This window comes from Hyla sarda, unplaced genomic scaffold (assembly GCF_029499605.1).
Source record: "Hyla sarda isolate aHylSar1 unplaced genomic scaffold, aHylSar1.hap1 scaffold_1183, whole genome shotgun sequence".
In the NCBI taxonomy this organism is placed as follows: domain Eukaryota; kingdom Metazoa; phylum Chordata; class Amphibia; order Anura; family Hylidae; genus Hyla; species Hyla sarda.
The window spans coordinates 1-114,356 of record NW_026607806.1 but is presented as its reverse complement, the minus strand read 5'-3'; the positions used below and the strand labels follow the sequence as shown (position 1 = coordinate 114,356).

General features: G+C 45.6%; 2 protein-coding genes and 2 pseudogenes across 7 annotated transcripts; 3 read left to right on the top strand and 1 right to left on the bottom strand.

Annotated features, from left to right (window-relative positions):
• Positions 1–19,197: 19,197 nt before the first annotated feature.
• On the bottom strand, positions 19,198–61,177 carry LOC130302809 (zinc finger protein 665-like). 6 transcript variants are annotated; one of them, XM_056551739.1, is made up of 12 exons: positions 61,071–61,177; positions 60,188–60,586; positions 57,803–57,982; positions 56,914–57,040; positions 56,725–56,816; positions 56,569–56,647; positions 54,862–54,947; positions 54,695–54,773; positions 54,435–54,574; positions 54,273–54,351; positions 54,039–54,167; positions 19,198–21,486 (listed from the first exon to the last, which is right to left on the bottom strand). In XM_056551739.1, exons 2-12 carry the CDS (start codon positions 60,275–60,277, stop codon positions 19,502–19,504), a joined length of 3,066 nt encoding a protein of 1,021 aa, XP_056407714.1. In that variant the 5' UTR covers positions 60,278–60,586; positions 61,071–61,177; the 3' UTR covers positions 19,198–19,501. The 6 variants fall into 6 exon arrangements, with proteins under 6 accessions (XP_056407714.1, XP_056407713.1, XP_056407716.1 ...); XM_056551738.1 differs by lacking the exon at positions 61,071–61,177 and adding an exon at positions 60,777–60,834; XM_056551741.1 differs by lacking the exon at positions 61,071–61,177 and adding an exon at positions 60,777–60,834 and having other exon boundaries at positions 54,039–54,119.
• Positions 61,178–77,748: 16,571 nt separating this feature from the next.
• LOC130302812 (U2 spliceosomal RNA) lies at positions 77,749–77,858 on the top strand (annotated as a pseudogene).
• Positions 77,859–78,888: 1,030 nt separating this feature from the next.
• Positions 78,889–79,035, top strand: LOC130302813 (U2 spliceosomal RNA; annotated as a pseudogene).
• A 6,789-nt stretch (positions 79,036–85,824) lies between these two features.
• On the top strand, positions 85,825–88,611 carry LOC130302811 (uncharacterized). The gene is made up of 3 exons (XM_056551744.1): positions 85,825–86,474; positions 87,401–87,791; positions 88,471–88,611. Exons 1-3 carry the CDS (start codon positions 85,995–85,997, stop codon positions 88,587–88,589), a joined length of 990 nt encoding a protein of 329 aa, XP_056407719.1. The 5' UTR covers positions 85,825–85,994; the 3' UTR covers positions 88,590–88,611.
• The last annotated feature ends 25,745 nt before the right edge of the window (positions 88,612–114,356 follow it).

Sequence of the window (114,356 nt, the reverse complement as noted above, 5' to 3'; positions counted from 1 at the left end):
CTCCTATTATACCTGAGGATGTGATAATCTCTATAGTGTCTTCTATTATACCTGAGGATGTGATAATCTCTATAGTGTCCTCTATTATACCTGAGGATGTGATAATCTCTATAGTGTCTTCTATTATACCTGAGGATGTGATAATCTCTATAGTGTCCTCTTCTATTATACCTGAGGATGTGATAATCTCTAATAGTGTCTCTTCTATTATACCTGAGGATGTGATAATCTCTATAGTGTCTTCTATTATACCTGAAGATGTGATAATCTCTATAGTGTCTTCTATTATACCTGAGGGTGTGATAATCTCTATAGTGTCTTCTATTATACCTGAGGATGTGATAATCTCTATAGTGTCTCTATTATACCTGAGGATGTGATAATCTCTATAGTGTCCTCTTCTATTATACCTGAGGATGTGATAATCTCTATAGTGTCCTCTTCTATTATACCTGAGGATGTGATAATCTCTATAGTGTCCTCTTCTATTATACCTGAGGATGTGATAATCTCTATAGTGTCTTCTATTATACCTGAGGATGTGATAATCTCTATAGTGTCCTCTTCTATTATACCTGAGGATGTGATAATCTCTATAGTGTCTTCTATTATACCTGAAGATGTGATAATCTCTATAGTGTCTTCTATTATACCTGAGGATGTGATAATCTCTATAGTGTCTCCTATTATACCTGAGGATGTGATAATCTCTATAGTGTCCTCTTCTATTATACCTGAGGATGTGATAATCTCTATAGTGTCTCTTCTATTATACCTGAGGATTTGATAATCTCTATAGTGTCTTCTATTATACCTGAGGATGTGATAATCTCTATAGTGTCCTCTTCTATTATACCTGAGGATGTGATAATCTCTATAGTGTCTTCTATTATACCTGAGGATGTGATAATCTCTATAGTGTCCTCTCCTATTATACCTGAGGATGTGATAATCTCTATAGTGTCTTCTATTATACCTGAGGATGTGATAATCTCTATAGTGTCCTCTTCTATTATACCTGAGGATGTGATAATCTCTATAGTGTCTTCTTCTATTATACCTGAGGATGTGATAATCTCTATAGTGTCTTCTATTATACCTGAGATGTGATAATCTCTATAGTGTCCTTCTATTATACCTGAGGGTGTGATAATCTCTATAGTGTCTTCTATTATACCTGAGGGTGTGATAATCTCTATAGTGTCTTCTATTATACCTGAGGATGTGATAATCTCTATAGTGTCCTCTTCTATTATACTTGAGGATGTGATTATCTCTATAGTGTCCTCTCCTATTATACCTGAGGATGTGATAATCTCTATAGTGTCCTCTATTATACCTGAGGATGTGATAATCTCTATAGTGTCTTCTATTATACCTGAGGATGTGATAATCTCTATAGTGTCTTCTATTATACCTGAGGATGTGATAATCTCTATATTGTCCTCTATTATACCTGAGGATGTGATAATCTCTATAGTGTCTTCTATTATACCTGAGGATGTGATAATCTCTATAGTGTCTTCTATAATACCTGAGGGTGTGATAATCTCTATAGTGTCCTCTTCTATTATACCTGAGGATGTGATAATCTCTATAGTGTCTTCTATTATACCTGAGGGTGTGATAATCTCTATAGTGTCTTCTATTATACCTGAGGATGTGATAATCTCTATAGTGTCCTCTCCTATTATACCTGAGGATGTGATCATCTCTATAGTGTCTTCTATTATACCTGAGGATGTGATAATCTCTATAGTGTCCTCTATTATACCTGAGGATGTGATAATCTCTATAGTGTCTCCTATTATACCTGAGGATGTGATAATCTCTATAGTGTTCTTCTATTATACCGAGGGATGTAGTTAATCTTCTATAGTGTCTTCTATTATACCTGAGGATGTGATAATCTCTATAGTGTCTTCTATTATACCTGAGGATGTGATAATCTCTATAGTGTCCTCTATTATACCTGAGGATGTGATAATCTCTATAGTGGTCTTCTATTATACCTGAGGATGTGATAATCTCTATAGTGTCTTCTATTATACCTGAGGATGTGATAATCTCTATAGTGTCTTCTATTATACCTGAGGATGTGATATCTCTATAGTGTCTTCTATTATACCTGAGGGTGTGATAATCTCTATAGTGTCTTCTATTATACCTGAGGGTGGGATAATCTCTATAGTGTCTTCTATTATACCTGAGGGTGTGATAATCTCTATAGTGTCCTCTTCTATTATACCTGAGGATGTGATAATCTCTATAGTGTCTTCTATTATACCTGAGGATGTGATAATCTCTATAGTGCCTCTTCTATTATACCTGAGGATGTGATAATCTCTATAGTGTCCTCTTCTATTATACCTGAGGATGTGATAATCTCTATAGTGTCTTCTATTATACCTGAGGATGTGATAATCTCTATAGTGTCTTCTATTATACCTGAGGATGTGATAATCTCTATAGTGTCTTCTATTATACCTGAAGGATGTGATAATCTCTATAGTGTCTTCTATTATACCTGAGGATGTGATAATCTCTATAGTGTCTTCTATTATACCTGAGGATGTGATAATCTCTATAGTGTCTTCTATTATACCTGAGGGTTGTGATAATCTTCTATAGTGTCCTCTATTATACCTGAGGATGTGAAAATCCTATAGTGTCCTCTTCTATTATACCTGAGGGTGTGATTAATCTCTATAGTGTCTCTATATATACCTGAGGATGTGATAATCTCTATAGTGTCTCTATTATACCTGAGGATGTGATAATCTCTATAGTGTCTTCTATTATACCTGAGGATGTGATAATCTCTATAGTGTCCTCTTCTATTATACCTGAGGATGTGATAATCTCTATAGTGTCCTCTTCTATTATACCTGAGGATGTGATAATCTCTATAGTGTCCTCTTCTATTATACCTGAGGATGTGATAATCTCTATAGTGTCCTCTTCTATTATACCTGAGGATGTGATAATCTCTATAGTGTCTTCTATTATACCTGAGGATGTGATAACCTCTATAGTGTCCTCTTCTATTATACCTGAGGATGTGATAATCTCTATAGTGTCCTCTTCTATTATACCTGAGGATGTGATAATCTCTATAGTGTCCTCTTCTATTATACCTGAGGATGTGATAATCTCTATAGTGTCTTCTATTATACCTGAGAGTGTGATAATCTCTATAGTTTCCTCTTCTATTATACCTGAGGGTGTGATAATCTCTATAGTGTCCTCTTCTATTATACCTGAGGATGTGATAATCTCTATAGTGTCCTCTTCTATTATACCTGAGGATGTGATAATCTCTATAGTGTTTTCTATTATACCTGAGGATGTGATAATCTCTATAGTGTCTTCTATTATACCTGAGGATGTGATAATCTCTATAGTGTCTTCTATTATACCTGAGGATGTGATAATCTCTATAGTGTCCTCTTCTATTATACCTGAGGATGTGATAATCTCTATAGTGTCTTCTATTATACCTGAGGATGTGATAATCTCTATAGTGTCTTCTGTTATACCTGAGGATGTGATAATCTCTATAGTGTCTTCTATTATACCTGAGGATGTGATAATCTCTATAGTGTCTTCTATTATACCTGAGGATGTGATAATCTCTATAGTGTCCTCTTCTATTATACCTGAGGGTGTGATAATCTCTATAGTGTCTTCTATTATACCTGAGGATGTGATAATCTCTATAGTGTCTTCTATTATACCTGAGGATGTGATAATCTCTATAGTGTCTTCTATTATACCTGAGGGTGTGATAATCTCTATAGTGTCTTCTATTATACCTGAGGGTGTGATAATCTCTATAGTGTCTTCTATTATACCTGAGGATGTGATAATCTCTATAGTGTCTTCTATTATACCTGAGGATGTGATAATCTCTATAGTGTCTTCTATTATACCTGAGGATGTGATAATCTCTATAGTGTCTTCTATTATACCTGAGGATGTGATAATCTCTATAGTGTCTTCTATTATACCTGAGGATGTGATAATCTCTATAGTGTCTTCTATTATACCTGAGGATGTGATAATCTCTATAGTGTCTTCTATTATACCTGAGGATGTGATAATCTCTATAGTGTCTTCTATTATACCTGAGGATGTGATAATCTCTATAGTGTCTTCTATTATACCTGAGGATGTGATAATCTCTATAGTGTCCTCTTCTATTATACCTGAGGGTGTGATAATCTCTATAGTGTCTTCTATTATACCTGAGGATGTGATAATCTCTATAGTGTCTTCTATTATACCTGAGGATGTGATAATCTCTATAGTGTCTTCTATTATACCTGAGGATGTGATAATCTCTATAGTGTCTTCTATTATACCTGAGGATGTGATAATCTCTATAGTGTCTTCTATTATACCTGAGGATGTGATAATCTCTATAGTGTCTTCTATTATACCTGAGGATGTGATAATCTCTATAGTGTCTTCTATTATACCTGAGGATGTGATAATCTCTATAGTGTCTTCTATTATACCTGAGGATGTGATAATCTCTATAGTGTCCTCTTCTATTATACCTGAGGGTGTGATAATCTCTATAGTGTCTTCTATTATACCTGAGGATGTGATAATCTCTATAGTGTCTTCTATTATACCTGAGGATGTGATAATCTCTATAGTGTCTTCTATTATACCTGAGGATGTGATAATCTCTATAGTGTCTTCTATTATACCTGAGGATGTGATAATCTCTATAGTGTCTTCTATTATACCTGAGGATGTGATAATCTCTATAGTGTCTTCTATTATACCTGAGGATGTGATAATCTCTATAGTGTCTTCTTCTATTATACCTGAGGATGTGATAATCTCTATAGTGTCTTCTATTATACCTGAGGATGTGATAATCTCTATAGTGTCCTCTTCTATTATACCTGAGGATGTGATAATCTCTATAGTGTCTTCTATTATACCTGAGGATGTGATAATCTCTATAGTGTCCTCTTCTATTATACCTGAGGATGTGATAATCTCTATAGTGTCCTCTTCTATTATACCTGAGGATGTGATAATCTCTATAGTGTCTTCTATTATACCTGAGGATGTGATAATCTCTATAGTGTCTTCTATTATACCTGAGGATGTGATAATCTCTATAGTGTCCTCTTCTATTATACCTGAGGATGTGATAATCTCTATAGTGTCTTCTATTATACCTGAGGATGTGATAATCTCTATAGTGTCCTCTTCTATTATACCTGAGGGTGTGATAATCTCTATAGTGTCTTCTATTATACCTGAGGGTGTGATAATCTCTATAGTGTCCTCTCCTATTATACCTGAGGGTGTGATAATCTCTATAGTGTCTTCTATTATACCTGAGGATGTGATAATCTCTATAGTGTCTTCTATTATACCTGAGGATGTGATAATCTCTAAAGTTCCCTCTTCCATTATACCCATAATCCTTGATGTTCCTTTGGAGGAGGGTAGATGTGAATTTGTCTCTACAGTTCAGTGTAAGGACACCTCAGGGGGGGTCAGTATTCGGGGGAGGGGGGTTATAAGAGGGCGAGGACGGGACACACATCCCATAAAGACTCTACACAGCGGTTGCTCCAGGATACTGGTAACGCTGCTCCCCGGTGTTCATCATAAACTACAGAGCACAGATCCAGCCTCCGTATGGGGTATTAAGAGCCGCCCGAAATAATTAAATACCCCCCACCCCCTTCGGTGCTGCCTTCAGACGCCTGGAAAGTAAAATTACAGGTGAGAATAATCTGTACCTGGGGGTGACCATAAAGAGAAGAATAATGGAATGAACCGCACGTCTTCATTGTGTGAGCCTGGTCCCAATTATTGTCTGCAAGTAGGACCGGACTGGGCCCAAACATAGGCCCGGGCATTTTAGACTGAAGACCACTTTTTTGTGTTGGGGGTTTGACTGCTAGGACCAATCATCTTGGTTCAAGTGGCTTTTAGAAAGCTACAACTCCCATCATGTCTGGATAGCTTTGGGTATGATGGGTGTTGTAGTTATCTAACAGCTGAAGAGCCACCGGTTGGGAAACATTAACATCAGAACTTCCATGACTACAGCTCTGCTGGGACAGTCGGGCAGAATCCTCATCCACGATATAAAGATAATCATTATATCCCTGCCAGCCATTGTACCCCCTGAATATAACCCTGTCAGACACTGTGCCCCCTGAATATATCCATCAGACACTGTACCCCCTAAATATAACCCTGCCAGACACTGTGCCCCCTGAATATAACCCTGCCAGACACTGTACCCCCTGAATATATCCATCAGACACTGTACCCCCTAAATATAACCCTGCCAGCCATTGTACCCCCTGAATATAACTGTCAGACACTGTACCCCCTGAATATAACCCTGCCAGCCATTGTACCCCCTGAATATAACCCTGTCAGACACTGTACCCCCTGAATATATCCATCAGACACTGTACCCCCTAAATATAACCCTGCCAGCCATTGTACCCCCTGAATATAACCCTGCCAGCCACTGTACCCCCTGAATATAACTGTCAGACACTGTATCCCCTGAATATAACCCTGCCAGCCATTGTACCCCCTGAATATAACCCTGTCAGACACTGTACCCCCTGAATATATCCATCAGACACTGTACCCCCTAAATATAACCCTGCCAGACACTGTACCCCCTAAATATAACCCTGCCAGACACTGTGCCTCCTGAATATAACCCTGCCAGACACTGTACCCCCTGAATATAACCCTGCCAGACACTGTACCCCATGAATATAACCCTGCCAGACACTGTGCCCCCTAAATATAACCCTGCCAGACACTGTACCCCCTGATTATAACCCTGCCAGACACTGTATCCCCTAAATATAACCCTGTCAGACACTGTACCCCCTAAATATAACCCTGCCAGACACTGTGCCTCCTAAATATAACCCTGCCAGACACTGTGCCCCCTAAATATAACCCTGCCAGACACTGTGCCCCCTAAATATAACCCTGCCAGACACTGTGCCCCCTAAATATAACCCTGCCAGACACTGTACCCCCTGAATATAACCCTGTCAGACACTGTGCCCCCTAAATATAACCCTTCCAGACACTGTACCCCCTAAATATAACCCTATCAGACACTGTACCCCCTAAATATAAGCCTGCCAGACACTGTACCCCCTAAATGTAACCCTGCCAGACACTGTACACCCTGAATATAACCCTGTCAGACACTGTACCCCCTAAATATAACCCTGTCAGACACTGTACCTCTGAATATAACCCTGCCAGACACTGTACCCATTGAATATAACCCTGTCAGACTCTGTCCCCCCTAAATATATCCCTGTCAGAAACTGTGCCCCCAAAATATATCCATCAGACACTGTGCCCCCTAAATATATCTCTACCAGACACTGTACCCCCTGAATATATCTCTGCCAGACACTGTGCCCTCTAAATATAACCCTGCCAGACACTGTGCCCCCTGAATATAACCCTGCCAGACACTGTACCCCTGAACATAACCCTGTCAGACACTGTGGCCCCCTAAATATAACCCTGCCAGACACTGTACCCCCTGAATATATCCCTGTCAGACACTGTGCCCCCTAAATATATTTCTGCCAAACACTGTGCCCCCTAAATATATCTCTGCCAGACACTGTGCCTCCTAAATATATCCCTGCCAGACACTGTACCCCCTGAATATATCTCTGCCAGACACTGTGTCCCCTGAGTATAACTCTGCCAGACACTGTACCCCCTAAATATAACCGTCAGACACTGTGCCCCCGGAATATATCCCTTTCAGACACTGTGCCCCCTATATATCTCTGCCATACACTCTACCCCCTGAATATAACCCTGCCAGACACTGTACCCCCTAAATATAACCCTGCCAGACACTGTACAACCTGAATATAACCTGCACAACACTGTACCCCCTGAATATAACTCTGCACAACACTGTACCCCCTGAATATAACTCTGCACAACACTGTACCCCCTGAATATAACCTTGTCAGACACTGTGTCCCCTGAATATATCTGTCAGACACTGTGTCCCCTGAATATACCTGTCAGACACTGTGTCCCCTGAATATATCTGTCAGACACTGTGTCCCCTGAATATATCTGTCAGACACTGTGTCCCCTGAATATACCTGTCAGACACAGTGTCCCCTGAATATATCTGTCAGACACTGTGTCCCCTGAATATACCTGTCAGACACTGTGTCCCCTGAATATATCTGTCAGACACAGTGTCCCCTGAATATATCTGTCAGACACTGTGTCCCCTGAATATACCTGTCAGACACTGTGTCCCCTGAATATACCTGTCAGACACTGTGCCCCCTATATATCTCTGCCATACACTCTACCCCCTGAATATAACCCTGCCAGACACTGTACCCCCTAAATATAACCCTGCCAGACACTGTACCCCCTAAATATAAACCTGCCAGACACTGTACCCCCTAAATATAACCCTGCCAAACACTGTACCCCCTGAATATATCCATCAGACACTGTACCCCCTGAATATATCCATCAGACACTGTACCCCCTGAATATATCCATCAGACACTGTACCCCCTGAATATATCCATCAGACACTGTGCCCCATAAATATATCTCTGCCAGACACTGTACCCCCTGAATATATCTCTGCCAGACACTGTGTCCCCTGAATATAACCTTGCCAGACACTGTACCCCCTAAATATAACCGTTCCAGACACTGTACCCCCTAAATATAACCCTGCCAGACAATGTACCCCCTAAATATAACCCTGCCAGACTCTGTGCACCCTGAATATAACCCTGCACAACACTGTACCCCCTGAATATAACCCTGCACAACACTGTACCCCCTGAATATAACCTTGTCAGACATTGTGTCCCCTGAATATATCTGTCAGACACTGTGTCCCCTGAATATACCTGTCAGACACTGTGTCCCCTGAATATACCTGTCAGACACTGTGTCCCCTGAATATACCTGTCAGACACTGTGTCCCCTGAATATACCTGTCAGACACTGTGTCCCCTGAATATACCTGTCAGACACTGTGTCCCCTGAATATACCTGTCAGACACTGTGTCCCCTGAATATACCTGTCAGACACTGTGTCCCCTGAATATACCTGTCAGACACTGTGTCCCCTGAATATACCTGTCAGACACTGTGTCCCCTGAATATATCTGTCAGACACTGTGTCCCCTGAATATACCTGTCAGACACTGTGTCCCCTGAATATATCTGTCAGACACTGTGTCCCCTGAATATATCTGTCAGACACTGTGTCCCCTGAATATATCTGTCAGACACTGTGTCCCCTGAATATATCTGTCAGACACTGTGTCCCCTGAATATAACCCTCAGACACTGTGTCCCCTGAATATAACCCTCAGACACTGTGTCCCCTGTATATATCTGTCAGACACTGTGTCCCCTGAATATATCTGTCAGACACTGTGTCCCCTGAATATAACCCTCAGACACTGTGTTGCCTGAATATACCTGTCAGACACTGTGTCCCCTGAATATACCTGTCAGACACTGTGTCCCCTGAATATAACCCTCAGACACTGTGTCCCCTGATTATACCTGTCAGACACTGTGTCCCCTGAATATACCTGTCAGACACTGTGTCCCCTGAATATACCTGTCAGACACTGTGTCCCCTGAATATACCTGTCAGACACTGTGTCCCCTGAATACAACCCTCAGACACTGTGTTCCCTGAATATACCTGTCAGACACTGTGTCCCCTGAATATACCTGTCAGACACTGTGTCCCCTGAATATACCTGTCAGACACTGTGTCCCCTGAATATACCTGTCAGACACTGTGTCCCCTGAATATAACCCTCAGACACTGTGTCCCCTGAATATACCTGTCAGACACTGTGTCCCCTGAATATACCTGTCAGACACTGTGTCCCCTGAATATACCTGTCAGACACTGTGTCCCCTGAATATATCTGTCAGACACTGTGTCCCCTGAATATAACCCTCAGACACTGTGTCCCCTGAATATAACCATCAGACACTGTGTCCCCTGAATATACCTGTCAGACACTGTGTTGCCTGAATATACCTGTCAGACACTGTGTCCCCTGAATATATCTGTCAGACACTGTGTCCCCTGAATATATCTGTCAGACACTGTGTCCCCTGAATATACCTGTCAGGCACTGTGTCCCCTGAATATACCTGTCAGACACTGTGTCCCCTGAATATAACCCTCAGACACTGTGTCCCCTGAATATAACCCTCAGACACTGTGTCCCCTGAATATACCTGTCAGACACTGTGTCCCCTGAATATAACCCTCAGACACTGTGTTCCCTGAATATATCTGTCAGACACTGTGTCCCCTGAATATACCTGTCAGACACTGTGTCCCCTGAATATATCTGTCAGACACTGTGTCCCCTGAATATATCTGTCAGACACTGTGTCCCCTGAATATACCTGTCAGACACTGTGTCCCCTGAATTTACCTGTCAGACACTGTGTCCCCTGAATATACCTGTCAGACACTGTGTCCCCTGAATATACCTGTCAGACACTGTGTCCCCTGAATATAACCCTCAGACACTGTGTCCCCTGAATATACCTGTCAGACACTGTCCCCTGAATATACCTGTCAGACACTGTGTCCCCTGAATATATCTGTCAGACACTGTGTCCCCTGAATATACCTGTCAGACACTGTGTCCCCTGAATATAACCCTCAGACACTGTGTCCCCTGAATATACCTGTCAGACACTGTGTCCCCTGAATATACCTGTCAGACACTGTGTCCCCTGAATATACCAGTCAGACACTGTGTCCCCTGAATATACCTGTCAGACACTGTGTCCCCTGAATATACCTGTCAGACACTGTGTCCCCTGAATATACCTGTCAGACACTGTGTCCCCTGAATATACCTGTCAGACACTGTGTCCCCTGAATATAACCCTCAGACACTGTGTTCCCTGAATATACCTGTCAGACACTGTGTCCCCTGAATATACCTGTCAGACACTGTGTCCCCTGAATATACCTGTCAGACACTGTGTCCCCTGAATATACCTGTCAGACACTGTGTCCCCTGAATATAACCCTCAGACACTGTGTCCCCTGAATATACCTGTCAGACACTGTGTCCCCTGAATATACCTGTCAGACACTGTGTCCCCTGAATATACCTGTCAGACACTGTGTCCCCTGAATATACCTGTCAGACACTGTGTCCCCTGAATATAACCCTCAGACACTGTGTTCCCTGAATATACCTGTCAGACACTGTGTCCCCTGAATATACCTGTCAGACACTGTGTCCCCTGAATATACCTGTCAGACACTGTGTCCCCTGAATATACCTGTCAGACACTGTGTCCCCTGAATATAACCCTCAGACACTGTGTCCCCTGAATATACCTGTCAGACACTGTGTCCCCTGAATATACCTGTCAGACACTGTGTCCCCTGAATATACCTGTCAGACACTGTGTCCCCTGAATATACCTGTCAGACACTGTGTCCCCTGAATATAACCCTCAGACACTGTGTCCCCTGAATATACCTGTCAGACACTGTGTCCCCTGAATATACCTGTCAGACACTGTGTCCCCTGAATATACCTGTCAGACACTGTGTCCCCTGAATATAACCCTCAGACACTGTGTCCCCTGAATATACCTGTCAGACACTGTGTCCCCTGAATATACCTGTCAGACAGTGTGTCCCCTGAATATAACCCTGCACAGGACTGTACCCCCTGAATATAACCTTGTCAGACATTGTGTCCCCTGAATATATCTGTCAGACACTGTGTCCCCTGAATATACCTGTCAGACACTGTGTCCCCTGAATATACCTGTCAGACACTGTGTCCCCTGAATATACCTGTCAGACACTGTGTCCCCTGAATATACCTGTCAGACACTGTGTCCCCTGAATATACCTGTCAGACACTGTGTCCCCTGAATATACCTGTCAGACATTGTGTCCCCTGAATATAACCCTCAGACACTGTGTCCCCTGAATATACCTGTCAGACACTGTGTCCCCTGAATATACCTGTCAGACACTGTGTCCCCTGAATATACCTGTCAGACACTGTGTCCCCTGAATATACCTGTCAGACAGTGTGTCCCCTGAATATAACCCTCAGACACTGTGTCCCCTGAATATATCTGTCAGACACTGTGTCCCCTGAATATATCTGTCAGACACTGTGTCCCCTGAATATACCTGTCAGACACTGTGTCCCCTGAATATACCTGTCAGACACTGTGTCCCCTGAATATACCTGTCAGACACTGTGTCCCCTGAATATATCTGTCAGACACTGTGTCCCCTGAATATATCTGTCAGACACGGTGTCCCCTGAATATACCTGTCAGACATTGTGTCCCCTGAATATATATGTCAGACACAGTGTCCCCTGAATATATCTGTCAGACACTGTGTCCCCTGAATATAACCCTCAGACACTGTGTCCCCTGAATATACCTGTCAGACACTGTGTCCCCTGAATATACCTGTCAGACACAGTGTCCCCTGAATATACCTGTCAGACACTGTGTCCCCTGAATATACCTGTCAGACACTGTGTCCCCTGAATATAACCCTCAGACACTGTGTCCCCTGAATATACCTGTCAGACACTGTGTCCCCTGAATATACCTGTCAGACACTGTGTCCCCTGAATATACCTGTCAGACACTGTGTCCCCTGAATATACCTGTCAGACACTGTGTCCCCTGAATATAACCCTCAGACACTGTGTTCCCTGAATATACCTGTCAGACACTGTGTCCCCTGAATATACCTGTCAGACACTGTGTCCCCTGAATATACCTGTCAGACACTGTGTCCCCTGAATATACCTGTCAGACACTGTGTCCCCTGAATATAACCCTCAGACACTGTGTCCCCTGAATATACCTGTCAGACACTGTGTCCCCTGAATATACCTGTCAGACACTGTGTCCCCTGAATATACCTGTCAGACACTGTGTCCCCTGAATATACCTGTCAGACACTGTGTCCCCTGAATATAACCCTCAGACACTGTGTCCCCTGAATATACCTGTCAGACACTGTGTCCCCTGAATATACCTGTCAGACACTGTGTCCCCTGAATATACCTGTCAGACACTGTGTCCCCTGAATATACCTGTCAGACACTGTGTCCCCTGAATATATCTGTCAGACACTGTGTCCCCTGAATATACCTGTCAGACACTGTGTCCCCTGAATATAACCCTCAGACACTGTGTCCCCTGAATATACCTGTCAGACACTGTGTCCCCTGAATATACCTGTCAGACACTGTGTCCCCTGAATATACCTGTCAGACACTGTGTCCCCTGAATATACCTGTCAGACACTGTGTCCCCTGAATATAACCCTCAGACACTGTGTCCCCTGAATATACCTGTCAGACACTGTGTCCCCTGAATATACCTGTCAGACACTGTGTCCCCTGAATATACCTGTCAGACACTGTGTTCCCTGAATATACCTGTCAGACACTGTGTCCCCTGAATATACCTGTCAGACACTGTGTCCCCTGAATATACCTGTCAGACACTGTGTCCCCTGAATATACCTGTCAGACACTGTGTTCCCTGAATATACCTGTCAGACACTGTGTCCCCTGAATATACCTGTCAGACACTGTGTCCCCTGAATATACCTGTCAGACACTGTGTCCCCTGAATATACCTGTCAGACACTGTGTCCCCTGAATATACCTGTCACTGTGTCCCCTGAATATAACCCTCAGACACTGTGTTCCCTGAATATACCTGTCAGACACTGTGTCCCCTGAATATACCTGTCAGACACTGTGTCCCCTGAATATACCTGTCAGACACTGTGTCCCCTGAATATACCTGTCAGACATTGTGTCCCCTGAATATAACCCTCAGACACTGTGTCCCCTGAATATACCTGTCAGACACTGTGTCCCCTGAATATACCTGTCAGACACTGTGTCCCCTGAATATACCTGTCAGACAGTGTGTCCCCTGAATATAACCCTCAGACACTGTGTCCCCTGAATATATCTGTCAGACACTGTGTCCCCTGAATATATCTGTCAGACACTGTGTCCCCTGAATATACCTGTCAGACACTGTGTCCCCTGAATATACCTGTCAGACACTGTGTCCCCTGAATATACCTGTCAGACACTGTGTCCCCTGAATATATCTGTCAGACACTGTGTCCCCTGAATATATCTGTCAGACACGGTGTCCCCTGAATATACCTGTCAGACATTGTGTCCCCTGAATATATATGTCAGACACAGTGTCCCCTGAATATATCTGTCAGACACTGTGTCCCCTGAATATAACCCTCAGACACTGTGTCCCCTGAATATACCTGTCAGACACTGTGTCCCCTGAATATACCTGTCAGACACAGTGTCCCCTGAATATACCTGTCAGACACTGTGTCCCCTGAATATACCTGTCAGACACTGTGTCCCCTGAATATAACCCTCAGACACTGTGTCCCCTGAATATACCTGTCAGACACTGTGTCCCCTGAATATACCTGTCAGACACTGTGTCCCCTGAATATACCTGTCAGACACTGTGTCCCCTGAATATACCTGTCAGACACTGTGTCCCCTGAATATAACCCTCAGACACTGTGTCCCCTGAATATACCTGTCAGACACTGTGTCCCCTGAATATACCTGTCAGACACTGTGTCCCCTGAATATACCTGTCAGACACTGTGTCCCCTGAATATAACCCTCAGACACTGTGTCCCCTGAATATACCTGTCAGACACTGTGTCCCCTGAATATACCTGTCAGACACTGTGTCCCCTGAATATACCTGTCAGACACTGTGTCCCCTGAATATACCTGTCAGACACTGTGTCCCCTGAATATACCTGTCAGACACTGTACCCCCTGAATATAACCCTGCACAACACTGTACCCCCTGAATATAACCTTGTCAGACATTGTGTCCCCTGAATATATCTGTCAGACACTGTGTCCCCTGAATATACCTGTCAGACACTGTGTTCCCTGAATATACCTGTCAGACACTGTGTCCCCTGAATATACCTGTCAGACACTGTGTCCCCTGAATATACCTGTCAGACACTGTGTCCCCTGAATATACCTGTCAGACACTGTGTCCCCTGAATATACCTGTCAGACACTGTGTCCCCTGAATATAACCCTCAGACACTGTGTCCCCTGAATATACCTGTCAGACACTGTGTCCCCTGAATATACCTGTCAGACAGTGTGTCCCCTGAATATAACCCTGCACAGGACTGTACCCCCTGAATATAACCTTGTCAGACATTGTGTCCCCTGAATATATCTGTCAGACACTGTGTCCCCTGAATATACCTGTCAGACACTGTGTCCCCTGAATATACCTGTCAGACACTGTGTCCCCTGAATATACCTGTCAGACACTGTGTCCCCTGAATATACCTGTCAGACACTGTGTCCCCTGAATATACCTGTCAGACACTGTGTCCCCTGAATATACCTGTCAGACATTGTGTCCCCTGAATATAACCCTCAGACACTGTGTCCCCTGAATATACCTGTCAGACACTGTGTCCCCTGAATATACCTGTCAGACACTGTGTCCCCTGAATATACCTGTCAGACACTGTGTCCCCTGAATATACCTGTCAGACAGTGTGTCCCCTGAATATAACCCTCAGACACTGTGTCCCCTGAATATATCTGTCAGACACTGTGTCCCCTGAATATATCTGTCAGACACTGTGTCCCCTGAATATACCTGTCAGACACTGTGTCCCCTGAATATACCTGTCAGACACTGTGTCCCCTGAATATACCTGTCAGACACTGTGTCCCCTGAATATATCTGTCAGACACTGTGTCCCCTGAATATATTTGTCAGACACGGTGTCCCCTGAATATACCTGTCAGACATTGTGTCCCCTGAATATATATGTCAGACACAGTGTCCCCTGAATATATCTGTCAGACACTGTGTCCCCTGAATATAACCCTCAGACACTGTGTCCCCTGAATATATCTGTCAGACACTGTGTCCCCTGAATATATCTGTCAGACACTGTGTCCCCTGAATATACCTGTCAGACACTGTGTCCCCTGAATATACCTGTCAGACACTGTGTCCCCTGAATATACCTGTCAGACACTGTGTCCCCTGAATATATCTGTCAGACACTGTGTCCCCTGAATATACCTGTCAGACACTGTGTCCCCTGAATATACCTGTCAGACACTGTGTCCCCTGAATATACCTGTCAGACACTGTGTCCCCTGAATATAACCCTCAGACACTGTGTTCCCTGAATATACCTGTCAGACACTGTGTCCCCTGAATATACCTGTCAGACACTGTGTCCCCTGAATATACCTGTCAGACACTGTGTCCCCTGAATATACCTGTCAGACACTGTGTCCCCTGAATATACCTGTCAGACACTGTGTCCCCTGAATATACCTGTCAGACACTGTGTCCCCTGAATATAACCCTCAGACACTGTGTCCCCTGAATATACCTGTCAGACACTGTGTCCCCTGAATATACCTGTCAGACACTGTGTCCCCTGAATATACCTGTCAGACACTGTGTCCCCTGAATATACCTGTCAGACACTGTGTCCCCTGAATATAACCCTCAGACACTGTGTCCCCTGAATATACCTGTCAGACACTGTGTCCCCTGAATATACCTGTCAGACACTGTGTCCCCTGAATATACCTGTCAGACACTGTGTCCCCTGAATATACCTGTCAGACACTGTGTCCCCTGAATATATCTGTCAGACACTGTGTCCCCTGAATATACCTGTCAGACACTGTGTCCCCTGAATATAACCCTCAGACACTGTGTCCCCTGAATATACCTGTCAGACACTGTGTCCCCTGAATATACCTGTCAGACACTGTGTCCCCTGAATATACCTGTCAGACACTGTGTCCCCTGAATATACCTGTCAGACACTGTGTCCCCTGAATATAACCCTCAGACACTGTGTCCCCTGAATATACCTGTCAGACACTGTGTCCCCTGAATATACCTGTCAGACACTGTGTCCCCTGAATATACCTGTCAGACACTGTGTCCCCTGAATATACCTGTCAGACACTGTGTTCCCTGAATATACCTGTCAGACACTGTGTCCCCTGAATATACCTGTCAGACACTGTGTCCCCTGAATATACCTGTCAGACACTGTGTCCCCTGAATATACCTGTCAGACACTGTGTTCCCTGAATATACCTGTCAGACACTGTGTCCCCTGAATATACCTGTCAGACACTGTGTCCCCTGAATATACCTGTCAGACACTGTGTCCCCTGAATATACCTGTCAGACACTGTGTCCCCTGAATATACCTGTCAGACACTGTGTCCCCTGAATATAACCCTCAGACACTGTGTTCCCTGAATATACCTGTCAGACACTGTGTCCCCTGAATATACCTGTCAGACACTGTGTCCCCTGAATATACCTGTCAGACACTGTGTCCCCTGAATATACCTGTCAGACATTGTGTCCCCTGAATATAACCCTCAGACACTGTGTCCCCTGAATATACCTGTCAGACACTGTGTCCCCTGAATATACCTGTCAGACACTGTGTCCCCTGAATATACCTGTCAGACAGTGTGTCCCCTGAATATAACCCTCAGACACTGTGTCCCCTGAATATATCTGTCAGACACTGTGTCCCCTGAATATATCTGTCAGACACTGTGTCCCCTGAATATACCTGTCAGACACTGTGTCCCCTGAATATACCTGTCAGACACTGTGTCCCCTGAATATATCTGTCAGACACTGTGTCCCCTGAATATATCTGTCAGACACGGTGTCCCCTGAATATACCTGTCAGACATTGTGTCCCCTGAATATATATGTCAGACACAGTGTCCCCTGAATATATCTGTCAGACACTGTGTCCCCTGAATATAACCCTCAGACACTGTGTCCCCTGAATATACCTGTCAGACACTGTGTCCCCTGAATATACCTGTCAGACACAGTGTCCCCTGAATATACCTGTCAGACACTGTGTCCCCTGAATATACCTGTCAGACACTGTGTCCCCTGAATATAACCCTCAGACACTGTGTCCCCTGAATATACCTGTCAGACACTGTGTCCCCTGAATATACCTGTCAGACACTGTGTCCCCTGAATATACCTGTCAGACACTGTGTCCCCTGAATATACCTGTCAGACACTGTGTCCCCTGAATATAACCCTCAGACACTGTGTCCCCTGAATATACCTGTCAGACACTGTGTCCCCTGAATATACCTGTCAGACACTGTGTCCCCTGAATATACCTGTCAGACACTGTGTCCCCTGAATATAACCCTCAGACACTGTGTCCCCTGAATATACCTGTCAGACACTGTGTCCCCTGAATATACCTGTCAGACACTGTGTCCCCTGAATATACCTGTCAGACACTGTGTCCCCTGAATATACCTGTCAGACACTGTACCCCCTGAATATAACCCTGCACAACACTGTACCCCCTGAATATAACCTTGTCAGACATTGTGTCCCCTGAATATATCTGTCAGACACTGTGTCCCCTGAATATACCTGTCAGACACTGTGTTCCCTGAATATACCTGTCAGACACTGTGTCCCCTGAATATACCTGTCAGACACTGTGTCCCCTGAATATACCTGTCAGACACTGTGTCCCCTGAATATACCTGTCAGACACTGTGTCCCCTGAATATACCTGTCAGACACGGTGTCCCCTGAATATACCTGTCAGACACTGTGTCCCCTGAATATACCTGTCAGACACTGTGTCCCCTGAATATACCTGTCAGACACTGTGTCCCCTGAATATAACCCTCAGACACTGTGTCCCCTGAATATACCTGTCAGACACTGTGTCCCCTGAATATACCTGTCAGACACTGTGTCCCCTGAATATACCTGTCAGACACTGTGTCCCCTGAATATACCTGTCAGACACTGTGTCCCCTGAATATACCTGTCAGACACTGTGTCCCCTGAATATACCTGTCAGACACTGTGTCCCCTGAATATACCTGTCAGACACTGTGTCCCCTGAATATACCTGTCAGACACTGTGTCCCCTGAATATACTGTGCCTGTCTTCCTCTTGTTTTTTCTAGACAAATGATTGTAAATGAAATATAAACGTTTCTCTTTTTATTCTGTATGAATTAAAACAAACCATTGATACATATGTGAGTAAAAAGGTTACACGGGAGGTTCCTTAGATCTTCAGTTTGTCGCCCAGAATTCTCCTGCAGTTCGAGTTTATGAATAAAAGAACAAGAAGCTTCCATACTGTCAGGATTCCGGTCCTGGTGACCTCCGGTAAATATCATTTGGATTTTCAGCAGATACAAGATAATTCCATATTAATAAACCTCTTCCTGTCTGTATAATATCCGACAATAACCTGATGGGCGAAGATTTTTTGTTTGCTCTTACAGCATTTCCTACATTCCTAACATGAATAAGGCTTCTCCCCGGTGTGAATTCTCTGATGTTTTATAACACCTGATTTATCGGTAAAACATTTTCCACATTCTGAACATGAATATGGCTTCTCCCCAGTGTGATTTCTCTGATGTCTAATAAGGTTTGATTTCTCTGTAAAACATTTCCCACATTCTGAACAAGAATATGGTTTTTCCCCAGTGTGACTTCTCTGATGAGCCTTGAGTTTGCTATTAGTTAAAAAACATTTCCCACATTCTGGACATGAAAACGGCTTCTCTCCAGTGTGATTTCTTTGATGTTTAGCAAGGCCAGATTTACCAGTAAAACATTTTCCACAGTCTGAACATGAAAATGGCTTCTCTCCTGTGTGAATTCTCTCATGTATAACAAGGCTTGATTTTTCTAGAAAACATTTCCCACATTGTAAACATGGAAACGGCTTTTCTCCTGTGTGACTTCTCTCATGTCTAGCAAGACTTGATTTTTCTAGAAAACATTTCCCACATTCTGTACATATATATGGTTTCTCTCCTGTATGCCTTCTATGATGATCATCGAGTTTTGCTTCAGTCATAAAACATTTCCCACATTCTGAACATATAAATTGCTTTTCTGCCATGTGACTTTTCTCATGTCTGCTAAAGTTTGATTTATCTGTGAAATATTTCCCACATTGTGAACATGAATACGGCTTCTCTCCTGTATGAATTCTCTTATGATTTACAAGATGTGAATGTGAAGTATAACTTTTCCCACATTCTATACATGTATATGGTTTCTCCCCTGTGTGATTTCTCTCATGGACATTGAGTTTGCCTTTAGTATAGAAATCTTTTCCACATTGTGAACATGAATAAGGCTTCTCTCCTGAGTGAATTCTCTGATGACTTACAAGATGTGATTTTGATGTAAAACATTTCCCACATTCTGAACATGGATATGGTTTCTCCCCTGTGTGACTTCTCTCATGGACCCTGAGTTTGTCTTTAGTATAAAAACCTTTTCCACATTCTGAACATGGAAACGGCTTCTCTCCTGTGTGAATTCTCTGGTGTATAACAAGATTTGATTTTGATAAAAAACACTTCCCACAATCTAAACATGGAAATTGTTTATCTATTGAGTGACTTCTCTCATGTTTGACAAGATTTGATTTAGATGTAAAACATTTCCCGCATTCTGAACATGTAAATGGTTTCTCTCCTGTGTGAAATCTCTGATGAACCTTGAGTCTGTCTTTAGTAATAAAACTTTTCCCACATTCTGAACATGGATACGGTTTCTCTCCTGTGTGAATTCTCACGTGTTTTACAAGATGAGAGTTTGTTGTAAAACTTTTTCCACATTCTGAACATGGATACGGTCTGTCTTCGGTGTGACCTCTCTCGTGATTCACAAGACTTGTTTTTGTTGTAAAACATTTGCCACATTCTGTACATGCAAATGGCTTTTCCCCAGTGTGAGTTCTCTCATGTTTTTCAAGATGTTGTTTTGATATGAAACGTTTCCCACATTCTGAACATGGAAATGGCTTATCTTCTGTGTGACTTCTCTCATGTGTAATATGATTTGATTTATTTGCAAAACATTTCCCACATACTGAACACGAATACGGCTTTTCTCCTGTGTGAATTCTCAAATGTTTTACTAGATTTGATTTTAATGAAATATATTTCCCACATACTGGACATGGATACGGCGTCTTTCGTCCATGATTTTGTTGATGCTTAAGAAAAGTTTTTTTTCCGGCAAAACATTTCCCACACTGAAAGCATGTATACGGCTTTGGTCGTCTCTTAATTCTTCTGTGTGTAAGACCTGAGCTTTTTATAAATTGTTTCCCACATTCATTTCTTTGGGACCATTCTGGATCTTCATTAAGGGTGAGGAGGTCTCCTGAAGAGTGCGGCACGAGATCGTCATCATCATCATCTTCGGCTTTATAATTCAGGGATAATAGGTTTTCATCAAAGTTATTACTGGGATGTTCTGTAAGGATAAAAAAAACAGGGATTTTGTGAATTTTTATACATATTTTATTTTTTAAAGTAAATAATTTACCACATTCCTATTAGGCTGAAAACACCGGCGCAGATTTGGAGCTAAAACCGTAAGTAAATCCAGCAGGAAATAGAAAGAGGCTTTGGTGTCCAGACTGATGTCTATAGAGATCATCATCATCATCATCCAGTCATGTCTATAGAGATCATCATCATCATCATCCAGTCATGTCTATAGAGATCATCATCATCATCATCATCCAGTCATGTCTATAGAGATCATCATCATCATCCAGTCATGTCTATAGAGATCATCATCATCATCCAGACATGTCTATAGAGATCATCATCATCATCATCATCCAGTCATGTCTATAGAGATCATCATCATCATCATCATCCAGTCATGTCTATAGAGATCATCATCATCATCATCCAGTCATGTCTATAGAGATCATCATCATCATCATCCAGTCATGTCTATAGAGATCATCATCATCATCATCATCCAGTCATGTCTATAGAGATCATCATCATCATCATCATCATCCAGTCATGTCTATAGAGATCATCATCATCATCATCCAGTCATGTCTATAGAGATCATCATCATCATCATCATCCAGTCATGTCTATAGAGATCATCATCATCATCATCATCCAGTCATGTCTATAGAGATCATCATCATCATCATCATCCAGTCATGTCTATAGAGATCATCATCATCATCATCATCATCCAGTCATGTCTATAGAGATCATCATCATCATCATCATCATCATCCAGTCATGTCTATAGAGATCATCATCATCATCATCCAGTCATGTCTATAGAGATCATCATCATCATCATCATCCAGTCATGTCTATAGAGATCATCATCATCATCATCATCCAGTCATGTCTATAGAGATCATCATCATCATCCAGTCATGTCTATAGAGATCATCATCATCATCCAGTCATGTCTATAGAGATCATCATCATCATCATCATCCAGTCATGTCTATAGAGATCATCATCATCATCATCATCCAGTCATGTCTATAGAGATCATCATCATCATCCAGTCATGTCTATAGAGATCATCATCATCATCATCCAGTCATGTCTATAGATATCATCATCATCATCCAGTCATGTCTATAGAGATCATCATCATCATCATCCAGTCATGTCTATAGAGATCATCATCATCATCATCCAGTCATGTCTATAGAGATCATCATCATCATCATCATCATCCAGTCATGTCTATAGAGATCATCATCATCATCCAGTCATGTCTATAGAGATCATCATCATCATCCAGTCATGTCTATAGAGATCATCATCATCATCATCCAGTCATGTCTATAGAGATCATCATCATCATCCAGTCATGTCTATAGAGATCATCATCATCATCCAGTCATGTCTATAGATATCATCATCATCATCCAGTCATGTCTATAGAGATCATCATCATCATCATCCAGTCATGTCTATAGAGATCATCATCATCATCATCCAGTCATGTCTATAGAGATCATCATCATCATCATCATCCAGTCATGTCTATAGAAATCATCATCATCATCATCCAGTCATGTCTATAGAGATCATCATCATCATCCAGTCATGTCTATAGAGATCATCATCATCCAGTCATGTCTATAGAGATCATCATCATCATCATCCAGTCATGTCAATAGAGATCATCATCATCATCATCATCATCATCATCCAGTCATGTCAATAGAGATCATCATCATCATCATCATCCAGTCATGTCTATAGAGATCATCATCATCATCATCCAGTCATATCTATAGAGATCATCATCATCATCCAGGCATGTCTATAGAGATCATCATCATCATCCAGGCATGTCTATAGATGATATCATCATCATCATCATCATCATCATCATCATCATCATCATCCAGTCATGTCAATAGAGATCATCATCATCATCATCATCCAGTCATGTCTATAGAGATCATCATCATCATCATCCAGTCATATCTATAGAGATCATCATCATCATCCAGGCATGTCTATAGAGATCATCATCATCATCCAGGCATGTCTATAGATGATATCATCATCATCATCATCATCATCATCATCCAGTCATGTCAATAGAGATCATCATCATCATCATCATCATCATCATCATCCAGTCATGTCTATAGAGATCATCATCATCATCATCATCCAGTCATGTCTATAGAGATCATCATCATCATCATCATCATCCAGTCATGTCTATAGAGATCATCATCATCATCATCATCATCCAGTCATGTCTATAGAGATCATCATCATCATCATCCAGTCATGTCTATAGAGATCATCATCATCATCATCATCCAGTCATGTCTATAGAGATCATCATCATCATCATCATCATCCAGTCATGTCTATAGAGATCATCATCATCATCATCATCCAGTCATGTCTATAGAGATCATCATCATCATCATCATCATCCAGTCATGTCTATAGAGATCATCATCATCATCATCCAGTCATGTCTATAGAGATCATCATCATCATCATCATCATCCAGTCATGTCTATAGAGATCATCATCATCATCATCATCATCATCATCCAGTCATGTCTATAGAGATCATCATCATCATCATCATCATCCAGTCATGTCTATAGAGATCATCATCATCATCATCCAGTCATGTCTATAGAGATCATCATCATCATCATCATCATCCAGTCATGTCTATAGAGATCATCATCATCATCATCATCCAGTCATGTCTATAGAGATCATCATCATCATCATCATCATCCAGTCATGTCTATAGAGATCATCATCATCATCATCATCCAGTCATGTCTATAGAGATCATCATCATCATCATCATCATCCAGTCATGTCTATAGAGATCATCATCATCATCCAGTCATATCTATAGAGATCATCATCATCATCCAGTCATATCTATAGAGATCATCATCATCATCATCATCATCATCCAGTCATGTCTATAGAGATCATCATCATCATCATCATCATCCAGTCACCTTCCTCAGCTCCTGACTATACATAACACAAGGGGTCACTGGGGCCTGAAGGGTTAAAGGGGTACTCCCGTGAAAAAGACATTTTTTTCAAATAAACTGGTGCCAGTAAGTTAAACAGATTTGTAAATTACTTCTATATAAAAATCTTAATCCTTCCAGTACTTATCAGCTGCTGTACGCTCCACAGGAAGTTGTGTAGTCCTTTCCAGTCTGAGCACAGTGCTCTCTGCTGCCACCTCTGTCCATGTCAGGAACTGTCCAGAGTTCAAGCAGATCCCCACAGCAAACCTCTGCAGACAGTTCCTGACATGGACAGAGGTGGTAGCAGAGAGCACTGTGCTCAGACTGGAAAGAACTAGACAACTTCCTGTGGAGCATACAGCAGCTGATAAGTACTGGAAGGATTAAGATTTTTATATAGAAGTAATTTACAAATCTAACAAAAGAAGAGAAGGTTCCAGCTCCACCAATAAATGTAACTGTAATTGATATCATCATAAAACCAATGAGGTCAAAACCAACGTCCACCGACGCGTTTCTAACAATTATGTTCTTAATCATGGTATAAGATCTGCTCAACATGAAGAGTATATATATATATATAGTGAGGTGTCCATACAGACAGCTCCTCCCACAACAGGCGGGGCTTCTATCAGCACCATTTCTGTGTAATTAGTAGGAAGGAAAAACAAATCATTTTATGTTCAGACACAAGCGACATAAAATATATATATATACAGTGACCTCCGACCTACCATATATACAGTGACCTCCGACCTACCATATATATATATATATATATATATACAGTGACCTCCGACCTACCATATATATATATATATATATATACAGTGACCTCCGACCTACCATATATATATATATATATATATATATATATATATACAGTGACCTCCGACCTACCATATATATATATATATATATATATATATATATATACAGTGACCTCCGACCTACCATATATATATATATATATATATATATATATATACAGTGACCTCCGACCTACCATATATATATATATATATATATATATATATATACAGTGACCTCCGACCTACCATATATACAGTGACCTCCGACCTACCATATATATATATATATACAGTGACCTCCGACCTACCATATATATATATATATATATATATATATACAGTGACCTCCGACCTACCATATATACAGTGACCTCCGACCTACCATATATACAGTGACCTCCGACCTACCATATATATATACAGTGACCCCCGACCTATCATATATATATACAGTGACCTCCGACCTACCATATATACAGTGACCTCCGACCTACCATATATATATATATATATACAGTGACCTCAGACCTACCATATATACAGTGACCTCCGACCTACCATATATACAGTGACCTCCGACCTACCATATATATACAGTGACCCCCGACCTATCATATATATATATACAGTGACCTCCGACCTACCATATATACAGTGACCTCCGACCTACCATATATATATATATATATACAGTGACCTCCGACCTACCATATATATATATATATATATATATATATATACAGTTACCTCCGACCTACCATATATACAGTGACCTCCGACCTACCATATATATATATATACAGTGACCTCCGACCTACCATATATATATATATACAGTGACCTCCGACCTACCATATATATATACAGTGACCTCCGACCTACCATATATATATATATACAGTGACCTCCGACCTACCATATATATATATATACAGTGACCTCCGACCTACCATATATACAGTGACCTCCGATCTACCATATATATATATACAGTGACCTCCGACCTACCATATATATATATATACACTGACCTCCGACCTACTATATATATATACAGTGACCTCCAACCTACTATATATATATACAGTGACCTCCGACCTACCATATATATATATATATATATATATATATATATACTGTGACCTCAGACCTACCATATATATATATACAGTGACCTCCGACCTACTATATATATATACAGTGACCTCCGACCTACTATATATATATATACAGTGACCTCCGACCTACTATATATATATACAGTGACCCCCAACCTACCATATATATATATATACAGTGACCCCCGACCTACCATATATATATACAGTGACCTCCGACCTACCATATATACAGTGACCCCCGACCTACCATATATATATATACAGTGACCCCCGACCTACCATATATATATATATATATATACAGTGACCCCCGACCTACCATATATACAGTGACCTCCGACCTACCATATATATATATACAGTGACCTCCGACCTACCATATATATATATACAGTGACCCCCGACCTACCATATATACAGTGACCCCCGACCTACCATATATATATATACAGTGACCCCCGACCTACCATATATACAGTGACCCCCGACCTACCATATATATATATATATATATACAGTGACCCCCGACCTACCATATATACAGTGACCTCCGACCTACCATATATATATATACAGTGACCTCCGACCTACCATATATATATACAGTGACCTCCGACCTACCATATATATATATACAGTGACCTCCGACCTACCATATATATATATATATACAGTGACCTCCGACCTACCATATATATACAGTGACCTCCGACCTACCATATATATATATATACAGTGACCTCCGACCTACCATATATATATATACAGTGACCTCCGACCTACCATATATACAGTGACCTCCGACCTACCATATATATATACAGTGACCTCCGACCTACCATATATATATATATATATATATACAGTGACCTCCGACCTACCATATATATATATACAGTGACCTCCGACCTACCATATATACAGTGACCTCCGACCTACCATATATATATACAGTGACCTCCGACCTACCATATATATATATATACAGTGACCTCCGACCTACTATATATATATACAGTGACCTCCAACCTACTATATATATATATATACAGTGACCTCCGACCTACCATATATATATATACAGTGACCTCCGACCTACTATATATATATACAGTGACCTCCAACCTACTATATATATGTATACAGTGACCCCCGACCTACCATATATACAGTGACCCCCGACCTACCATATATATATACAGTGACCTCCGACCTACCATATATATATACAGTGACCCCCGACCTACCATATATACAGTGACCCCCGACCTACCATATATATATATACAGTGACCCCCGACCTACCATATATACAGTGACCCCCGACCTACCATATATATATATATATATATATATATATACAGTGACCCCCGACCTACCATATATACAGTGACCCCCGACCTACCATATATATATATATATATATATATATATATATATATATATACAGTGACCTCCGACCTACCATATATATATACAGTGACCCCCCGACCTACCATATATATATACAGTGACCTCCCCGACCTACCATATATATATACAGTGACCCCCGACCTACCATATATATATACAGTGACCCCCGACCTACCATATATATATATATATATATATATATACAGTGACCCCCGACCTACCATATATACAGTGACCCCCGACCTACCATATATATATATATATATACAGTGACCTCCGACCTACCTATATATATACAGTGACCGCCCCGACCTACCATATATATATACAGTGACCCCCGACCTACCATATATATATACAGTGACCCCTGACCTACCATATATATATACAGTGACCCCCGACCTACCATATATATATACAGTGACCTCCCCGACCTACCATATATATATACAGTGACCCCCGACCTACCATATATATATATATATATATATATATACAGTGACCCCCGACCTACCATATATACAGTGACCCCCGACCTACCATATATATATATATATATACAGTGACCTCCGACCTACCTATATATATACAGTGTCCGCCCCGACCTACCATATATATATACAGTGACCCCCGACCTACCATATATATATACAGTGACCCCCGACCTACCATATATATATATATATATATATATACAGTGACCCCCGACCTACCATATATACAGTGACCCCCGACCTACCATATATATATATATATATACAGTGACCTCCGACCTACCTATATATATACAGTGACCGCCCCGACCTACCATATATATATACAGTGACCCCCGACCTACCATATATATATACAGTGACCCCTGACCTACCATATATATATACAGTGACCCCCGACCTACCATATATATATATACAGTGACCTCCCCAACCTACCATATATATATATATATATATATATATATACAGTGACCCCCGACCTACCATATATATATATACAGTGACCCCCAACCTACCATATATACAGTGACCCCCGACCTACCATATATATATATATACAGTGACCCCCGACCTACCATATATACAGTGACCCCCGACCTACCATATATATATATATATATATATATATATACAGTGACCCCTGACCTACCATATATACAGTGACCCCTGACCTACCATATATACAGTGACCCCCGACCTACCATATATACAGTGACCCCCGACCTACCATATATATATATATACAGTGACCCCCGACCTACCATATATATATATATATATATATACAGTGACCCCCGACCTACCATATATATATACAGTGACCCCGACCTACCATATATATATACAGTGACCCCGACCTATCATATATATATACAGTGACCCCCAACCTACCATATATATATATACAGTGACCCCCCCGACCTACCATATATATATATATATATATATATATATATACAGTGACCCCCGACCTACCATATATATATATATACAGTGACCCCCGACCTACCATATATATATATATATATATATATATATATACAGTGACCCCCGACCTACCATATATACAGTGACCCCCGACCTACCATATATATATATATATACAGTGACCCCTGACCTACCATATATATATATACAGTGACCCCTGACCTACCATATATACAGTGACCCCCGACCTACCATATATATATATATATATACAGTGACCCCCGACCTACCATATATATATATATATATATACAGTGACCCCCGACCTACCATATATATATACAGTGACCCCGACCTACCATATATATATACAGTGACCCCGACCTATCATATATATATACAGTGACCCCCAACCTACCATATATATATATACAGTGACCCCCCCGACCTACCATATATATATACAGTGACCCCCGACCTACCATATATATATACAGTGACCTCCGACCTACAATATATATATATACAGTTACCTCCGACCTACAATATATATATATACAGTTACCTCCGACCTACAATATATATATACAGTGACCCCCGACCTACCATATATATATACAGTGACCTCCGACCTACAATATATATATATACAGTGACCTCTGACCTACAATATATATATACAGTGACCCCCGACCTACCATATATATATACAGTGACCTCCGACCTACAATATATATATATACAGTTACCTCCGACCTACAATATATATATATACAGTTACCTCCGACCTACAATATATATATACAGTGACCCCCGACCTACCATATATATATACAGTGACCTCCGACCTACAATATATATATATACAGTGACCTCTGACCTACAATATATATATACAGTGACCCCCGACCTACCATATATATATATATACAGTGACCTCCGACCTACCATATATATATGTACAGTGACCTCCGACCTACAATATATATATATATATACAGTGACCTCCGACCTACAATATATATATATACATATATATAAATATTCCAACAATAAATCCAACAACACTCACGGGTTCAAGTGAACAAACGCAACGGTGTTTATTTAAACCATGTTCAGATGCAACGTTTCAGTGATATCCGCCACCTTTTTCCAGCTTGATATATACAAATGTGCAAGACAAACCTTTATATGGTATCACATTAATTAATTACAGACTCCAATCAATATAATCAAACAAAATTCATACAGTAAAAAGACATGATCAATACAAAATATATAATATATAAAGTGCACGTGATGACAGTGTAATCAGAAACAACAATGGTCCCGTACATACAATCGATCATCGTTGTTATAAAAAATATAGAGCGCAGATAATAAAGGCGCAGCTGCAACTGCATCTTATAGTGATTAAAAACAACATTGCCATGGGGACAGACCACTCCCCTCCCGCGTATGTTGTCATATGGCTCCCGGTCATGTGACGCTCCCGAGCTCCGCCCCGTCATCACGAAAACGGCATCAAGAGACCTGGCGGAGACACGGGAGCGCCACAAGTGCCAGGATCAAACTGACATCATGAATCATAATTTAGAATACAAATAATATCTGAAAAGATAAAAGGTGATGTACAAAATAAATAAACACCGGTATTGGATCAGGAAGGCTAGACTGGATCTGCCGGTGTCCAAACATTTTGTTGAGGCGAGTTGCGGTTTACATGAATTGACCAAGTACCAGAGAGTAAGAAGGACGGAGACAGAATCAATGGTTTGAAGAAACGGGAGTTATATTGGATCGATGAGTTGGACACGTTACGTCCATGTGGCCTGAATGTAGATTTTATTGTTACATCGGATATTTACAATGCGAAGGTCAATGTCGGCTGTGGAGAATGTGTTTAAGTGGTTAACGATGTAACATATATTATTGATACTTTCCTTCTGTTTTGTTTTAGATATTGAAGTATTTGCTTGTCGGGGGAGGGGACAGACCAAAGACACCGACACGGAATATACTATTATAATTCTTTACATTACTCTTCCATGTGTGTAATAAAAACGTTCCTTCTGACTATTTGAGGATTTTAGTTATGAGTGATGTACAAAGGAGCAATGTTATGTATTTATATATGTCTTTAGGAAGGTTAAAGATCCCTATGTGAATATGGAGAATCATTATGACGTGGGGATTGGAGACATATATCCACATTACACACTTAGTATAATATATATAATATAATAATATTATTATTATACTCACTGTATTTTATATACTAACATTGACATATACTAACTATTCACATATAATACACTTTTTGCATTCTTCTTACGGTCACATTGTAGAACATTGAGTATACTACCCCCCCCCCCCCCCCCTTACCTTAGGTAGGTGTTCTCCGTGGATGTACCTCTGGATGCACCTGTATACCTATATACATTTGTGTGCCCATTGACGTATCCACCGATATAAACTATTTTCCCCCCTATTCACATGATGCGTTATTTGATGCGTTTGTTGGTGTACTTTATTATTCTTAGGCTTCCTTGTCATCCACAGACCGGGTGGGAACGGTTTTATTTTCCTCTTGGCCTTTGATGATAATAATGTTTTTTGCCCCTGTATTTATTTTGTACATCACCTTTTATCTTTTCAGATATTATTTGTATTCTAAATTATGATTCATGATGTCAGTTTGATCCTGGCACTTGTGGCGCTCCCGTGTCTCCACCAGGTCTCTTGATGCCGTTTTCGTGATGACGGGGCGGAGCTCGGGAGCGTCACATGACCGGGAGCCATATGACAACATACGCGGGAGGGGAGTGGTCTGTCCCCATGGCAATGTTGTTTTTAATCACTATAAGATGCAGTTGCAGCTGCGCCTTTATTATCTGCGCTCTATATTTTTTATAACAACGATGATCGATTGTATGTACGGGACCATTGTTTGTTTCTGATTACACTGTCATCACGTGCACTTTATATATTATACATTTTGTATTGATCATGTCTTTTTACTGTATGAATTTTGTTTGATTATATTGATTGGAGTCTGTAATTAATTAATGTGATACCATATAAAGGTTTGTCTTGCACATTTGTATATATCAAGCTTGAAAAAGGTGGCGGATATCACTGAAACGTTGCATCGGAACATGGTTTAAATAAAACACCGTTGCGTTTGTTCACTTGAACCCGTGAGTGTTGTTGGATTTATTGCTGGAATATTTATATATACACAGTGACCCCCCCCAACCTACCATATATATATATATATATATATATATATGTATATACAGTGACCCCCCCCCGACCTACGATGGCCCCGAAATACCATATATATCTACAGTGACCCCCCCGACCTACGATGGCCCCGACATACCATATATATATACAGTGACCCCCCGACCTACGATGGCCCCAACATACCATATATATATACAGTGACCCCCCGACCTACGATGGCCCCGACATACCATATATATATATTTACAGTGACCCCCCTGACCTACGATGGCCCCGACATACCATATATATACAGTGACCCCCCCCCCCCCGACCTACGATGGCCCCGACATACCATATATATATATATACAGTGACCCCCTGACCTACGAATGGCCCCGACATACCATATATATACAGTGACCCCCCCCGACCTACGATGGCCCCGACATACCATATATATACAGTGACACCCCCCCCCCGACCTACGATGGCCCCGACATACCATATATATATATATATATACAGTGACCCCCCCGACCTACGATGGCCCCGACATACCATATATATATATAGTGACCCCCCGACCTACGATGGCCCCGACATACCATATATATACAGTGACCCCCCCGACCTACGATGGCCCCGACATACCATATATATACAGTGACCCCCCCGACCTACGATGGCCCCGACATACCATATATATACAGTGACCCCCCCGACCTACGATGGCCCCGACATACCATATATATACAGTGACCCCCCCGACCTACGATGGCCCCGACATACCATATATATACAGTGACCCCCGACCTACGATGGCCCCGACATACCATATATATACAGTGACCCCTGACCTACGATGGCCCCGACATACCATATATATATACAGTGACCCCCCGACCTACGATGGCCCCGACATACCATATATATATATACAGTGACCCCCCGACCTACGATGGCCCCGACATACCATATATATACAGTGACCCCCCGACCTATGATGGCCCCGACATACCATATATATACAGTGACCCCCGACCTACGATGGCCCCGACATACCATATATATAGAGTGACCCCCCCCGACCTACGATGGCCCCGACATACCATATATATATACAGTGACCCCCCCCGACCTAAGATGGCCCCGACATACCATATATATACAGTGACCCCCCGACCTACGATGGCCCCGACATACCATATATATACAGTGACCCCCCCGACCTACGATGGCCCCGACATACCATATATATACAGTGACCCCCGACCTACGATGGCCCCGACATACCATATATATACAGCGACCCCCGACCTACGATGGCCCCGACATACCATATATATACAGTGACCCCCCCCCGACCTACGATGGCCCCGAAATACCATATATATATACAGTGACCCCCCCCCCGACCTACGATGGTCCCGACATACCATATATATACAGTGACCCCCCCGACCCTATGATGGCCCCGACATACCATATATATATACAGTGACCTCCCGACCTATGATGGCCCCGACATACCATATATATACAGTGACCCCCCGACCTACGATGGCCCCGACATACCATATATATATATACAGTGACCCCCCCGACCTACAATGGTCCCGATATCCAATTATATATGCAGTGACCCCCCCCCCCGACCTACGATGGCCCCAACATACCATATATATATACAGTGACCCCCCCCCGACCTACGATGGCCCCGACATACCATATATATATATATATATATATATATATACAGTGACCCCCCGACCTACGATGGCCCCGACATACCATATATATACAGTGACCCCCCCCCCGACCTACGATGGCCCCGACATACCATATATATACAGTGGCCCCCCCCCGACCTACGATGGCCCCAACATACCATATGTATACAGTGACCCCCTGACCTCCGATGGCCCCGACATACCATATATATACAGTGACTCCCCCGACCTACGATGGCCCCGACATACCATATATATACAGTGACCCCCCGACCTACGATGGCCCCGACATACCATATATATACAGTGACCCCCCCCGACCTACGATGGCCCCGACATACCATATATATACAGTGACCCCCCGACCTACGATGGCCCCGACATACCATATATATAGTGACCCCCTGACCTACGATGGCCCCGACATACCATATATATACAGTGACCCCCCCGACCTACGATGGCCCCGACATACCATATATATACAGTGACCCCCCCCGACCTCCGATGGCCCCGACATACCATATATATACAGTGACTCCCCCGACCTACGATGGCCCCGACATACCATATATATATACAGTGACCTCCCGACCTACGATGGCCCCGACATACCATATATATATATACAGTGACCCCCCCGACCTACGATGGCCCCGACATACCATATATATACAGTGACCCCCCGACCTCCGATGGCCCCGACATACCATATATATACAGTGACTCCCCCGACCTACGATGGCCCCGACATACCATATATATATACAGTGACCTCCCGACCTACGATGGCCTCGACATACCATATATATATACAGTGACCCCCGATCTACGATGGCCCGACATACCATATATATACAGTGACCCCCCGACCTACGATGGCCCCGACATACCATATATATATACAGTGACCCCCCGACCTACGATGGCCCCGACATACCATATATATACAGTGACCCCCGATCTACGATGGCCCCGACATACCATATATATATACAGTGACCCCCCGACCTACGATGGCCCCGACATACCATATATATACAGTGACTCCCCCGACCTACGATGGCCCCGACATACCATATATATACAGTGACCTCCCGACCTACGATGGCCCCGACATACCATATATATACAGTGACCCCCGACCTACGATGGCCCCGACATACCATATATATACAGTGACTCCCCCGACCTACGATGGCCCCAACATACCATATATATACAGTGACCCCCCGACCTACGATGGCCCCGACATACCATATATATACAGTGACCCCCCCCCGACCAACGATGGCCCCGACATACCATATATATACAGTGACCCCCCGACCTCCGATGGCCCCGACATACCATATATATATACAGTGACCCCCCGACCTCCGATGGTCCCGACATACCATATATATACAGTGACCCCCCGACCTCCGATGGCCCCGACATACAATATATATATACAGTGACCCCCCGACCTCCAATGGCCCCGACATACCATATATATATACAGTGACCCCCCGACCTATGATGGCCCCGACATACCATATATATACAGTGACCCTCCGACCTACGATGGCCCCGACATACCATATATACACAGTGACCCTCCGACCTACGATGGCCCCGACATACCATATATATACAGTGACCCCCCGACCTACGATGGCCCCGACATACCATATATATACAGTGACCCCCCCGACCTACGATGGCCCCGACATACCATATATATACAGTGACCCCCCCGACCTACGATGGCCCCGACATACCATATATATACAGTGACCCCCGACCTACGATGGCCCCGACATACCATATATATATACAGTGACCCCCGACCTACGATGGCCCCGACATACCATATATATATACAGTGACCCCCGACCTACGATGGCCCCGACATACCATATATATATATACAGTGACCCCAACTTACGATGGCCCCGACATACCATATGTATATATACAGTGACCCCCCGACCTACGATGGCCCCGACATACCATATATATACAGTGACCCCCCGACCTACGATGGCCCCGACATACCATATATATACAGTGACCCCCCGACCTACGATGGCCCCGACATACCATATATATACAGTGACCCCCGATCTACGATGGCCCCGACATACCATATATATAGAGTGACCCCCCCCCCGACCTACGATGGCCCCGACATACCATATATATACAGTGACCCCCCGACCTACGATGGCCCCGACATACCATATATATATATATATATATATATACATTGACCCCCCGACCTACGATGGCTCCGACATACCATATATATATACAGTGACCCCCCCCCCGACCTACGATGGCCCCGACATACCATATATATACAGTGACCCCCCCGACCTACGATGGCCCCGACATACCATATATATACAGTGACCCCCCGACCTACGATGGCCCCGACATACCATATATATACAGTGACCCCCCCGACCTACGATGGCCCCGACATACCATATATATACAGTGACCCCCTGACCTACGATGGCCCCGACATACCATATATATATACAGTGACTCCCCCGACCTACGATGGCCCCGACATACCATATATATATATACAGTGACTCCCCCGACCTACGATGGCCCCGACATACCATATATATATATACAGTGACCCCCCAGACCTACGATGGCCCCGACATACCATATATATACAGTGACCCCCCCGACCTACGATGGCCCCGACATACTATATATATATAGTGACCCCCCCGACCTACGATGGCCCCGACATACCATATATATATACAGTGACTCCCCCGACCTACGATGGCCCCGACATACCATATATATACAGTGACCCCCCGACCTACGATGGCCCCGACATACTATATATATACAGTGACCCCCCCGACCTACGATGGCCCCGACATACCATATATATATACAGTGACCCCCCGACCTACGATGGCCCCGACATACCATATATATACAGTGACCCCCCGACCTACGATGGCCCCGACATACCATATATATACAGTGACCCCCCCGACCTACGATGGCCCCGACATACCATATATATACAGTGACCCCCCGACCTACGATGGCCCCGACATACCATATATATACAGTGACCCCCCGACCTACGATGGCCCCGACATACCATATATATATACAGTGACCCCCCCGACCTACGATGGTCCCGACATACCATATATATATACAGTGACCTCCCGACCTACGATGGCCCCGACATACCATATATATACAGTGACCCCCCCGACCTACGATGGCCCCGACATACCATATATATACAGTGACCCCCTGACCTACGATGGCCCCGACATACCATATATATACAGTGACCCCCCGACCTACAATGGCCCCGACATACCATATATATATACAGTGACCCCCGACCTACGATGGCCCTGACATACCATATATATACAGTGACCCCCGACCTCCGATGGCCCTGACATACCATATATATACAGTGACCCCCGACCTACGATGGCCCCGACATACCATATATATACAGTGACCCCCGACCTACGATGGCCCCGACATACCATATATATACAGTGACCCCCGACCTACGATGGCCCCGACATACCATATATATATATATACAGTGACCCCCCGACCTACGATGGCCCCGACATACCATATATATACAGTGACCCCCCCGACCTACGATGGCCCCGACATACCATATATATACAGTGACCCCCCGACCTACGATGGCCCCGACATACCATATATATACAGTGACCCCCGATCTACGATGGCCCCGACATACCATATATATACAGTGATCCCCCGACCTACGATGGCCCCGACATACCATATATATACAGTGACCCCCCGACCTACGATGTCCCCGACATACCATATATATATATATATACATTGACCCCCCGACCTACGATGGCTCCGACATACCATATATATATATACAGTGACCCCCCAGACCTACGATGGCCCCGACATACCATATATATACAGTGACCCCCCCGACCTACGATGGCCCCGACATACTATATATATAGTGACCCCCCCGACCTACGATGGCCCCGACATACCATATATATACAGTGACCCCCCGACCTACGATGGCCCCGACATACTATATATATACAGTGACCCCCCCGACCTACGATGGCCCCGACATACCATATATATATACAGTGACCCCCCGACCTACGATGGCCCCGACATACCATATATATACAGTGACCCCCCGACCTACGATGGCCCCGACATACCATATATATACAGTGACCCCCCCGACCCACGATGGCCCCGACATACCATATATATACAGTGACCCCCCGACCTACGATGGCCCCGACATACCATATATATACAGTGACCCCCTGACCTACGATGGCCCCGACATACCATATATATACAGTGACCCCCCGACCTACAATGGCCCCGACATACCATATATATATACAGTGACTCCCCCGACCTACGATGGCCCCGACATACCATATATATACAGTGACCCCCCGACCTATGATGGCCCCGACATACCATATATATACAGTGACCCCCCGACCTACGATGGCCCCGACATACCATATATATACAATTACCCCCGACCTACGATGGCCCCGACATACCATATATATACAGTGACCCCCCGACCTACGATGGCCCCGACATACCATATATATACAATTACCCCCGACCTACGATGGCCCCGACATACCATATATATACAGTGACCCCCCGACCTATGATGGCCCCGACATACCATATATACAGTGACCCCCCGACCTACGATGGCCCCGACATACCATATATATATATATATATATATATATAGTGACCCCCCGACCTACGATGGCCCCGACATACCATATATATACAGTGACCCCCCGACCTACGATGGCCCCGACATACCATATATATACAGTGACCCCCCCGACCTACGATGGCCCCGACATACCATATATATACAGTGACCCCCTGACCTACGATGGCCCCGACATACCATATATATACAGTGACCCCCCGACATACGATGGCCCCGACATACCATATATATACAGTGACCCCCCCCCCGACCTACGATGGCCCCGACATACCATATATATATACAGTGACCCCCCGACCTACGATGGCCCTGACATACCATATATATACAGTGACCCCCCGACCTACGATGGCCCCGACATACCATATATATACAGTGACCCCCCGACCTACGATGGCCCCGACATACCATATATATACAGTGACCCCCCCCGACCTACGATGGCCCTGACATACCATATATATATATACAGTGACCCCCCGACCTACGATGGCCCCGACATACCATATATATATATACAGTGACCCCCCGACCTACGATGGCCCCGACATACCATATATATACAGTGACCCCCCGACCTACGATGGCCCCGACATACCATATATATACAGTGACCCCCCCCCGACCTACGATGGCCCTGACATACCATATATATATATACAGTGACCCCCCGACCTACGATGGCCCCGACATACCATATATATATACAGTGACCCCCCGACCTACGATGGCCCCGACATACCATATATATACAGTGACCCCCCGACCTACGATGGCCCCGACATACCATATATACAGTGACCCCCCGACCTACGATGGCCCCGACATACCATATATATACAGTGACCCCCCCCCGACCTACGATGGCCCTGACATACCATATATATATATACAGTGACCTCCCGACCTACGATGGCCCCGACATACCATATATATACAGTGACCCCCGACCTACGATGGCCCCGACATACTATATATATAGTGACCCCCCCGACCTACGAAGGCCCCGACATACCATATATATATATACAGTGACCCCCGACCTACGATGGCCCCGACATACTATATATATAGTGACCCCCCCGACCTACGATGGCCCCGACATACCATATATATACAGTGACCCCCCCGACCTACGATGGCCCCGACAAACCGTATATATACAGTGACCCCCCGACCTATGATGGCCCCGACATACCATATATACAGTGACCCCCCGACCTACGATGGCCCCGACATACCGTATATATACAGTGACCCCCCGACCTATGATGGCCCCGACATACCATATATACAGTGACCCCCCGACCTATGATGGCCCCGACATACCATATATACAGTGACCTCCCGACCTACGATGGCCCCGACATACCATATATATAGTGACCCCCCCGACCTACGATGGCCCCGACATACCGTATATATACAGTGACCCCCCCGACCTACGATGGCCTCGACATACCGTATATATACAGTGACCCCCCGACCTACGATGGCCCCGACATACCATATATATACAGTGACCCCCCCGACCTACGATGGCCCCGACATACCATATATATACAGTGACTCCCCGACCTACGATGGCCCCGACATACCATATATATATACAGTGACCCCCCGACCTACGATGGCCCCGACATACCATATATATACAGTGACCCCCCCGACCTACGATGGCTCCGACATATCATATATATATATATATATATAGATATAGTGACCCCCCGACCTACGATGGCCCCGACATACCATATATATACAGTGACCCCCCGACCTACGATGGCCCCGACATACCATATATATACAGTGACCCCCCGACCTACGATGGCCCTGACATACCATATATATACAGTGACCCCCGACCTACGATGGCCCCGACATACCATATATACCTCGTGTGGTCCGCTGACGATCACTTACCTGTCCTCGGGGCTCCAGCGCGTCCTCTTCGGGATCCCCTGCATCGTTGGCGTTTTCCATCGTCGTCATCACGTCGCTGCGCACGCCGTCCCGTCATCCAATAGGAGCGGCGTGCGTAGCGATGGCGGCGGCGGAGAGTGAGGATGCCGGGGAAGCAGAGACCTTGCTGGAGCGTCGGGGACACCCCGGGGACGCGGCGATAGCGATGGAAGGCGACATCCCGGGCAGCGGTGAGCGGCGGGGACACGTGAGTATAACCTCCAATATCAGTGGTCTACAACTTGCGGACCTCCAGATGTTGCAGCCGTTGGCTGTCCGGGCATGCTGGGTGTTGTAGTTTTGCAACATCTGGAGGTCCGCAGGTTGTAGACCACTGTCCTATACTTTACATCGCACGGATCCCTCAACATACGATGGTTTCAACAAACGATGGTCCATTTGGAGCGGATTCCCATCGTATGTTGAGGGATCACTGTACACTACTTATTATTCCATGTTTCTATCTTCCCAAGAAAATTCAATGCTAAGGCGGCGCTCACACTATAAAATTCATCCGTTTTAAAGATCCGTTTGATGTTCCGTTATGAAAACCCTGAAAATCGCCCATTAGAAAGTCCCATTATAGTCTACGGGATTGTTACATTATCCGCTTTAATCCGTTATAGTCCATACGTTATTTTGTGACGGGAGATCGTAACATACTGCACGCACTATTTCTTCCGTTCATTCTCCCGTCACAAAATAACGTACGGACTATAACGGATTAAAACGGATAATGTAACAATCCCGTAGACTATAATGGGATTTTCTAACGAACGTTTAATGGCCGATTTTCAGGGTTTTCATAACGGAACATCAAACGGATCTTTAAAACGGATGAATTTTATAGCGTTAGCGCCGCCTAATTCAGACACCTGCGATTCCACACAAGACGACAAGACTGTTCAAAAACAAACTAGGAACTCTCCGCTCCTCCCGAGTAAAAGACGTAAAAGACGCGTATATGAACCTTTCCATCGGACGGTGCGTCTTTTGTGTCGCGGTCAATGTCTGCTTTGTCTAAACATATATCTGAAGTTCACCATGGTGATTTGGCTTCAATAGAATTATGTGGAATCGAACGTGTACACCCCCCCCCCCCCATCGCGGTGGAGATTGGGCGCGCAATTTGTTGGAAAGAGAAGCTTATTGGATTTTGGTTCTTGACACCAGATTTCCATCCGGCATGAACTGTAAGAACGATCTAGAATACATCTATCACTTATATGACTATTGGGTTTACAATATATTTTTATTTCTCTTATTTTGTAATGAAATTGTCGTCACCTACGTTATCTCTTATGTGTGAACACGTGCGGGGGTTGTTCTGTTCGGTCAATTATCATGTAGGAAACCTTACTCGGGAGAAGCAGAGAGTCGCTGGTTTGTTTTTGTGTCATCTTGTGTGACATCGCCGGGGTATGAATTAGAAACGTGGAATAATAAGTAGCGTATATACGAAAATATTCTGTCCGAACCGGTAAAGATTGTTTGGGAAGCTGCCGATTCTGTCTGAACCTGTAAAGATTGTTTGGGAAGCTGCCGATTCTGTCTGAACCTGTAAAGATTGTTTGGGAAGCTGCCGATTCTGTCTGAACCTGTAAAGATTGTTTGGGAAGCTGCCGATTCTGTCCGAACCTGTAAAGATCGTTTGGGAAGCTGCCGATTCTGTCTGAACCTGTAAAGATTGTTTGGGAAGCTGCCGATTCTGTCTGAACCTGTAAAGATTGTTTGGGAAGCTGCCGATTCTGTCTGAACCTGTAAAGATTGTTTGGGAAGCTGCCGATTCTGTCCGAACCTGTAAAGATTGTTTGGGAAGCTGCCGATTCTGTCCGAACCTGTAAAGATTGTTTGGGAAGCTGCCGATTTTGTCTGAACCTGTAAAGATTGTTTGGGAAGCTGCCGATTCTGTCCGAACCTGTAAAGATTGTTTGGGAAGCTGCCGATTCTGTCCGAACCTGTAAAGATTGTTTGGGAAGCTGCCGATTCTGTCCGAACCTGTAAAGATTGTTTGGGAAGCTGCCGATTCTGTCTGAACCTGTAAAGATTGTTTGGGAAGCTGCCGATTCTGTCTGAACCTGTAAAGATTGTTTGGGAAGCCGCCGATTCTTTCCGAACCTGTAAAGATTGTTTGGGAAGCTGCCGATTCTGTCTGAACCTGTAAAGATTGTTTGGGAAGCTGCCGATTCTGTCTGAACCTGTAAAGATTGTTTGGGAAGCTGCCGATTCTGTCCGAACCTGTAAAGATTGTTTGGGAAGCTGCCGATTCTGTCCGAACCTGTAAAGATTGTTTGGGAAGCTGCCGATTCTGTCCGAACCTGTAAAGATTGTTTGGGAAGCTGCCGATTCTGTCCGAACCTGTAAAGATTGTTTGGGAAGCTGCCGATTCTGTCTGAACCTGTAAAGATTGTTTGGGAAGCTGCCGATTCTGTCCGAACCTGTAAAGATTGTTTGGGAAGCTGCCGATTCTGTCTGAACCTGTAAAGATTGTTTGGGAAGCTGCCGATTCTGTCTGAACCTGTAAAGATTGTTTGGGAAGCTGCCGATTCTGTCTGAACCTGTAAAGATTGTTTGGGAAGCTGCCGATTCTGTCTGAATCTGTAAAGATTGTTTGGGAAGCTGCCGATTCTGTCCGAACCTGTAAAGATTGTTTCGGAAGCTGCCGATTCTGTCCGAACCTGTAAAGATTGTTTGGGAAGCTGCCGATTCTGTCCGAACCTGTAAAGATTGTTTGGGAAGCTGCCGATTCTGTCTGAACCTGTAAAGATTGTTTGGGAAGCTGCCGATTCTGTCTGAACCTGTAAAGATTGTTTGGGAAGTCGCCGATTCTGTCCGAACCTGTAAAGATTGTTTGGGAAGCTGACGATTCTGTCTGAACCTGTAAAGATTGTTTGGGAAGCTGCCGATTCTGTCCGAACCTGTAAAGATTGTTTGGGAAGCTGCCGATTCTGTCTGAACCTGTAAAGATTGTTTGGGAAGCTGCCGATTCTGTCTGAACCTGTAAAGATTGTTTGGGAAGCTGCCGATTCTGTCCGAACCTGTAAAGATTGTTTGGGAAGCTGCCGATTCTGTCTGAACCTGTAAAGATTGTTTGGGAAGCTGCCGATTCTGTCCGAACCTGTAAAGATTGTTTGGGAAGCTGCCGATTCTGTCTGAACCTGTAAAGATTGTTTGGGAAGCTGCCGATTCTGTCTGAACCTGTGAAGATTGTTTGGGAAGCTGCCGATGTGGAAAGAAAAATGTTATCTAGTTGTATAATGTCGCTAGTGTCTGAGCATAGGGCTGCGCGGGATGACCAAATATGTGTATCGCAGTATTTTTGTAACCTATGGCGGTTCCATGGTATATAACGGTATCTCCCCCCCCCCAAATTAATTATAAGCCCAGCGCTGCGCTGTCCCCATCGGGGTAAATACTCACATCACCCGCAAGCGCTGCTCTCCTCCTCCTCCGCCGGCGCTGACACTCTATAGTATAGAGTCTATACTGTATCCCTATTCCCGGGCTGTAAAAGGTAAACAAAATAAACTAACGCACGTTCCGACGTCGGCCTTACGCTGGGGACGGGAACGTCGGACAGCCGTCAGCCATGTTCCGCCTCGGCCGGTGATAGGTTGAGCGCACGGTCATGTAAAATGCCGGCTTCATACATGACAGTGCGCTCAACCTATCACCGGCCGAGGCAGAACATCGCTGCGCGCAGTGATAGGCTGACGGCTCTCCGACGTTCCATTCACTAGGAAGCAAGTCCGGACCGACGGGGAAGGTGAGTTAAAGTTTATTTTATTTACCTTTTGCAGCCCGGGCATAGGCATATAGTATAGAGCAGTGGTCTTCAACTTGCGGACCTCCAGATGTTGCAAAACTACAACTCCCAGCATGCCCAGACAGCCGTCCGGGCATGCTGGGAGTTGTAGTTTTGCAACATCTGGAGGTTGAAGACCACTGGTATAGAGTGTCCGCACCGGCAACAACAAACAGGAGGTATAGAGTGTCCGCACCGGCAACAACAAACAGGAGGTATAGAGTGTCAGCGCCGGCGGCCACAACAAACAAAAGGTATAGAGTGTCAGCGCCGGCGGCCACAACAAACAGGAGGTATAGAGTGTCAGCGCCGGCGGCCACAACAAACAGGAGGTAGAGAGTGTCAGCGCCGGCGGCCACAACAAACAGTAGGTATAGAGTGTCAGCACCGGCGGCCACAACAAACAGGAGGTATAGAGTGTCAGCGCCAGTGGCAACAACAAACAGGAGGTATAGAGTGTCAGCGCCAGCGGCAACAACAAACAGGAGGTAGAGAGTGTCAGTGCCGGCGGCCACAACAAACAGGAGGTATAGAGTGTCAGCGCCGGCGGCCACAACAAACAGGAGGTATAGAGTGTCAGCGCCAGCGGCAACAACAAACAGGAGGTATAGAGTGTCAGCGCCAGCGGCCACAACAAACAGGAGGTATAGAGAGTCAGCGCCAGCGGCCACAACAAACAGGAGGTATAGAGTGTCAGCGCCAGCGACCACAACAAACAGGAGGTATAGAGTGTCAGCGCCGGCGACCACAACAAACAGGAGGTATAGAGTGTCAGCACCGGCAGCGGCAACAACAAACAGGAGGTATAGAGTGTCAGCGCCGGCGGCCACAACAAACAGGAGGTATAGAGTGTCAGCGCCAGCGACCACAACAAACAGGAGGTATAGAGTGTCAGCGCCGGCGACCACAACAAACAGGAGGTATAGAGTGTCAGCGCCGGCGACCACAAGAAACAGGAGGTATAGAGTGTCAGCACCGGCAACAACAAATAGGAGGTATAGAGTGTCAGCGCCGGCGGCCACAACCAACAGGAGGTATAGAGTGTCAGCGCCGGCGGCCACAACAAACAGGAGGTATAGAGTGTCAGCGCCGGGGGCCACAACAAACAGGAGGCATAGAGTGTCAGCCCCGGCGGCCACAACAAACAGGAGGTATAGAGTGTCAGCACCGGCAGCGGCAACAAACAGGAGGTATAGAGTGTCAGCACCGGCGACCACAACAAACAGGAGGTATAGAGTGTCAGCGCCGGCGGCCACAACAAACAGGAGGTATAGAGTGTCAGCCCCGGCGGCCACAACAAACAGGAGGTAGAGAGTGTCAGCGCCGGCGGCCACTACAAACAGGAGGTATAGAGTGTCAGCGCCGGCGGCCACAACAAACAGGAGGTATAGAGTGTCAGCACCAGCAGCGGCAACAACAAACAGGAGGTATAGAGTGTCAGCGCCGGCGGCCACAACAAACAGGAGGTATAGAGTGTCAGCGCCGGCGACCACAACAAACAGGAGGTATAGAGTGTCAGCGCCGGCGGCCACAACAAACAGGAGGTATAGAGTGTCAGCGCCGGCGGCCACAACAAACAGGAGGTATAGAGTGTCAGCGCCGGCGGCCACAACAAACAGGAGGTATAGAGTGTCAGCGCCAGCGGCCACAACAAACAGGAGGTAGAGAGTGTCAGCGCCGGCGGCCACAACAAACAGGAGGTATAGAGTGTCAGCGCCGGCGGCCACAACAAACAGGAGGTATAGAGTGTCAGCGCCAGCGGCAACAACAAACAGGAGGTATAGAGTGTCAGCACCGGCAGCGGCAACAACAAACAGGAGGTATAGAGTGTCAGCGCCGGCGGCCACAACAAACAGGAGGTATAGAGTGTCAGCGCCAGCGACCACAACAAACAGGAGGTATAGAGTGTCAGCGCCGGCGACCACAACAAACAGGAGGTATAGAGTGTCAGCGCCGGCGACCACAACAAACAGGAGGTATAGAGTGTCAGCGCCGGCGACCACAAGAAACAGGAGGTATAGAGTGTCAGCACCGGCAACAACAAATAGGAGGTATAGAGTGTCAGCGCCGGCGGCCACAACAAACAGGAGGTATAGAGTGTCAGCGCCGGCGGCCACAACAAACAGGAGGCATAGAGTGTCAGCCCCGGCGGCCACAACAAACAGGAGGTATAGAGTGTCAGCACCGGCAGCGGCAACAAACAGGAGGTATAGAGTGTCAGCACCGGCGGCCACTACAAACAGGAGGTATAGAGTGTCAGCGCCGGCGGCCACAACAAACAGGAGGTATAGAGTGTCAGCGCCGGCGGCCACAACAAACAGGAGGTATAGAGTGTCAGCGCCGGCGGCCACAACAAACAGGAGGTATAGAGTGTCAGCGCCGGCGACCACAACAAACAGGAGGTATAGAGTGTCAGCGCCGGCGGCCACAACAAACAGGAGGTATAGAGTGTCAGCGCCGGCGGCCACAACAAACAGGAGATAGAGAGTGTCAGCGCCGGCGGCCACAACAAACAGGAGGTAGAGAGTGTCAGCGCCGGCGGCCACAACAAACAGTAGGTATAGAGTGTCAGCGCCGGCGGCCACAACAAACAGGAGGTATAGAGTGTCAGCGCCAGTGGCAACAACAAACAGGAGGTATAGAGTGTCAGCGCCAGCGGCAACAACAAACAGGAGGTAGAGAGTGTCAGTGCCGGCGGCCACAACAAACAGGAGGTATAGAGTGTCAGCGCCGGCGGCCACAAGAAACACGAGGTATAGAGTGTCAGTGCCAGCGGCAACAACAAACAGGAGGTATAGAGTGTCAGCGCCAGCGACCACAACAAACAGGAGGTATAGACTGTCAGCGCCGGCGGCCACAACAAACAGGAGGTATAGAGTGTCAGCGCCGGCGGCCACAACAAACAGGAGGTATAGAGTGTCAGCGCCGGCGGCCACAACAAACAGGAGGTATAGAGTGTCAGCGCCGGCGGCCACAACAAACAGGAGGTATAGAGTGTCAGCGCCGGCGGCCACAACAAACAGGAGGTAGAGAGTGTCAGCGCCGGCGGCCACAACAAACAGGAGGTATAGAGTGTCAGCGCCGGCGGCCACAACAAACAGGAGGTATAGAGTGTCAGCGCCAGCGGCAACAACAAACAGGAGGTATAGAGTGTCAGCACCGGCAGCGGCAACAACAAACAGGAGGTATAGAGTGTCAGCGCCGGCGGCCACAACAAACAGGAGGTATAGAGTGTCAGCGCCAGCGACCACAACAAACAGGAGGTATAGAGTGTCAGCGCCGGCGACCACAACAAACAGGAGGTATAGAGTGTCAGCGCCGGCGACCACAACAAACAGGAGGTATAGAGTGTCAGCGCCGGCGACCACAAGAAACAGGAGGTATAGAGTGTCAGCACCGGCAACAACAAATAGGAGGTATAGAGTGTCAGCGCCGGCGGCCACAACAAACAGGAGGTATAGAGTGTCAGCGCCGGCGGCCACAACAAACAGGAGGTATAGAGTGTCAGCGCCGGCGGCCACTACAAACAGGAGGTATAGAGTGTCAGCGCCGGCGGCCACTACAAACAGGAGGTATAGAGTGTCAGCGCCGGCGGCCACAACAAACAGGAGGCATAGAGTGTCAGCCCCGGCGGCCACAACAAACAGGAGGTATAGAGTGTCAGCACCGGCAGCGGCAACAAACAGGAGGTATAGAGTGTCAGCACCGGCGACCACAACAAACAGGAGGTATAGAGTGTCAGCGCCGGCGGCCACAACAAACAGGAGGTAGAGAGTGTCAGCGCCGGCGGCCACTACAAACAGGAGGTATAGAGTGTCAGCGCCGGCGGCCACAACAAACAGGAGGTATAGAGTGTCAGCGCCGGCGGCCACAACAAACAGGAGGTATAGAGTGTCAGCGCCGGCGACCACAACAAACAGGAGGTATAGAGTGTCAGCGCCGGCGGCCACAACAAACAGGAGGTATAGAGTGTCAGTGCCGGCGACCACAACAAACAGGAGGTATAGAGTGTCAGCGCCAGCGGCCACAACAAACAGGAGGTATAGAGTGTCAGCGCCGGCGGCCACAACAAACAGGAGGTATAGAGTGTCAGCACCGGCGACCACAACAAACAGGAGGTATAGAGTGTCAGCGCCGGCGGCCACAACAAACAGGAGGTATAGAGTGTCAGTGCCGGCGGCCACAACAAACAGGAGGTATAGAGTGTCAGCACCGGCAGCCACAACAAACAGGAGGTATAGAGTGTCAGCGCCGGCGACCACAACAAACAGGAGGTATAGAGTGTCAGCGCCGGCGGCCACAACAAACAGGAGGTATAGAGTGTCAGCGCCGGCGGCCACAACAAACAGGAGGTATAGAGTGTCAGCGCCGGCGGCCACAACAAACAGGAGGTATAGAGTGTCAGCACCGGCGGCCACAACAAACAGGAGGTATAGAGTGTCAGCGCCGGCGGCCACAACAAACAGGAGGTATAGAGTGTCAGCGCCGGCGGCCACAACAAACGGGACGACGAGGAGGGCAGCGCTTGCGAGTGATATGTAGTATTTACCCCGATGGGGACAGCGCTGGGCTGATAACTAATTGGGGGGCAGAACAGCGCTCGCGGGTCACATATGATTAGTTCCCCGATGTGGGGACAGCGCAGCGCTGGGCTGATAATTCATTCCCGAGGGGGAGGGGCCAAACCGGTATTGCAGTTAGGGTTAAAATTCATATTGTGCAGGAAAAAAATGTTGGTATTCGGTATGAACCGGTATACGGCCCTGACCTATCTGAACATACGCAAAATTATTTGTCTTTCCTTCCAACTAATTAACCCCTTAAGGATTGAGCCCTTTTTCACCTTAAAGTGGTACTCCGCCCCTAGACATCTTATCCCCTATCGAAAGGATAGGGGATAAGATGTCAGATCGCGGGGTCCCGCCGCTGGGGACCCCCGGGATCTCGGCTGCAGCACCCACATGTTGCGGCTTCCAGCAGCGCTCCGCCCCTGTGTGACGTCACGCCCCGCCCCCTCAATGCAAGTCTATGGGAGGGGGCGTGACGGCTGTCACGCCCCACCCTTAGTCATGCATTGAGGGGCGAGGCGTGACGTCACACGAGGGCGGAGTCGTGATGTCACGATCTCACGTCACCGTGGTCGGGAGCCGAAGCCTCCAGCGTTTCCGGAAGCCGCAACAGGTGGGTGCTGCAGCAGAGATCCTAGGGGTCCCCAGCGGCGGGACCCCAGTGATCTGACATCTTATCCCCTTTCCTTTGGATAGGGGATAAGATGTCTAGGGGCGGAGTAACCCTTTAAGGACTGAGCCCTTTTTTTTATTCTGACCACTGTCACTTTATACATTAATACCTCTGGGATACTTTTACAGATTATTCTGATTCTGAGATTGTTTTTTCGTGACATATTCTACTTTATGATAGTGGTAAATTTTTGTCGTTACTTGCATTCTTTCTTGGTGAAAAATCCCGAAATTTCATGAAAATTTTGCATTTTTCTACCTTTGAAGCTCTCTGCTTTTGAGGAAAATGGATATTCCAAATAAATGATATATTGATTCACATATACAATATGTCTACTTTATGTTTGCATCATACAGGAGATTTATATTATTATTATTATTATTATATACAATATATTATATTTGCATCATAAAGTTGAGATGTTTTTACTTTTGGAGACATCAGAGGGCTTCAAAGTTCAGCAGCAATTTTCCAATTTTTCACAAAATTTTCAAAATCGGAATTTTTCAGGGACCAGTTCAGGTTTGAAGTGGATTTGAAGAGTCTTCTTATTAGAAATACCCCACAAATGACCCCATTATAAAAACTGCACCCCCCAAAGTATTCAAAATGACATTCAGTAAGTGTGTTAACCCTTTAGGTGTTTCACAGGAATCGCAGCAAAGTGAAGGAGAAAATACAAAATGTTCATTTTTTACACTCGCATGTTCTTGTAGACCCAATTTTTGAAATTTTACAAGGGAAAAAAAGGAGAAAAAGCCCCCCAAATGTGTAACCCAATTTCTCTCGAGTAAGGAAATACCTCTTATGTGTATATCAAGTGTTCGGCGGGCGCAGTAGAGGGCTCAGAAGGGAAGGAGCGACAGTGGGATTTTGGAGAGTGAGTTTTTCTGAAATGGTTTTTGGGGGGCATGTCACATTTTGGAAACTACACCCCTCAAGGCACGTAACAAGAGGTACAGTGAGCCTTAACACCCCACAGGTGTTTGACGACTTTTCGTTAAAGTTGGATGTGTAAATGAATTTTTTTTCACAAAAATGCTGGTTTTCTGCCAAATTTTACATTTTTACAAGGGGTTATGGGAGAAAATGCCCCCCAAAATTTGTAACCCCATCTCTTCTGAGTATGCAAATACCCCATGTGTGGACGTCAAGTGCTCTGCGGGTGAACTACAATGCTCAGAAGAGAAGGAGTCACATTTGGCTTTTGGAAAGCAAATTTTGCTGAAATGGTTTTTGGGGGGCATGTCGCATTTAGGAAGCCCCTATGGTGCCAGAACAGCAGAAAACCCCACATGGAATACTATTTTGGAAACTACATCCCTCAAGGAACGTAACAAGGGGTACAGTGAGCCTTAACACCCCACAGGTGCTTGACAAATTTTCGGTAAAGTTGGACATGAAAATTAAATGTTTTCACTAAAATGCTGGTGTTACCCCAAATGTTTTATGTTCACGAGGGGTAATAGGAGAAAAAGCCCCCCAAAATTTGTAACCCCATTTCTTCTGCGTATGCAAATACCCCATATGTGGATGTAAAGTGCTCTGCAGGCGAATTACAATGCTCAGAAGAGGAGGAGCGCCATTGAGCTTTTGGTGAGAGAATTTGGTTGGAATAGAAGTCGGGGGGCCATGTGCATTTACAAAGCCCCCTGGGGTGCCAGAACAGTGGACCCCCCCACATGTGACCCCATTTTGGAAACTACACCCCTCACAGAATTTAGTAAGTGGTGCAGTGAGTATTTACACCCCACTGGTGTTTGACAGATCTTTGGAACAGTGGGCTGTGCAAATGGAAAAAAAAACACCTGTGGGGAGTAAGTGCTCACTGTACCCCTTATTACATTACGTGAGGGGTGTAGTTTCCAAAATGGGGTCACATGTGGGGGGGGGTCCATTGTTCTGGCACTATGGGGGCTCTGTAAACACACGTGGCCTTCAATTTCGGACACATTCTCTCTCCAGAAGCCCAATGGCGCTCCTTCTATTCTGAGCATTGTAGTTCGCCCGCAGAGCACTTTACATCCACGTATAGGGTATGTTCTTACTCAGAAGAAATGGGGTTACAAATTTTGGGGGGCTTTTTCCCTATTCTCCCTTGTGAAAATTAAAAATGTAGGGTGACACCAGCATTTTAGTGAAAAATTTTTTTTTTTAATTTTCACATATAACTTTAACGAACATTTGTCAAACACCTGTGGGGTGTTAAGGCTCACTATACCCCTTGTTACATTCCGTGAGGGGTGTAGTTTCCAAAATGGGGTCACATCTGGGTATTTATTGTTTTGCGTTTATGTCAGAACTGCTGTAAAATCAGCCACCCCTGTGCAAATCACCAATTAAGACCTCAAATGTACATAGTGCGCTCTCACTCCTGAGCCTTGTTGTGCGCCCGCAGAGCACTTTATGCCCACATATGGGATATTTCCGTACTTCCGTATTTTGGGGGTCTTTTTATTCCTTTTACCGCTTGTGAAAATTACAAGTATGGGGCAACACCAGCATGTTAGTGTAAAAAATTTTTTTTTTACACTAACAAGCTGGTGTAGACTCCAACTTTACCTTTTCATAAGGGGTAAAAGGAGAAAAAGCCCCCAAAAATGTGTAACACAATTTCTCCCGAGTACAGAAATACCCCATATGTGGCCCTAAAATGTTTCCTTGAAATACGACAGGGCTCCAAAGTGAGAGAGCGCCATGCGCATTTGAGGACTAAATTAGGGATTGCATAGGGGTGGACATAGGGGTATTCTATGCCAGTGATTCCCAAACAGGGTGCCTCCAGCTGTTGCAAAACTCCCAACATGCCTGGACAGTCAGTGGCTGTCCGGAAATACTGTGAGTTGTTATTTTTCAACAGCCATACAATACGTTTTTTTTTTCCATTTGGGGGGGGGGGGGGGACTGTGTAGGGGTATATGTAGTGTTTTACAGTGAGTTTCTCGCTGGGAGTTTGAGCTGCGGAAGAAAATTTGACGCATCTCAAACTTGCAGGAGAAAACTCGCTGTAAACCCGCCAGTGTGAATGTACCCTGTACCCTTTACATTCACATGGGGGTGGGGGCAAACCTCCAGCTGTTGCAAAAATACAACTCCCAGAATGCACTGAGAGACCATACATGCTGAAAGTTGTATTTGTGCAACAGCTGGAGGCACACTGCTACAACTCCCAGCATACCCTTTGGTACTCTGTGCATGCTGGGAGTTGTAGTTATGCAACAGATGGATGCACACTTTTTCATAGAAAAAACGTGCCTCCAGCTGTTGCATAACTACAACCCCCAGGATGCACAGACTACCAAAGGACATGCTGGGAGTTGTAGTTGGAACTCCAGCTGTTGCAAAACTACAACTCCCAGCATGCCCTTTGGCTTTGCATTCTGCGAGTTGTTGCTAAGCAACAGCAGGAGGTGAACAGGTCTCACCTCCTGCTGTATCCTGCCGCCTGCTCTGCCGGGACCGCCCCGCTGCTGCCACTGATTCTGCTGCTCCTGTCGCCGCCACCGCTCCTGAGGGGGCCCCCGCTGGACCAGAGCAAGGTAGGAGAGCCCGCCAACCCCGATCGCCACCATCTTCACTGTCCCGATTGCCGCCCAGCAGGGTCATGATTGGTTGGTCATTCCGAGCGATCAATCACGTGATAGCGATGTGGCACCCATGCCACCTCACTCCTGCTGGGTAAAGCCACCTGGATTTATTATATACCTGGGGTAACACCTCCTGGCATTATTACATACCTGGGATAACATCTCCTTGAAATATAACATACCTGGGGTAACACCTCCTGGCATTATTACATACCTGGGGTAACACCTCCTGGCATTATTACATACCTGGGGTAACACCTTCTGGCATTATTACATACGTGGGGGGTAACACCTCCTGGCATTATTACATACCTGGGGTAACACCTCCTGGCATTATTACATACCTGGGGTAACACCTCCTGGCATTATTACATACCTGGGGTAACACCTCCTGGAATTATTACATTACACAGAGGGCGGGGACACCTCTCGGGTGGATTTCTATCAATGACTCCATCTGTAGGGAACACACAGGGAATGAATACATCACCTCCTCTATATCCATCTGTAGAGAACACACAGGGATAGAACAGATTGTGATCAGATGATGGGTGTGATATCTGGTGACAGATTTCTCTATTATAACCACAGAAAGTCTCCTCCTTCTTACCCTGCTGATCGGCCATGACACTCGTCTCTTCCACTTCTTCATCTATAACCTCAACCTTAATATCCATCAGATCTTCACCCTAAATACACAAGAATAAATGTAAGTGATGTTGGGTTCAATTACTTTATGGTCATATTCTGAGGACACTTTAGGGTCATCTACCTGATGCTTCTCTGGGACATTTCCCTCTGGACAGTACTGGGAATACAGAGGGCGGGGACACCTCTCGGGTGGATTTCTATCCATGACTCCATCTGTAGGGAACACACAGGGAATGAATACATCACCTCCTCTATATCCATCTGTAGGGAACACACAGGGAATGATTAGTTTATTTCCATGTGATGATCAGATGATGGATCTAGGAGACCCTCAAAACAGGTGTCCTTATTATCAACCAATGAAAGTCTCCCCCTCCTTACGCTGCTGATTGGCCCTGAAATCCGTTTCCTCTTCTTCATCATCTATAACCTCAACTTTAATATCCATCAGATCTTCACCCTAAACAGACAAGAAAAATACAAAGGCAAATTAACTCGGCTTCAAATACCTTATGGTCTTATTTTAGGGAGACTTTAGCCTCATCTACCTGATGCTTCTCTGGGACATTTCCCTCCGGACAGTCCTGGGAATACAGAGGGCGGGGACACCTCTCGGGTGGATTTCTGATGGCATCTGTAGAGAACACACAGTGATGAAATCCATTGTATGTGATGAGATGATGGGTGTAGTATGTAGGTGACCCTCAGCACAGGACCCCTGGGGGTCCTATGGCAGCACATGAAGGGGCCCCTCTCTTTGGCCCCATATAGAAGGGTGTAACCAAGGAGTAAATGTAAAATAAACCACAGAATTATCCAAATAGACAACCCCTGGTGACCGGGTATAAATAGCCAAAGAAACCACAGAAGACGTATTTCCTTCTCTTCTCGGACATGAAGGTTGTGGGGTCAGATCTCTATACTCTGGAGGTCTCAACAGGCAGGAAGGGGTTAAGCCTTACGCCCCCCCCCCCCCCATATGTCTTCTTGGTAAGTTCTCCACCTCCAGTTCTCCTGGTTTGGTTGGTCGGGATCCATTATATATATTTTATGCTGGGACAGTGGTCACTGGTGAGATGGAATAAGGAGGTCATCAGAACGGGCTCCTCTATGGGGGTCTTCTATCTGGTGGGCTGTCAGGACACATTCTACCACATGGAGGCTCCTCATGGGCAGAGAGATGCTATTGGATACTCTATGGGGGTCTTCTATCTGGTGAGCTGTCAGGACACATTCTACCACATGGAGGCTCCTCATGGGCAGAGAGATTCTATTGGATACTCTATGGGGGTCTTCTATGTGGTGGGCTGTCAGGACACATTCTATCACATGGAGGCTCCTCATGGGTAGAGAGATGCTATTGGATACTCTATGGGGGTCTTCTATCTGGTGGGCTGTCAGGACACATTCTACCACATGGAGGCTCCTCATGGGCAGAGAGATGCTATTGGATACTCTATGGGGGTCTTCTATCTGGTGGGCTGTCAGGACACATTCTACCACATGGAAGCTCCTCATGGGCAGAGATGCTATTGGATACTCTATAGGGGTCTTCTATCTGGTGGGCTGTCAGGACACATTCTACCACATGGAAGCTCCTCATGGGCAGAGATGCTATTGGATACTCTATAGGGGTCTTCTATCTGGTGGGCTGTCAGGACACATTCTACCACATGGAGGCTCCTCATGGGCAGAGAGATGCTATTGGATACTCTATGGGGGTCTTCTATCTGGTGGGCTGTCAGGACACATTCTACCACATGGAGGCTCCTCATGGGCAGAGAGATGCTATTGGATACTCTGGAGCAGATGTGTTAGACTTCCACGTGGTCATCATCCACCTTTATCAGACACTACAGAGGAGACATCTTGGGCTTTAGCATTAGAGTTCTCCAAGGAGCTTTCATTGCTTTGAATGTCCCATTCATGAGCTGCCGGAGGACGACCGGGAAGGAGAATTTACTGAAATTGTCATTTCCTGGAGTCCGTAGGCAGCACAATATTATCCCACCCAATAAACTTCTATTGCTGCATACATTCCGTCTTCTGGTGGTTTCTTGGTTATTTATAACAGGTCACCAGGTGTTGGGAATTATTGTGTTTTATCTGTTTACTCCTAGTTTACACCTTCTGTCCGAGCCAATGAGAATCCTTTAACCCATTAGTGTGCTGACTACAGACCACAGGAATCGAAAATGTCAGGAGATTAAATGTTCCACTTTTTTTTCAACCATAGAAAGTCTCCCCTTCCTTACACTGCTGATCGGCCATGACACCCGTTTCTTCCTCTTCGTCATCTATAACCTCAACCTTAATATCCATCAGATCTTCACCCTAAATACACAAGAATAAATGTAAATGATGTTGGGTTCAATTACTTTATATTCTGAGGAGACTTTAGGGTCATCTACCTGATGGTTCTCTGAGACATTTCTCTCTGGACAGTCTTGGGAATCCAGAGGGCGGGGACACCTCTCGGGTGAATTTCTATCAATGACTCCATCTGTAAGGAACACACAGGGAATGAATACATCAGTGCTGCATAGATTTCTATGTTACTAGGTAGTGAGAGTGATATCTATATATATGTCTCTTCTTACCTTGTGGTGTGAGGGGCCGGTGATCCTCCATCATGACTATGTCCTGGTACAGATCCTTGTGTCCTTCTACATACTCCCACTCCTCCATGGAGAAATAGACCGCCACATCCTGACACCTTATAGGAACCTGACACACAATGATACCGTCATCACCAGACCCCTCCATTACTGTATAATGTCCAGCAGGGTCACCTCTCTATCACCAGACCCCTCCATTACTGTATAATGTCCAGCAGGGTCACCTCTCTATCACCAGACCCCTCCATTACTGTATAATGTCCCAGCAGTGTCACCTCTCTAATCATCACCAGACCCCTCCATTACTATATAATGTCCCAGCAGTGTCACCTCTCTAATCATCACCAGACCCCTCCATTACTATATAATGTCCAGCAGGGTCACCTGTCCAGTCATCACCAGACCCCTCCATTACTATATAATGTCCCAGCAGTGTCACCTCTCTAATCATCACCAGACTCCTCCATTACTGTATAATGTCCCAGCAGTGTCACCTCTCTAGTCATCACCAGACCCCCCCATTACTGTATAATGTCCCAGCAGTGTCACCTCTCCAGTCATCACCAGACCCCTCCATTACTGTATAATGTCCCAGCAGGGTCACCTCTCCAGTCATCACCAGACCCCTCCATTACTGTATAATGTCCAGCAGGGTCACCTCTCCAGTCATCACCAGACCCCTCCATTACTGTATAATGTCCCAGCAGTGTCACCTCTCTAGTCATCACCAGACCCCTCCATTACTGTATAATGTCCCAGCAGTGTCACCTCTCCAGTCATCACCAGACCCCTCCATTACTGTATAATGTCCAGCAGTGTCACCTCTCATCACCAGACCCCTCCATTACTGTATAATGTCCAGCAGGGTCACCTCTCTAGTAAGCAGCTCAGTGATCCTGTGGATGAGTTCTAGGATCTTCTCCTCATGTAGCAGTGAGTGAGATGGAGGCTCCGTGATGGGGCCCCGGGCCCTGCTCTGTCCTCCTGACTTATGGAGATGGCTGCTGGGGGCCACACACTCCCCCGATGTCTTCTTCACTATGGTATATTCCTGTGTATGGAGAAAGACACTAAATCCCTGGAGCAACAACCAGAAACCTCCTCCAATAACTTGTAATATAACAAGACTCAGGAAAGACATCCCGGCCCCTCGGGACTATTACACTTCTCCATAATCTCACTGCTCTTACAGGAAAGAATCCCTTCTATGTTGGGGTAGAAACCTTCTCTCCTCTAGATGTAGTAGATGCCTCCATGTTATAGTGTCATATAGATGTCATCTAATGGAAATGTCCTCCAGACCACACTCCTCCATCTGATCCTCCTGCTTCTCTCCTCCTCTTCCATCTGATCCTCCTGCTCCTCTCCTCCTCCTCCATCTGATCCTCCTGCTCCTCTCCTCCTCCATCTGATCCTCCTGCTCCTCTCCTCCTCCATCTGATCCTCCTGCTCCTCTCCTCCTCCATCTGATCCTCCTGCTCCTCTCCTCCTCCTCCTCCTCCATCTGATCCTCCTGCTCCTCTCCTCCTCCATCTGATCCTCCTGCTCCTCTCCTCCTCCATCTGATCCTCCTGCTCCTCTCCTCCTCCATCTGATCCTCCTGCTCCTCTCCTCCTCCTCCATCTGATCCTCCTGCTCCTCTCCTCCTCCATCTGATCCTCCTGCTCCTCTCCATCTGATCCTCCTGCTCCTCTCCTCCTCCATCTGATCCTCCTGCTCCTCTCCTCCTCCATCTGATCCTCCTGCTCCTCTCCTCCTCCTCCTCCATCTGATCCTCCTGCTCCTCTCCTCCTCCTCCATCTGATCCTCCTGCTCCTCTCCTCCTCCATCTGATCCTCCTGCTCCTCTCCTCCTCCATCTGATCCTCCTGCTCCTCTCCTCCTCCATCTGATCCTCCTGCTCCTCTCCTCCTCCATCTGATCCTCCTGCTCCTCTCCTCCTCCATCTGATCCTCCTGCTCCTCTCCTCCTCCATCTGATCCTCCTGCTCCTCTCCTCCTCCATCTGATCCTCCTGCTCCTCTCCTCCTCCTCCATCTGATCCTCCTGCTCCTCTCCTCCTCCTCCATCTCATCCTCCTGCTCCTCTCCTCCTCCATCTGATCCTCCTGCTCCTCTCCTCCTCCATCTGATCCTCCTGCTCCTCTCCTCCTCCATCTGATCCTCCTGCTCCTCTCCTCCTCCATCTGATCCTCCCGCTCCTCTCCTACTCCACCTGATCCTCCCGCTCCTCTCCTCCTCCACCTGATCCTCCTGCTCCTCTCCTCCTCCACCTGATCCTCCTGCTCCTCTCCTCCTCCATCTGATCCTCCTGCTCCTCTCCATCTGATCCTCCTGCTCCTCTCCATCTGATCCTCCTGCTCCTCTCCTCCTCCATCTGATCCTCCTGCTCCTCTCCTCCTCCTCCATCTGGTCCTCCTGCTCCTCTCCTCCTCCATCTGATCCTCCTGCTCCTCTCCTCCTCCATCTGATCCTCCTGCTCCTCTCCTCCTCCATCTGATCCTCCTGCTCCTCTCCTCCATCTCATGCTCCTGCTCCTCTCCTCCTCCATCTGATCCTTCTGCTCCTCTCCTCCTCCATCTGATCCTCCCGCTCCTCTCCTCCTCCACCTGATCCTCCTGCTCCTCTCCTCCTCCATCTGATCCTCCTGCTCCTCTCCATCTGATCCTCCTGCTCCTCCTCCATCTGATCCTCCTGTTCCTCTCCTCCTCCATCTGATCCCCCTCCTCCTCTCCTCCTCCATCTGATCCTGCTGCTCATCTCCTCCTCCATCTGATCCTCCTGCTCCTCTCCATCTGATCCTCCTGCTCCTCTCCATCTGATCCTCCTCTCCTCCTCCATCTGATCCTCCTGCTCCTCTCCTCCTCCATCTGATCCTCCTGCTCCTCTCCTCCTCCATCTCATCCTCCTGCTCCTCTCCATCTGATCCTCCTCCTCCTGCTCCTCCTCCATCTGATCCTCCTGCTCCTCTCCATCTGATCCTCCTCCTGCTCCTCTCCTCCTCCGTCTGATCCTCCTGCTCCTCTCCTCCTCGGTATAACCTGCCTACTTCCCGTTCTCATTGCTCCTATAACATTCCTATTGGCCCATTGGTTCCCATGATCCCTGACTGATCATATTGGGACTGATCTTCCCGTTTTCTGGTTCTTTCCTTCACCTGGAAGGTCTGGGAGCTGTTATACAGGACACTGGATTCTTCCTATTATGGATTCCCCTTCCCTACAATAAAGATGATAGAAATGTAGATGGGTCACCTCACCTCTCCGGTCAGCAGGTGGAGGATCTCCAAGGTGAAGTGTAATATTCTCTTAGTCATCTCATTCCTGTCCTTCTCCATCCTTGGGGTCATTCAGGGGAAGAGGAGACAACTGGGGTGTATTAGTAATGGCGGATAACACTGGTTATATCCCATGGAGGACAATACAACCGCCAACACCGCTACAGCCGCAGTCACCGACATACATGTGTAATACAGTCATATGGGGCGGAGCTAACACTGCACCAACACAATGTAACGCAGCTCAGCAGTGACTGTCACATATATATATCTCTATCTCCTCTGTATACAAGGTCCAGAGAATAAGGAATCTCCAACACACACAGGACCTGCAGGCATCAGGAGGAGCACAGGACCTGTGTGATGTCACCATCATGTGACCTGTGTGAGGAGAGGAAGGACCTGTGTGATGTCACCATCTTGTGACCTGTGGGAGGAGAGGAAGGACCTGTGTGATGTCACCATCATGTGACCTGTGTGAGGAGAGGAGAAAGGACCTGTGTGATGTCACCATCATGTGACCTGTGTGAGGAGAGAAGGAAGGACCTGTGTGATGTCACAATCATGTGACCTGTGTGAGGAGAGGAGGAAGGACCTGTGTGATGTCACCATCATGTGACCTGTGTGAGGAGAGGAGGAAGGACCTGTGTGATGTCACAATCATGTGACCTGTGTGAGGAGAGGAGGAAGGACCTGTGTGATGTCACCATCATGTGACCTGTGTGAGGAGAGGAGGAAGGACCTGTGTGATGTCACCATCATGTGACCTGTGTGAGGAGAGGAGGAAGGACCTGTGTGATGTCACCATCATGTGACCTGTGTGAGGAGAGGAGGAAGGACCTGTGTGATGTCACAATTATGTGACCTGTGTGAGGAGAGGAGGAAGGACCTGTGTGATGTCACCATCATGTGACCTGTGTGAGAAGAGGATGAAGGACCTGTGTGATGTCACCATCATGTGACCTGTGTGAGTAGAGGAGGAAGGACCTGTGTGATGTCACCATCATGTGACCTGTGTGAGGAGAGGAAGGACCTGTGTGATGTCACCATCATGTGACCTGTGTGAGGAGAGGAGGAAGGACCTGTGTGATGTCACAATCATGTGACCTGTGTGAGGAGAGGAGGAAGGACCTGTGTGATGTCACCATCATGTGACCTGTGTGAGAAGAGGATGAAGGACCTGTGTGATGTCACCATCATGTGACCTGTGTGAGTAGAGGAGGAAGGACCTGTGTGATGTCACCATCATGTGACCTGTGTGAGGAGAGGAAGGACCTGTGTGATGTCACAATCATGTGATCAGTATGGGGGCGGAGCTCAGTAGGGGGAGGTGCTGGATTCTTTTCTTTGTCTAAACATTTATATCCAGAGAAATAATCATCTTCCCTGGCGTCTCCGTTCTGCAGCACAATATGAGGTGTTTCTCGCCCATGTGCTCCGACGGGACCTAGGAATTCTAATAGTAAAACCAATTAAGAGCCCCCCCCCCCCCCCCTCTAGGCCATATAACTGGCTCACTTACATATATGTGGTGGTGTAGCAGTGCTGCAGGGGGCGGGCCGTGGTGTGGCAGTGCTGCAGGGGGCGGGCCGTGGTGTGGCAGTGCTGCAGGGGGCGGGCCGTGGTGTGGCAGTGCTGCAGGGGGCGGGCCGTGGTGTAGCAGTGCTGCAGGGGGCGGGCGGTGGTGTAGCAGTGCTGCAGGGGGCGGGCGGTGGTGTAGCAGTGCTGCAGGGGGTGGGCCATGGTGTAGCAGTGCTGCAGGGGGTGGGCGGTGATGTAGCAGTGCTGCAGGGGGTGGGCGGTGGTGTAGCAGTGCTGCAGGGGGTGGGCGGTGGTGTAGCAGTGCTGCAGGGGGTGGGCCGTGGTGTAGCAGTGCTGCAGGGGGTGGGCCGTGGTGTAGCAGTGCTGGAGGGGGTGGGCTGTGGTGTAGCAGTGCTGCAGGGGGCGGGCGGTGGTGTAGCAGTGCTGCAGGGGGCGGGCGGTGGTGTAGCAGAGCTGCAGGGGGCGGGCGGTGGTGTAGCAGTGCTGCAGGGGTGGGCGGTGATGTAGCAGTGCTGCAGGGGGAGGGCGGTGGTGTAGCAGTGCTGCAGGGGGAGGGCGGTGGTGTAGCAGTGCTGGAGGGGGTGGGCCGTGGTGTAGCAGTGCTGCAGGGCGCGGGCGGTGGTGTAGCAGTGCTGCAGGGGGAGGGCGGTGGTTGTAGCAGTGCTGCAGGGGGCGGGCGGTGGTGTAGCAGTGCTGCAGGGCGCGGGCGGTGATGTAGCAGTGCTGGAGGGGGGTGGGCGGTGGTGTAGCAGTGCTGCAGGGGGCGGGCGGTGGTGTAGCAGTGCTGCAGGGGGAGGGCGGTGGTGTAGCAGTGCTGCAGGGGGTGGGCGGTGGTGTAGCAGTGCTGCAGGGGGAGGGCGGTGGTGTAGCAGTGCTGCAGGGGGAGGGCGGTGGTTTAGCAGTGCTGCAGGGGGTGGGCGGTGGTGTAGCAGTGCTGCAGGGGGAGGGCGGTGGTGTAGCAGTGCTGCAGGGGGAGGGCGGTGGTGTAGCAGTGCTGCAGGGGGCGGGCGGTGGTGTAGCAGTGCTGCAGGGCGCGGGCGGTGGTGTAGCAGTGCTGGAGGGGGTGGGCGGTGGTGTAGCAGTGCTGCAGGGGGCGGGCGGTGGTGTAGCAGTGCTGCAGGGGGAGGGCGGTGGTGTAGCAGTGCTGCAGGGGGTGGGCGGTGGTGTAGCAGTGCTGCAGGGGGAGGGCGGTGGTGTAGCAGTGCTGCAGGGGGAGGGCGGTGGTTTAGCAGTGCTGCAGGGGGTGGGCGGTGGTGTAGCAGTGCTGCAGGGGGAGGGCGGTGGTGTAGCAGTGCTGCAGGGGGAGGGCGGTGGTGTAGCAGTGCTGGAGGGGGTGGGCGGTGGTGTAGCAGTGCTGCAGGGGGAGGGCGGTGGTGTAGCAGTGCTGGAGGGGGTGGGCCGTGGTGTAGCAGTGCTGCAGGGGGTGGGCCGTGGTGTAGCAGTGCTGCAGGGCGCGGGCGGTGGTGTAGCAGTGCTGCAGGGGGAGGGCGGTGGTGTAGCAGTGCTGCAGGGGGTGGGCGGTGGTGTAGCAGTGCTGCAGGGGGAGGGCGGTGGTGTAGCAGTGCTGGAGGGGGTGGGCCGTGGTCTGCACCGCTCTCACGTAGGAATTAAAGCGGACGTACCCACTGTGCTTCTTCCGATTTATCTTTTAGCAGTTTTTTTGCTCTGTTTTACTTTATAATAGCGCGATGTTTCTTTATCTCCTTTGCTTATTATATTAGCCCAATGTATTTTTGCCTCTAATCTAAAACATCTAATTTTTTCTTACCTCCTCTTGACTCTGGTCAGGTGATTTTGGAGGGGGCGGGGCTTGTGTAGGGCGGGAATTTCAAGCCTATTTAAGCCCTGCCATTACTTCCTCTCTCCCTCTGTCATCTGGATGGAGAGATTTTTTTGCAGATTTTCTGTGCAGATCTGAGAGATTAATTTATATATTTTTTTCTCTGCCTTATATTTAGGCTTCTTCTAAGGCTTTTTCTTTAGATTATAAGTATACTTGCTAATGGAATTTTCTTCCTTTTTTGTTTTTAGTTGCCATGGATTCTTCCGGCAATGCTGGGGGCGGCAAGGCCACCACCAAGAGAAAACATTTCTCTTGCAGGAAATGTGACAACCCAATTCCAGACAATTACCCTTATGCTGAGTGCAGTATCTGTAAACCCAATCCTATGGACACTGACAAACCCACTGTCAGGGATGTTGTGATTTGGGTTCAGGACTCTTTTAAGAAGCTAGAGGACAAATTAGCCTTGTCCGCATCCAAGCCTAAGAAATCCAGAAGAGATGTGGCTCCATCTCTAAACGAGGATTATACTGTACTTGACGTAGCATATCCTTCAACTGACTCTGAGGAGGAGAGATTCTCAACTTTGTTTCTCTTCTCTGAAGAGACCTCCTCCTGGGTTGAGCCACCCAAGGTAGACTTTGCAGTTTCCAGATTATCTAAAAGGACCACTCTTCCCGCTGAGGATGGATCGAACTTGAAAGATTCCATGGATAGACGCATGGAACTTACTTTAAAGAGAGCCTATTCTACGGCCTCAGGGTCTAATATGGTGGCTGCTGCCACTCATGAAGTCTCAAGAGCATTAAAAAGATGTCTAACTCAGGCCCAAGATGATATTGACTCTGGAGTCAAAAGAGACGATATCTTGGATAGCTTCAGGAAAGTCAACCTAGCCATAGATTTTTCTGGTTGATTCAGCCGCACAACAAATTACCCATGCCTCTAGAGCCATGGCCCTCTCTACAGCTGCCCATAGGGCTTTGTGGATACGCCCCTGGGGGGCAGACAATTCTTCCAAATTTCAGCTTTGCAATCTTGATTTTGTCCCAGGGAAGTTATTTGGCCCTCAGTTAGATGAGATTATGAAGGGTATGACTGACCGGAAGGGGAAAGTCTTACCCCTTGCAAGACCCACTCGTAGGATCTCCAGTAGAGAATACTCACCTCCCAGATCCAGACGTGGGCGGCAGAGTTACAGAGGGAGAGGTTCTAGAGGTCAGAGAAGAGGAGCTGGCTCCTCTAAGGAGGGAAACAAGAAACCTGACTTTTGATGTTTTGCGTCTTCCTGTGGGGGGCCGTCTTCATTTTTTTTCTTCCTGCCTGGGAACGTTTAATTCAGGACAAGTTCTTCCTATCAATAATTTCAGATGGGTATTTGCCTCTTCTCCATTAGTGCCTTGGAGAAAGGTTAATTTTTTCTCCCTAGTTGAGTTCTCCAAAGAGAGAGATACTGGAGGAGTCCATTCTGGAACTTCTTGCCCTAAGAGCAGTAGAACCAGTTTCCCCTTCCGAAGTAGGAAGGGGAGTGTACTCTCCCGTCTTTTTAGTTCCCAAACCTTCAGGCAAAAATCGGTTGATAATAGATCTCAGATATCTAAACAATTTGATTTTCAGGAACAAATTTAGAATGGAGACTATCCGCACAGTGAAGACAATGCTTCAGCAGGGGGATTTTCTAGCATCCCTGGACTTGAAGGATGCATACTTCCACATCCCCATTCACAGGTCTTTTCGGAAGTTTTTAAGGATTGCAGTGTGGGTTCAGGGAACCCTGTTGCATCTACAGTATCGAGTCCTACCCTTCGGGATCTCGACAGCCCCCTTCATTTTTACGAAGGTAGTCTCTGCCATGATGGCAGTGCTTCGCTTAGGGGGAATAAAAATTGTCCCTTAGCTGGACGAATGGCTGCTATTAGCAGAGAATTATTGACAGAGCATATTCAGATAACTCTCAGACTTCTTCACGATCTAGGCTGGGTAGTAAATCAAGAAATATCTTGTCTTCACCCATACACAAGGGGACCTTTCTTGGATTCAGAATCAATACAGATCAGATGATGCTTTATCTGTCATTAGAGAGGAAAGTTCGTCTAATAGCTGCTGTGAAACATTTACCCTGACTTCGCCAGATATCGATAAGAACCTTAATGAGGGTCCTAGGCGCTCTGGCATCTGAGACCGCTACAGTCCGAAGTCCTCAAACAATGGAACAGATGTCTAGACAGGAAGATAAGTCTGTCAGCGTCAGTTCGAGGCTCCCTTACTTGGTGGACACGCCTACAAGATGGCAAGCACTTAGAGGAGCCGAACTGGATCATACTTACCACCGACGCCTCAGGCACTGGACGGGGAGCCCATATGCTTCAGGAGACAGTTCAGGGAACTTGGAAGCAGGCAGAAAGGATGATGTCATCCAATGCCAGGGAACTGAGAGCCATTTATTTGGTCCTCCTACACTTTGCCCCTCTCCTCAAGGAGAAGCCAGTAAAGATCAGAACCGACAACATAGCGTCGGTATATTACATCAACAAGCAAGGGGGCACCAGATCAGGAACCCTGCTAATAGAAGTAGACAGGATCATATCTTGGGCGGAGAACTGGTTATCACGGATATCTGCAGTTCACATCAGGGGAACGCACAATGTGGTTGCGGACTGCCTATCCAGGGACACCACACTACCAGGGGAATGGTCACTAAACCAGTCAGTTTTTCTCCAACTAACCAGAATGTGGGGACTACCAGAGGTGGACTTGATGGCCACAAAAGTCAACGCAAAACTCGAAACTTTTTGCTCCCTATATCCGGAGGACAATCCGTCAGTAGTGGATGGCATGACCATTCCCTGGACATACCATCTAGCGTATGTGTTTCCCCCTGTACCAATGATTCCCAGGGTATTGAGAAAGATCAAGAAGGATCAAGTATCAGTAATTGCAATAATGCCATTCTGGCCCCAGAGATCCTGGTTTGCCCTACTCATGTCTATGAGTCGAGGGATTCATTGGACGCTTCCTCTCAGGCAAGATCTGGTGACACAATGAACACGGTTCTGTCACAGCCTCAGATCATACAATCTAACAGCCAGGAGGTTGACCGCTCCCTATTAAGAAACAGGGGCTATTCTGGAAGAGTATTGGACACTTTAGCACACTCAAGGAGTGAAGCTACCAACAGGTCTTACGCCAGAATTAGAAAAATATTTCAGACTTTGTCTTTGTCTAAGGGCATTAATCCAGCTAACCCTTCCAATCCTGAAATCCTGGATTTCCTTCAGGATGGCTTCAATAAAGGACTTTCACCCAGTACATTAAAGGTGCAGATTTCGGCTTTATCTGCGGTTCTTCATAGGAGACTTCTTTTTGTACCAGAAGTCAAATCTTTTATTAGGGCTGTGTCTCATCTCAGACCCAGAATTATTAGACCAGTTGCTCCCTGGGATCTTCCTTTGGTTTTAACCCCTTAAGGACCGAGCCCTTTTTCACCTTAAGGACCAGAGCATTTTTTGCAATTCTGACCACTGTCACTTTAAACATTAATAACTTTGATGCTTTTAGTTATCATTCTGATTCTGAGATTGTTTTTTCGTGACATATTCTACTTTAACTTAGTGGTAAAATTTTGTGGTATCTTGCATTCTTTCTTGGTGAAAAATCCCCAAATTTGATGAAAAAAATGAAAATGTAGCATTTTTCTAACTTTGAAGCTCTCTGCTTGTAAGGAAAATGGATATTCAAAATAATTTTTTGGGGGGTTCACATATACAATATGTCTACTTTATGTTTGCATCATAAAATTTATGATTTTTTACTTTTGGAAGACACCAGAGGCTTCAAAGTTCAGCAGCAATTTTGAAATTTTTCACAAAATTTTCAAACTCGCTATTTTTCATGGACCAGTTCAGGTTTGAAGTGGATTTGAAGGGTCTTCATATTAGAAATACCCCATAAAAGACCCCATTATAAAAACTACACCCCCCAAAGTATTCAAAATGACATTCAGTAAGTGTATTAACCCTTTAGGTGTTTCACAGGAATAGCAGCAAAGTGAAGGAGAAAATTCAAAATCTTCATTTTTTACACTCGCATGTTCTTGTAGACCCAATTTTTGAATTTTTGCAAGGGGTAAAAAGGAGAAAATTTTTACTTGTATTTGAAACCCAATTTCTCTCGAGTAAGCACATACCTCATATGTCTATGTTAATTGTTCAGTGGGCGCAGTAGAGGGCTCAGAAGGGAAGGAGCGACAAATGGTTTTTGGGGGGCATGTCACCTTTAGGAAGCCCCTATGGTTCCAGGACAGTAAAAAAAAAAAACATGGCATACCATTTTGGAAACTAGACCCCTCCGGGAACGTAACAAGGGGTAAAGTGAACCTTAATACCCTACAGGTGTTTCACGACTTTTGCATATGTAAAAAAAATATTTTTTTCTTTACCTAAAATGCTTGGTTTCCCAAAAATTTTACATTTTTAAAAAGGGTAATAGCAGAAAATACCCCCCAAAATTTGAAACCCAATTTCTCCCGATTCCGAAAACACCCCATATGGGGGTGAAAATTGCTCTGCTGGCGCACTACAGGTCTCAGAAGAGAAGGAGTCACATTTGGCTTTTTGAAAGCAAATTTTGCTCTGGGGGCATGCCGCATTTAGGAAGCCCCTATGGTGCCAGGACAGCAAAAAAAAACACATGGCATACCATTTTGGAAACTAGACCCCTCGGGGAACGTAACAAGGGGTTAAGTGAACCTTTATACCCCACAGGTGTTTCATGACTTTTGTATATGTAAAAAATACCCCCCAAAATTTGGAGCCCAATTTCTCCCGAGTACGGCGATACCCCATATGTGACCCTAAACTGTTGCCTTGAAATACGACAGGGCTCCAAAGTGAGAGCGCCATGTGCATTTGAGGCCTAAATTAGGGACTTGCATAGGGGTGGACATAGGGGTATTCTACACCAGTGATTCCCAAACAGGGGGCCTCCAGCTGTTGTAAAACTCCCAGCATGCCTGGACAGTCAGTGGCTATCTGGCAATACTGGGAGTAGTTGTTTTGCAACAGCTGGAGGCTCTGTTCTGGAAACAGTGGCGTACCAGACGTTTTTTATTTTTATTGGGGTTGGGAGGGGGGCTGTGTAGGGGTATGTGTATATGTAGTGTTTTTTACTTTTTATTTTGTGTTAGTGTAGTGTAGTGTTTTTAGGGTACAGTCGCACGGGCGGGGGTTCACAGTAGTTTCTCGCTGGCAGTTTGAGCTGCGGCAGAAAATTTGCCACAGCTCAAACTTGCAGCCGGATACTTACTGTAATCCTCCGCCCATGTGAGTGTACCCTGTACGTTCACATTGCGGGGGGGGGGGGGGAACATCCAGCTGTTGCAAAACTACAACTCCCAGCATGTACGGTCTATCAGTGCATGCTGGGAGTTGTAGTTTTGCAACCGCTGGAGGCTCAGTTTTGGAAACAGTGGCGTACCAGACGTTTTTCATTTTTATTGGGGAGGGGGGCTGTGTAGGGGTATGTGTATATGTAGTGGTTTTTACTTTTTATTTTATTTTGTGTTAGTGTAGTGTAGTGTTTTTAGGGTACAGTCACATGGGCGGGGGGGTTCACAGTAGTTTCTCGCTGGCAGTTTGAGCAGCGGCAGAAAATTTGCCGTAGCTCAAACTTGCAGCCGGATACTTACTGTAATCCTCCGCCCATGTGAGTGTATCCTGTACGTTCACATGGGGGGGGGGGGGAAACATCCAGCTGTTGCAAAACTACAACTCCCAGCATGTACGGTCTATCAGTGCATGCTGGGAGTTGTAGTTTTGCAACAGCTGGAGACACACAGGTTGTGAAACACCGAGTTTGGTAACAAACTCAGTGTTTTGCAACCAGTGTGCCTTCAGCTGTTGCAAAAGCTACAACCCCCAGCATGTACGGACAGCGGAAGGGCATGCTGGGTCTTGTAGTTATGCAACAGCCGGAGGCATACTACATTGGCTGGGGATGCTGGGGATTGTAGTTATGCAACAGCTGGAGACACACTGGTTTGCTACTTAACTCAGTGTGCCTTCAGCTGTTGCAAAACTACAACGCTCAGCAGTCACCGACAGCCAACGGGCATGCTGGGAGTTGTAGTTATACAACAGCTGAAGGTACACTTTTCCATAGAAAGAATGTGCCTCCAGCTGTTGCAAAACTACAAGTCCCAGCATGCCCATAAGGGCATGCTGGGAGTTGTGGTGGTCTGCCTCCTGCTGTTGCATAACTACAGCTCCCAGCATGCCGCCCCACAGGTCAGTCCCTCGCCGCCGCCGTCGCTCCTGGGGCCCCGATCCCAACAGGGACGCCGGGGATCGGGGTCCCCAGCACCGGGGGTCATCTTCCCGCACCCGCTCACGTCCTCCGGAAGAGGGGCGGAGCGGGTTGCGGGAGTGACAACCGCAGCAGGCGCCCTGATTGGTCGGCCGGGAATCCGGCCGACGAATCAGGGCGATCGTGAGGTGGCACCAGTGCCACCTCACCCCTGCTGGCTCTGGCTGTTCGGGGCCGTCTCTGACGGCCCCGATCAGCCAGTAATTCCGGGTCATCAGGTCACTGGAGACCCGATTGACCCGGAATCCGCCGCAGATCGCTGGACTGAATTGTCCAGCGATCTGAGGCAATCGCCGACATGGGGGGACATACTGACCCCCCTGGGCGATATGCCGGGATGCCTGCTGAACGATTTCAGCAGGCATCCGGCCCCGGCTCCCCTCCGGCTAGCGGCGGGGGCCGGAAATGCTCAGGGCGTATCCATACTCCCTCGGTCCTTAAGGACTTGGAAACGGGGGCGTATGGATACGCCCTATGTCCTTCAGGGGTTAAAGAAGTTGTCTCTTCACCCGTTTGAACCCATCCAGGATATTGATATAAAATTGCTTTCCTTGAAGACGGCATTCTTATTAGCCATCACCTCGGCTAAAAGGGTTGGTGAGTTACAGGCTTTATCTTCCAAGGAGCCTTACACAATATTTCTTGAGGACAAGGTCCTATTGAGATTTCTCCCTACTTTTCTACCTAAATGTGCATCCTTCCAGAACACCAATCAGATGATTGCCCTACCTACTCTTCCAGAAAATGCGGACCAACTTCTAAAGAATTTAGATGTCGTCCGATGTCTCAAGACCTATCTGGAAAGAACACTTCCATTCAGGAAGGAGGAAAATGTATTTGTTTCTTCCCAGGGTTATAATAAGGGCAAGAAAGACTCTAAACCCACTATATCCAGGTGGATATCTGGCTGTATACATTTTTGTTACACTTTGGAGGGATTAGACCCTCCTTCCTTTTGCAATGCTCATTCTACTCGGTCGGTAGGTCCGTCCTGGGCAGAGAGATGTTCTGTTCCAATTGAATAGATATGTCTAGTCACTACTTGGGCTAGTCCAACTACATTTTTAAAATTTTATAGAATACAGTCCAGGCTGTCTGAACAGACGAGTTTTTCTAACTCAGTTATCAATGTTTCCAAGCATTGAGACCCTCCCTATGGGGTACTCTCCTTGCTATATCCCCATATAGTGCTGCTGAATGGAGACGCTAGGGAAGATATGAAGATTTGATTGATAATATGTTTTCCCTTAGTCTCCATCAGCAGCACAAGACTTCCCCCCCCCCCCCTAGACTTTATTTTTATTTCTTATTTCCTTTTTTCTTTATAATTACTCTGGTGATGTATGTAAGTAAGCCCGTTATATGAGTTAGAGGGGGGGGGGCTCTTAATTGGTTTTACTATTAAAATTCCTAGTTCCTGTCGGCGCACAGGGGCGTGAAACACCCCATATTGTGCTGCTGAAGGAGACTAAGGGAAAACATATTAGCAATCAAATCATATCATCTACAACATATAATAATAGTGACCTCTCCAATACTGCCCCCTGTGGTCTCCTCTAGTAACTGTGATCTCTCCAATACTGCCCCCTGTGGTCTCCTCTAGTAACTGTGACCTCTACAATACTGCCCCCTGTGGTCTCCTCTAGTAACTGTGATCTCTCCAATACTGCCCCCTGTGGTCTCCTCTAGTAACTGTGATCTCTCCAATACTGCCCTCTGTGGTCTCCTCTAGTAACTGTGACCTCTTCTCGGCCTTTTGGCTAAGATCACGTGTGGATTTCTGTGCGTGGTTTGGGTTGAAAGGAGTGGTGATCGGGGCCCTCTTTACGGGGGGCCCTGGATTGTTGCTGAGCTGCGATCGTGGGTTTTACCTGCAAAAATGAGCGAGAAGGCGCGTGGACTTGAGGACACGGTGCGGATCTACGTTCCTGGCGAGCACCGGGGGACGATCGGACTTGACCAAATCGTTTTGGAGATTCTTCGCAAGCTTGATTACCTACAGGTATGGAATGTATTGGCTATACAGGATTTTCCTAGGCAAGGAATTTATGATATTACTTTTTGTGGTTCTGAGATTTGCCAGAGAGTCTATATGGATCTTGAAGAAATGAAGAGGAAAAGTGAGCCTGCTATAATGAAGAAGATTAAAGTGGAACCTTTTTTTATGAATACAACAAAGGTAGTAATTGTCCACATGTATAATCCTAAGGTTTCTGATGAAATGGTTACAAACTTTTTGTTCCGGTATTGCGAGGAAGTGAAATTTATAGGAAGACTTAAGAACAAGTTTGGGTACTTTAATTGTAAGAGAAAGTTTATTGTAAAATTTAAAAAAGATGAAGGAATGCAAGATGGAAGGAAGAGCATACCACAGGTGTTTTCTATCGGAGGAGAGAGAGGTTTCTGCTTTTATGAAGGCCAGTTGCAATATTGTAGAAAGTGCCATGCCTATGGCCATGTGCAGGATTATTGCCCTGAGAAAGGAGAATGTTGCAGAAATTGTGGGAAAACTGGTCATGAAGCAAGTATCTGTACAGAGAAGAAGACATGTGATATCTGTGGAAGTGAGGAACATTTGGCAAGAGGCTGTGATATGTGGTATAAAAAGAAGAGAAGTTATGCTGATGCAGCTGGGAATAGAGGAGAACAAAGAGAAAAAGGGGGAGGGAGGTTTGTTCCTGGAGTTGGTGAGAGTGTGAGTGTGAGTGTTAATGTGGCACAGGTGGCTGAGGAAAGTTCTGTGATAGTGGAGCACATTAGCACTCAGGAGAGGTCAGGGGAGGAGGGTGTTTCCACTGCTGTGACTGGTGAGGAGACAGGCGTGGGAGGTGAATTTACCTTGGTGAAAAAGAAAAAAGCAAAAAAAGTGAAAGTGGTGGAGAAAATTGAGACAGTGTATGGTGATGTTCTTTCTAGTGAAGAGGCTATGGATGATATTGAATGTCCAAACCCAATTGTGGGGGAGGAGGAGGGAATGGAAGTTGTTGGGTCATCTCAGAGATCTCTAACACCTGGTCAGAGAGTTTCTCGCAGTAAGGAAGAAGAGGAGGAGGAAGATGAGGATATGCAGGTTGTGAATAAAAGGTGTAAGACAGGGAGCTGGTCTGAGGATCAGGAATCCCTTGTTCTTGGTAGTGATAATGAAATAGACAGGGACTCTAACATAGGGTCGCCTGATTGTTTTGCAAGTTTACATAGGAAAGTTGAAGGCCAAAATGTTAATTTCTAAGTTAAGATGGATTTTAAAGCATTTGGTTTTCTTTTCCTAGTTATTATGACTTTGGTTGTAACAACTATTAATGTAAGAAGTATTGAGTCTGAAATTAGGAGAGCTGCAATTTTTGATATTCTTGAGAATGTTAGAAGTGATGTGATATGTTTACAGGAGTGTGCAATAAAGTCAGCACCTTATGCAAATGAGTGGAAGTGTGGGCAGTCCTTCTGGTCCACATGTGCAGAAAACAAAAATGAAGGTGTGGGGATTTTATTGCGAAACAGGGACATTAAAGTTTTAAATTGCCAAATTTTAGTACCTGGTCGTTGTATGGTTTTAATTTTTGAGGTTTTGGGTCAGAGGATGAGAATTTTTAATGTGTATGCTCCAGCAGAAAAACAAGCACGTTTGTCTTTTTTAGAGTCCCTTAAGTTTTTTATCCCTGGTCGTGAAGATACTATTATTGTTGGCGATTTTAACTGCATTAGATCCGTCAATGATCGTGAGAGCTCTGCTGAGGTTAGAACTGATATTACTTCCAATGTTTTAAATCAAATTATTCAAGACTTGCATTTTACTGATGTTGGACTGATGGTTAGCACTGATGAAAGATATACGTACATATCAGATAGTGGCCGCTGTAAATCCCGGATCGATTACATCCTGGTCTCTGATGGGATTAAGGTGGTCCGGTGCAATCAAATGATGTCAACTTTCTCAGACCACAAGATGGTGTCGGCTGAGATAAGTGTCACAGAGTCCCTTCATTTTGGGAGGGGGCTCTGGAAATTAAATGTAAGTCTATTGGAAGATGAGGAAGTAATGGCTGGTTTTAATCATGTGTTTTTATCCTGTGTTTCTAAACAACCTGATTTTAGTAATGTCTTAGTGTGGTGGGAATGGGCTAAAGGAGAGTTTTCTAATTTCTTTAAGATGTTTTGCATAAAGAGAGCACAAGAGAAGAGGAGGAGTGATGAAAGGCTTGTATCCCGGTTAGAGACTCTCTATAAGTTTAAACGTGTTGGTGTGGAGGTGGAGGATGAGATTGTTAAGGTGAAGGGGGAGATGAAAAAAAGGTTGTTGGAAAAGGGAAGGAATATTGTATATAAGTCTAAAGTCTGGAAGGACTGAAACCCGACCTATGGAAGCCGAAGACAATCCACAAGCTCATCCGAGCTAAGGACTTGACCGAGCTGGTTCCGGGACTCCCCGCAGCCACTGCAGAGACAGTTTGGAACAATGTGGCCTCAAAGCGGCTTACCAATGGACACAAGGACTTGTCGTGGATGGCCGTCATGGGAGGTCTCTCTCTCAGGTCATTCATGCATGCCCGCAACCTGTGCAAGACCCGGTACTGCCCCCGTTGCCCCTACGTGGAGGAAACATCTTTCCACGTGTTTTGGCAGTGCCCCTTTGCACAGGGTCTGTTGGACGCCCTAGAACAGGAACTCAGAGACTCAGTGCCCAGGAGCTGCCTATCGTACCATTCGGTGCTTTACGGCCTGTTCCCTGGGACCCACGACGTGGAGGCCATCCAGGAGGCCCTGGCGCCTTATGAACTGTTTTAAGGACGCAGTGTGGCTTGCCAGGAACCGCCTCGTGATCAACAGGGAAAACATGTCCGTCCGGGACTGCCGCAGGTTCATCAAGAACCTGCTTAGAGACTATTCCATCTTGGACAGCTCGGCCGTTGATGAGGAAGAAGAGGAGTGAAGACCCCTCTCCTTCTCCCATGTCTCCCTGAAGATACAGCCCAACAGTTTGGCCCTGTGATCCGCCCCCTCCCTACCCCCACATAGTCGCCCACACCCCTACCCCGATCACAGATTGTATTATTTGGTTTTTGTTTGATCTCTTGTGCCTTTATATTGCAGGATTGAGCTGAATGTTAGAGTAGCATGGTGTGCGATGTATAGCTTAGGGAACCTTTGCTGTGTATTGTACTATCATGCTTTGTGTGACTGTAATTTATTGTACGACTTGTAATGACTGAACGGAAAATAAAGCTCTTTCAATCAAAAATTGTATATAAGTCTAAAGTGCAGCACCTAGAAGAAAATGAGCAGTGTACACGGTATTTCTTTAAAAAATGTTTTAATGCTAAAGGTGTTTTTAAATCTGTTTTTACCCCTACGGGGGAAGTTTTTGGAGAGGAGATGGTGAAGGAGATTGGCAGATTCTATGAGACACTCTTTAGTAATAAGAGCAGAGCCAGTGAGACGGAGATGAATGATTATTGTAATATTTTGGAGAATAATGTTCCTGTTGAAAAAGTAGATTTTTTAATTGATGATGTTAGTGAAGGGGAGATCAAGCAGGCCCTGGATAAGATGGCCAAAGGGAAGACACCAGGCTGTGATGGTCTCCCCGCTGAGTTTTATTCCGCGTTCTGGAATATTTTAAGTAAAGAGTTTACACGGGTGGTGCAATATGTTTTTAACTCAGGTGTTTTAGCTGAATCTATGAAGAAAGGGGTCATAACATTAATTCATAAAAAAGGTGATGGCAGAGATCTTAAAAATTGGAGACCTATAACTTTATTAAATTGTGACTACAAGATAATTGCTAAGATTGTGGCTAATAGACTGAGTGATGTAGTGGACCACCTTGTGGGAGAATACCAAGTTTGTGCAGTACCGAAAAGAAAAATAACAGATAATTTGTTGCTTTTAAGAGACTCTATTTATTACAGTAACTTTAACAAGAATGCACTGTTTGTTGAGTCCATAGATTTCGAAAAGGCTTATGATAAGGTTGCACATGATTTTATGTTCATTGCTTTGAAACACTTAGGTATTCCAGAAAAGTTATTATCTGTTATTATGAGTTTTTATCATGGGGTGACAAGTCAGATTTTAGTAAATGGGCATGTGGGGCCTGCTTTTAATGTCTTGTCTGGAGTCAGACAGGGATGCCCACTCTCCCCAATTCTGTTTATATGCGTTATAGAGGGCCTGTTGAAGAATGTGCAGAAAGATAAATGTGTGAGTGGTGTTTTTATTCCAGGTAGTGATGGTAGTAAGTTAAAGGTTTTAAGTTATATGGACGATGTGGTTTTTACTTGTACATCCCAAGCAGATCTCAACAGAGTAAATTTGCATGTGAGGATTTTTTGTTGTGTGGCTGGGATGAATGTGAACTGGGGGAAGTGCCAATTATGCAGTTTTGGGAACCAAGAGAATATAGTAGTGGATGGTGTTAAGGAAAAAGAAGACATTGAAGTGCTAGGAGTGATATTTGACAAAGACCTCAAAGGAAAGAAAAGTTATGAGACTTTGGACAGTAAAATTGAGAAGAAGCTATCCTTCTGGAGGTTAAGGAACTTGTCACTTAAAGGGAAAGTTCTTATCATTAAGTCTGTAATCCTACCGCTTCTCTTGTATACGGCTATGGTGCTTCCTCCAGGGAAGTTATGGACTAGGAGAGTTACAAGGAAGCTTTTTGTGTTCTTCTGGGGGTCTAAGATGGAGAAAATGAAAAGAGAAGAAGTGATGAAGAGTATGAATTTGGGCGGATATAACTTTCCAAACATTGATCTGTTTTTAAAGGTGCACTATTTTCTTTTAATTTTTAAATTGATACAGTGCAATAATAGGGCGGCAGACATGAGTAAATACCTTGCAGGATGGTTGTTTTCCAAATGGGGCTGGTGTGAGAGGGATTTGAGGAGACCCATAGCACATGTGATACCTACCTTCTATGTGCTCCTCAGGTCTTTCAATGATCAATTTGGTTTGAGCTCTTTAGGTGAACCTGATAAAAAGAAAATAGAACAAGAAATAAGGAAAAATGAGAGATTATATGAAGTACCATTCTGCACTAATGCTCAGTCTGTGAAGATTTGGAAGTTTTTTAAAGTTATTGGACTATCAAACAGACAAAAAGACGTTAGTTGGATGTCCTTTCATGGCTGCCTCCCAACCCGATCTTTTTTAAATGGAAGAGGTTTGAGAATAAGTGACAGATGCCCAAGAGAGGGTTGTGGAGGTAGAGAAGACTTAGTGCACCTTTATTGGGACTGTTTTTATGCAAAAGAATTTTTTATGTTTTTAAAGAGGTTTTTAATCCAACTCACTGGATATAATAGTTTTTCTTTTGAGAAAGTTTTTATTGGTCAAGATCTTAGTAAAAAGGAAGATACACGTACTAATTGGATTCTTTTTTCTGTTTTTAAAGAGGTTTTATGGGACTCACGCAATTTGCTTGTTTTTAAAAATGTTGTTATTTCTCCGAGGGAATTGAAAAGATTGTTTTTAGGAAGGATTTTTACTATCTTTCTACTGGACAAAAAGAGAATTGGTGAAGAAGAAGCGGAGAAAATCTGGATGCATACACGATGGAAGAATTTATAAGAAGTACGTAAAGGAGAAAGCTGTAAGTTTTTGACCAATTTCTGTGATTGTTTTTGACATGTTTTTTTTTTGTTTTGTTGTTTGGTCACTTTTTCTTGGCACTCGGTTCCCTTAGTTAGTTTTTTCCGTATGATGTTTTTTCAGATATTGTTTTAAGTGACGAGTCTTGGTAGGTGACCTGATGATCGTCCAAACAATAGTCTGTAACTGAGGAAAAAAAAGAAAAAAAAAAAAAAAAAAACTGTGATCTCTCCAATACTGCCCTCTGTGGTCTCCTCTAGTAACTGTGACCTCTTCTCGGCCTTTTGGCTAAGATCAAGTGTAGTATCTGTTCTTATCAGTTTTTCATGCCGGTGTACCGTAACACCGGTATAGGGCTGGTGGGGATGGGTGCTGCATGGAGGATGCAGGTGTACCAGGGCTTTCCGGGGCTGGTTCTGAGGAATCAGCTCGACGGCTGCCCCGATGTGACCTGTTCCCTCCGGGTCTCGCCATGAGGCTGAGAGGGTCTAGAGCCGAGGTACTTTTGTGCCTCGGGGAGTGGTGACCCCGAGGTGCCGAAACTCACTGGGAGGATAGACTCACTGAGTTGAAGCACGGGCACCATAATCTCTTCACCTTGTGGCACTCACCTCTTGATTCCCGGCCTTCTGGCTAGGATCAGAGAAATTTTTATAGATCCGGCCGGATGTCGGGCAGTATATCTGTGAACATTCACTTATTTATTTATTTTTTTTGTCTCACTGTGTCACTTTTTGCGTGTTGTGTGTTCACAGGATTTGTCAGGATGCGGTAGCCCTTCTGGGTGTCCCTCCTGGCGGTCTAGGGGAGGTGTGTGTGGCCATTAGGTTCCGCACCTCCCTGCAAACACCCCGGGTACTCCTGCTTGGCAGGGTACCTACCGTAATCGGCTCTGCGGGCAGATACCTTGGCTAACGCCAAGGGGGATGCCGGGAGCATTTGTGGTCCCCTAGTAGCTTCGGCGAAAAGGGACATCGAACCTGGAACCTCGCAGGTACCTTTTGGTCCGGAGGCGAAGGGTAAGGTTTGTTGGGGGGCCTCTCTCCTATCGGAGAAGGGCTTGCGATAGACCGCATCCTTTGTGCACGTTTTTTTAGTGTAACACGTTTGCACTTTTTCTTGCACTTTGGGTGAATCGAAAGCACGTTCCTCGGCTTTAGATTAAAAAAAAAAAAAAAACTGTGATCTCTCCAATACTGCCCCCTGTGGTCTCCTCTAGTAACTGTGACCTCTACAATACTGCCCCCTGTGGTCTCCTCTAGTAGCTGTGATCTCTACAATACTGCCCCCTGTGGTCTCCTCTAGTAACTGTGATCTCTACAATACTGCCCCCTGTGGTCTCCTCTAGTAACTGTGATCTCTACAATACTGCCCCCCGTGGTCTCCTCTAGTAACTGTGATCTCTCCAATCGCTTCTCGGCCTTTTGGCTAAGATCAAGTGTAGTACCTGGCAGGGGAGATACCATGATCGCTACGGTCTGAAGAACTCCAAGCATTGTGGTAGAGATTTTGCGTAGTACGATTGCAGTACTTTTCGTTCTTATTAGAACCGCATTTCTCTAGAGCATACCACCTGAAGATCGTCTCCTGCCTGCCTCGGAACATCTGAAGAAGGAGAAGATCTTGAAGACTGCAGCTCCGGAAGAAGCCGACGAAGAACCTGGAAGAAGGGAATCGGCGGTGAATTCCGGAACAGCGGCGAAGAGGAAGGCGGCGCAGAATCTTTTCGAAGAAACTCGCTGCCTCTGGAGAAGGATTTGCATAGCTCCTCCCACCGGGACCGGATCTGCATAGCTCCTCCCACCCGGGAAAGAAGACTTTGCGAAGCCTCTCTCCACAAGCAAGCAAGGAAGCGGAAAAGAGCCTGCTGGAAGAAGCCATGGCCTCAACCAGCAAGTCCACCCAGGAGGCTGCAGGGCAAGGCCTGGAGGTCCAGCCCCAACCACAGCAAGCTTCAACCTCCACCACGGCAAGGCAGAAGGGCGGCAGAATTCCTAACCTGGAAGCTCCAACCCTGGAGCCCTGGATGAGGCAGACTGTTGCCTTGAAGCTCAAGCCCGTGGACGGAAGGGTGCCGGACATGTCCCACGACGTGTTCTGCAAGAAGATGCTGGCGGATCAAGGCTTCCCCACGGCTGACACCCTGGGAATAGCAACCTTCTTTTCGGGAATCTTCTACATCACCTTTGCCACCATTGGGACCTGTAGAAGATACTGGGAGGTGGTGAAAGCGGCGAGTCCCGAATCCCCTTTCTCTCGCTTTGTGGGCAACTGCCTTATTCAAAGAGAGGAGAGGCGGGTGACGGTCTCAATGCGGAACCCACACACCCCAGGCACGGACATCTCGACCTTCCTGAAGCGCTTCTGCACCGTGGTGAGGGAGCCCACCCGCATCCTGAACTCACTCGGATACTGGACCTGCAAGTGGTCTGTGGTCGTCAGACTCAACAAGAACCCTGCTTCTCCAGACGGACTACAGCACCTGCCAACGACATTTTCCTTGGGCAACTCCACAGGACTTATCTTCTACCCGGACATGCCGCAGACCTGCAGGAGATGTGGCAAGATGGGCCACGAGGGCAAGGACTGTACGGAGGATGCCTGCAGGTATTGCCGTGTGACAGGTCACACGACCAAGGACTGCCCCAAGAGCAAGACCTGCAACCTCTGCGGACTGGCAGCCCACAGCTACAAGGACTGCCCCCAGAGGGAGAGAACATGGGCATCTGTGGCAGCGAGAGCACCGAAGCCAGCCCCAGCTCCGGAGCCAACACCACGGATGGCCAAGCCGACCAAGGAGGGTAAGAAGGCGAAAGCCACCACCCCTGCCCCGTCCCGCCCCTCCCCTGCCCCTCCCGCCCCATCCCCTGCCCCTCCCGCCCCATCCCCTGCCCCTCCCGCCCCATCTCCTGCCCCATCCCGTCCCACCCCTGCCCCATCCCGCCCCACCCCTGCCCCATCCCGTCCCACCCCTGCCCCATCTGCCCCATCCCGTCCCACCCCCGCCCCTCCTGCCCCATCCCGTCCCACCCCCGCCCCTCCTGCCCCATCCCGCCCCACCCCTGCCCCCCGTACCCCACCCCGGCCCACCCCTGCCCCCCGTACCCCACCCCGGCCCACCCCTGCCCCGTCCTCCCCTGCCCGGCCCCACCCCTGCCCCGTCCTCCCCTGCCCGGCCCACCCCTGCCCCGTCCTCCCCTGCCCGGGCACTCTCTCCTGCCCCCCGCCCCACCCAGCCTCCTTTCTCTCCTGGCCCAGCAGCACCTAACCCCCCTCCAGCTGCTGGTGCCCGCCCTTCGGAGGACTTTCCTGTGCTTCCTCCCCCAGGTACCATACAGAGGAAGAGGAAAGGAAGGGACAACGTATCAGAAGAGTCCCACAAAAGAAAGATAATCGAGACCTGCGAGACCCCTCAAGCTTCAGATGAGGAGGAGGAGATGGAGCAGGTCTGCGAGAGCCTTGAGGCTTCAGAAGGAGAGGAGGTGATGGAGCAGGCCCAAGTGGAGCAGGTCCAAGCAGAGCCAGTCCAAGCTCAATCTATGGAGGAGCTGCTGCAGGACCCAGAGGTTAAGAAAATCCTGGACACTCCGTCCAACACGGTCTACGACGAGTTCTTGGAAGGGCGCTACGAGAAGCCACAGGAGCCGACAGGCGCCAGAGAAGAGGACCCGTCCGACCAGACTGGTAACTAGTATCAGAACTAACCTCTCTTTTTATTCCCATGGCTGATCTCAACATCTTCTGCATTAATGTGAGGAGTATTAGAGCTTGGTTTAGATTTCAGACTGTTCTTACGTTCTTAGATTCCCAGAGGTGTGATGTTTACATGTTGCAGGAATGTGCTTTGTCTGCTTCTAGGTCTTACAACCATCTGGCCAGGCAGTGGCCTCACGGCCCTTCCTACTGGTCTGGTGGGGGCGACAATAGGTCTGCGGGGGTGGCCATCCTGATCAGGGGAGGTAACTTTGCACTTGATTCCGTCCGGGAGCTCGTCTGTGGCAGACTTCTTGTCGCAGACGGTTCCTGGGCGGGTGAGCCCGTGCGGCTCATCAACGTGTATGCCTCCCCTGAGAGGGATGTCCGACTGGAGGTTCTCCAGGCCCTGCGGGCTGAACTCGCCACCACTAGAGCAGTAGTGTTGGGTGGTGACTTCAACTGCCCCATTGAGGTGGACGGGCGCAGTTCTGGCACATCCGCCAACCTGGACGTGACGTCTAAACTGCTGATTGAGATGGTGACGGAGGCATCCTTGCAGGACGTTGTCGGGTCCATCGGGAACGGCTCCGTAAACTATACGTGGAGCCGCCCCGATGGCTCGCTCCGTTCTCGGATAGACTTCATCTTCACTTCGAGAGCAGTCAGAAAGGTGTCGTACTCTATGGTCCCCTGCTTCTTCTCTGACCACAGGGCCATTCGATTCCGGGGGACTCTGGGCCATGGATTCCCACCTGGCCCGGGCTCCTGGAAGTTGAATTGTGCCCTGTTGGAGCAGAGGGAGGTCATGGAGGAACTTAGGGATGCTTACCTTGTATGGCGAAATGACAAATGTCTGTTCAAGTGCATCAGCGATTGGTGGGAATATGTTAAAGTCGAATTCCGTTGTTTCTTTCAGGCAAAAGGCAGACAACAGGCGTGTGCGAAGAAGTGGGACTTGAGGAAACTGCAGCGCGAGCTGCGGTCCCTGCAGGACCTGCTCCAGTGTGGCTGGGACGTCAGGGAGGAGCTGGAGGAGACCAAAAAGAGCTTGAAAAGGCACTTTGAGGAGGAATCCAAGCGAATCGTCTTTCGTTCCAAGGTGGAGAACCTGGAGAAGGGTGAGAAATGTAACTCTTTCTTTTTCAGGAAGCTCCATGCCGGCCACACGCCCCTGACTGAGCTACGAGATGAGACCGGACACATGAGGAGCGGCAAGGAGGAAGTGATGGGGGTCGTCCACGACTTCTACAGCAACCTCTACGCCCCCAAGTCATCCGACCCCGAAGCCGCCGAGAGGTTCCTGTCAGGTGTCACTAACGTTGTTGATCCCGCAGGTGCGGCGGCTATGGACGATCCCTTGACGGTGGGGGAGCTGCTCTCTGCCGCTAAATCCTTTAAGCCCGGCAGGACCCCGGGCAGTGACGGTCTCCCGGCCGAGCTCTACGTAGCGCTGGGTGACCTGATCTGTCCGGACCTGTTGGAGGTGTACGAGGAGATGGTGGTGGGGGGCAGAATGCCTCCGTCGTTGAGGGAAGGGATGATCACGATCTTGTATAAGCGGAAGGGGGAGAGATGTGACCTGAAAAACTGGCGTCCCATCTCTCTCCTGAACGTGGACTACAAGATCCTCGCCAAGGTGCTGGCCAACAGGCTGAAACCTGTCATGGGGCAGATCGTCCATCCGGACCAGACCTGCAGCATTCCTGGCCGCAGGATTGCCGACAGCCTTGCCCTTGTGAGAGACACGGTCCATTACATCCAGGACCGCGGGGGCCGCGCCGCCCTGGTCAGCTTAGATCAGGAGAAGGCGTTCGACCGTGTCTCCCACGCATTCATGGACAGGGTTTTGCGCAGGCTGGGTCTGGGGAAGATGTTTTGCTCTTTTGTTAACGTTATGTATTTTGACATTTACAGCACGGTGTTGGTGAACGGCTGGAAGACTGACCCCTTTCCTATTCTTTCAGGGGTTAGACAAGGCTGCCCTCTTTCACCTCTCCTTTTTGTTTGTGTTATAGAGCTCTTCGCTGAGACTATCCGGCAGAATGGAGAGATCAGAGGGATCACCGCACCAGGACCAGATCGCCACGAGGTCAAGTGCTCGCTCTACATGGACGACGTGACCGTCTTCTGCGCTGACCAGCGTTCGGTGACTGCACTCGTCCAGACCTGCGAGGACTTCGGCAGAGCTTCGGGGGCAAAAGTCAACTGCGGGAAGTCGGAGGCCATGCTCTTCGGGGAGTGGCACCTGGCTTCCTCCGCCCCCTTCCCCTTTGCCGTTAAGCCGGACTTCATTCAAATTCTTGGAGTCTGGTTCGGGAAGGAAGGAGCGGCCCTTAAGTCTTGGCAAGACCGACTAGGAAGGATAAACTCGAAGATCGGACTGTGGAGCTCCAGAAAGCTCACGATGGAAGGCAAGGCACTTGTCCTGCGGAGTGAAGTTTTGCCTGTGCTCCAATATACCGCACAGGCCTGGCCTCCCCATACCACCGTTTGCAAGGCCATCACCCGGACAGTGTTTGGCTTCGTCTGGGGCAAAATGGACAGAGTCAAGAGGACCGTGATGTACAAGGAACCCCGCAAGGGTGGGAAGGGAATACCCGACATCCCCGCTCTGCTGAGGGCCTCCTTTGCATGTGTCACGGTGCAGCGGACTCTTGTAGAAAAGACTGGCTCAGCGGGCAGGTCCATGTCTCGCTTGCTTCTCATGCCCCTCTGGAGACAGCTGGGCTGGGACAAGTGGGACAGCTCCATCCCTTACAACTGGAACACTCCCTGGTTCTATGGGGATGTTGTCCGGTTTGTGAGGGAGCACCAGCTGGAAGGACTGAAACCAGACCTATGGAAGCCAAAGACAATCCACAAGCTCATCCGAGCTAAGGACTCGACCGAGCTGGTTCCGGGACTCCCCGCAGCCACTGCAGAGACAGTTTGGAACAATGTGGCCTCAAAGCGGCTTACCAATGGACACAAGGACTTGTCGTGGATGGCCGTCATGGGAGGTCTCTCTCTCAGGTCATTCATGCATGCCCGCAACCTGTGCAAGACCCGGTACTGCCCCCGTTGCCCCTACGTGGAGGAAACATCTTTCCACGTGTTTTGGCAGTGCCCCTTTGCACAGGGTCTGTTGGACGCCCTAGAACAGGAACTCAGAGACTCAGTGCCCAGGAGCTGCCTATCGTACCATTCGGTGCTTTACGGCCTGTTCCCTGGGACCCACGACGTGGAGGCCATCCAGGAGGCCTGGCGCCTTATGAACTGTTTTAAGGACGCAGTGTGGCTTGCCAGGAACCGCCTCGTGATCAACAGGGAAAACATGTCCGTCCGGGACTGCCGCAGGTTCATCAAGAACCTGCTTAGAGACTATTCCATCTTGGACAGCTCGGCCGTTGATGAGGAAGAAGAGGAGTGAAGACCCCTCTCCTTCTCCCATGTCTCCCTGAAGATACAGCCCAACAGTTTGGCCCTGTGATCCGCCCCCTCCCTACCCCCACATAGTCGCCCACACCCCTACCCCGATCACAGATTGTATTATTTGGTTTTTGTTTGATCTCTTGTGCCTTTATATTGCAGGATTGAGCTGAATGTTAGAGTAGCATGGTGTGCGATGTATAGCTTAGGGAACCTTTGCTGTGTATTGTACTATCATGCTTTGTGTGACTGTAATTTATTGTACGACTTGTAATGACTGAACGGAAAATAAAGCTCTTTCAATCAAAAAAAAAAACTTACCTGGCAGGGGAGATACCATGATCGCTACGGTCTGAAGAACTCCAAGCATTGTGGTAGAGATTTTGCGTAGTACGATTGCAGTACTTTTCGTTCTTATTAGAACCGCATTTCTCTAGAGCATACCACCTGAAGATCATCTCCTGCCTGCCTCGGAACATCTGAAGAAGGAGAAGATCTTGAAGACTGCAGCTCCGGAAGAAGCCAACGAAGAACCTGGAAGAAGGGAATCGGCGGTGAATTCCGAAACAGCGGCGAAGACGAAGGCGGCGCAGAATCTTTTCGAAGAAACTCGCTGCCTCTGGAGAAGGATTTGCATATCTCCTCCCACCGAGACCGGATCTGCATAGCTCCTCCCACCCGGGAAAGAAGACTTTGCGAAGCCTCTCTCCACAAGCAAGCAAGGAAGCGGAAAAGAGCCTGCTGGAAGAAGCCATGGCCTCAACCAGCAAGTCCACCCAGGAGGCTGCAGGGCAAGGCCTGGAGGTCCAGCCCCAACCACAGCAAGCTTCAACCTCCACCACAGCAAGGCAGAAGGGCGGCAGAATTCCCAACCTGGAAGCTCCAACCCTGGAGCCCTGGATGAGGCAGACTGTTGCCTTGAAGCTCAAGCCCGTGGACGGAAGGGTGCCGGACATGTCCCACGACGTGTTCTGCAAGAAGATGCTGGCGGATCAAGGCTTCCCCACGGCTGACACCCTGGGAATAGTAACCTTCTTTTCGGGAATCTTCTACATCACCTTTGCCACCATTGGGACCTGTAGAAGATACTGGAAGGCGGTGAAAGCGGCGAGTCCCGAATCCCCTTTCTCTCGCTTTGTGGGCAACTGCCTTATTCAAAGAGAAGAGAGGCGGGTGACAGTCTCAATGCGAAACCCACACACCCCAGGCACGGACATCTCGACCTTCCTGAAGCGCTTCTGCACCGTGGTGAGGGAGCCCACCCGCATCCTGAACTCACTCGGATACTGGACCTGCAAGTGGTCTGTGGTCGTCAGACTCAACAAGAACCCTGCTTCTCCAGACGGACTACAGCACCTGCCAACAACATTTTCCTTGGGCAACTCCACAGGACTTATCTTCTACCCGGACATGCCGCAGACCTGCAGGAGATGTGGCAAGATGGGCCACAAGGGCAAGAACTGTACGGAGGATGCCTGCAGGTATTGCCGTGTGACAGGTCACACGACCAAGGACTGCCCCAAGAGCAAGACCTGCAACCTCTGCGGACTGGCAGCCCACAGCTACAAGGACTGCCCCCAGAGGGAGAGAACATGGGCATCTGTGGCAGCGAGAGCACCGAAGCCAGCCCCAGCTCCGGAGCCAGCACCACGGATGGCCAAGCCGACCAAGGAGGGTAAGAAGGCGAAAGCGCCACCCCTGCCCTGTCCCGTCCCTCCCCTCCCGCCCCATCTCCTCCCCCATCTATGGAGGAGCTGCTGCAGGACCCAGAGGTCAAGAAAATCCTGGACACTCCGTCCAACACGGTCTACGACGAGTTCTTGGAAGGGCGCTACGAGAAGCCACAGGAGCCGACAGGCGCCAGAGAAGAGGACCCGTCCGACCAGAGTGGTAACTAGTATCTGAACTAACCTCTCTTTTTTATTCCCATGGCTGATCTCAACATCTTCTGCATTAATGTGAGGAGTATTAGAGGTTTAGATTTCAGACTGTTCTTACGTTCTTAGATTCCCAGAGGTGTGATGTTTACATGTTGCAGGAATGTGCTTTGTCTGCTTCTAGGTCTTACAACCATCTTGCCAGGCAGTGGCCTCACGGCCCTTCCTACTGGTCTGGTGGGGGCGACAATAGGTCTGCAGGGGTGGCCATCCTGATCAGGGGAGGTAACTTTGCACTTGATTCCGTCCGGGAAGCTCGTCTGTGGCAGACTTCTTGTCGCAGACGGTTCCTGGGCGGGTGAGCCCGTGCGGCTCATCAACGTGTATGCCTCCCCTGAGAGGGATGTCCGACTGGAGGTTCTCCAGGCCCTGCGGGCTGAACTCACCACCACTAGGGCAGTAGTGTTGGGTGGTGACTTCAACTGCCCCATTGAGGTGGACGGGCGCAGTTCTGGCACATCCGCCAACCTGGACGTGACGTCTAAACTGCTGATTGAGATGGTGACGGAGGCATCCTTGCAGGACGTTGTCGGGTCTATCGGGAACGGCTCCGTAAACTATACGTGGAGCCGCCCCGATGGCTCGCTCCGTTCTCGGATAGACTTCATCTTCACTTCGAGAGCAGTCAGAAAGGTGTCGTACTCTATGGTCCCCTGCTTCTTCTCTGACCACAGGGCCATTCGATTCCGGGGGACTCTGGGCCATGGATTCCCACCTGGCCCAGGCTCCTGGAAGTTGAATTGTGCCCTGTTGGAGCAGAGGGAGGTCATGGAGAAACTTAGGGAGGCGTACCTTGTATGGCGAAATGACAAATGTCTGTTTAAGTGCATCAGCGATTGGTGGGAATATGTTAAAGTCGAATTCCGTTGTTTCTTTCAGGCAAAAGGCAGACAACAGGCGTGTGCGAAGAAGTGGGACTTCAGGAAACTGCAGCGCGAGCTGCGGTCCCTGCAGGACCTGCTCCAGTGTGGCTGGGACGTCAGGGAGGAGCTGGAGGAGACCAAAAAGAGCTTGAAAAGGCACTTTGAGGAGGAATCCAAGCGAATCGTCTTTCGTTCCAAGGTGGAGAACCTGGAGAAGGGTGAGAAATGTAACTCTTTCTTTTTCAGGAAGCTCCATGCCGGCCACACGCCCCTGACTGAGCTACGAGATGAGACCGGACACATGAGGAGTGGCAAGGAGGAAGTGATGGGGGTCGTCTCCGACTTCTACAGCAACCTCTACGCCCCCAAGTCATCCGACCCCGAATCCACCGAGAGGTTCCTGTCAGGTATCACTAACGTTGTTGATCCCGCAGGTGCGGCGGCTATGGACGATCCCTTGACGGTGGGGGAGCTGCTCTCTGCCGCTAAATCCTTTAAGCCCGGCAGGACCCCGGGCAGTGACGGTCTCCCGGCTGAGCTCTACGTAGCGCTGGGCGACCTGATCTGTCCGGACCTGTTGGAGGTGTACGAGGAGATGGTGGTGGGGGGCAGAATGCCTCCGTCGTTGAGGGAAGGGATGATCACGATCTTGTATAAGCGGAAGGGGGAGAGATGTGACCTGAAAAACTGGCGTCCCATCTCTCTCCTGAACGTGGACTACAAGATCCTCGCCAAGGTGCTGGCCAACAGGCTGAAACCTGTCATGGGGCAGATTGTCCATCCGGACCAGACCTGCAGCATTCCTGGCCGCAGGATTGCTGACAGCCTTGCCCTTGTGAGAGACACGGTCCATTACATCCAGGACCGCGGGGGCCGCGCCGCCCTGGTCAGCTTAGATCAGGAGAAGGCGTTCGACCGTGTCTCCCACGCATTCATGGACAGGGTTTTGCGCAGGCTGGGTCTGGGGAAGATGTTTTGCTCTTTTGTTAACGTCATGTATTTTGACATTTACAGCACGGTGTTGGTGAATGGCTGGGGTTAGACAAGGCTGCCCTCTTTCACCTCTTCTTTTTGTTTGTGTTATAGAGCTCTTCGCTGAGACTATCCTGCAGAATGGAGAGACCAGAGGGATCACCGCACCAGGACCAGATCGCTACGAGGTCAAGCGCTCGCTCCACATGGACGACGTGACCAGCGTTCGGTGACTGCACTCGTCCAGACCTGCGAGGACTTCGGCAGAGCTTCGGGGGCAAAAGTCAACTGCGGGAAGTCGGAGGCCATCTTCTTCCGCCCCCTTCCCCTTTACTGTTAAGCCGGACTTCATTCAAATTCTTTGAGTCTGGTTCGGGAAGGAAGGAGTGGCCCTTAAGTCTTGGTAAGACCGACTAGGAAAGATGAACTCTAAGATCGGACTGTGGAGCTGCAGAAAGCTCTCGATTGAAGGCAAGGCACTTGTCCTGCGGAGTGAAGTTTTGCCTGTGCTCCAGTATACCGCACAGGCCTGGCCTCCCCATACCACCGTTTGCAAGGCCATCACCCGGACAGTGTTTTGCTTCATCTGGGGCAAAATGGACAGAGTCAAGAGGACTGTGTTGTACAAGGAGCCCCGCAAGGGTGGGAAGGGAATACCCGATATCCCCACTCTGCTGAGGGCCTCCTTTGAATGTGTCACCATGCAGCGGACTCTTGTTGAAAAGACTGGCTCAGCGGGCAGGTCCATGTCTCGCTTGTTTCTCATGCCCCTCTGGAGACAGCTGGGCTGGGACAAGTGGGACAGCTCCATCCCTTACAACTGGAACACTCCCTGGTTCTATGGGGATGTTGTCCGGTTTGTGAGGGAGCACCAGCTGGAAGGACTGAAACCCGACCTATGGAAGCCGAAGACAATCTACAAGCTCATCCGAGCTAAGGACTTGACCGAGCTTGTTCCGGGACTCCCCGCAGCCACTGCAGAGACAGTTTGGACTAATGTGGCCTCAAAGCGGCTTACCAATGGACACAAGGACTTGTGGATGGCCGTCAAGGGAGGACTCTCTCTCAGGTCGTTCATGCATGCCCGCAACCTGTGCACAACCCGGTACTGCCCCCGGTGCCCCTACGTGGAGGACACATCTTTTCACTTGTTTTGGCAGTGCCCCTTTGCACAGGGTCTGTTGGACGCCCTGGAACATGAACTCAGAGACTCTGTACCCAGGAGCTGCCTATCGTACCATTCGGTGCTTTATGGTCTGTTCCCTGGGACCCACGACGTGGAGGCCATCCAGGAGGCCTGGCGCCTTGTGAACTGTTTTAAAGACGCAGTGTGGTTTGCCAGGAACCGCCTTGTGATCAACAGGGAGAACATGTCCGTCCAGGACTGCCGCAGGTTCATCAAGAGCCTGCTTAGAGACTATTCCATCTTGGACAGCCCGGCCGTTGATGAGGAAGAAGAGGAGTGAAAACCCCTCTCCTTCTCCCATGTCTCCTTGAAGATATAGCCCAGCAGTTTGGCTCTGTGATCCGCCCCCTCCCCACCCCCACATAGTCACCCACACCCCTACCCCGATCACAGATTGTATTGTTTTGCTGTTCGATCTCTTGTGCTTTTCTATTACAGGATTGAGCGGAGTGTTAGAGTAGCATGATGTGCGATGTATAGCTTAGGGAACCTTTGCTGTGTATTGTACTGTCATGCTTTGTGTGATTGTAATTTATTGTATGACTTGTAATGACTGAACGGAAAATAAAGCTCTTTCAATAACCCATGCGGGAACAAGGATGAACTGCATATTAATGAACAATAACCCATGCGGGAACAAGGATCAACTGCATATTAATGAACAATAACCCATGCGGGAACAAGGATCAACTGCATATTAATGAACAATAACCCATGCGGGAACAAGGATGAACTGCATATTAATGAACAATAACCCATGCGGGAACAAGGATGAACTGCATATTAATGAACAATAACCCATGCGGGAACAAGGATCAACTGAATATTAATGAACAATAACCCATGCGGGAACAAGGATCAACTGAATATTAATGAACAATAACCCATGCGGGAACAAGGATCAACTGCATATTAATGAACAATAACCCGTGCGGGAACAAGGATCAACTGCATATTAATGAACAATAACCCATGCGGGAACAAGGATCAACTGCATATTAATGAACAATAACCCGTGCGGGAACAAGGATGAACTGCATATTAATGAACAATAACCCATGCGGGAACAAGGATCAACTGCATATTAATGAACAATAACCCATGCGGGAACAAGGATCAACTGCATATTAATGAACAATAACCCATGCGGGAACAAGGATCAACTGCATATTAATGAACAATAATCCATGCGGGAACAAGGATGAACTGCATATTAATGAACAATAATCCGTGCGGGAACAAGGATGAACTGCATATTAATGAACAATAACCCGTGCGGGAACAAGGATGAACTGCATATTAATGAACAATAATCCATGCGGGAACAAGGATGAACTGCATATTAATGAACAATAATCCATGCGGGAACAAGGATGAACTGCATATTAATGAACAATAACCCATGCGGGAACAAGGATGAACTGCATATTAATGAACAATAACCCGTGCGGGAACAAGGATGAACTGCATATTAATGAACAATAATCCATGCGGGAACAAGGATGAACTGCATATTAATGAACAATAATCCGTGCGGGAACAAGGATGAACTGCATATTAATGAACAATAACCCGTGCGGGAACAAGGATGAACTGCATATTAATGAACAATAATCCATGCGGGAACAAGGATGAACTGCATATTAATGAACAATAATCCGTGCGGGAACAAGGATGAACTGCATATTAATGAACAATAACCCGTGCGGGAACAAGGATGAACTGCATATTAATGAACAATAATCCATGCGGGAACAAGGATGAACTGCATATTAATGAACAATAACCCGTGCGGGAACAAGGATGAACTGCATATTAATGAACAATAACCCATGCGGGAACAAGGTTCAACTGCATATTAATGAACAATAACCCATGCGGGAACAAGGTTCAACTGCATATTAATGAACAATAACCCATGCGGGAACAAGGATGAACTGCATATTAATGAACAATAACCCATGCGGGAACAAGGATGAACTGCATATTAATGAACAATAATCCATGCGGGAACAAGGATGAACTGCATATTAATGAACAATAATCCATGCGGGAACAAGGATGAACTGCATATTAATGAACAATAACCCATGCGGGAACAAGGATGAACTGCATATTAATGAACAATAACCCGTGCGGGAACAAGGATGAACTGCATATTAATGAACAATAATCCATGCGGGAACAAGGATGAACTGCATATTAATGAACAATAATCCGTGCGGGAACAAGGATGAACTGCATATTAATGAACAATAACCCGTGCGGGAACAAGGATGAACTGCATATTAATGAACAATAATCCATGCGGGAACAAGGATGAACTGCATATTAATGAACAATAATCCGTGCGGGAACAAGGATGAACTGCATATTAATGAACAATAACCCGTGCGGGAACAAGGATGAACTGCATATTAATGAACAATAATCCATGCGGGAACAAGGATGAACTGCATATTAATGAACAATAACCCATGCGGGAACAAGGTTCAACTGCATATTAATGAACAATAACCCATGCGGGAACAAGGATGAACTGCATATTAATGAACAATAACCCATGCGGGAACAAGGTTCAACTGCATATTAATGAACAATAACCCATGCGGGAACAAGGATCAACTGCATATTAATGAACAATAACCCATGCGGGAACAAGGATGAACTGCATATTAATGAACAATAATCCGTGCGGGAACAAGGATGAACTGCATATTAATGAACAATAATCCATGCGGGAACAAGGATGAACTGCATATTAATGAACAATAATCCATGCGGGAACAAGGATGAACTGCATATTAATGAACAATAATCCGTGCGGGAACAAGGATGAACTGCATATTAATGAACAATAATCCGTGCGGGAACAAGGATGAACTGCATATTAATGAACAATAATCCGTGCGGGAACAAGGATGAACTGCATATTAATGAACAATAATCCGTGCGGGAACAAGGATCAACTGCATATTAATGAACAATAACCCGTGCGGGAACAAGGATCAACTGCATATTAATGAACAATAATCCATGCGGGAACAAGGATGAACTGCATATTAATGAACAATAATCCATGCGGGAACAAGGATGAACTGCATATTAATGAACAATAATCCATGCGGGAACAAGGATGAACTGCATATTAATGAACAATAATCCATGCGGGAACAAGGATGAACTGCATATTAATGAACAATAATCCATGCGGGAACAAGGATGAACTGCATATTAATGAACAATAATCCATGCGGGAACAAGGATGAACTGCATATTAATGAACAATAATCCATGCGGGAACAAGGATGAACTGCATATTAATGAACAATAATCCATGCGGGAACAAGGATGAACTGCATATTAATGAACAATAATCCATGCGGGAACAAGGATCAACTGCATATTAATGAACAATAATCCGTGCGGGAACAAGGATCAACTGCATATTAATGAACAATAATCCATGCGGGAACAAGGATTAGTGTTGCTCACGAATATTCGCAATTCGAATATTATTCGCGAATATCGCATATTCGCGAATTCGCGAATATAGCGCTATATATTCGTAATTACGAATATTCGTTTTTTTTTTTGTTTTTTTTTCTTCACAGTACACATCACAGTGATCATCCCTCTCTGCTTCCAGCTTGTGTGGTGTAAAGAAGGCTCTAATACTACTGTGTGAGACTGGCGGGCAATAATTCGCATATGCGAACATTTGCATATGCTAATTTTCGCATATGCGCATTTTCGCGTACGCTAATTTTGTATATGCTATTATTCACATATGTAATTTTCGCATATGCGGATTTTCGCATATGCGAAAATAAAACGGGACTATAACGAGTATGCGAATATTCGCGAATATATGACGAATATTCGTCCATATATTCGCGAATATTCGCGAATTCGAATATGGCCTATGCCGCTCAACACTAACAAGGATGAACTGCATATTAATGAACAATAATCCATGCGGGAACAAGGATGAACTGCATATTAATGAACAATAATCCATGCGGGAACAAGGATGAACTGCATATTAATGAACAATAATCCACGCGGGAACAAGGATGAACTGCATATTAATGAACAATAACCCATGCGGGAACAAGGATGAACTGCATATTAATGAACAATAATCCGTGCGGGAACAAGGATGAACTGCATATTAATGAACAATAACCCATGCGGGAACAAGGATGAACTGCATATTAATGAACAATAATCCATGCGGGAACAAGGATGAACTGCATATTAATGAACAATAACCCATGCGGGAACAAGGATGAACTGCATATTAATGAACAATAATCCACGCGGGAACAAGGATGAACTGAATATTAATGAACAATAATCCATGCGGGAACAAGGATGAACTGCATATTAATGAACAATAATCCGTGCGGGAACAAGGATGAACTGCATATTAATGAACAATAATCCATGCGGGAACAAGGATGAACTGCATATTAATGAACAATAATCCGTGCGGGAACAAGGATCAACTGCATATTAATGAACAATAATCCATGCGGGAACAAGGATTAGTGTTGCTCACGAATATTCGCAATTCGAATATTATTCGCGAATATCGCATATTCGCGAATTCGCGAATATAGCGCTATATATTCGTAATTACGAATATTCGTTTTTTTTTTGTTTTTTTTTCTTCACAGTACACATCACAGTGATCATCCCTCTCTGCTTCCAGCTTGTGTGGTGTAAAGAAGGCTCTAATACTACTGTGTGAGACTGGCGGGCAATAATTCGCATATGCGAACATTTGCATATGCTAATTTTCGCATATGCGCATTTTCGCGTACGCTAATTTTGTATATGCTATTATTCACATATGTAATTTTCGCATATGCGGATTTTCGCATATGCGAAAATAAAACGGGACTATAACGAGTATGCGAATATTCGCGAATATATGACGAATATTCGTCCATATATTCGCGAATATTCGCGAATTCGAATATGGCCTATGCCGCTCAACACTAACAAGGATGAACTGCATATTAATGAACAATAATCCATGCGGGAACAAGGATGAACTGCATATTAATGAACAATAGTCCACGCGGGAACAAGGATCAGTTTAAGCTGAGAATAAAGAAAAAATAATAATGTTAAGATCATAAAGGGAAGGGTATAAGGGGGGATAATATTCGCCTCCTGTCTTTAATAAAATCCATATTTTCCGTCACCAAGGATCAGACAATCTCCAATTTTATGGTGACAGGAGGCTCATATTATGCATGTATAAAGCTTATATGAGAGAAATTATGGAAAAAACTGATAATATACATTCAAACTATATTAATAGAAATATGTGAATCCGATCTGAAATAAAAGTTTTTGAAAGTGGATTCTGAAGACCAATTTGCGGTTTCCATTAAATCTGATAGGGAACCACCTGCTTGATATACTTTAGTAGACATAGCTCCTCTGGTGGAGTGAGCTCCAAATATAGAGATGTCTATGCCTGACAATTTCATGGTTTGTCTTACCCATCTCGCTAGAGTAGGAGAAGAAACCGGGTGATAGGGTGTGCAATAGGAGATTAGAAGTTGAGTGGGGCATCTTAACGCCTGAGTTCTATTTTCATGAGATTTTAGGCATTGTACTAAACAAAGACTAGTATTGTAAGGAAAAGCAGGGTAAAAAAACTGATTGTAGATTACAAATAGAGAAAAGAACACCCTGAGGAGTAAATTGTCTACTGGAAATCTCTAAGACTTTATAGGACAACTGTAGTGGTCAAAAATTCCTGCCCAAATGCTCCCCAAACAAAAGTTATACAATTCTGTCTATTAGTTTTATTTACCTATATGCAGCCGTTTATGAAATATTAGACTTGCCTGCATGGAACAATAGTCTTGCGTCCGTCCCCTATTCATTACATAGCAGCCGCCATCTTGTGTTCCTCCCAGCAGTCCTTGCGATTTTCTTTTCCTCCCCCTAGCCTCCGTCGGGTCCCGCCCGCTTATGCATATGTATAAGCGGGCGCTTTCTGAGGCAGCCATAGGCTCTGCCTCATAGACACCCCTATCTGTAACCTCCCTCTTTGCCTTGTATGTGTAAGCTCCGTGCGCGCATGCGCACTGCACACACGGCATTCCCTGGCCAAACACGTGATCACCCATGCTCTCCGTCGGCCAATAGGATTTATCATCCCCCGTGCGGCACGTGATATCATTCCTATTGGCCGACGGGGTGATCACGTGTTTGCACAAGGAACGCTGTGAGCACGGAGCTTACACATAGAAGGAGCGCTCAGAGCTTACAAATGCGCTCCTTCTATCTGTAAGCTCCGTGCGCTTCTTATAAACTCCTTACAGATAGAAGAAGCGCACGGAGTTTACAAATAGAAGGAGCAGCTTTCAAATAGGGGCAGTGTCTTCTGGGTCCAGGTATTTGCCCAGATGAAAGCTGTGTGTGCTGTGCGCATGCGCGCACGGACCTCACAGATAGGGGCATGGAAATCTAATATAAATCTATACAAATATGTAAATGAAATATAACGCCCCTAACCTATAAATGTGCTGTACAAAGAATAAAGTTCTTTATTACTGGAGAATTTGGCTGTTTTGTGCTTTATTGCCTTACCAGACTGCTACACCTCACCTTTACCTGATCGCTACACCTTAGCACACATACTGCTGACATGTAAGTATTTTATAAAATACTTATAGTATATATATATATTTTTTTTTGTGTGTGTGTGTATATATATATATATATATATATATATATATAGGAATAAATCCGCAGCACACAAGTCCAAATAAAGTGAAAAAATGAAAAAATGTATTCCGTAAATAGGTGAATGTTACAGCGACGTTTCAACCAGCTCTCCTGGTCTTTCTCAAGCCTAACACAAGTGTCACATGCTTCGTGTTTTATAGGTATATCCACTCAAAATACAATTAACTAATCATGTGCAAATATTAATACAAATCATATCAGAAAAACATATAGTGTACATAAAAACTCAATCATATTGTGTTACATCACATATATACAAAAAACAATATACTCATCGTGCCATAGTGTATCAAAACTTCATAAATTCATAATAAGGTCCTGATTAGTCAATCAGAACAGTTGTGAAAGTGCATTGAAATCATTAAAAACAATAACATGCAGTTGGTATGGGAGGCATCACTCACCGCTGTAATGGAGATGATAAGCGTGGGTAATTTTCCAGTGCGCTTGCGCACCCACTGTGTATGTGTCAAATCGGAAGCATGGGATAGTATACAGACGTCACAACAACTGCGCGTCGCATCTAATGCAAGTCACACTCGAGCTTATTCGTCTGCGCACGCGCACAGCGTTCCAAGCCTCGATCCCGTGATGTAGCGTCCCCGTTACCTTGGAAACCCGCTACTAGTGTTCAACAACTTAATTGGTAAGTATAATTGTGGTAAAACAACACAAATGGAAATGAAATCAAAAGAAATGTAAATAAGAAGGGTCTCAACATATCTTTCAATACATGCACATCGCCCCATACATTCACAATTATACGGAGCGCTAAACTTCGGCACCAGATACAGGCACAATGAAGTGTCAGCATCCAATGCCTTAGGGGCTCGCAGGCCAGTGGAGACCATGTTCTGAGGACACCACTGGACCACAGCTCACATATATTGGGCTCCTATAGACCATATCAGGTCACATACACCAGGGGCTCATAGCATCCATACTGTGGAACTGCGTCCATAAGAGACCTTCTCTGTAGTCCTTGGTAACAGACTACTACCACCAAATAAATATAAATGAAGAAATCAAAAAATGAAAAAAATGAAAAATAAATATAAATAATATAAAAAATATAAAATATATAAAAAATACATAATAAATAATACAAAAATAAAGTAAAAGAGGAAAAAAATGAAAAAAATAATAAATAGTATATATGGCCAACTATGTGTAGTATCATATTATCCCATGCTTCCAACTAAATCACCACACAAACATAAAATCATATAATCATGTTTATTCAAATAATTGCACTAAACAGTTAACGTTGATATTCAAAACGGTGAGTGACACCCATCCTATCCCATACAGGCACTGCAAGAAAAGAGAAAGAACAGAGAAAATTAATTAGCATTATTTAACCTAACCATAGGTTCTTCAATATATTATGTATAATCACTTGTGTTATATACACCAATGTTGATCAATAACTACATTCAGAAGTCACAGATAATGTTTATCTCTCCATAACTTTATGTGAAATGTTGAAGTCCACATTCAAACCATCTGGTCTTAGTGAATTGAGTATAAATCCATTGCAGCTCACGTCTTTTTAGACGGCCCTGCCTATCTCCTCCCCATTTCATGGGTGGGATATGATCTAGGATCATAAATCTCAAGTCCCTCTCTTTATGTTGGCATTCCGAGAAGTGTTTAGAGACTGGAAGGTCCATCCTTTTCTTACGTATAGTGTATCTATGCTGGTTTAGTCTAGTTTTTAAATCCCATGTGGTCTCCCCTACATATAGGAGACCGCATGGGCACCATAAAACATAGACAACAAAAGAACTGATACAAGTAAGGTAGTATTTAATGGGATATGTCTCACCTGTGGCAGGATGTGCTAAGGATTCCCCCTTGCACATCAGTCCACAGTTAACACATGACCTGCAAGGAAAGCTACCTTTTTTAGACGTGGTAAGATATCGCTGAGTGTCACTTTTCTTTGTTGATATGTCAGATCTCACCACTCTGTCCTTCAGATTTGTAGATCGTCTGTAGGACATGACTGGTGGTGACCTGAGTTCGGGAATATGTTTATACCCCTCAAGGATATGCCAAAATTTTCTTATGATTCTACCAATGTCAGGAGAGAGATTGTTATATGTGGAGACAAATGCCATACGTGGGTCTCTCTGTACCTCACCCCGTCGTGTTACTAGATCCCTCCGTGTCCTGTCTATCCTAGATTTATGTTTGTCAATCAATTTGATAGGGTATCCCCTCTCTCTAAAATTTTTGGACATTCTGTCTAAGGCCCGATCTAATTTTTGCTCGTTGTCCGTGATCCTCCTTGCCCTAAGCATTTGACTATAGGGCAAGGAGTTCACCATTGGTCTAGGGTGGCATCTTTCAAATCTCAAAAGTGTGTTACAATCTGTTTCTTTTACATAAAGGTCTGTAGTCAAGCGTCCGTCCAGTATTGTAACTAGCACATCCAAAAAACTCACCGATTTTGTTTAGTGGATCAATGTAAATCCTATGTTTGGGTCTCTGGAATTCAAATAGTCCTGAAACAACAACAGTTCCGTCAGATTACCAGTCCAAATCACAAAAACATCATCTATGTATCTCCACCACTCCAGGATAAACCTGGAGTGGTGGGATACATAGACGAAACGGTCCTCGAACCATGTCATAAAGATATTTGCATATGTCGGTGCGACATTGCTACCTATTGCGGTACCCCGCTTCTGCAAATAAAACTTGTCATTGAAGGCAAAATAATTATTTTCCAGTACTGTCCTCAATAAAGAAATAATGAAGTCAATTTTGGCACTCGAGAACTCTGCCTGATGTAAATATGTGGATACGGCCTCCACACCCCCATCGTGTTGGATGGAGGTGTAGAGGCTCACCACATCAAAAGAGGCAATAATTGCCCCTTCTGGTAACTCAATGTTCTCAATCTTATGAAGAAAATCAGAAGTATCCCTGACATATGATCTAGCTTGGGTTGCAAAGGGTCTGAGCACTTTGTCCAAAAACACAGATATGCGGGATGTAATAGAGTTCCTGCCCGATACGATCGGGCGACCCGGTGGATTGGTTTGGTTTTTGTGTATTTTTGGCAAAAGGTAAAGTTGTGGTGTAATTGGAAAAAGTACTGTTAAAAACCTCTGTACTTCTACATCAATCAAATTCATTTTAAGGCCCATCTCAACTGTTTCTTTTCAATCTGGAATTTAGGATCACATGACAAACACTCATAGACCTCAGTATCATTAAGCTGTCGCTGTGCCTCATCCAAATATTGTCTCCTGTCCATGACCACGATCGCTCCGCCCTTATCTGCTGGTTTAATCACGAGGTCGTGGTCATGGACAAGAGACAACAAGGAGTCCATTTCACCCCTGGTCATATTGGGGTGTTTAACAGTTCTCTTTTTACATACTCTGCATAAGAATCCACAGCATGCGTATCAAACACAGGTGAAAAATCACTTGCATTCTTGAGTCCCAAATTCTGTAACATCAGCTTCATATCACTGGGGGAAGAAGAGGCGACAGCATTTTGAGTATCATTAGAATCCTTTTTGGAAGCAAACCACACTTTCAACTTTAGTTTCCTCACAAATTGAGCAGCATCTAAGTCCAATTGAAACCAGTCCATATGTGTACTTGGACAAAAATTAAGTCCTTTACTAAGTACTTGCATTTGATCAGAAGACAATTCTTTAGAGGAGATATTAACCACATTCATTGCTTCCTGAGAGTCCCTTTGTTCTGGGTTGTCTTGTTGTATTTGCGGCTTCGTGTTTTTGTTCCTTCTGTTGTGTTTCCTACCGCTCCTCCTGTAGCGTCCCCCTGTGTTTCTCGCATCCCTAAAAAAGGTTCTGACTGGATGTTGTCGGAGTCCTCCACACGTATACCTGTTTTCATGGAAAGATCCTCTCCAATAGGGGCTCTGCCACGTCTATTCCTCCTAAGATTGTTAGACGTAGCGCCCCAGTTGTATACTCTCCCTGTAGAATAATCCTGTACATCTCTGTACCATTTCTTTCTCTTGGTTTCTTCCAACTCCCTCCTAAAATTCGTCAAAAATTCTTGTTGTTTTGTAAGAAATTGTTGTAACTCAGTCTCTGGTAAAATCTCCTTGAGTTTAGCTTCATATTCTCCAACCATCTTTTTCACATTCAATAGATCCTGCTGCAGGAACTCAATTTGTAATAGAATTAAATCAAAAGCGTATTTGTTGGATATTGCTTCAAATTTCATACGATAGTCCATGTCATTAACATATGAATTGTCGCTAGGGTGTGACCTCATACCCCTCGGGATCCTCTGTGCCTTATGATTCAGCCATCATGGTCAGATGTAGTTGTAAATTCATTAACTTTTTAGTAGCAAACTCATAATTTCTCTGTGTATTCACACTTGATGGTGTATGGAGAAAAGTCGCATCCTCTGATACACTTCCAAGAATGCGAATCACGTCAACATCAGTGTATGAAAAAACATTCACCAAATTGTTACCTCTTATAGTATCCTCTTCCATATTATCAAACAGTCCAAAAAAGGAAGTGGTGTAAACAGTGGTGCACGCTTGTAGACCTGTAACAACAAATTGAAGAGGGAAGCAGCACTCCGAAAAAAAGTGAAGTTGGTGCACGCAGACTGTCTGCGTGCACCGACTTCATTTTTTTTGGAGTGCTGCTTCCCTCTTCAATTTGTTATATATATATATGTGGCATTATTTTATTGTCTTATTCTATGCATATATATATATATATATATATATATATATATATAAAAATAATAATAATATATGCATATAATTAGATATAATATATATATATATATATATATGCGCTGTAATTATCTAATAATATATATTACACACTCATATATATATTTGTAAATTATAGATTTATAATATATATATATAAAAAATATTATATATATATTATATAATTATATGGCATTATTTTATGGTCTAATTATATGCATATATATATATATATATATATATATATAAATAATATATATATATATATATATATAAAAATTTTTTTTATTATATATATATCCAAAGAAAAGAACAAAAGCGTGACTCCAGTATCCAAAATGCTAATTCTTTTATTCACACATCCGTCAGTACAAACTGATCCCCTCAATGAGGTCTTTATCAAGAAAGATGCTTGATAACGACCAAAACCACAATATATTGATGGATATGTGAATAAACCACTTTGCCTTTTGGATACCGGAGTGCCTCTTTTTTCCCTGTTGTTTAGGCTATTTGCTTACTTGTTGGGGTCGTGTTCAGACCCCTAGACCCGGCTAAGCACCCAGATTCCACCCAGCACCTGGAGTCCTTCAATAGCGCCACTCACACCCAATATATACTAATAATATATATATATTCCATTTTCATCATTCTTGTGTTATCATGCTTTATGTTTGTTAGCCGTCAAACCTTTTTTCCATGGATGATTATGTGAAATATAAAGACAACATTGCCCTTTCTTCAATCTTGTCTGTAAATTTTTGACCGTCTACCACAGAAAAAAAGGTTTAACTTCTATCAAAACATGGTTAAAAAATATAGATCGGCTTTGGGAGAAGGGTCATGGGGGACATGTATCATTTCCAGTGTATAATAGAAGTTTTTTACCCCTCTGCCTGTTGTGTATATATAGCAGTGTATATAGTGTATATAGTGTATATATGTATATGGTGTATATATGGTGTATATGTATATGGGGTATATAGGGGGACATGTATCATTTCCAGTGTATAATAGAAGTTTTTTACCCCTCTGCCTGTTGTGTATATATAGCAGTGTATATAGTGTATATAGTGTATATATGTATATGGTGTATATATGGTGTATATGTATATGGGGTATATAGGGGGACATGTATCATTTCCAGTGTATAATATAAGTTTTTTACCCCTCTGCCTGTTGTGTATATATAGCAGTGTATATAGTGTATATAGTGTATATATGTATATGGTGTATATGGGGTATATATGTATATGGGGTATATAGGGGGACATGTATCATTTCCAGTGTATAATAGAAGTTTTTTACCCCTCTGCCTGTTGTGTATATATAGCAGTGTATATAGTGTATATAGTGTATATATGTATATGGTTATGGGGTATATAGGGGGACATGTATCATTTCCAGTGTATAATAGAAGTTTTTTACCCCTCTGCCTGTTGTGTATATATAGCAGTGTATATAGTGTATATAGTGTATATATGTATATGGTGTATATAGTGTATATAGTGTATATATGTATATGGTGTATATATAGCAGTGTATATAGTGTATATGGTGTATATATGTATATGGTGTATATATGGTGTATATGTATATGGGGTATATAGGGGGACATGTATCATTTCCAGTGTATAATAGAAGTTTTTTACCCCTCTGCCTGTTGTGTATATATAGCAGTGTATATAGTGTATATAGTGTATATATGTATATGGTGTATATAGTGTATATAGTGTATATATGTATATGGTGTATATATAGCAGTGTATATAGTGTATATGGTGTATATATGTATATGGTGTATATATGGTGTATATGTATATGGGGTATATAGGGGGACATGTATCATTTCCAGTGTATAATAGAAGTTTTTTACCCCTCTGCCTGTTGTGTATATATAGCAGTGTATATAGTGTATATAGTGTATATATGTATATGGTGTATATAGTGTATATAGTGTATATATGTATATGGTGTATATATAGCAGTGTATATAGTGTATATAGTGTATATATGTATATGGGGTATATAGGGGGACATGTATCATTTCCAGTGTATAATAGAAGTTTTTTACCCCTCTGCCTGTTGTGTATATATAGCAGTGTATATAGTGTATATAGTGTATATATGTATATAGTGTATATAGTGTATATATGTATATGGTGTATATGTATATAGTGTATATAGTGTATATATGTATATGGGGTATATATGTATATGGTGTATATGTATATAGTGTATATATGTATATAGTGTATATATGTATATAGTGTATATAGTGTATATATGTATATGGTGTATATAGTGTATATAGTGTATATATGTATATGGGGTATATGGGGGACATGTATCATTTCCAGTGTATAATAGAAGTTTTTTACCCCTCTGCCTGTTGTGTATATATAGCAGTGTATATAGTGTATATAGTGTATATATGTATATGGGGTATATATGTATATTGGGTATATATGTATATGGGGTATATATGTATATTGGGTATATATGTATATGGTGTATATATGTATATGGTGTATATATGTATATGGTGTCTACACAGACATGGCCGTATATATTGTCCCCCCCGGTGTATATATGTATATGGTGTCTACACAGACATGGCTGTATATATTGTCCCCCCCGGTGTATATATGTATATGGTGTCTACACAGACATGGCTGTATATATTGTCCCCCCCGGTGTATATATGTATATGGTGTCTACACAGACATCCCCCCGGTGTATATATGTATATATGTATATGGTGTCTACACAGACATGGCGGTATATATTGTCCCCCCCGGTGTATATATGTATATGGTGTCTACACAGACATGGCCGTATATATTGTCCCACCCGGTTGTATATATGTATATGGTGTCTACACAGACATGGCGGTATATATTGTCCCCCCGGTGTATATATGTATATGGTGTCTACACAGACATGGCTGTATATATTGTCCCCCCGGTGTATATATGTATATGGTGTCTACACAGACATGGCTGTATATATTGTCCCCCCGGTGTATATATGTATATGGTGTCTACACAGACATGGCGTATATATTGTCCCCCCGGTGTATATATGTATATGGTGTCTACACAGACATGGCCGTATATATTGTCCCCCCGGTGTATATATGTATATGGTGTCTACACAGACATGGCCTGTATATATTGTCCCCCCGGTGTATATATGTATATGGTGTCTACACAGACATGGCGGTATATATTGTCCCCCCCGGTGTATATATGTATATGGTGTCTACACAGACATGGCTGTATATATTGTCCCCCCGGTGTATATATGTATATGGTGTCTACACAGACATGGCGGTATATATTGTCCCCCCGGTGTATATATGTATATGGTGTCTACACAGACATGGCGGTATATATTGTCCCCCCGGTGTATATATGTATATGGTGTCTACACAGACATGGCGGTATATATTGTCCCCCCCGGTGTATATATGTATATGGTGTCTACACAGACATGGCTGTATATATTGTCCCCCCGGTGTATATATGTATATGGTGTCTACACAGACATGGCGGTATATATTGTCCCCCCGGTGTATATATGTATATGGTGTCTACACAGACATGGCCGTATATATTGTCCCCTCCGGTGTATATATGTATATGGTGTCTACACAGACATGGCGGTATATATTGTCCCCCCGGTGTATATATGTATATGGTGTCTACACAGACATGGCCGTATATATTGTCCCCCCGGTGTATATATGTATATGGTGTCTACACAGACATGGCTGTATATATTGTCCCCCCGGTGTATATATGTATATGGTGTCTACACAGACATGGCTGTATATATTGTCCCCCCCGGTGTATATATGTATATGGTGTCTACACAGACATGGCTGTATATATTGTCCCCCCCGGTGTATATATGTATATGGTGTCTACACAGTCATGGCTGTATATATTGTCCCCCCGGTGTATATATGTATATGGTGTCTACACAGACATGGCGGTATATATTGTCCCCCCGGTGTATATATGTATATGGTGTCTACACAGACATGGCGTATATATTGTCCCCCCCGGTGTATATATGTATATGGTGTCTACACAGACATGGCTGTATATATTGTCCCCCCCGGTGTATATATGTATATGGTGTCTACACAGACATGGCGGTATATATTGTCCCCCCGGTGTATATATGTATATGGTGTCTACACAGACATGGCTGTATATATTGTCCCCCCCGGTGTATATATGTATATGGTGTCTACACAGACATGGCTGTATATATTGTCCCCCCGGTGTATATATGTATATGGTGTCTACACAGACATGGCGGTATATATTGTCCCCCCGGTGTATATATGTATATGGTGTCTACACAGACATGGCTGTATATATTGTCCCCCCGGTGTATATATGTATATGGTGTCTACACAGACATGGCGGTATATATTGTCCCCCCGGTGTATATATGTATATGGTGTCTACACAGACATGGCTGTATATATTGTCCCCCCCGGTGTATATATGTATATGGTGTCTACACAGACATGGCTGTATATATTGTCCCCCCGGTGTATATATGTATATGGTGTCTACACAGACATGGCTGTATATATTGTCCCCCCCGGTGTATATATGTATATGGTGTCTACACAGACATGGCGGTATATATTGTCCCCCCGGTGTATATATGTATATGGTGTCTACACAGACATGGCTGTATATATTGTCCCCCCGGTGTATATATGTATATGGTGTCTACACAGACATGGCGGTATATATTGTCCCCCCCGGTGTATATATGTATATGGTGTCTACACAGACATGGCGGTATATATTGTCCCCCCCGGTGTATATATGTATATGGTGTCTACACAGACATGGCGGTATATATTGTCCCCCCGGTGTATATATGTATATGGTGTCTACACAGACATGGCTGTATATATTGTCCCCCCGGTGTATATATGTATATGGTGTCTACACAGACATGGCGGTATATATTGTCCCCCCCGGTGTATATATGTATATGGTGTCTACACAGACATGGCGGTATATATTGTCCCCCCGGTGTATATATGTATATGGTGTCTACACAGACATGGCTGTATATATTGTCCCCCCCGGTGTATATATGTATATGGTGTCTACACAGACATGGCTGTATATATTGTCCCCCCGGTGTATATATGTATATGGTGTCTACACAGACATGGCGGTATATATTGTCCCCCCCGGTGTATATATGTATATGGTGTCTACACAGACATGGCTGTATATATTGTCCCCCCGGTGTATATATGTATATGGTGTCTACACAGACATGGCTGTATATATTGTCCCCCCCGGTGTATATATGTATATGGTGTCTACACAGACATGGCCGTATATATTGTCCCCCCGGTGTATATATGTATATGGTGTCTACACAGACATGGCTGTATATATTGTCCCCCCCGGTGTATATATGTATATGGTGTCTACACAGACATGGCCGTATATATTGTCCCCCCGGTGTATATATGTATATGATGTCTACACAGACATGGCTGTATATATTGTCCCCCCGGTGTATATATGTATATGGTGTCTACACAGACATGGCTGTATATATTGTCCCCCCGGTGTATATATGTATATGGTGTCTACACAGACATGGCCGTATATATTGTCCCCCCCGGTGTATATATGTATATGGTGTCTACACAGACATGGCGGTATATATTGTCCCCCCGGTGTATATATGTATATGGTGTCTACACAGACATGGCGGTATATATTGTCCCCCCCCCCCCCGGTGTATATATGTATATGGTGTCTACACAGACATGGCTGTATATATTGTCCCCCCGGTGTATATATGTATATGGTGTCTACACAGACATGGCTGTATATATTGTCCCCCCCCGGTGTATATATGTATATGGTGTCTACACAGACATGGCTGTATATATTGTCCCCCCGGTGTATATATGTATATGGTGTCTACACAGACATGGCTGTATATATTGTCCCCCCCGGTGTATATATGTATATGGTGTCTACACAGACATGGCCGTATATATTGTCCCCCCCGGTGTATATATGTATATGGTGTCTACACAGACATGGCTGTATATATTGTCCCCCCGGTGTATATATGTATATGGTGTCTACACAGACATGGCTGTATATATTGTCCCCCCCGGTGTATATATGTATATGGTGTCTACACAGACATGGCTGTATATATTGTCCCCCCGGTGTATATATGTATATGGTGTCTACACAGACATGGCCGTATATATTGTCCCCCCGGTGTATATATGTATATGGTGTCTACACAGACATGGCGGTATATATTGTCCCCCCGGTGTATATATGTATATGGTGTCTACACAGACATGGCTGTATATATTGTCCCCCCCGGTGTATATATGTATATGGTGTCTACACAGACATGGCTGTATATATTGTCCCCCCCCGGTGTATATATGTATATGGTGTCTACACAGACATGGCTGTATATATTGTCCCCCCCCGGTGTATATATGTATATGGTGTCTACACAGACATGGCTGTATATATTGTCCCCCCGGTGTATATATGTATATGGTGTCTACACAGACATGGCTGTATATATTGTCCCCCCGGTGTATATATGTATATGGTGTCTACACAGACATGGCGGTATATATTGTCCCCCCGGTGTATATATGTATATGGTGTCTACACAGACATGGCGGTATATATTGTCCCCCCCGGTGTATATATGTATATGGTGTCTACACAGACATGGCGGTATATATTGTCCCCCCGGTGTATATATGTATATGGTGTCTACACAGACATGGCGGTATATATTGTCCCCCCCGGTGTATATATGTATATGGTGTCTACACAGACATGGCGGTATATATTGTCCCCCCCGGTGTATATATGTATATGGTGTCTACACAGACATGGCGGTATATATTGTCCCCCCGGTGTATATATGTATATGGTGTCTACACAGACATGGCTGTATATATTGTCCCCCCGGTGTATATATGTATATGGTGTCTACACAGACATGGCTGTATATATTGTCCCCCCGGTGTATATATGTATATGGTGTCTACACAGACATGGCGGTATATATTGTCCCCCCGGTGTATATATGTATATGGTGTCTACACAGACATGGCTGTATATATTGTCCCCCCGGTGTATATATGTATATGGTGTCTACACAGACATGGCGGTATATATTGTCCCCCCCGGTGTATATATGTATATGGTGTCTACACAGACATGGCTGTATATATTGTCCCCCCCGGTGTATATATGTATATGGTGTCTACACAGACATGGCTGTATATATTGTCCCCCCGGTGTATATATGTATATGGTGTCTACACAGACATGGCGGTATATATTGTCCCCCCGGTGTATATATGTATATGGTGTCTACACAGACATGGCTGTATATATTGTCCCCCCCGGTGTATATATGTATATGGTGTCTACACAGACATGGCTGTATATATTGTCCCCCCCGGTCGTATATATGTATATGGTGTCTACACAGACATGGCCGTATATATTGTCCCCCCCCGGTGTATATATGTATATGGTGTCTACACAGACATGGCTGTATATATTGTCCCCCCGGTGTATATATGTATATGGTGTCTACACAGACATGGCCGTATATATTGTCCCCCCCCGGTGTATATATGTATATGGTGTCTACACAGACATGGCGGTATATATTGTCTGACAATGGTTTGTGCTGTAGACGTTGGTAATGAACCTATCACTTTGGCTTTGTCAGAGTTCAGACAGAGCTGGGGGAGATGTTGTCTTCACATTTCAGACGTCTACCAAGGAACAGGTCAGGATCCTGGTCAGACTTTAAAAAAAATTGGGGGTGGTGCTGGTGATTGGTTATAGTATTTTGGAGGACCCTCATTTACGTATTAGAATTCAGACAGGATAACTAAATTGCTGGGCTCCGACATTCTCTAAGTCTTCCCCTAACCTCCGCTCTTCTGTTCTCTACTCCAAGAACTTTATCAAAAGACATCTGTAGTGCAAGACTTTTACATATTGCTGTGCCATGGTGGCAAAAATAAACAAAATAAACAGGATAGGGGATAAGATGTCTGATCGCGGGGGAGCCTGCTGCTGGGACCCCCCGCGATCTCACTGCAGCAGCCCGCATTCTATGCGTAACTGCACCTGCAGTTTCGGAAACCTCCGGGCTTCCAATACGGGGATGTGACGCCACGCTACGCCCACTACATTCATGTCTATGGGAGGGGGAGTTGCGGCCATCATGCCCCCTCCCATAGAAATGAATGGAGGTGGCGTGACGTCACTTCCCCTTATCGGAAGCCCGGAGGTTTCCGAAACTGCAGGTGCAGTTACGCATAGAATGCGGGCTGCTGCAGGGAGATCGCGGGGGGTCCCAGCAGCAGGCTCCCCCGCGATCAGACATCTTATCCCCTATCCTTTGGATCGGGGGAAAAGATGTTTTTGCCCGGAATACCCCTTTAAATCACTTTTCTACATTCACCTGTTTGTCTGGTACCGGCCTCGCAGTCCAGCGGTGCGAACCTCATTCAGCTTCCTGGGGATGGGAACGCCACAGAGCCGTCAGCGTATCACCGGCCGCAGCAATGTTCCGCCTCGGCCGGTGATAGGACATCACTGCGGCCAATGATACGCCGACGGCTCTGTGGCGTTCCCATCCCCAGGAAGCTGAATGAGGTTCGCACCGCTGGACTGCGAGGCCGGTACCAGACAAACAGGTGAATGTAGAAAAGTGATTTAAAGGGGTATTCCGGGCAAAAACATCTTATCCACGATCCAAAGGATAGAGGATAAGATGTCTGATCGCGGGGGCCGCTCTGTCTATTCAACTCCCTGGTGGATATTGACTAACGCTGCGTATCAGTGGTGAGATGGAAGATTTCTGCAGCCGTTCAGTGCAGCATCACTCACTGTAGTAACTCCACACAGCACATTCATAGTTGGAAAATAAATCAATAACCATATTAAAATTGATGAAAAATATTAACAATTTAACCCTTTAACGACGCAGGACGTATATTTACACGGCGTCTCAAACAGCTTGCAGGACACCGGGAGGGCCCTTACCTGCCTCCTCGGTGTCCGATCGACGAATGACTGCTCCGTGCTTGAGATCCAGGCAGGAGCAGTCAAGCGCCGATAACACTGATCACAGGCGTGTTAATACACGCCTGTGATCAGGATGAGAGATCAGTGTGTGCAGTGTTATAGGTCCCTATGGGATAATAATGATCAGTGTGTGCAGTGTTATAGGTCCCCATGGGATAACAATGATCAGTGTGCGCAGTGTTATAGGTCCCTATGGGATAACAATGATCAGTGTGTGCAGTGTTATAGGTCCCCATGGGATAACAATGATCAGTGTGTGCAGTGTTATAGGTCCCTATGTGATAACAATGATCAGTATAAGAGATCAGTGTGTGCAGTGTTATAGGTCCCTATGGGATAACAATGCTCAGTATAAGAGATCAGTGTGTGCAGTGTTATAGGTCTCTATGGGATAACAATGATCAGTGTGTGCAGTGTTATAGGTCTCTATGGGATAACAATGATCAGTGTGTGCAGTGTTATAGGTCCCTATGGGATAACAATGATCAGTGTGTGCAGTGTTATAGGTCCCTATGGGACCTATAACACTGCAAAAAAAAAAGTGTTAATAAAGGTCATTTAACCCCTTCCCTAATAAAAGTTTGAATCACCCCCCTTTTCCCATAAAAAAATAAAACAGTGTAAATAAAAATAAACATATGTGTTATCGCCGCGTACCTAAATGTCAGAACTATAAAAATGTATTGTTAATTAAACTGCACGGTCAATGGCGTACGCGTCAAAAAATTCCAAAGTCCAAAAAAGCGTATTTTGGTCACTTTTTATACCATTAAAAAATGAATAAAAAGTGATCAAAAAGTCCGATCAAAACAAAAATCATACCGATAAAAACTTCAGATCACGGCGCAAAAAATGAGTCCTCATACCGCCCCGTACGTGGATTTTTTTTTTTTCCAGAAGTGCGACAAAATCAAACCTATATAAGTAGGGGATCATTTTAATCGTATGGACCTACAGAATAATGATAAAGTGTAATTTTTACCGAAATATGCACTGCGTAGAAACGGAAGCCCCCAAAAGTTACAAAATGGCGTTTTTTCTTCGATTTTGTCGCACAATGATTTATTTTTCCGTTTCGTCATGAATTTTTGGGTAAAATGACTGACGTCACTGCAAAGTAGAATTGGTGGTGCAAAAAATAAGCCATAATATGGATTTTTAGGTGGAAAATTGAAAGGGTTATGATTTTTAAAAGGTAAAGAGGAAAAAACGAAAGTGCAAAAACGGTCCTTAAGGGGTTAAATTCCCAAAATGCTATATTTTTTTTTTACAAGGTACAGCTCACTAATGGTTTTGTTCTTTCATTTATAATTCGACAATTAGAATGCCAGCCTGTGTCATAAAGGGGTGCCCCACCACATGGCGTCAACTGAACCCATCTATTATATTACATACTTTTCCTAATAATGAAGGTCGCATTAGGAAATGGCTCCAGAACAGTGGTCAGTTTACAGCAAATATGGAACAGATGGTGCAGAAGGTTTTGCTTGGAAAAGCTAATGACACCTACAGAATGTGTTCGCTACATTTTGAGCAAGAGGCGTACACATTTATTAAGGATCGTCGTAAACTCCGGCCTGATGCAGAACCGACTATTTTTCCAAGTCTACCATCAACATCACGCCAAGCAAGTGGAACATTGACCGCTACTACAGCAACTGTTTCTTTTACCACCTTGCCGACTCCAGCAGCTGTTAGCACATGTTCTACTTTAACCACCACAGTGGTAACCTTTACCTCTGCTTGTACCACTTCTACTTCAGAGACTAGCTTCTTAAACCTAACAACAACTACGACGTCCACAGTTTTACCTCTCACATCAATGTCATTGCAGTCAACTTTGTCTTCCTCTTTTACTTCGAGTGTTGAAACGATTCCACAAAGCTCTGCAGATTCAGTGGCCTCATCCTCTGCAGAAGTATCCTCACATGGTCCATCATCTGGCGGACAGGACTCAACTTTAAAAAGAGTTGGTGATCCTGGTAAGAATGATTCCCAAAGCAAGAGAAAACGGCCATGTAGTGTTAACCAAAGGGATTTTGTTACCAACACTATGCCATTTATGTATCGCAGTCCCAAAAGACGTAAAACTGCTATACCAAATCAAGCCCAAAAGAGACTATGTCGGAGGCTAATCTCAGAGAAAGACCTTTCACAAGCTATGCAAATATCTTTGGCCAAAGAAGGACTTCAAAAAGGACAATCAGACCCCGCTAATTTGATAGAACTGTCATATTCATCAGCAATGTGTACATCAACCCCCATTACAGGGACTACAATTAGTACAGTTCAGAAAACTCAATGTCTATCAGAACACAATTAGTTTATCAATTTTACTGCAGAGGAAACGTTACTGCCTTTTTCTTTGGAGCCTTATCCACAACCAACAGAAAGGGTTCTGCCAGAAATGGATCCAAATCTGGGTCCCATTTCACCTATATTCTTTGTTGAAGAAGAAGACCTTCTGTTGGCTAACGAAGAAACTGCTACAACAATCACAACTTCTATAGACCCAGAAGACACTTCCTTTCACGCTCCTGATATAGAGGAAGAAGCGGAGGAATCAATTTCAAGCAGCGATGATGAAATTAAATTGCCTGAAGATTTTGAAGACTTGCATTGTATCAATGAAGATGTGGTTCGAGATAGAAAATGTTTAATCTTTGAATCATGGTTTTAAAAAATGGATTCGTATGATCCCTTGTCCGGTAAAAAGGAAATGTAAAGGGCAGTTGACACACTATAAGCAATATTTTCAGGGGAGCATGTTTCACCTTACGGTGAAATGTTCTCAAGGACATGTGCGTGCCTTGTGGAAATCACAACCTACAGTCAGCAATAATCCTGCAGGAAATGTATTGTTATCGGCTGCTACCGTCCTAAGTGGGAACAGTATAAATAAGATGGAAAGTTTCTTCAGAATACTAAACATGAAGAGCATATCACAGTCAACTTTTGTCACTCATCAAAAGCTATACATTTACTCAGGAATACATCTTAGCTGGAAACAAGAGCAAATTCTTAGTGAGATTGGAAATGCCCCGCTTTACCTGACTGGAGACGGACAGAACGACTCCCCGGGGTTTTCTGCAAAGTACTGCTCATACACTCTAATGGACGCACACACCAAAAAAGTATGTGCTTTCCATGTTGAGCTTCTGAAACCATCCACCACATCAGTTGGCTTAGAAAAGATGGCCTTTAAAAAGTGTATCCAAAGTCTGTTGGACAAAAACATTGAAATTGCCATGCTAGCCACTGATAGACATATTTCAATACGGAAAATAATGCGGGAAGAGTTTGCACACATTGGACATCAGTTCCATGTATGGCATGTGGCGAAGTCTGTTGGAAACAAACTGGCAGCGGGGGCTAAACAAAGAAACACACAAGTACTCCATTCCTGGATACAACCAGTGAAAAATCACCTGTGGTGGTGTGTACGCACATGTGATAAAAACCCGGACATCCTAGTAGAAAGGTGGAAATCTGTCACACGCCACGTGGCCAATAACCATGCTTGGGAGGGCGACTCTATTTACTCGGGGTGTCTACATCCCCCCCTTACAGCTGAACAAGTTGAAAAAAATAAATGGTTAGAACCTGGCTTACCACCACATAACGTACTTAGCAAAGTTTGTTTAAATCCCATTTTACTGAGGGACATTCGCCAACTATCACATTTCTGTCACAAAGGGAAACATCTGCAAGTCACCAGTTGGGAAGTGAACGCTACAAATATGTCTACTCTAAGGCGCGGAGAGATTGGATTGTCAAGGCTGTTTATGAACCCACCTCACAAGATTTTATGAAAGAGGTTCTAGACAATATTTTAGTAGTTGACCCAACTGTGAGTGACTGGGTATCTCAGAGGGAAGTTACTCCTACAAATATTACCCCGTTCCAAGACCGGATACCTCTGTTTTACTAGAGCAATACGAATCAAGATTTCAGCGATAATACATTTAGAAATATATTAGATTAACCTGTTTTTTCAAAAAATTATATAGGATATATCTTTGAGAATGTTTATTGTTCATACATTTGTGAGTTGTTCTTACAACATTTTGTATTAAATTATTAGTTTTTTATTCATAATATGTGTATTCTTTGTATCAGCAATTACGGAAGTTCACAGACACATA

Coding starts and splice junctions, on each gene's coding strand:
- LOC130302811 (XM_056551744.1), top strand. CDS start 85,995: ATGCCGCAGACCTGCAGGAGATGTGGCAAGATGGGCCACAAGGGCAAG. Junction 86,475..87,400: donor GGACCCGTCCGACCAGAGTG/GTAACTAGTATC, acceptor TGTTTCTTTCAG/GCAAAAGGCAGACAACAGGC. Junction 87,792..88,470: donor CACCGAGAGGTTCCTGTCAG/GTATCACTAACG, acceptor TTTGTGTTATAG/AGCTCTTCGCTGAGACTATC.
- LOC130302809 (XM_056551739.1), bottom strand. CDS start 60,277: ATGACCCCAAGGATGGAGAAGGACAGGAATGAGATGACTAAGAGAATA. Junction 54,575..54,694: donor TTTCAGGGCCAATCAGCAGC/GTAAGGAGGGGG, acceptor TGTTCCCTACAG/ATGGATATAGAGGAGGTGAT. Junction 54,168..54,272: donor TGTCATGGCCGATCAGCAGG/GTAAGAAGGAGG, acceptor TGTTCTCTACAG/ATGGATATAGAGGAGGTGAT.